Raw genomic sequence first — 144,179 nt, 5'->3', positions numbered from 1 at the left:
CCTGTGAACATGAAACATGATAAGTATCTACAATTATCCATGTACATGTATCAAATTGAAATAGACATGTCAAAATAGATATAAGTTAAAATAAAGTTAAATAAATGTGTAAGTTCATGTATACTAACCTACACATTTATCAAACCAAATGTACTGCTCTAAAAAATTTATTCCATGATTTCTTGAATCTTCAAAGAACATTGCAAAACAATGAGCCACATAACTAATATCATGAAATCTATCATCACTAATATAGATATGAACCTCTTTGATGATGATGTGTTCCCTTTCATCCAACCTTTCTATCTGATCTACCTCAAATTGTGCATGTCTATAGGTCACTTGCACAAATATTGCAACTTGTTCAGAATGATAATATTGCCCTTGAAGCTCTGTTTGAGGTGCAAATGTATAATTCTTAGAAAAATCTACAACTAAAAGTATACAACCAAGTGGAAAACAATTTTTTGAATCACAAAACTATTTAGCTTACCATCATGCACCATGACAATGTTGGATATGTGGATATATCAATGGACGAAACTTGGTCATGAACTCATCATAATGCAATTCACTCTCCTTCAATACAATATTTTTGGATTCATCTCCTGTCTTATTTTGGTATGTCTCATATTCATATCTCATCCATGAAACTAGTGTGGATTCATTAATATTCTCAACTTGCATGATTTCAAAAAATTTGCGTAAATCTCCACAATCTTCACACTGATTTTTTATGCATTGCACTTTGAATTCATTTGAATTTCTAATTTATCACATAATATGGACCTCACAAATTGTGTTGTACTATTAGGGATGACCAAATTAGGATCAAGTATTGCCATAACTTTTTTATATGATTGCAAGTGTAGACCAAATTCAACATAATTTCGACAACAACAAGTGTCACACATCTTATTTATGCATACAAAGGAAGGACGCAAACTCTCAAGCATTCTTTGACATATTTTGACATTTGAAAATTCTTGTTTGAATGTTTGAAATAATTCACTTTGAGTTATATCTATGAAATGTTTTAGGTGTTCAATTTTGGCCCATGTCTCTTGATGTTTAATTTGTATAGTATCACGCCTGTTGGAAGAAACATAAGAATGTGTGGTCCAAAATTCAATAACTTGTCTTTTTACATCTTCAGAAATTATGTCTTTTCATGAAACTCTACAAATATTCACCCAGTTATTCTCAATGTTATCATCTAACATATTTCTCCTCTTGATGTATCTCTGGACATTTCTTCTAGATATATGTAGTATATCAAAAATTGCACATACCTATTTTCTATGTGTCAATTTTCCACTAGATATAGTAGTCATCAATGCTCTACGTGCATTACTCAAATCATCTCCTCGAGTTGTGTTGTCAATTTTTTTATAAGCATTTTGCAAGTTTTCAACTATTTTTTTATTAATATTATGTGCATGGCTTCTCCTGTTATCAATACCCAACAACTCCAAAATAGGTCTCATATCTTTTCTCCTAAATAACTTGACAAATAACTGTGCCTATCCAAATACACTTTTATCCTTGAAATATTCATCACACATGTTCTGACAATGCTTTCTGATAATGTTTTCATTTATCATATCTTTAGATGGAATTTGGTTAAAAAGTAGTTCCTCATCCAAATCTATCAAATTTTTTATGCCTTCTAATTTGTCTCTATCAGTAGAACTGCCAATTTCTTCCTTTTCATTACTTTCATTTTCTTCATGAATCTCATCCTATTCAAGAATTTTAGTAGGTTGGTTTTAATTATGTTTTGTATGACCTTTCATTTTGTCATCTCTTATTCTATCATATTTCCTTGATTTTTTCCTTTTACTACCCATTGAATACTTTAATCTATAGAAACAAAAATAAATAAATTTAGATTTCACTAAATATCAGCTAATGCTTTAATATAGAATACATAAAAATAAAAATAAGTAGATGGGAAAAAACACCTTCAAAATATTTGATCCTTTGCAATCCTGATTAAATCCATAGAATATTTTGCTAAAAATTGCTTCAAAATTAGTTGTCTTCCAAAAATCCTCTTCCAATTTTCGTTGTTTGGTATTTTTCTTTTTTAAATGAAAATAAACTTTATTTTATATCAAACAGCGACATTAACTACATGTGATTTAATCGACCGACAAGGGTTTCGACCAAAACTAGTCCGGCCCAAAGGGTTGCAGCCAAAACAATTATGGTTGTAATTGCCTATGTGGCATCCTAGGTGGTAGCCACACAAGCAAAAATAAGAGCTTCTATAAACATCTCACTTTGAAGGCCAATTTGACCTATTAAATTGAAGTTTTTTAAAAACTAAAAATATACTTTTGTATGTCTCAGAGTCACGATTATGATCATATAATTTTATTTTTATTTTGATTATGGATAATATGTTATAATTTGAAAATATTACAAGTAGGTATTTTAAGATTCAGGAAGATGTCTATTCAAAAATAAGAAAAAAATAGTAAATCATGTTCAAAAATTATTATTTTTTAATTTTGCAATGGAGGAGAGAATCTTCTTCAAGAATATGTAAGTTTTTAAAAATATATATATATATATATATAGATTTGATGGAAAAAGTTTGATGGGAGAAAAAAACTATCAATTTTTGATGACTTTGACTTTGACCAGTTATAACTTGAAAAATATTAGCTAAATTTTTATTTTTCTTTCTTGGTGCACTAGGTATACATGTCAACTCTAACATATTCCAAAATTAGACCAAAATATGAACATTTGCATATATTTGTTTGATGGGAAAAAAACTCTATATTTTCAACATTTTAAAAAATTAAAAAATAGATTTTAAAAATTCAAAAATAAATAAAAATTTCACTCAAATTTTTTTTTAAAATTACAAACATAAACTTCATCCAATTTTACACATTTCATTAGTTTACATCATCTTCAAATTCTAAACAAAAATGCCACTTTTATGTCGTTAAAGTTGAAGAGTTTAAATTCTGATATCACTTTTCCTTTATAAAAGGTGACACAGGTTTGTGCTTTTACCCCACGTTCTTCCTTAGGGTTCTCAGAATTCTCTTCAGGAGGGTTTCTAGAATGTTCTTCCCTAGGGTAAGGTAGGGTTTCTTCCATATTATCTACATTGTCACCAGGCTGAGGTTCTAATGTTTCTTCTTCTGGTTCCGTTATTTTACCCTTACCCCTCCTAGATGTAGACCTTGTCTCTCCAGATGGTGAAGATTTCAAAGTATTAAGAACTTTTGTCTTCTTTTTTTTCTTCCTCTAAGAAGGAGACGCTCCAAGATTGAAAATTATTTTCCTAGGTGACCTAGATGTTTGTTATCTCCTATCAACATCATGACCTCTAGGGCCAGCTATTCTAGGTTTAACCTCATTCATCTACAAAACATGTTCCCATGTTCCAAACTTTGTCTACTCAATTTCGTTTCCACCATTAGTTTTATAAGGCAATGGTGTGAAATAGGCTTGTTGCTTCCTGATTGAACTAACAAAGACTATTTTTTCACAATATTAAATACGAAGATGGGAAGTTTTATTGGTTGATCATTATGACAAAGGTGACTGATAATTTTGAAGTGCAAAGCATGCAGATATTTGTAGCATCCCTCACAAGTGAAGTACTGAATAATTCCAATTGAATGAATTCCAAGGGAAAAGATAATCACACAGGTCTCTGCTTCTTGTCGACATCCAACTGAGGATCACCATGCAAAGTGAATTGTGCTCTTATTGATCATAGGTCAAAATATTTCACCCATGGTTCACCTTCCTAAGGCAACCCTATCACTTCAGCTACTACATCTTCTGTGAACTCAACTTTCAACCCTTTAACTTCTACAGCCTCGTCTTTCAAGGTGGTCATAAATTGTAGGGCAACTTCCTCATTAAACCCCTTAAGGCTTAAACAATAATCTAACTGATCTTTCCTTTTAAATAGTTCACAGGTAGACGCATCATTTAACAAAACTATGTGGTCCACTGGTTCATGCCTTTAGAGTTCACCTCCCATTACTTTTCTCAGAGGAATTTCTAACTTACAGAACATAATTCTCATGAAATTCAGTGATGGTATGGCACAGATCCTAATGCATTGCAGAACAAAATATTGTAGAAGAATACAGCATACAAACTACAACTTGATTCATAAAATTAAATATTGCATGAAATCTAATGATATGAATTTTACATCACATTTTGTAAAAACTCGTGCATGCCAAGGCTACCACCCTGAACACGTTGCAGCACATCATTAAAAATGACACAGAATCCTAAAAATTAATGAATAGAAATGTTATATGTACGAGTGTATGTGGCACTAACCTGAAGACACTGCAGGAAGAGTTTTCCAAAAACTGCACCTACATATCTAAAGTGATGGGATGGGGTGGATGGGTGAAAAAGATAGAAAGTGAGATGAAAAAAATTATTATAAAGAAATTATTTCATGAAATTTGAAATGTTTATTATGATGGTTCTTAATGGAATTAGGAATTAGTAGAATTGTGGGTGGAAGACCTAGATTCTTTGGCTATAGGAGTTGTTGCTGCAACTGTGCTCTGGAACTGCTTGAGGAACTTATCACGGCTTATTGGTTTGTGGAAAAATTTTAGATGGTGGCCACTGACAAGTAATTTGAATTGAAAAAGATCTATTGTTGAAATTTGTATAGCTCCATTGTCAAATATTGATATAATTTCATAAGGCCCAAGCCATCTGGTATGAAATTTCCCTGGTGTGTGTTGGTATCATGAATCATATAAAAGTGCCCAATCTCCAACAAAAAATTTCTTATCACGAATGAACTTATCATGCCACACTTTTTGTTGCTATTGTATCAACTTTGTATTGTGTAAAGCGGACTTCTGGTATTCATCCAATCCATTTAGTTTCAATAACTGGTCTTCTTGTATCTATATCCAGATCTAAAGTAGTGCGAAGTGTTTTATGCTGAAATTCAATCAACATAGAGGCAAATTTTCCATATACCAACTCAAAAGGAGTAAATTTTAGGGTGGTTTTCCATGTGGTACGATAAGCCCATATTGCTTCAGGAAGGTGAGTAGCCCAATCCTTTTTATGCATAGCTATTGTTTTACTGAGAATAGATTCAATCTTCCAATTTGTAATTTCAGCCCAGCCATTGGCTTGAGGGTGATAGGGTGAAGACTTTCCATGATGCACCATGTACTCTTGCAGAAACTTAGTGATGAGATTGGATGTGAATTGTGCCCCTTGATCTTTGAAAATCTCCCTTAGTACTCCAAATCTAGTGAATATGCATTCATAAAGAAACTTAGCAACTTTGTGATCTCTAGCATGTCTCATAGCTTGGGCTTCAACCCATTTTGTTGCATAGTTTGTACATACTAAGATGTAATACTTTCCATGATAAGAAGGCTTATAGGTCCAACAAAGTCAATACCCCACTTGTCAAAGGGCGTAATAACTATCTATGGTTGCAGAGGCATTTCATTAGTCTTTGTGGGATGTCCCACACATTGACACCTATCACAATGCCAAGTATGCTTTGTTGCATCCTTATATAAAGTATGCCAGTGGTACCCAGTTATTAAGATTTTATAGGTTGTCCTCTTTGCAGCAAAGTATCCTCCAAATGGCTCATCATGGAATTCCCAAAGGATGTCATAAGTTTCATCTTCTCTAATACGTCTCCTTTTGACCTAGTTTGGTCCTGTATAAAACATAAGGCCTGAGATCCAAGAGAAATTAAAACTCTTTTCAACTAATAGAGAACATTGTTTAGGAGAAAAATGAGGTGGTGTTCTCCCTGTAGCAAGGTAGTTAGCCAAGTTTTCATACCATGGGTTAAAAGAATAAATAGAAAACAAGTGCTCATCAGGAAAACTATTATTAATTGCTACAGGATCATTTGACACTTGCAGTCATGTTAAGAAATCGGACACTACATTAGCCTTGCCTAGTTCGTCTATGATTTATATATCAAAATCTTGCATGAGGAGTAACCAGCATGCTAGTCTGCCACTAATGGCAGGTTTATTCATTAATTGTTTGATAGTTGAATGATCAGTATATACAAAGACTTCATAGCTTGTAATGTATTGCCTAAATTTATTTAGTGCATAGACAATTGCTAATAGCTCTTTTTCGATAACAGTATAGTTCAATTATGCTCCTTGCAAATTTTTACTAATATAGTAAATTGCATGTTCAGCAATACCTTCCTTTCGTTCCAGAAATGCTCCAATAGCATAATCAGATGCATCTGTGTAGATATGGAATGGAAGCTTCCAATCAAGTCCTCTGAGAATAGGTGTTGTTGTCAAAGCATCTTTCAATTTCTAGAATGATGCTTCACATTCTTTTGTCCATACAAATTCAGCCTCTTTCTTCAACAAATTATACAATGGTGCTGCTAGTTGGCTAAAATATTTTATGAATCTTTTGTAGTAACCAGCATGCCCAAGGAAACTTCTAACATTCTTTTTCTTAACTGGTGTGGGAAGTGTGTTTACAACTGCAATTTTTACTGGATCAACCTGAATTCCAAAAGATGAAAGATAATGTCCCAGGACTACTCCTTCCTCCATCATCATGTAGAACTTTTCACTATTAAGAGAGAGATTATAACCTTGACATCTTTTAAGAACCTTTTCGAAGTTATCTTGTGCTTCTTCAAATGTTGATCCATAAGTTGTAAAGTCATCTGTATAGGTTTCAAAAAAATCAGCAGCAGTGCCAGAGAAAATTCCCAACACTGCTCTCTGAAAAGTAGCAAGGGTATTACATAATCCAAATGCAAGACTGAACAAGCAAAGGTTCCCCAAGGATAGGTAAATTTTGTTTTGTATTGATCTTCTAGCGATATTTGTATTTGATTGTACCCATAGAAGTCATCTAGAAATGAGAAGTAATTTTTACCCTCCAGATTATCAAGCACTTGGTCAATGAAAGGTAGTGGAAAGTGATCCTTCTTAGTGGCTTTGTTAAGTTCTCTATAGTCAACAAAAACTCTCCACTTTCCTCCTATCTTTGGAAAGATGACAAGAGGAGAAACCCACTGACTATCAGAGATAGGATAAATAAAGCCTACACTAAGAAGCTTTTGCAACTCAGTCTTGAATATGTCTCTTAAAGCGAGGTTTATTCTTCTTTGGGCATGCCTTACTGGCTTGTATTCTGGGCTTATATATATATATATATTCTGTGAGTATAGAGTTTAGGGTCTAGGCCTATCATGTCAATATAATCTCATGCAAAGGCTTGCTGGCTATCTTGTAAAAGCTTGAGAATACTGGACATCTGAGACTCAGTGAGGTTTTTATTAACATTCAGTTCTCTTTCTAAAGAAATTTCAATTCTATTTACTTTTTCTAACATCAGTACTTATGCTATGGATGGAGATTTTATCTCATGAGGTAATAGAGTGTGAAGGTAATCAGGTGTTGCAGGAAGCTGAGATGTGATTTGCTTGGGCAGAATTGTTTGAAGAGAACAATTTCGATCATCGCAAGATGACCCCTTAGAATCATATTGGTTGGTAAGAATTGCTGCAAGAATGTCATTTTCTTCTTGGGATACTATGAACAGATTTCTTTCAATGACCATGAGTTTCTGCACAAAGTTTACTTCAAGAGCAGCATCTTCCAAGTCAGGCCAGACAGCTTCATCAAGTTCACTTTGGGGTTCTATTGGAGAATATAGAGTTAACCTTTTGGTATTTATTCCATCTAATATGGTTATCTTTCCTAAATAGCATGCAAAGCAAGCATCATTCATGGCTAACCAAGGCCTTACTAGGATTAATGGATAACCTCCAAGAGTAGCTTTGGGTGCCAAAATTATAAAATCTGAAGGGTATTCTAAAGAATCCAGAGTAACAACAGTATGTTCAACCATGCCATCAAGTTTGACTGTGGAATTACCAACTAGCTGTAATATTCTTGGTGTGTCCTACAAACCAATGATACCAAGTTTCAATAGAACTTCTCTAGTCATAACATTAATTGATGCTTCTAAGTCAATTAAACATTCTAAATTTGGGTACCATTAATAAAGATGGTTACAAGTAAACTTCTTGGGTCTGAATACTTAGGCATGACAACTTTACTTAACATAAGATCAAAGAACTTTCCTAAGAAATGGATAGTATTAGGGTCTTTCTTTTTCCTTCTAGGTTTCTTGACATAGGCTTCTTTAATTGCTTTGGTATAGACTGGAATTTCTTTAAGTGCATCCAACAAGGGAATCTGCACTGTCATTTGTTTGAGTTGATCAATCAAATTAGTGGTGACCAAATTTTCTTTTGGAGGCATATCCTAAGAAAATCTCTACAGATAAGGAGGAGTCTTAGCTACTGGTATATTTTGAGCAATAGGTGGAGGATTAATAGGCTGACTCATTTGTATATCCTCAGTATTAGCAACTTCGGTTATTATTGGCTCTTTGGGTGTGGGCAGTGTAGTTCCTAATCTAAGATGGATATTATTTATATGAAAGGAATAGGCATGTTGCTTACTATTAGGTTTTGGAGTTGGTTGAGCTAGAAGTTGAGTTGGATTTTTAGGAGTGTTATTTTCTATAGGAGGTGGTGGCAAAATAGCTTGTTGTTGAGGTGGAAGCATTAGTGTTGATTGTTGATTAGGTTGATGAGGTCCCTCCTGAGGTTGTGGTTGCTAGTTACCCTAAGGTGGTCATTGATTATTCTATTATGGTTGCTAATAGGATTTATATTGCTATGGGTATGGGTTAAATGGTGGTTGTTGCCGATAGGATTGGTTATAGTATGGCTATTGATTGGACCAACTGTGATTCCAATTTTGACCATGAGGAGCAGAACTTTGGGGGTTTTGGTTTGGCCAATAGTTACTATTATTATTACCAAAATTATTCATTGGTTCTAAAGGCATACCTTATCTCTGAGCCCATGGACACCTTTGAGCAACATAAAAAACATCTCCATTCTCCTCATCTATAGCTCTAAACTCAGTGGGTATTGAACTAACATCCACAGATGCAATTGTCTTAAATTTACAATTTATTTTCATTTCTCTACAATGAGAACAATACTCAACAAGCACAACATCTGACTCTTCCTTCTTCCTCCTTGCTTGCATACTATCTAGCTGAGTAGTGACATAATTAATGATGTCTTTCTTGAAATTAGATAGTAGATTAGACGGCTCCATTTTAGATACTCCAGAACCACCATTGGACTTATGTGGTAAATTTCTAAGTCCGCTACCCTTCTTCAAGGTGGCCCTTGAGTAATTTTCACATATATTCTTTATGTCAAGCGATGCTTTTTGTGTGGTATCACCTCTTGCCATTAGGTCTAAAGCCTCAATGCTTCCATCATTCACACTTTTTAAGAAAATATGCTTCTAGGATGTCTCATTTAACTAATGTTGAGGATCACGCTATAGGTTAAACATAAAACTGGATACATAATCCTCCAATTTTTTGTCCTTCTTCTGAGAAATTTTAAAAATGTCATCTCCTCTCAAATCTTGACCTCTATAGTACTCCTTGTACTTTGTAAGAAACATTGTACGCATGGGATCCCAACCTGCTACATCATTAGCACCCAACCCCATGAACCATCTCAAAGAATCTTCTTTTAGAGTTGATGGGAACAACTTTAGCTTGTGGGCATCAGTGGTATAGTCATAAGTCTAACAAAGAATGTCAAATTAAAAAAGAAAGGTCTTAGGGTCTTCTATTAGGAAGCAATAAAATTTAGGAAGTGCAACAAAAGGAATATTTTTTAGATTCTAGTTGCCTTATTATTGAGGTATAGGAAAAGGAAAGGGAACTTGAGCAACCATTCTAGGAGCTTGATATACAGTAAGAGCAAGTGGATTATCTTGATATTCGAGTTTAGCAAATAGGTTGTTCAAATGTAGTAATTCTTCAGATGATGAAGAGGATGTATCTTCCTCAGCATCAGCAAACAGATTTTCAAGGGGCTCTTCATCTTCATTTTCACTTTGTGGGTCTTCAATTTGAGGATTAAATAAATCAAATGGTTCTCCTTAATAATTACGGTGAAGAAATCTCCCGAGACGATCTCTCCTTCTATGCATAAAATTTCTTACTAAAGTACTAAATTAAAACTAAGACTGCAACTACAAGGATTATTTTGAATTACCACCATCCCTGACAATGACACAAAAAATGCTTGGCCAAACAATGGTATCAGAAACCCAAAGCAATGGACTACTTAGTTCAGGATTGGACACCCCAAATGACTCCTAATGCACTATTTAGTCTCATTTAATTAACGAACAAGGACATAAAGTTGGAATGGCATCAGCAAAGTATATGCTTCAAACTTCCTCTTCTAAACCTACTTAAGGAATTCAAATGCTTATGCTTCAGGGAAATAAAACTAAAACTGCTAAGCCAATGTATTCTAATCAAAGTAGGAAAACACGGTTAGGAATTACTCCAACTGACTATGTTGTAGGAACAGACTACATTCTGGTATTAGTGGTTTCAAGAATAGCAGAGTTCTAAAAGATAAAAATAAATAGGAAATGAACTCTATACTAACAATGCAATTCACTCATCAAGTGGGCCCCCCTTGAATGAGTGAATGGAAAAAACAATCAAGATGAAAGTTGAAAACTTAAGCTGAACATTATATTCATCTATAAAAATGATTACACTTGATTGGAACAATATGTAAGAGTTATGTATTAAAACCAGTTTGTTTGACTAACCTCTACAAAGAGTCACAACAATTGATTATTTAAAAAGAAAACTACCACTAACTCCCTAAACCTATGATCACTTAATAATGAGGATCAATTACAAATCATAAAGTTTCATAACAGAAAATATTATTGATCATGAACAATCCCAAAAGATAGCACACACTAAATTTGCGTGTTGCATTCAATAGAAGGCATTAACTTGCAAAAATTCTGCAATCACAGTTTCTTTTGATGACTCTTGCTAGTATGTTGGTCCTTGAATATCCAAGTTCAACTCCTACAAGATAATTAATGTGTGTGCACACACACACACACACACACACACACACATCCAACCATATACATGTATATGTCCATATCATCAATATTAAGAAAAGATGTTAGTCTTAACCTATGGCTATAGGAGGTAACTACCCAAAATATAGCTTAGGAGAGAAAGAATCCATTAACATATATAGCTATTATATTCAATATTCTTGTCCATGAAATTAGGCAAATTTTAGGTCTTTACAGATATCCACATTCTATCTTATGTTCGCACACACATATAATCATATACATAGAAACCATAAGTTCATATACTTAAACCATAAATATATGTCTATGTGCAACAAAATGTCTTAGAAAGAGGATAAAAATGGTGAAAAAAATGGCTAATTTAGGAGCTCATCATCTAGTTCAACACTTATACCATTATCTAACATACTTCCTTTATATCCTTACATCAATCAATGAATGGATCTTCAAAGATTTTTTTGATTGCAATAATTCTTGACATTTAACTGTAATCATTGATGTTTTGGTGATTAAGTCTTTTGTAATGAGAAAGCATGATAAAGAGTGGACTATAAGAAAGAAATGCATGGGTAAGGGGTATTCTCATTGCCTTCTCACTAAAAAGACAAGAAGTTGATCTTTTTTGGTCCTATTGGTTTAAAAGTAAGTTCTACCCTCTCAAACTGTATAGGCTTTGCACAAGACATATGATGGTAGGTTGATTAATTTATTTTTCATTGCATATATGTATTGCTAAGACTTGCAATCGAAGATTTGCATTATAACTTTTCTAGCTATTGGATATGTTCAAGAATAGAGAAATTTGAGAGTAATCACATTGATGGAAATTTACTTTTCATTAACATTCAAAGAGTGTGGTAAAGCAATTTAAAATTTTCTTTTGTTTTTAATTTTTTATTATTATTTATAGGATTGTTTAGAATTATAATATTTGGAGGCAAATCTATAGCTATGTAGGTTTGAGTTGGAGCAATATTAGGATGGGTGACCTTTAGTGAAGGAATGGTGCTTCACCCTATGAGAGTAAGTCCTCTAAGTTGTTGGCCATAAAAGTGGCCACATCCAAAAAACTCAGAATTCTCCAAAGAATGATGGTCAGGACAACGAGTTGCATCCCTGCAAGAGTAACCTAACCTCTAAAACCTTGCATCAATTCAAATTGCAAGTTATTAGAGTAAAAGGTTATTTATAAAAGGTTATTTACCTTTTCTCATTTCTTAAGAGTTCCCTTTATGCATAGTCGACATTTAATAATTATTTGTATTATTAAATGACTTTTCCCCTTTAAAGGTTGCATGATCTCCTTTTATAAGGATTTGATCTAGCTCTTATATTTTATAGCTTGAGAAATATTTTCTCATTATGAAAATATTCCTCATTTCCATTCTCTAAAATATATCTTTCATTTTTAGAGTAACTTCTTTCTTTTTGCTTGACTCTTCTTTGTAACAAGTTGTTTGCTTGCAGTTGATCATTGAAGTTGGTTTTCTTAACTTCTACATGGCATTAAATCTAGGTTGTTCTTACATAGTATCATATCCATATTCTTGCATCGTACCAAAGTGTAGATAAGCCACTACTTATTTCTATTTAGAATTTTTTTTTGGAGCATGGTCTGTCCAAATAAACCTCGTTGTTGGGTTTGTAGCATCCAAAAAGCCCCATTTTCATATATGACACATCTTATTTGGCCATAATTAAAATTTGAGGCAAAAACAATATCCCAAAGGCTTAGACACGTATTATGAGGCAATCGCTCAAAAAAGAATGTGGCATTGATTAGTTTTCAAAAAAGGAGGGGTGCATTTTTTATTTTTGAGCAAAATTATAATAAATAAAATTTATGGGGTCAGGTGGAGGGGGTTTTCTTTTTTAGCAAAAAAATTATTAAAATATATATTTTGAAAGGGGGGTGTGGTACCATAGGCTCCACATGGAGTCATGGCCCCATAGACCATTGGCCTCCTTCCAAAGGGCATTGTCATCTGCTTAGCAGCCCACCTCCCTCCAACTGCCACATGGCCCTCTATCATTTGGTCATCACCTACTTTCAGCCTCTACGCCACCTCCGTCAATAGCTTGATGATGCACCATCACCAATCAGGCCCCACTTGTTAGCCACCACTATTTTTTGGCTTCTAGCACCAATTTTTAGCAAATAATAAATTTTTGGTGCCACTGGTTTTTTCAACAATGGCCAATTATTTCCTTTAGACAGAATTATTTCCTTGCATCCAGCTTTTTCTCGATGACCCTAGTTTTTCCAAAAACCATTTTCTTGTCAAGGGCTATATTTTCATGATGTTTGTAACACCCTACCAAGGAACCCAAAAGAAATTAACCTAAAGTTTCACTAATTTTTCCAAACTTTTTTTTTGAAAGATAATAAAAAAAATAGCTATAAAAATAGTGGAAGCAATAACATACACTCGTACATGAGCAACACATAAACAGATTACAATTCTTAAGGATCCCATGATGTTGAATCACATTTAAATTTAATTAATACTAAATCCAATATATATAAAACACACATTAAAGAATAATTACAAGTACATATCTATTTAAATAACATACAATTATCTCAAACGCCACTTGGCAATGATCAAAATGTACAATCATCCACTGTACAAGTCATAGGGTATGAAAGGCTAAAAGAATATACATCATAAAAATAGATTACATCATCTCATAAGATCTATGAAATAAAATACAATACAATATAGCACAACCATTATTCATAGTATATAAGAACAAAATAAAAGAGAGTACAGAAAACCAGATCAAACTCGAGGGTTAAAATCATGAATTTACGTCACTTGACAAATTCGAACGGGTAAACAACTCAGATACTTGTTCAACTTTTTAGGATGATTGGCTTAAGTTTAGGATTTGGACTCAAAAATTATCTCCCCTCTTTTACCATTGAGATATTGTGATAGGGTATGTTCATCTTGGAAATTTAGGGAAGTCAATACCTGGTACCTACAATCTGCATAAAATCCACTCATGTACATACACATATATTCTAAACTAAATAGGCAATTGTAGGAAGTGGTGCATCATGTAGATCCATACTATACATAAAATAAAACATATAGGTACACCATACACATGCAAGTATGGCGTAAATATCCATAGAAAACACATATAAATAATTCATCTAACTTTCATCTTGAAATAACTGGAATCATTGTATGAACATACATGTATCATCATCGAATTAATCTTGAACACATGAAATAACTAAGTAACTCATCACATAATCAACTAAGTGTGAAATAACATTTAACAATCTAGAAATCAAATGTCGTTGATCATCAAACATAAACATAAAGCTGGCCTAAACGAGTTCGACAATAATAAATGAAAAGTAAACTAGGGGTAGGCACTATAGTGTTGGTCATATGGCTGTCAAATTTAATGCCATAAAATAATGACATTGATACTACATCATTACTCACACATGCCCTTCAAACCCTTTCAGAGCATCCTTCAATTTTTTTCCATATCTTGCACATATGAACTCCGTTTTTTGAAAATTTGATATTGCCAGAAAGTTGGTTCCAAGCTCATCGTGTTGGTATAGGTATTTTGGATTTTGATATTATTTGATTGTCATTTTGTGCATTCAAAGTTAAATGTTCTTTTTGCATTTCAAGGGACATATCTTGAGCATATAACCTCTATCTTTCAAGAACTCTATATAGTTGAAAAGTATGTTGTGTGGTTTTTCTACTGATATTTTGTTTTTGCCAGATTCTACTCCAGGTTCATTATATTTAGTTTTTTATATTTTTTCACTCGGTGGATATCTTGGATGTTTCATTAGGTTTGAAGATGATTTGCATTACATGGGATGACTCATCTTGAGATGTACTTTTTGTTGTATCATCCTTATATGATTTAGGGGCATCTAAGGTTCTTGAAGGTATTGGCATTTTTGGTGGAAGATTAGAGGTGCTCGGCCATCTCTATGGTGTTTCTCAATTGGAGGCTAGACTGAATGTGCTAGGTGGATAAGCTTGGTTCTCAATCGAAGAAGAAGGGTGGATATTCGCTCATTATTAGGCATAGTGTTGGTTGAGGTTCTTGGTCACAGAAGGTACTCGATCATTGTGGTGCTCGGTTGTTGAAGGAACTTGGTCCTTGTGGTGCTTGGTCGTTGAAGGAGCTCAACCTATACTATTGCTCAACTTGTACTTTATTTCTTGGCAATGCTTGTAGGAGCTCAATGATGCTTGCAGATATACTATGCTTGGCCATGTGGCTTGCAGGATGAAGTTCATACAGATTGGATTGACCGACTTGCTGCATTTAATCCATATAGCATTTGATCATGACGGATTGATATGGGAGTTTATGTGGACCTATGTGTGGTCTTGCTTGTCTCCTATGTGCATTTAATGTAAGCGTATATTTAATTTGTATACTTGCTAGGCCAACTTGTGGCTTAGTTGGGTATAGGTAGAGGGTCTTGTGGAGTCTTAAGTCATTTATTCATTTAGAGAAGTGAGCCATTATTAAGTGTGGGATCCAACATGGAGAAGATGGAGTAGTTGAGTGAGTAAATTTTTCCTAATTGTGTAGATAGAACGCTGAATGTGGGGCAATTTACACCTGGATCTTGGGTAAAGTTTGAGAAGGGCTAGTGGTTTCAGTTGAAGAAACAAGGAGATTTCTTGGTGGGCTTGCAAGCACAAGTTTAGTTCTTTCTTGGAGGTTTTTACCAAAGTGTGGATCTGGACTAGCTAGGGTTTGAATTGGATCTTGAGGGATCTTGGAGAATTATTACTTTCTTTGTATTTGGTAGTAATTGGGAAGGCCTTACAACCCAGTACATTGCATGTAATCAGTTATTTTATGAATCAAGTATTGTGAATTGGTATCAGATCTTGCATTGTTGTATTGTTTCTACTATGTGGTTATTTTTTGGGGGGCTAGGACATCTCCTTTGTGGATTATCCTTCCTTGCATTGTGTTAAATGGTATCAGAGCACAGTTGTTCCTGAGTGTGTAGACAAATCACTAAAGTTGAGGTAGTTTGTATTAGGACCTTGGTTTGAGAAAAGTTGATCTAAGAAGATCTTAATCTAGTTTTGATTGTATTAAGGATCAATTACTTTAGGAGTCCTAGTTAGTGATTCTTGGTGTAGGCTGGTAGATTGTGATTGGACCTACATTTGTAGATGGATCGATGGATGTGAAGATGGAAGGTTGATCTTGTTGGAGCATGATTGTAGAGATTTTATGTGATTTATATTGTAAATATGTGTTCTTGGACTTGTGAATTGTTCCTAGTTGTTTGTGTGAGGTGGCAGTTGTGTTCTAATTTGCAAACAATTTGGGTTTGTCACAAGGTGCGTGGGTAGGATTTGTTATAGAGGGCTTGCAAAAATATTGGAAGATGCTTCCAAGAAGATTGGACACTAGGTTGATTGTGAATATCTATAATATAGTGGAGACATGTGTTAATGAGATGATTGCTTGGGTGGACATTTTTGTGGATGTTGCTTTGTCTAAACAAGTCGAGAACAAAAGAAGGAAGTTGTATGCTACTGAAGTTGGAATCTACCAATCCAGAAGAGATTCTTCTAGCTGGTTAGAAGACTTGTTCGAGAGAGAAAAGTGCATGGTAAGGTTGAGGTTAAGGTTGAGGTTGGTTTTGTTGATCATTTTGTGGAGTCTGATGCGAAACTTGTAGAGAAACTTGAGGTTGTTGCTGAGGATATTACTAACCTTGTTTATGTTGGGATGGAGACTTGTTTTCATGATCAGTTGGATAGATCTAACATGGAAATTGTAAAGCACTTGGCCATGGATAATCAAATTCTTGTGGGTAATGAGTTATATATTGTAGAACATCTTGTTGTGAGTAATGAGATTGTTGGTGTTAGGAGTTTGGAGTTTGTTGTTGATGATGTTGATGTGGATTTGGTTTTGGATCTACATGTTGTTGTTGCGAATGTGGAGTTTGATGCCCTTGTTGTTGATATGGATTGTGGTGATAAGTTGCAGACCTTATTTATGGGTTACATTGTTGTTCAATTTAGTCCTGTGAGCAAATATGTTGATTGGTTGTTTGAAGATTTGCGGAGGAGGAATTGGTTGATGGACTTGTTCATTTTCTTGGATTTATGGATTGGAAATCCTTAAGTGAAGATGAAGTGGAAGCCTAGTGTTTATGAAGCAAAAAAGTGTGGGACACACTTTTCTTTGTACCTAGAGAGTCTGTTGCAGGGGCATCTAAGGTTCTTGAAGATTTTGGCATTTTCAGTTGAAGAATGGAGGTGCTCGGCCATCTCTATGGTAATCTTGGTTGGAGGCTTGACCAAATGGGCTTGGTGGATAAGCTTGGTGCTCAGTTGAAGAAGAAGGGTTGATGCTCAGTCGTTACTAGGTGTAGTGTTGGCCAAGGTGCTTGGTCACTGAAGGTACTCGATTTTTGTGGTGCTTTGTCAATAACGGAGCTTGGCATATACTATTGCTTGGCTTGTACTGCATTGCTCAGAAATGCTTGTGGGAGCTTGATGATGCTTGTGGTTTTACCAATGCCCGGCAGTGTGGCCTATGGGATGGATTTCTTGCAGATTGGATCAAATAACTTGGTACATTTAATGCATGTAGTGTGTGATCATGATGTGGATCGATCTGGTAGTTTTTTTTGACCTATGTGTGGCCTTGGTTATCTCTCCTTTGTGCAAATAATGTAAGGGTATATTTAGTTTGTCAACTTGCTAGGATGACTTGTGGCTTAGTTAGGCATAAGTAGGGGGTCTTGTGGAGTCTTAAATCATTCATTCATTCATCGAAGTGAGTCATTATTGAGTGCGGGATCCAACATGGAGAAAATGCAGTAGCTAAGTGAGCAAATTTTTCTTAAGTGTGTGGACAGAGCACTGAATGTGAGGCAGTTTACACCTAGATCTTGGGTAAAGTTTGAGAAGGGCTAGTGGTTGTGGCTGAAGAAACGAGGAGATTGTTTGGTGGGATTACGAGCACAAGTTTAGATCTTCCTTGGAGGTTTCTACTAAAGTGTAGATTTTGACTATCTAGGGTTTGGATTGTGTTGAGATAATGGGTGTTGCACACATTGCATAATATTTTTATTTTTTTATTTTATTTTTTTATGTAATGTTGTACCTAGATGGACGTGCAACATGTAAAGATTCCCATAGAATATTCTTGATGAGTTGTATTGTAACATTGTGATAATATTTTATGTAATTATTTAATATTTGGGAAAAGAATTAAATGCCCAATATTAAATGTGGGGTCAGTGGGTTAGGTAGCACATGGTTTATGTAATACCACTTAGTGGTTTTGTGGGACTTGCTACTATATAAGTAGTGACAAGGGTAGTTGTTATAGAGGAAGAGTGACAAGAAGAAGACAAAAGGCAAGAGTCGAGCATGACAAGGCTTGATAGGTTAGCCAAGGGAGCATTTGTGAAAGTTGAAAGCATGGCATGGGATGTGTGGATTCATGCTTGTTCACATAGTTTGCTCGGTTGTGGCTATGGCCATGAAGGCTTCCATGGTTGTATGGCAATGGTATTTTTGCTGAATAATACATGGTGATGGATGCTTTTGGAGGCTGGGTTTTTCCCTCAATGAGGGTTTCCCAGGGTATATCTTGTGTCATAATTTTATGGGTATGTTGTCTATTCTCTTGCATGTGGATTTTTAATTTCATGTTTATTTCAGATCTATTATGGGTTATGTGAAAACGGTTATATTCTTTATTGCCAAGTTTCCTTACAAGTGGTATCAGAGCTATGGTTTTATTATTTGTAACCCTAGATTGAATCCATGGGAATGCATGAGAGGATAAAAAAAAAGGGCAAGATATATGAATGATTTATTGCAGATCTGAGGGTTTTGGGTTTGTTGTTATAATGGGATGTTAAAAGATTTGGGCATGTGAAATTGTTGGACAAAAAGATTTTTTGGATGTTTCATTTAAAATGAGGGTTTTGGGGGGTAGCATGCAGAAATGACCTCCTGGGTAAAAATAGACCTCACCATTGAATCCGGGTTGACATTTTCATAAATTTTGATATATAATATGCCCTAGTTTGGCCATGTTCAGAGGAAATGAAAGAGTTTTTTGGTTTCAGCCCATGATGGCCGTCAAATTTAATCCTGTCAAAATTTTCGTCACTGAAAAAAAATAAAAAATGAAAAATCGTACTGAAAATGGTAAAAAGACTGTCTTAGTAAAACGGCCATAACTTTCTCTCAAAATATCAGATTTCAAAGTTTTTATAGGCGTTGAAAAGATAATTCAGAGCACTACAAGACGGTGTAGGTTTGGTTCTATGATTTTGATATTTTTTCAAGTTTTGAGAGCCCTAAAGTCAGATGTTATTTATTTTGAGCATGGATTAGGGCATAACTTCGGCATACGGAGTCGAATTTTAGACTTCGAGTAGTCAACGGAAAGCTCTTGGAGAGCTCTACACATTGGTTTAGATTTGGTGCAGGTTTGGCATGATTTATTTGTTGATATATTAATCTGAACAGTTTATAGGTATATTTTGATTATGGTAACTTGTGAGTTTATGGCATTGGAGATTTAAGATTTGATGTCATTGTATACTCCGTTCATATTTTAGATTGGTCTCATGATGATATGGTTATCAATGTTTGGTTTGGATATGCATGATGACTTGTTGGATCTACAAGTTGTGCAGTGTTGTAAGCGGTCTATACTTACAGGTTGCATTTATGGCTTGGTTATGGGTTGTCTTTGCCCATTGATCTTTCATTATTGATGCATATTCAGATTGGTGGCTTGGATTTGGGTTGTCTATGCCCTAAGTCACATGATTTTATCTTCATGTAGAAGGGATGAGATGTTGTTACCAGGTGCAGTCATGGCAGAGGATTGTGGTTGACTATATTGACAGGTTGGACATATTGAGAGCCAGATGCTCGGTTCATGGATGTGATTATGGTGTCATAGATTTTGGCATGACATGATTGGTTATACAGGTACATCCTTGATGTTTATTAGCTTGGATTTTTGATATAGTTATGGTGGTATATCTTCTTGGTTGAGGATCATAGTTATTTAGTTTCTTTTGAGGAGCTCATGATGTGCACTTTGAGTTTTTTGATGGTTTGATGCCTTGGTTGATTCTCATGGTTAGAGGATGGGTTTTCATCATGATGTCATGGATAGCTTGGATATACAGTTTAGTGAGAGCTTGTGACAGTGATGGGGTGACAATGTAGGATTAGTTCCTGGTTTGGTTTATATCTTCTTGGTTTGGAAAGGATGGATTTTATGATGCCATAAGTGACTTGGTACCACAGTTGTGTGGGAGTTGTTGGCATTGATATATTTATTGAGTGTTTGCAGATGTTGGAGGTTTGTCTTAGATCCTATTATTGCATCTTTGACATTTGCATGGTGCACTTGTTATCTTCATAGTGTTTGAAGATGGTTAGATCTTGAGGACTCATGGAGTTCTTGGTTTTCTTCATGGTATGTGGAGATGGTTTCTTCATGGTGTGTGGAGATGGTTGCATCTTGAAGACTCATAGGGTTCTTGGCAAAGGTGTGGTTTATGCTTTTATTTGACATGTTATCCTTGGTATGAGGATGGTTTCATTATTATGTCATGGTATACTCTTGATACGCGTTTAGAGTTCTGACATGTTATAGTATGTTCATGTGGAGCATGTTATCTCTTTAGTTGAGATGGTAAGATCATGTTGTCATGTTTATGTTCCTGAGGCCATGGTTGGAACTTTGACATTGATCTTGGTTTAGTTTCTTGGTATTGAGTACACTGATCATAAGTTGGATACTTCATGATATTGCTATGTTGCATTTGGAGTTGGCATGGATTGATTGGTTACAGGTGATCATGGATACTTAGAGACGGTGGTGATGCTGATTTCTCTTGGATTAGAGAAGTATTTGTTGGGACGGTTGATGGTTTCAGCAAGAAGTCCGAGGGGCAGTCACCTGATATGGACTTGAGAGGAGATTGTTCTTAGATGAGTCTTGGTTGGAGACTTGGGTATCTTGATGAGCATTCTCATTCCCCACTCTTGGTCTACTTAGCGGTTTCCTACTTGAGAGGTATAGCCCATTATTTTCTCTCAGTTGCATTATATTTATGCTTGTCTTTCATGGATATGGATCTTGAGCTATGGTACATAAGTTAGTTCTGGAGGGTTCATTTGAGAGATGGTTTAGCATTGGTTATCTCCATGTGCATATGTTGTTATGCTGGTTGAGTTTGGGAGATGGTTTTATATTGGGCATATTCTTTGGTTTAGGAATGGTTTTATGAGTTTGATCTTCTTGTGAGAGGCTTACATCCATGATGAGTTATATGGTATGGTTTGGGTGTTGTTGAGGCTTCTTGTTGGGGTTTTATGGAGGAGATCATACTTGCACAGTTTACATCTAGAGGTGTGTGTAGAAGGACATGATACAGGTTATGATTTGCATGGTTTCTCTGGTCTTGGTTATCTTTCTGGATGTTGAGTTTTGATTACATTGGATTTGAGATTGGTTGGAGATTGTGATCACTGGTTTGTGCTCGTGTATGTCATGTGAGAGATGACATGGTTATTCCTTTATCTCTTTCCTCTATTGGTTATGGAGAATTTGGGAGACTATTGGAGACTTGTTATGAGAGTTGTTCTTGCAAGATATTAGTTTATGTATTGTAGATGTCCTTGATACTACATGGATTCACTTCTTTGAGATGTGTTGAGTGGATTGGTTATAGATTTGACATTATCTTTTGCAGTGGGAGCTTCTTGGTATATATGTGGCAGGTATTGCTCTTGAGGCTTGTAATTGTAGGTTGTAGATTGGATATGTCAGTGATATGAGATTCACTTGTTATACCTTTGAGGTATGGATAGTTGGATGGGTTGGCACTTTGCTGTGGGTGCTATTTCAGCTATGGATATTTTGACAACTACGGATAAATGTGATTACCTTTGAATCAGGTTTCTGTGCTTGGAATTTCAGTTGGTATAGGATTTTATGATCTTCTAATGTGACAGGTTGGGTGGCTTTCTCTTTGGATGGCTTCAGTGTATGTCCAGTGGGAGTGGCATAATAGGAGATGAGATCATTCATGTTCGAGATACTGGATACTTTGATTTTGTTGTGGGTACCAGGATGGACCACTTGGTGTATTTTGATCCATGATGGTGGATGTGCTAGGAGGGATTATTCCCTTGTTCATTTATGTGACTATGGATTGACCCTATGCAATGTATACAACAAGTGGGAGATTGTTGAGATAATGGGTGTTGCAGACATTGCATAATATTTTTATTTTATTATTTTATTTTATTATGTAATGTTGTACCTAGATGGACGTGCAACATGTAAAGATTCCCATGGAATATTCTTGATGAGTTGTATTGTAACATTGTGATAATATTTTATGTAATTATTTAATATTGGGGAAAAGAATTAAATGCCCAATATTAAATGTGGGGTCAGTGGGTTAGGTAGCACATGGTTTATGTAATACCACTTAGTGGTTTTGTGGGACTTGCTACTATATAAGCAGTCACAAGGGTAGTTGTTGTAGAGGAAGAGTGACAAGAAGAAGACAAAAGGCAAGAGTCGAGCGGGACAAGGCTTGATAGGTTAGCCAAGGGAGCATTTGTGAAAGTTGAAAGCATGGCATGGGATGTGTGGATTCATGCTTATTCACATAGTTTTCTCGGTTGTGGCTATGGCCATGAAGGCTTCCATGGTTGTATGGCAATGATATTTTTGCTGAATAATACATGGTGATGGATGCTTTTGGAGGCTGGGTTTTTCCCTCAATGAGGGTTTCCCAGGGTATATTTTGTGTCACAATTTTATGGGTATGTTGTCTATTCTCTTGCATGTGGATTTTTAATTTCGTGTTTATTTCAGATCTATTATGGGTTATGCGGAAACGATTATATTCTTTATTGCCAAGTTTCCTTACAGATTGAATCTTGAGGGATCTTGCAAAACTATTACTTGTTTTGTTTTTGGTCGTACCTAGGAAGGCCTTACAGCCCAACACATTGCATGTAATTAGTTATTTTATAAATCAAGTATTCTGAATTCGTATCAGATCTTGCATTGTTATATTGTTTCCATTGTGTGGTTATATGTTGGGGGGCTAGGATATCTCCTTTAGGGATTCTCTTGCCTTGCACTACATCATTATGTCTCTTTTGATATTTTTTGACATCTTTTGTAAGCATGTTTATGCAAGTGCACTGAGATAAAGTGTCATCTTTTATCTATTTTCTTGGGATCTATCATCTTGTTCTTATTTTTTCATGCACTACTTATAAAGTGTCATGGGGGGGTTGATGTTTTCTTTTGTTTTCCATCTGCTTTTGTCAAGTAAGTGTTCCTTCAATAATATTAGCCTCGTAATTTATTTCTAGAGTGTGATCACCTCATGACACTAGTATGTAATTCTTTTGCATCTTGATCTTGGTTCCTTGGCATGCAGTTGTTCTTGGCCATTCTTTTCAGTTTCATGTCACCTTGCCCCTGTCTACATTAGGTGGGGGATTTCTCCTACTAGTTATTATGCTTCATTAGTTAAATGGAGTGAGATATGTAATTAGTATTTGTTCATAAGTTCTAGATGGATGTAGTGGATGGGTACCTATGCATTTTGGTGAGATGTATCATTTATCATATAGATACTTTTTGTTTTGACCTATTTTTCAGGCAACCTTCCATGTCCAATTATTCAGCTCTTCAGGATTTGGTGTGCTATACCATCTGTATCTTTGAGTTCAATCGTTTTCTTTTGTTTTCCTTCTAATTCAAGTAATGTCATTTGAGGGCACTCATGCATATTGCAGTCTTCTCATGTTCTATTTTAGTGGAGGTTCTTCAAATTGGTAGTTATTTTTGACTAAGTTTACAACTTCTTCATGCTTTAGCAGTGCTATTCATAATCACCATTTTGTTCTTGTCTTCTGGGACATTTTCTAGTTTGGAGGATTCTGCACTCCTTTACTAGTTTTGCATGCTTCTTCTATTGAAGTTGATGAAAGATCAACCCCATAGCACCTAAGAATCACTTGCATGCAAACACTTATCACAGAAGAGAGAAACAAAAAACTATGGAGATTAGAATTACCATATCTATAGATGAGACATTCTTGATGAGAGAAAAAAAAATATTGTTATTATCAAAAGTGAATTGATTAATAATTAAAAAGAGAGATCGTCTTATAAAGGAGATTGAAACCCTAAAAAGGTCTAACCCAATTTGCATCATAATAGTTAATAAAAGAATTAATTATTAGATGCCTAAAGTGTAGCTTAAGCAAACTAGAGTTAATTAGGAAGTATATAATTACTCTAACAATTTTTCATAATTTAAAAAAAATTATTGTCTCGATTTGCATGCCTGAGTCAATACAACCTAGGTACAAAAATTGGACATATTTTATATGAAAATGGGGTTATTCAAGCACTCCAAACTCAACGATGATGTTTTCTTTATCTAAAAGTGCCTTGAAAATCAGTGACTCCCCCCTCCCCCAAAAAAAAAAAAAAAACTATTGAAGGCTCAGATCTAAAAACTGATGTCAAATCTTTCACAAACAAAATAGGGGCATGAAGATTTGAAGCTCTAATACCATGTTGAAGATGATGAAAGATCAACACCATAGCTCTCAAGAATCACTTGCATGCAAACACCCATCACAGAAGAGAGAAGAAAAAAGATTTGGAGGCTGGAATTGCTAGATCCATAGATGAGACATTCTTGATGAACAAAAAAAAAATGAATGTTATTATCAAAATTGAATTGGTTAATAATTACAAGGAGAGATTGTCCTTATAAAGGAGATCGAAACCCTAAAAAGACCTACCCTAGGTTGAGTCATAATAATTAATAAAAGAATTAATTATTAGATGCCTAAAGTTTAGCTTAAGCAAACTAGAGTTGATTAGAAAATATCTAATTACTCTAACATCTTCATCTTTCTTGAAGTATAATTTTTCCCATGAGGTTTTCTTCATTTCTCCACCTTAGAGAGATTTGGTTGTGATTATGCACCTCATCAAGACATAATGTTAGGACCCAAGTTTTATTTGTTCTTTTTTATTTCATTTTCTTATTATGTGTTATTTATAGTTGCATTGTTGCTCATCTTGGGAGGTGTTAGATTAAAAGGTTATTTACCTTTTCTTCCTTCTTAAGATTTCCCTTTATGCATATCTGACATTTAATAATTGTTTATATTATTAAATGTCTTTTCTCCTTTAAGGTCATATGATCTCCTTTTATAAGGATTTTCTCTCTCTTGCATTTTGTGTCTTGAGAACTCTTTCTCATTATGAGAAAACTTCTCATTGTTATTCTTTGAAATACATTTCTTTCTTTTTTATAATAACTCCTTTCTTTTGGCTTCACTCTTCCTTGTAACAAGTTATTTGTTTGTAGTTGATCATTTGGGTTCTATGAATTTGGTTTTCTTAACTTCTACATGGTATTAGATCTATGTAATTTTTAAAGTATCATATCTATATTCTTACATAGGTTGTGTGCAGATTATTTGAAATTCAACACATGTAGGCTTGGAAAAATTGAGCGCCTAAGGAAAAGAATTGAAAAAACAAAATGGCCTTCATAACCCATGTGGGTTATAAAGAATTGTGTTTTTAAAAACTCATAGATAATGTTTTATTCAAACAATAAAAATCATGGACAGTGACTTTAAGGGTGCCAAAAAGGACTTGTATTATTTTAAAATGGAAGCACCTGTGATTTAAGACATTTAGGCACTCGTCCATAGTGATCTCTTAGACCATGGATGAATGTGTGCTCAGTGTAATATTTCTCCCATTCATTTCCACTTTTTTTATTCTACATGCACATCCTCCTATGTCTTCTAGATCTCTCCCCAATCCCTTCCTCATGAATAGGTCAACCTCTTCCCCAAGGATTTGGGAGCATAGGGCTCGAAGTGCCTTGAGGTTTTCAATTATTTAATTTTGGTTCCTAGTCGGCTTGTATTGTTTTCCCACTCAAAAAATGGTATAAAAGAAGGCTTGGATTCCCCATTTTCACAACTAAACCATTAGAGACATTCATGATAGCAATCTAAGTGTAAGATCAAGGCATCCAATCATTTGAGCAAGGAAGTTTTCACAAAGAATTCAAGGCTTTCAAGGTTTTGAGGATTCTTTGTGAGCTTTTCCTCTTCAAGATCTAGCATTTATTGTCCATCAAAGGACGAGATCTAGATTGATGTCTTCATCATCTTATTCATTGATGCACATTTACATTCATGGATCCATGATGTGGTTTTGATAAATCAATTACAATTGTGGATATATCCTACATACTAAATTCAACATCTATAAGGAAAAATCCTTATTGATAAGGGTTTTCACAAGCAAGGTGAATTTTTATATTTATCTTGTTTCCTTTACATATATTTATATTTCAATTCAATTTTGATTTCTCAATCTAGGGCTTGACCAAGGCAAACCCTCATCCACCCAAAAATAAAAATATGAATTTATTGTGCTTAGAAACAAGTTACTAAATTTATGGTTGCGGATCTAGAAATAACTTTCTAAAAGCTTCCAAAAAAACCTATTTCAACCTAGTTATACTACCCCAGGAAGATGATGACCTAGTGGAATAACATTCTAGAAATCCTCCAAGTTGACCTATTCAAGAAACTTCGACAGAAAACAAATTCTGGGTTTTTCTAGGTTTTTTGTTTCATTCAGGGATTTTGTAGTTAAATTTTCAATAGAGAGTCCAGATCTATTATTTTCAAAATAGAAAGTCCAAGGTGATTCTTCTATGATTCATTTTTATTTTCAGTTGAAACCTAATTACATATCTAAATTTGATTTTTTGCTTATATCTTGTATCTAGAATTACATTCCACATCTTAATCAATTAGTTCAATTTGCATTTATATTTACAAGGAAAATTTAGGGGTAGAACAAAATTGGATTCTACCATCATTCTCCTAGCCTCTGTCATATGTGGGCAATAATGGGGAAATTTTCTATTACTCTCAACCCTTCAAATGGAGGATGTTTAAAGGCATAATCTTTCTAAAGAAGGTGGATGTAATCCTTTGTCTAAGGCTCTTGGCTGATGGAAAATATAAGGAGGATCTTATCTATGATAGGAACCCTATTGATAATACCATGGACAATTCTATGTAGATTTCGCCTCGATCATTCTCAGTGAGGGATCAAAATCAAAATAATCAACTAGAATTCTCTCCTAGATGTCCACCTAAAGAAAACTCTTCCACATCTAATAGTAGAAGCTCCTCTTGCAAATGGTTGAGTATTGAAGAGAAAGAATCCCTCTGTGAGAAATTGGTAATAAGATGAGATAGATAAGATAAGATAAGATAATATTATTAATGTCCAAAAAAAAACCAAAATGAGGGTCTATGGGACTAGAAGCTTACATCAAGAAAATAGTAGATAAATGGAGCACCAAACAGTGACCACAAAAGAACAAGAACAATAAACAAAGAAGAAGAAAGCAGGAGACATCACGAGAAAGATTAAGTATCCATCCTTAGAGAAAAATTCCAAAAGTGACTTATCAGTGCGGCTACTAGAGGCCCTGTGATGAAATTGAGTACTATGAGAGGAGTGTCGCTGGAGAAGAGGTCCCCTATGTGGTCTCACAGATGTGGATTGGCCCGTATTAAGGAGACTATACAAATGCTTCATACCTTGAATCAGAGTTAAAGATGAGAAGAAGGTCATAATAAGTTGTGTCTGTGCCTAACTCCTGAGAAATGAAAACTGCCAAGTATGATCATGAAGTTGCAAGGACTCACAGAGATAGAGTGCAATGCAACGCTAATTCGTGTACTTGAAAAATCTGAGAGGGATTTGCAATTTCTAAATAGATAGTAAAATATCTCTCTAATCTCATAGTATATGGGGCATCTAAAAAGAAAATGAGTCTTAGATTCTACCTCATCTAAGGTACAAAGTGTGCACACCCAATCCTCTCTAGGAATATGGTGTTCAACCTGGATCCAGAGTCTATGTGAGCCCACCCTGAAGGAGCTAAGGGAGATACACAGGGTGTGTGTCTAGTATTTGTGTAAGTACTCAGGGTGAACAATAATCCCATCTCGAATATCTAAGAAGTGCTTGGCATTGAAATCCATCCTCAGACATAGTCCCCCTAGAGGATCCACCCAAGTTTGTATGATATACTGCCTGTAGATGTCAATTCTAACATGCCTATTCAACTCTTGTCGAGAGGGGAGTATATGAGTAGTAGCATCTAATGTGAACTAGTATGGAGGGAGATGATTGATGCCAATCCTAACTGAACTTAGTTGGATAGTAGCCTGAGCATACCAAAAACGGGCTCTAGTAGTTGGATTGGTGTCTATAATAGCAACTGAGGAATAGTAGGCTAAGTACAAGTATCTCTGTTGACTTTCAACAGATTCTAAAAAACCACAAAAATGGTGGAGAAACCAGATCAGGTCAAAAATGGTTGCAAACCTGAACAGGTGAGCTCCAAACTCAACCAAAATAATATTATCAAGGGTAGATCTGTGACATCTGATAATCCGATGGAGGAGAAAAGTTTGGGTATGATCGATCATAGCCCAATCCAAGTCTAAAAGGGAAGGACCCCAAACCACCGCACCATAGAGCATTATGGGTCTTACTAAGGAATCTAGGAGGGATAGCTTAGATGATGTGTCCTGAAAATGGTGTTTGAAGCACTATCTCTAAAGCATGGCAAGGGAACCCAACCCTTTACTGATCTGAGGCTGAATGGCTAGTCTCAAGCTGAAATGAGATCCAAAAAACTTAACCCCAAGGTATGTGTAAGATGATGTAATCTTAACTTCCCGACCTTGGAAGTGAAAATGGAGATGTGAGGTCTTCAAACTGTTGAAGACCATAACATGAGTCTTCTCAAGGTTCACGACCAGCTGTCTCATGTCACAAAAAGATGCAAGTCTATCCAAAATCCTCTGAAGCCCTTCAAGAGAAGAGGCAAGAAGAACTACATCATCAGCAAAAAGAAGGATGGAGATCAATACCTAGTGTAGATGACAACCATCACCTAGAAGCAAGGAGTCACTACGAAAAGCCTCGAGCTTATCAATGTAGATCCTGAACAAGGTGGGCAAGAGAGGGCAGCCTTGCTTCACCCCAATGGGGCTCTGGATAGAGTCAAAGAAGCCCTCTATGGTCCTAAGTCTACCACTCACTGTCTCATATAACTTCATGATAGTCGTCAATAAGATCTCAAAATACCAATATCTCAATCTCTAAAAAAGGGCCACTTTGGGGATGGAATCAAAAGCCTTATGAAAATCCAAAAACCAGCAGTAGAATTTCTTCGAGTGGTGTTGAGCCTCCTTAATAATAGCCCATAGTGTAAAGATATGATCCATGGTCTAATAGTCTACCCTGAATCTTGCTTGACCCTTAGCCTTGTAATTCCTCTTATCGAGCTCACTGGATAAAATAGTATTCAATGTTGTAACATAAAGTTTGGCAAATGTATGCCCAATCATGATGGTCCTATAGTTTTTGGGATCAGAGGTCAGCCTGGACTTATGAATCAGGTGAATAACATGTCTCGACCAAGATTCTAGAAAACCAAAACAAACCACACTATTAAAGAGTGTAGAGAGATAAGGGCCTAGGATTATGGTGTTGAGCTTGAAGAGCTTAGCTTGAAAACCCTCCTCATCAGCTGCCTTATTGCATCTCATAAGTCTAATGGCCTCATAAATACTAGAGGTGGAGAATAAGTGACAATGGGGGAGTGAGCTGGGAAGGGGAGCAAGCTAACCCAGGATATCATACAATGTGGAGACATGAGAAGCAAGGAGGCGAAGGTCAGGGGTGGATTGGGGTTGGTATTCTGGGGGAACATGATGCACCAAAACAACTTGGGATACTGAATAAGCATTTCACAGAGGGATTTTCCCTGTGAAGCAATAAATAATCACTTTTTATGGTGAAGAAAGCATGTGTAGGAGAGTTGTAAATTGGTGAAAGAAGGGGAATGAGCATCAAAAGCCAAGTGTAAAGAGCGGTGGAATCTTTTAAATGTCTCATCAAACCACTGCTTTGTGAGACAAGTATTCCATCGAACAGATCTGGCAGTGCTAGGAATGGACCGATGAGGTATAGAGAGGAGAGTCAACTCCCAAATTATAGTAGCTATTGAGTGAAACATGGTAGAACCCTAACTGTGATTCATGAAGCTAGCAGGGCAGAGGAATCTTCTCAAATGGAAAATGAAGAGGTCTTGATCACTATCCTCAAAACAGAAATGGGTAAGGGGGTGGTTCTATAGAGGATCTTATCAACACTTTTACAAAACATGTGGTAAAAGATGGTCTAGATCACCACAAGAAGGTTCTTATAAATCAAATGTTTTCCCTAGGAGGGGAAGGCTATACTATGGATAACCTTTATGCATATATCTTTTTGAATTAGAAGAATTAAACAAATCAAGAATCATCGAACAATTAGATGCTCCTCCCTTCTCCCTTAACTTGGACAGAGTAACTTAAAAATGGGGAAAGAAATCACTAAATGAACTAAGATCTTAGGTTGCCAAAGCTCAAGGCCAGGAAAAAAAAAATCACTAATCTCTTTGAAGCAAGGAAAGGGAAGAGCCTTCCCAAGGGATAATGTTAGTCCTAACCTAGAATGTTAGGGCCCTCAATGCCCATAACAAACAACACCTCATAAATTGTTGTCTTAATAATACAAACTAGGTGTAACTATTATTCAAGAAATTAAAATGAGTTCATAAGAATCAACTAATTTCAAAAATAAATTAGGTTTTAGAAGTATCTAGCGGAGCCTGACAATAGGGGCTTCAGGGGGTATAGTCTTCATCTATAACCCTCGTAATATTTGTATCCCCTCATTCATGTAGAAAAATAGTGGATAATTGTTAAGCTTAAGGATCTTAATAAGATTCTAGTTTTTTCAATGATCAGCTTATGGCCCTACTTCTAGATCTGACAAGAGGAAGTTATGGTTGTATAGAGGGGAATCTACAAGCTCTCAATCATTTCTACATTATAGGAGGAGATTTCAATGCTATAACCTCTTCTTCATAAAAAAGAGGCGGATAGAAAAAATTACCTCAAACCTTCATATATTTTAAACACTAGATCAATATTGATGCCTTGATGGAAGTTACCTCTGTAGACAACTCTCTAACTTGGAATAACATAAGGAAAGGTTTTAGTCAAATAGCATAAAACTTGGGAAATTCCTTTACTTTGCAATTTCCTAACCAAATCTCCCACCTTAGCTCAAAAACTTTACCATTTTTAGGATCTAGTCATTTTCTAGTTCTACTTAAGATGAATATGGAAGAGGTCCCAATTATAAACCCTTTTAAATTCAAACAAATGTAGTTTTTAGACTCCTCTCTTTTACGCCTGTTGGAAATCAGGTGGAAGGAAGTAGATGTCTTGAGGCCCAAAATATACAAGGTGCTAGAAAAATTAAAAGTCATTAAAATTAGCTCATACATTGGAATAAAATCAAGTTTTGTAACATCTTTGATCAAAAAAGGGAAGTGGAAGCAGAACTAGAACAAGTAAACATATAATTCATGGTAGTAGGCATGAAGGAATAACACTATACCCGTGAATAAACTCAAGTTTGTTGCTATCATCCCTAGGGTAGGTTTCTCACCTATACCACTATAATCTTGTAATTATGTGAATGATCTCCTTTTTTATCTTGTGTGCTTTATTCAACTATAGAAATTGCTTGTGTACTCTACTTAGCACATACCAAATCTACTCATGATAAAAATTGTTTGGTATATCAACTACATATGCCAGATCCTATATCCTCATATGTGTGTTCTTGTCTTTCAACACATTCTCATAGTACTTTATTTTTTTTGTTAATGTCATCTAAGGCTAGTTCCTCAAGTTTACAATGAATATATGATCAAATGTCTACAACCAATAGTCCTCGAAAGGGTATTTAAAGAGAAGGCTTCCATCATCTCATTCCTGCTTTCCTTCATTGGATGAAATTTGAATACAGGTCAATACTTTTCAAAACATCAATCAAAATAGAGGTATCTAGAACATGTGTCATGATTTAATATAGAAATTCTATCATAATCTAGAGAAATGCCTCAAGGTTCACCAATTAGGGTCTTTGAATATGATTACAATTTTCAGTTCATAATCCACAATTTATACAATATCGATTATGATGCAGGAGCATCTTACATGAGAAAATTATTGAAAAAAAAAAAATTGAAAAAAAAAAAAAATTGTGGAGGAGAGAGAAAGTGACGAAAATTAGAGGAGAAATAATTTTTAAAAATATTTTAAAAAGGAGAAAAAGGAGAAAAGAAAGGAAAAGAAGAAATTTCTATTTTCGAGGTGCATGGGTGGCATAATAGAAACAAATTAAAAAATAAATGGTTGTCATTCCATTTATCGAGGTGTGTGGATAGAATTCTAGAAAGTTATGAATATTGTAGAAAGTTATGAATATTGTAGAAGGTTGTGGATAAGTCATGTATTGGGTGGTAAGTGCCTATTTAAGCAAGGCATATGAGCATTTCTAAAGCAAGCTTGGAGAAGCTCAAGGAGTAGCTTGAGAGGTGGAAGCTCAAGGGGAAGCTTGAGGAGTAGAAGCTCAAGGAGAAGCTTGAGGAGTAGAAGCTCAAGGAGTAGAAGCTTGAGAAGGAGAAGCTTGAGAAGTGGAAGCTTGAGAAGTAGAAGCTTTGGAAGGAAAAACTTGAATGTGTGAAAGAGAAGGAGAAGTGAAGAGTGAGTTTTCTTGAGTCTATGGATAGAGAGCCGAATGTGAGGTAGTTTACAGCAGGATTATGATGGACTTGTGAGTGTGTAGACAAAGCACCGATTGTGAGGTAGTTTACGCTTGGATCTTGGATCATGTTGGAGAAGAACTAGTGGCTGCGGTTTAGAAACAAAGAGGTTGCTTGGTGGCTTGCGAGCACAAGTTGAGATGTCAGAGGTTTCTACTAGAGTGTGGAGCTGGGCTAGCTTGGGTTTGGATTGGATCTTGAGAGATCTTGTTGCATTCTTTGTCATGAGTTGGTAAGGGTGGTGTGGCCCTTTGTTAGTGGTATCAGAGCGTACCTTCGTCAGTGGTATCAGAGTGTATCTACATCAAGTGGTATCAGAGCAGGAGTTCTTGAGTGTACAAGCAGATCGCTGAAGTGTGAGGCAATTTGTACCAAGATCTTGGTTGGGTGAAGTTTATTAGAGTGGAAGTTCCTGAGCGTGTAAACAGATCGCCGAAGCTGAGGCAGTTTGCACCAGGACCTTGGGAGGACATGCAGATTGATTGATGGATGCAGAGATGGAAGACTAAACTTTTTGAGGCATGATCATAGAGAGCTTGTGGATTGCAAATCCATGGTCCTAGACTTCTGATGTGGTTCCTGATTGTTTGTGCGAGGTGGTAGGTTGCGATCTAACTTGCAAACAATTCGGTTGTCACAAGGAGCGTGGGAAGGATTTGTTGCAGAGGGTTTATGAAGATCTTGGAAGATGGCTCCAAGAAGATTGGACCCTAAGATGATTGCCAAAATCCATGATATAGTGGAGAGGAATTTTTCTAAGATGATTTCTCGGTTGGATGCTAGATTGGCTGATCAAGCTAAGAAGGTCAAGGTGGAAGGGGATGGTTTTGCTGATCAGTTTGTGGAGTCTGATGCAGAACCTGCAGAGCAACTAGAGGTTGTTGCTGAAGATATTCCTAATGTTGTTGATGTTGGGACAGATGTTGGTTTTCATGATCAAATGGTTGAGACTGACATGGAGATTGTGGAGCACTTGGTCGTGGATAATCCAGTTGTTGTTGGAGGTAAGTTATGTATTGCAGAGCATCTTGTTGTGAGCAATGAGGTTGTTGGTGTTGAGAGTTTGGCATGTGTTGATGGAGATCTACATGTGGCTGTTGATGTGGGGTTTTTTGCTATGGGTATGAATTCACTAGTTGCTGATGTGGATGAGGGTTTGAAGAATTATGTTCAGTTTGTTCCTAGGAGTGAGCATGCTGATTGGATGGTTGAGATTCTCGTGTTTGATAGAGTAATGCAGATGTGGAAGATTTGCATGGTGGTTTTGTTGTCCCTATTGAGGTGGAAACCTTTGGTGAAGATGAAGATGGTTGTAGACCTTTCTTTTTGGCGTCAAAGTGTGGGACACACTTTTCTATCTACTGGGGGAGTCTGATGCAGGAGCATCTTACATGAGAAAATTATTGAAAAAAAAAAAATTGAAAAAAAAAAATTGTGGAGGAGAGAGAAAGTGACGAAAATTAGAGGAGAAATAATTTAAAAAAATAATTTAAAAAGGAGAAAAAGGAGAAAAGAAAGGAAAAGGAGAAATTTCTATTTTCGAGGTGCATAGGTGGCATAATAGAAAAAAATTAAAAAATAAATGGTTGTCATTCCATTTATCGAGGTGTGTGGATAGAATTCTAGAAAGTTATGAATATTGTAGAAGGTTGTGGAGGAATTCTAGAAGGTTGTGAATAAGTCATGTATTGGGTGGCAAGTGCCTATTTAAGCAAGGCATATGAGCATTTCTAAAGCAAGCTTGGAGAAGCTCAAGGAGTAGCTTGAGAGGTGGAAGCTCAAGGGGAAGCTTGAGGAGTAGAAGCTCAAGGAGTAGAAGCTTGAGAAGTAGAAGCTTTGGAAGGAAAAACTTGAATGTGTGAAAGCTGGAAGGTGTGAAAGAGAAGGAGAAGTGAAGAGTGAGTTTTCTTGAGTCTGTGGATAGAGCGCCGAATGTGAGGCAGTTTACAGCAGGATTGTGATGGACTTGTGAGTGTGTAGACAGAGCGTCGATTGTGAGGCAGTTTATGCTTGGATCTTGGATAAGGTTGGAGAAGAACTAGTGGCTACAGTTTAGAAACAAGGAGGTTGCTTGGTGGCTTGCGAGCACAAGTTGAGATCTTAGAGGTTTCTACTAGAGTGTGGATCTGGGCTAGCTTGGGTTTGGATTGGATCTTGAGAGATCTTGTTGCATTCTTTGTCATGAGTTGGTAAGGGTGGTTTGGCCCTTTGTCAGTGGTATCAAAGCGTACCTTCGTCAGTGGTATCAGAGTGTATCTACATTAGATTACCTTTTTCGTGTTTAATAGCTTCACAAGTGTACTTAAGAAAGAAAAGTGACAACTAAGAACACTTACTCATATATCCTTAAAAAATAGTTGTTATAATTTTCCTAATGGTAAATAGTACTTTCTATCAGTAACACTATCCAATCATTGCACTTTATTAAGTCTTTGGTCGGTTGAGGTAATGTAACAAAATCTTAAAGTCGTTACCTTATGTGCATATATATAACCTTAGCAATTTATCATATGTATCAAAAATACCAATTTGAAATTAGTCTCCGCTCTTGTTTCTAGAGGAACGGTAAAAGGCTTTTCTTTTATGTGCTCCCCCTAAGTCAAACATAGACTTAGTGTGATGATGAACCCTCTACCCTAGAGAATAGTGACTTGCTCTCATATGTCTTGACTTCTTTCTTGTTGTCTTCTTTCTTTACCCATGTCTTATTCATCTCACTTCTAAGTGTCTCAATTATTGAAGTTGAGGAAAGCTCAATCCACAACTTCCAAGAATCCCATGCATGCAAATACCCATCATAGAAAGAGAAAAGTAAAGCTATGGATGTTTGAATTTAGATATTCATGAAGGATGAGACATTCTTGATGTGAAAAAGAGAAATTAGAATTATACATTGAATGTCATAATTACAAAGAAGATAAATCCTTATAAAAGGGGATCAAAACCCTAAAAATAACTTAGGTTACATTATAATAATGAATAAAAGAACTAAATATTATATGTTAATTGTTTAGCTCAAGTAAAATGGAGATTATAAGTAACTTAATAATTCAATCAATATGATTTTCTTAATAAGTAAATACCTTATTACTCTAGCAACCTCTCTTAAGATAAACATAAGGAGTAGCTAAAAAACTAGAGACTACTACTGCAAGAAAATTTGGGTCTCGACAACAAGGTCTGATGAGGTACCCAATCACATCGAAATCTCTATAAAGTGGAGAAATGGAGAAAATAATATGGGAAAACCCTACTCCAAGAAAAGATGGAAAGAATGTTGAAATACTAGTGAAGGACTGCAAAAGCCTCCAACATAGAGAATGTCTAAGCAAATAGGAACAAAAGGATGATCATCAAATACACTACTAAAGCATGAAGAATTTGCAAAGCTCTCTCAAAAAGTAACTACTTATCTGAAGAACCTCCACCAAAATAGAACTTGATCAGGTAGAGAAGACTAAGTTTGAAGAGATGATTAATCAAAGATGGAAGATATTCTTATGGCCTTGAGAATAGGAATGAAAGAGTGTTTGTATGGTAAATGATCCATCTCACCGAAATGCATCAGTACCCAGCCATTGCATCTACCTAGTACATAGGAACAAATACTAAATATATAGCTCACTCTATTGAACCAAGAAAGCATTAGAACCAATAGAACCCCTTTATAATTTTGAGAGGTAAGAAAAGTACACTAAAACTGAATACATAAACTCTTGTAAAATGAAGAATCAAGAACGTCGAGAATAGAAAAGAAGCATGAACACCTATAAGGTAGGTGTCATCAACACATCATGAGGCTAATGTCATGGAAGGAACACACACTTGATAAAGGAATATGGCAAAAATGGCCAACATGGGCCCCCTCATGGAACTTTATAATGTAGTGTGAGTACAACAAGACACAAAGATGTGCAAGATTCTGAAATGCAATAGAGTGGCACTTTAATTCAGTGTGTTTGAAGAAAAAAACGCTACAAAAGATGTTGACAAAAATCAAAAGAGACATAAGATTGTTACAATAGAAGGTACAACCCAATACGAGTCATCCTATGCAAAAAAAATATCCTTAGACCTTAAACAACTGAGATATCCGCCAGAGTGCAAAATGCCAAAAAAACTAAATAGAATGTACCTAGAGAAGAATCTAGAAAAATAACCAGCATCACTGGAAAGAGCACAGAACAAGCTTTCCAACATTATTAAATCTTACTAGAAATGAAGCTCAAATGGTCAAATGTGTCTCTCGTAATGCAAAAAGAACTCTTGAGTTTGATAGTGACAAAAGTCATCAAAGATGAAAAATACCTACACCACTATGACGGGATTGAAACCAACTTTCCAATGATAACTTGTTTGCAAAAAACAAAGACTATAAGCTTGAGATATGAGAAAAAAATTGAAGGTAGGTCCAAACAAAGATAGAAGGACTAATAGGGATGTTGATACAGTGCTGAAGTCAGTATATGACAAGCCCAAATTTGTGGTCAAATGGTCATCGAGGCAAAAAAATGTCACATTTGTTTGAAGAAAAAAATATCTGTCGAAAACATGAAAAGAAAGCCAAAAAAAAATTGTGTCAAAAAATATGTATGGGGCCCAAAATATTTAAAAAAACCATTCATATGCATTTATTAAAATAAAAATAAAAAAGTGAAAAAATCATTTAAATTTTGCAAACTGCCCATAAAAAGGCCTAGAAACCCTTGTCTCAAAAGATGAAACCACGAAGCAAAACCACCTGCAAGAACCATGAAACAAGTCAAAAACCTAGTCTAAGTGAAAAAATTGCCTACAGAGAAATGAAAACTGCCAAAACATGTGGCAAGCATTGAAAGCCCAAATTTGAGTCCATAATGGAGCTGCATGGACAGGTCGTATACGGCCCAAAGCACCTTGTGCTAGGGGCATGTAGAGCAGGGGATCTTAACAGAGGCAAGACGGTCACATGGACCTACGCCAGGCAAGGACTAGCCCACATGGAGAAAAGGAGGCTTGCATGCACTCTGAAAGAGTTTGGGTTGTGTTAGAGGGCCCACATTAGACTTCAAAGGCATCAAGCTATGTGCAAAATGGAGAGGCGTTGGGTGGTTGCTAGGTGGGGCCCAATGAGGGTTGTACAGGGATCACTACGAGAATTGAAAACATGCACAAACAACTGATAAGGACATGTTCTCTACTCTTTTTAAAACCAACATTCCCTCTTGAATTTCTTTTAATTTTAAAAATCGCAATGCCTTTTTCACAAAAGCATGCGTATTTTTTCAAGGGCATGTAAATTTTGTAATACAAAATAACTCCTACGCTAATGTTTTCAAAAAAATGATAAAAAAAAATTACCTCAAAAATTGTGCTCATATCGTACGGCCTGGATGCAAAAAAAAAAAGTTTGACAAATTACAACTTTTGTCCAAAATGGACAAATTTGAAAGTGGGGGGCTTTTGGGCTCTCTAAGCTAAACGATGATGTTTGTTTGGGCTCAAAGTGACCAGAAACAACAATACCAACAAAAAAAAAATAACAAATCCAATAAAAAATCCTCTTAAAACACAAATCTAAAAACTAAGGTAAAACCTCTCATGAAGAGAATAGGGGTATGAAATTTTGAAGCTCTAATAACATGTTGAATTTGAGGAAAGTTCAACCCACAACTCCCAAAGTCATTTGTATGCAAAAACTTGTCATAGAAAGAGAGAAGCAAAGCTAAGGAGGTTTGAATTCGAAGATCCATGAAAGAGGAAACATTCTTGATGTGAAAAAGGGGATTCAATTGTGTATTGAATGTCATAATTACAAAGAGAGATCAATATGTATAAAAGGAGATCAAAACCCTAAGGTAACTAGCCTAGGTTACATTACAATAATTAATAAAAGAAATAACATATGGCTAATATTTAGCTTAAGTAAAATAGAGACAACAAGTGATTTAATGATTTAATTAATAATAAAATACCTTATTACTCTAACATCAACATCAACTACTTTCTTTCATTTCTTGTCTCCTAACTAGTTATATTGGTTATTGAACTTGCAATCTCTTGCAAGATGGTCAATCTTGTGACAAAAAAAATATGTCATATTGGTTCACTTCCAAGGTCCAACATTTCCACTTTGAGTTCTCATATTGAAATTTATAGTCAAATATCAATAGTTTCTACATATTGGACAACTAGCATTGAACCAGCACTCCCTTCGATAAGTATTCACTTGTTGAACTAGTGACCTAGAAGCATTCACCTTAGACCCTCATTCTTCATCATAGTGACCATAATTGTTACATGTATAACAATAACCATCAAATCTACCACCACTAGATCTACTATCAATAATAGATCTACATTCATATGTGATATAACCAAATCTGAGATGGTGGTTGAATTAGTGCTTTCAAGTAGACTATTGATTCGACCACCGATCTTACTAACTTCAAAAGTAATTTTCAAAACACACATCATATAACTATTGAAATGAAATAGAAATAAATAGCATCAAGCAACCACACATGCAACACACATAACACAATGACTTCTATGTGTGATAACCCTGAGCTAGAGGGAGAAAACTATGATGAGAATGACACATGCAAGCTTTTTGTAGCAATAAAATAGTTTGCTTTTTTAGGAGTTACAAAAACTCTTTCTAGGGGCTTACCCTATTAAGAGTTATTTGCAAAATTGTTAGGAGTACAATAGAGATCTGCTAGGATGTACCTCACTAGAAAATGTGGAACTCCTAAGAATACACACCATTAAAGGATTTGCAAGAAATGACCTATTAGAGTCAATGATCTGGTAGTAGCAGTGCTTGCCTATTACTCAAATATGTTATATCCCCTCTAATATTGTTCACTACTCAATATCTGCTTCAAACTTTGATCACAACCTCTCTAATCACAAAATTGTTCTACCAAAATCACCTCATTCCATTCTCCTTTGAATAGGAATAGTGTCATACAAATAAATAGTCTTTATGTTTAATCGTTGTCATCCATTCAAATTGCAAACTAGTCATGCAAACACCATATGCAATTCACATGTCCCGATGTTTCTAATACATTTTATGGTACTGCCTTGATTAACAATAGGGATTTCATGAGATATTTCCAAGAATAGTCAAAACATGTTTGACCTTATCTATCCTCTTTTGGAATCTTCTCTTCACACATGTTTTAACTACACAACTTCCACCTCAACACATCCTCAACTAATTAAGACATTTCATCATACCTTCTAATCTCACCACATTAATTATATCAATTGTCAAATCAATGATTTGTCATTGGTAACTCAAGAACATGAGCTATATATCTTGCAACACCTTCTGACACTTAAAAATTTGTCATCGTTGTGTGTTATGATCACCAATGGTCATTATACATCATGTGGAATCCTTTCCTATGACCACTATGTTACCATGAATGTTAATTCCTTTGGGGAAGTATCCTAAGCATTGGAGAGCATGCGGTAGTACTAACATATTGCATTCATGATGATGTTTGTCATTGATGTCAACATAACAGTATTTCAATGAAGACTAGCAGAAGTAGCGAACATATCTGGTGTTATTATGCACAAGTATTTTGTTGTGGTTTATGATCATATTGCTCATATGGTTAATAATTGTAATGATAGTTGGATAACTGATTCACACCACGCTCCCTCCCCCCCGCCCCCCACCCTCTATTATATTGGTGGGCTATATATTAACACACTCCACTTGATTCACATTACATCGTGATAACCACTGAAATATCTAACTAGCAATTGTTCCTCTTACAAACCAATTGTAATTCTTAATTGATTTCCTACTTAATGATCATTGCCTTAACTTACTGATTGATCCATCCTTGTCCAATTATTGTGTTGCATAATTTACAACCAAATGTTCCACCACTTTTAACTGCAACTCACAATCCATCACAAGACCAACAATCTTTCCCAGCTCTTATTTCAATGCCTATAATTAGAACCATTGAAAGACATCAAAAAGAGTCTCATGTATCAAGAATCAAGTTGTACTCTTTAGGAAATTTAAGTCATTAATTATTTTCTCCTCCAATTTTGGCACCCAAATTAAAAGATCAAGGCAAAATAGAAATGTCAAAGATTAGTTCCTCTATGAGATATTATAAATCTTTAAAATATTTCATTCCAGCCCTACTTACACCAATTATTCAAAATTCCACTGAGGGTAAGTGAAATGTTCCATGAGTTGGGACACTTGTGAACCTTTGAGAATAGTGTGTTTCCTCTTCAACCATCTTTCTCATCCACTTGTTCTTTCATATTTAACTTACTTTGCACCTTTCTATTTCTTACATTTTTCTCCCTTCCTCTCTTTCTTCCTCTAATAAAATGCACCTTACTATACCATGATTCTCTATATCATAATATTTGTCACCTACATTCAAATTGATACCATCAACCTCATCAATATGGTCACTTTTCTCACCATTATATGGCTTCTTATTCCCTAATCCTTACACTTCTTTTCCTCCATGTTCATCATTTCAATCAAACAAATAATCCTTGTTAACATTTCAAAAATCACTCACAATAATCTTATACTACTTTTCACATGAAAATTAACCCCATCAAAGGAACCGGAAAAATAGATATTGTCTTGCACAACGACTATATTTTTCAATCCAATTGTCAAAAGATTGATCTTCTACACTATGCACACTCTACCTTCTTGACATCCTAAGGACCATCATCCACTTCTAAAATTTCCTTTTCTTCCACTCCATTTGTCAAACCTTTTCCTTCCTTCTCAACCACTACAATAATTAGGAGATCTTCTTCACTCTCATATGCATTCGAGAAACTTATTGCCCTCCAAAGGACTCCTAGTCACCTCTAAAATTTCTTGAATATTTTTCTCCTCTATTTTCAGCTCTCTTAGTACTCGACCTTGAATTTCCTTATCACGGTCATAATTTTGTTTCCATCCCTTGAGTGCAAAAATTTCCAAAATCCATCCTACTAAAACTTCATGTATGTTTTTTTCTCTTCGACATTTCTTCAAACACTTAGCACACACAATATATAATCCAATTTATTATCTTCAATAGAAAATCCACTCTCTTAGTAAATCCAAAAATAACAAGAGCTCTTGAAAGAGCTTGAGTCCCTACCTTTGCAATTAATGATTCATATTTTAATAATAGATTAAAAAATCATTTAATCTTTAGACCATATGGATGTAATAGTCAAAGACATACAATATTTAAAGACATACAATGTTTTTGAAAAGAGAAGTTATAAATTTTAACAAATTTAATTTAGATTTTTAATTAACATTTTAAATTTTAGCTTTATAGAATAATGTGGCGACTAGCCTTTGTCTAAAAATATAGAACTTAATGTAATGCATGAAATTCGAATTAATAGATTTTTAACCAAGAAAATTTTAAAATTTTATTACATAAGTTAAATTTAGAAATTAATCATTTTTTTATTATTATTATTAATACAACTCTTAATTGCAATAGTATATTTTAATAAAAAATAAAATTTAATAAGTTACAGTGATTATTGATTTATATAAAACTAATTTTTAAAATATATTAACATTTTTAAAAACTATTTTCAAAACTAAAATTGTGATGATTAATATTGATTAGACATTATTTTTGTTGTGGAAGATAAAAACATTACTTTGTTGAAAATCTAATGAACTTGCGACAAATGTGGAAAAAAGAAGAAGTTGTAATTAATAATGAACTACTCACAAATATGGAAAAGATAAAGTTGTAATTAATGAATTTATTAATGCATGTTAGAAAATATTTGTATTTTTGTTGGAGAATTGAATTTTCTCCCTAGGAAAATAGTCATTAGCCAATTGAAAAAAATGATTTTTGTTTGCACAAATAAATTAAAAAATATACAAGCATATAACTTTAGGAATAGAACAATTGTTCTCTAAAAAATAAAGTGAAAGAAAAACAATAGTAACTCTAGTTTGCACATTCATTTAACAAAATATGTCATGAACAATTACATATAATATTAAAGTTTTCAACTAAAGGCATAATTCAAGAAATTTACAAACAAGAAGTTATAAATTTTAGGAGATTTAATTTAGATTTTTAGTTAATATTTTAAATTTTAGTTTTATAGAATAATGTGGCAACTAGCCATTGTCTGAAAATATACAGCTTAATGTAATGCATTGTAAAATCACGAGATTTGAATTAATAGATTTTTAACCAAGAAATTTAAATTTTTTAGAATTTTATTACATAAGTTAAATTTAGAAATTAATTTTTTTTAATTTTTAAATTAATATACTAAAGTCTATATATATATAAAAATACAACTCTTAATAGCAATAATATATTTTAATAAAAAATTTAATTTAATAATTATTGATTTATATAAAACTAAGTTTTTAAATAATTTAAAGTATATTAACATTTTTAACAACTATTTTGAAAACTAAAAATTGTGATATTAATTTTGCTAAGACATTATTTTTGTGGAATATAAAAGCGTGACCTTTTTAGAAATCTAATGAACTTGTGAAAAATATGCAAAAGATAAAATTGTAATTATTTTATAAATCTAATGAACTTGTGACAAATATGCAAAAGATGAAAGTTGTAATTAATAATGAACTTGTCACAAATATGGAAAACATAGAGTTGTAATTAATGAATTCATTAATGCATGTTAGAAAATATTGTATTTTTTGAAGTGGGAAAATAAAATAAACCCCACCAAAAATGTGACCAATTAGAGAAAGGTAATAAATCAATATAAATTAATTTAAAAATATAAAGTTTGTTGAACTTTAGAACTTAGTATTCTTTTTGGGTTGCACAAATTAGCAAGGGTGGGTAAACAAAAACATTAGTACCCTACCTATATATAGGCAAGGACTAAAAATTATTGGAACATCATGCCTTCAAATCTTTTCTCGCCTTCCACTTTCTTCCATGCACTCCTCTTTGTAAACCTACTTATTATCTTCACCCAAAGGATTCCAACGCATCTACTCATTATCACTTTCCCATCTTATTTTTCTCTTGACAACCTACTTACCACTTTTTCTTTACGCAGTCCTCTTGAACAACTTGCAAGTTCTTTCTCAAACTCTATTTTCGTAAATTGCTACCTCTTATTTTTCTCTTGACAAATTAATTGTCAGCACTTTTTCTTACAGAGTCCTCTTGAACAACTTGCAAGTTCTTTCTCTAAACTCTATTTTCATCAATTGCTACCTCTTGACATCATAAAAGGCCACTTATCTACCATTTGAATTCACTTCAATTGTCTTTGGAATTCTTTTTATGAAAATGCTTAAAATTCTAAAAAGAATATATCCAAAAATAGAAATCCAATACTTGAGAAGTGAATAAAAACAAGAACCAGGTTATATCTTCAAGAAATTAAAAAGTCATTAATTATTTTTATTTTTCCAAAATTCACTAGTTTTCGAGTCAATTAAAAGGAAAGACCAGACTGAAATGCCAAAAAGATATAATGATTCTCCAAAATATTTTATTGAACCCCATCCTACAGAAATTGTTTAAAAATTCAACAAGTGATCTCAAATTTCCAAAATATTCTATTGAAACCCATCCTACAATAATTGAAAAATTTAACATGAATTTTTTTTTCAACGTGAAAGTTCTTTTAATGCAAGATTGCTTGTGACCTCAAATTTCCAAAATATTCTACTGAAACCCATCCTACACCAATAATTCAAAAATTTAACATGAAAGTTTTCAAGATTGCTTGTGACCTCCAATGCTCCAACATCAGTTGTATCTCCTTCATTTATAATTTCCAAATCTGTCACATATCACTAAATTACCCGGCAAAGGATAATAAAACCAGAATAATTTAGCATTATACATAGTGCTCTTCACTGCCTATCAATAACCCAGAGTAAGAAAGCCTAAATTTGATCCTAAATCAATCGATTGAAATATATATAAGACAATGTTGAGGCCTAGAAACTATTGATCTAGATTGCACACTTGTATATTATCTGAATGTGTCACAATGTGGAAAATAAATTACTGGAACAGATGTTATGTAATATATCCTTTGTTTAGTTTCAAATAATATGAAAGCTTGTGAGATGATATTGTTTCCCTTTCCACCGAGCCGTTGTCTTTCACTCATTTTTAATTTCCATACATCCATATCATTTGTAATATAGCCGTGTTTTCTTCCAGATAAGTTATATGAAAACATATGAGATGCTTTTGTTTCCATTTCAACCAAGCCATTGTATTTCCTTCATTTATAATTTCCATAAATCAATCAGTCAGTCAATTGCAAATGTCTGGCAAAACTATTGTTTTTGCCCCAAAATAGTTGAGCATTATAGACAGTGTCCTCCACTGCCTACCAACAAGAGTTCACCTGCCGCTTTTAGTAACTGCGTTCCCTGACTATAGCCCCATACAAAGGCTGCAGAATTAGACTTCCTCTTCCCTGAATCGTACAATCAACCATGAAAAACTGCGTTTCTTGAATCTTGCACTATAGTGATAAACGCACTTACCATAAAGAACACATACGCGTAAAAAATGAAAAGCTGTAAGCCAACTAAAGGCTGTTGTAGTATATTTGAATGGTTCACATTCCTCCATAAGAAGATATGGTAGGACAATATACAAGATGCCCGTCTTCAAATAAAATTAAAGCAAAGAACAGTCTATTCAAATAAATATTTATAAGTCACAGATGATTCCTACTCTAATATTTTCACTCAAATCAATCATACTTTTTCGAAATAGAACTTAATAAATTTTATGAAAACAAAAACAATAATGTAAAAGAATTTGGTACATAAAAATAATATAATCATCATTCATGTGATGATATACATTAATAGCATATAATAAGATGTTTATAAAAAGAATAATATATAATAATAATGAATGAAGAAATAAAATATAAATTAATAAAACTAATTAAATAAACATTGGGTATGATCTAAGGGTGCAACCCTTCAAAATTGAAGGCATATAAGTGGGCTATTCAATCTACCCGTCAATCAATATCATCCCTTCAGCATGATATTGAAATTTTGATGTGAGGCAAAGGTGAAATATATAAAGTTTTATGACAAACTTGTCGAAGGCTGGGCCTGCTGCATATCAGAGTTTGAAGATAGATATTTCGTGAAGCTATGAATTTTGAGGCATGTAGACATGAGGCCCTAAAACACTGGACCAAGCAGCAATGCATGGGAACTGAAAACAGAGTGGTCATGACAGAAATTTGTGGACGTGACTTGTTCAGGGCACAGCTCATTGAGATCAAGGGTTTTCTATACTCAACCATTAGACTTATTATTTTGGACGCAGGCTCCTTTCACTTCAGTGCTCAATACTCTTGTTGCCTTATACTGGTCGCTCGTTCATCATAGTATGAATTTTACTGCTGACGGAGGACATATTGGTAGCTGACAGTCTGAGAAGAAGTAATCTCGGATGGTTGTGGTTGAGTGTTCATTTGCTCTTGACCGACTTGTTCAGGGCACAGCTCATTGAGATCATGGGTTTCTTTACTCAATCATTTAACTTCTTATTTTGGACACAAGCTTCTTTCACTTCAGTGCTCAATACTCTTGTTGCCTTGTACTAGTTAGTTGCTGGTCCATCATAGCATGAATTTGACTGCTGAAGGAGGACGTATGGGTAGCTGCCAGCCTGACAAGAAGGAAACTCGGAAGGTTGTGGTTGGGTGTTCATTTGCTCTTGACTGGCATTGATATTCTCAGTAGGGTTATCACAGGACTCGAGTGAAAAAGTGTTTACATGAAGCGGTTCAGTCAATGGAAAGGGCTAAGCAAAAGATTTTGAAGCTATAAGAAATTTTCTCATTAACTCTGCTATCATGGCCTCCCAAAAATCAAGCAGTGGAAAGAACATTTAGGGAGAGTTCGAATTATTAAAAAATCTGAAGGAATATTAGGAGTTAATTCTATGCTTGACTCCAGCGAATTCCAATACAACAGCAATGATTTGTCTTGGGGATCCCATATGAAAAGTCTTCAGTGTTTGTGAATTGCTGGGAGTGAACTATCTGTTATTGAATATGCAGCCCTAGTAATGCCACATCGTCATTCTTAGAGATGAATGAGTTAGTTCTGAAATGTTCTGCCTGTTCATCTCATGCAATGAGTACTGCAATAAGTTAGTTCTGAAATGTTCTGCCTGTTCATCTCATGCAATGAGTATTGCAATTATATTTACAATGTGGATAATAAAAGAAAGGTGTAGCACAAAACCTATGTAACAGCAGTTGTGCAGTGTCTGTGATTGATTGTTAAAGTATGAATGGGGAAAAGACAATAGGAGGAGATTTATTGATTCCTAAACATAACTGATAAGGAAAAACAGCCAGAAAAAATAATCTTGCAGAGTTGCATATATATCATCAGGGACTGAGAACTGAAATTAGGAATCAACAAACAGTTGTGCAGCCATCCTTTCCAAAACTATGATTCTAGGGCAGAATTATAGAAATCCCAAGAGGGGAGATTGCACATACAAATGTTGCATGATTTGACCTCTTCCCTGAATCGTGCAATCAACCATGAATGTCAACTGTGTACCTTGAATCTTACACTATAGAGAAAGATGCAAAGGTCTATCATTAAAGGACACACGTAACATGAAAAGCTGTCGCTCAACTGAGAGTCATTGCACTAAATTTAAATGGATCGTATTCATTACTAAAAAGCAAAGCATTAACATTCCTCTGAGAATAGAGCTAAAACTATACAAGAGAACATACAAGTATGCTCGTCTCTAAGTTAACATTGTAATCTAATAAAAGTTTCAAATCAGATGGTTTCTTCTCTAATGTGTTCAATCAATCAGATGGATTCTTCTATAATGTGTTCAGTCAATCATGATATCACTCAAGCAAAGGTCAACATATTTTAAGCCCAAGCACACTGGTCCAGAAATAATATTTCCAAACACTCATTAATCATCCCATGCTCTGAACCCACCGCATAATTTGGGCACTCATGTCCATAAAGCGTTGAGCACAATTGACAAGACATGCATTCTCACCTGAGCTAAACTTACTTCCAGGAGCACCTGTAATGCATTTATCCCAGCAGACATCTGAAAGCTTTCCTACAAGTTCATTCATCATTGCTTTCTGCTTCTCTTGCTGCATGTTCCAACATACAATGCATCATAACCACTTTCAAAAGGATATACATGCATTCAAACATTGACTTAAACACTGTCCCAAAGTAAATGGCACGCAATGTACATATCAAATAAATAGAACTCAAATCTGCAAAGGACACTAAAGATATCATCAACATGGACAGAAGGTGGTTGACACAAAAACAGAGGCAACATATTGATTAATACCAATTATAAAATGCTTAAAGATTTTCCCCAAGTACCGATTATCAGCAGAAAACACTCATTAAAGACGGTAATAGAAGATTTTTTTAAACTTAAAAATTGCAAACTTCAGATTTTCAACATAAAAAATTACTGATGAATACAGCTTGAAAGAGCTCTTCTTGATAACATATACCGCGTGGAATCTATCTAAAGGCCCAACAAAAATAGGCCCAGAACAGCTGTAGAAATGCAAATCATGTCACTTAGTATATGGTCTATTATATTAGTTATGAAATATATAGGAATAGACTGCCTATAATTGATCAACCACCACACAATAAGGTCAGAAAAGCTACATGCTGTGATCAGAAGTCTAAAATAGACCGAAAAAACAATTGCAGCACTTGACTATTTCCACAAGCATCACCACTGTAATGCATGAAAGTAAATCTAGTACTCGTGCCTAGTAGTAGAATTGGAACTCATTACAAATATTTCTAGCAACAAATGGAGATTAGAATATTCACCAGCTTCTCAGGGGTGGGGACAGTAGGTAAAGGTAGCACACTTTTTGAGGATGGCAGAAGACACCAAAAAGTAAAGCAACAATAAAAATGTGTAATTTAATTGTTCAATGTTTTCACTCTGAAAAAGCACCCAAAGGATACAAAAAATATAAACAGAAATCCAACAAGTAATGACTAACATTTACTTATCACAACTGTATCCAACCATGTATTGCTCATTCTAGACCTGATAAACTGATTTTATAATTGTCTGCTCTTTTGCAACTGTATTCAATCACAAAATTGCCCATTCACAAAAAGAGTAGCAACAGTATGCTGCCATTCAACAGAAGAATGTTTCCATGTCATAGTTGAATGCAATCGTTTAAGAACTGCAAATATTGTTTCAATTCTTGCATCCAGTCGCACAACTTCCTACTGACAAAGCAAGTAGGACGTGTCTGCTGTTGTAATTTTTTTTTTCAACACATGTTACAATCACCCAACAGTTTCACACTCTCATTTTGTAGCTGTATGTAGGAATTCCAAAGTATTACACTGTTAAAACATTTCAAAAATTCTATGTAATCATACATTTGGTCTTTGCACGATAAATTGTGACCAGGTCACATCTTTCTCCAGACATCATAGAGATGTTACACTTGGGCGGATGCTGTCCCAGTAGTCATACAATTTCCCTTTGTACAGTAGAAATTTTGTTGCATAACTAAGACCGAGAGGAGGTATCTTACTGTCTCCTGATGTCCCAATTATATAGGCCATTGCAAATACTATCTCCAGCTTTCTTGTTGACAGGTCGTGCCATCCTGTTGTATACAGGAGATTGTGACAGGGGCAGAGAGGGAAGGGAAGTTTGTCCCCATGTAACAGATAACATACATCAAATTGGAAGTGAAATTCGAATTATGACTATGCCTATCCTTATTCGGATCACCAAAATAAAAAAAATAGTTCCCTCTGTACAGTAGAAATTTTGTTATATAATTAAGACAGACAAGGAATTATCTTACTGTCTCCTGAATCCTGATGTCCCAGTGATGTCAAATACTGTTTCCAGCTCTCCTATTGACAGGTTGTGCCATCCTGGTGTATACAGGAGATCATGAGATGGGAACAGAGAGGGAAGGGTAATGTGTCCACATGTAACAGATAATATACATCAAATTGGAAGTGAAATTCAACTTACGCTTATGACTATCCTTATTAGAATCACCAAAATACAAAATAAAGATTTTTGACAGATGCCTGTGTTCAAGGAACTGATTGCCCTCAATTGCATCCAGAATCCGACCTTCAAATTTGCGCTTTACCCTTTCTTTGGCACACTGGATCCATTTGGTGCATTTGCAAATATAAATACTCTATAAATAAGAAAGTATGTTGTGGGCCATTTCCCCTTTTGCTGGGGAACCTCAAAAAGAATTGAGTGAGGAAAAATGGGTAAAAGAGTGTAGAAAGGGAGTTTATAATGAATTTCAGGATGAAGAGATTCCATCCTTAAAAGAAAGAGTCATTTTTTGTATTTCATTTTTTTTTTTTTTGAGAGAGAGAGCTTAACAAATTCAGGAGCATAGTATAAGAGCTTTCCTAGATTATAAAGGTCGTTTTACAACCATCTGGATATCTAGATTCTAAATGATGGTTCTATTTTACAAAATTATTTTGTACAATTTGTTTTCTTGTCAATATTTGATGTCTTTATTTAGCATTTACAAGATAATTCCTGTACTGAGACAAAGTGGCTTACTTTTTGTGTACAAAAGGTCCTCCTTGTTGTCAAAATGGAGTTCTTCCAAAGTTGCATCCTTTGACAAGCATAGATCAAAAAAGAATTTCTTGAATAAACTACTAAGCCCTCTATTTTTCCAGATTAAAAACCAATACTCTAAATTTTGGTTCTATTGTATAAAATTCATTTGTCCAATTTGTTTTCTTGTCAATATTAAATGTCTATATTTAGTGTTTGCAATATGTTTCTTGTAATGAGATGAGCTAGCTAGCTTTATGCACAAAAGATGCTCCTTGTCAAAATGGAGTTATTCAAAACTTGCATCCTTTGACAAGCACATAGATCAAAAAATAATTTCTTGAATAAACTGCTATGCCCATTTTCACCAACTGCAGTTGTATAGGTGTAGCTAGAACAATTGTCAATTACCTAATATAATCATTTATATAGTATTATATAAGTGGTTGGGTTAGCCTAAGAGGTATCCATTGGATAAGTACACTATACATCAGAGGCTGTGGTTCTTTTATTGTCATCATAGTGCAATTTGTTTCTTACTGGAAATTTCAAGGATTGCTCCCTCAAAATGGTTTATTATTGTCAAGTATTTGTAGCTTATTTCATAGGTTGCCATAAAAAATGCCCTAAAATTAGATTTGCATTGGAATTTTCCTAAGTTACCGATTCATGCTACCTGCCCATGGGTGCGGAAGCCGAAACGAAGGGATTTCGTATGCATCCGAAAGCCCTACGAAAGCTGGCCGGAAGCCAGTTGCAGGCTCCTAGATGTGTTTGGAAGCCAAAAGCTTCGGTAGGCTCCCCAGATGCGTTTGGAAGCTAGAGTTGCTTTTGGCTACCAAACGCATCTAGGAGCTTGTGGCTGGCTTCCAGCAAGCTTCCACAAGGCTTCCAGATGCATCTAGGAGCCTCCACCAACCCAATGGCCCAAAAAAAAAATTTAAAACTATAAAAACAATTGAACTTGCCCCCATTATACACATGTTTTGATTTTTTTTTTTAAGGTTTTTTTTTGCTATGAAACCCTAAAATGACCCTAAACGTGAATGTTGAAGCATTCACAACTCATTTTGGAACTTCGTTTGCACCTACAGCCACTTCTAATTTGGTCTCTAGTTTGCATTGCCATTGTGAAGCCAAGTTCAACATTTTCGAAGAGAGATAGCTTTCTCAAGGGAGTTTAAATCATTCAAGTTAAGTGATTAATCCCATTGTTAAGTATTTTGATGAATTTTTTCAAGTTCTTGAAGAAATTTTTCAATTTTTTTTTGAAAGATATGTAGAAGCAAGTTTGGGTATCTATTTTAGTAGTTTTTTCTCACTTCTTTTTCTTAAATGCATGATGTTCATAGTTGTTGGGACCTAATTAAAATTTATTTATTTTCTTATAGAATAGGTTGCAAAAAACTAGGCAAGAATGGATATCGGTGATAGTGCTAGTCAAAGTTCATTAGGGGGCCAAGGAGGTGAAGGGACTTATAATTTCAAAACTGATATAGGTTCTCCTTTGTGGAGACATACAACACAGATATCACAAGTTGCAGGAGGTGGCTCATACTATTGGAAGTGCAATTATTATCAAAGTAATAAAGGAAAACCTTTCAATAGCTCATATTCTCGAGTGACAATTCATTTTATGGGCTCTGTAGCAAAGGATTTGGAATGTGCAACGGCAAAAATGGTATTCGGATGACTAGTGCAAAAATACTTTCATTTGTATGAGAACAAGAAGTTGTCATTGCATTGATCAATAGATCAAAAAAAAAGCTACTATCAAGTTCCATCCTCAAAGAGCAAGATGCATGCACCCACTGGAACAATTGCATCCTCCCAACACCCATTCTTGCAAGTACCTATGCCACGAGAGGATGAGGAAGAAGTGGGAATTTCAACCCGCAAAAGAGGCCCATTGCATGCTGCATTTAAAATGGACGCAAAAGACTGTGTTGATGAAGCTATTGCGCATTTCCTCTACACGAATGGGCTTCCTTTCAACTTGGTGAGATCACCATACTAGAAGGAAACCGTGGTAGCAATCAAAGAATCACCAACTGAGTACACAAGCATGGGTTATGGAAAGGTGCGTATGACTCTACTGCAACAAGAGAAGACACATGTAGAGAAAGACCTTCAACCAATCAAAAATCTTGGAAAACTTCAAGTCTAACTATTGTGTCACATGGTTGGAAGGATACAAGAAATCAACCACTAATTAATGTGATTGCAATTTTCCTCAAAGGGGCAATGTTTTTGAAGGTTGTTGATTGTGAGGGGCAAGTGAAGGATTCTAAATTCATTTCTATAATTCTCATCAAGGCCATCAAGATAGTGGGTAGCGAGAATGTGGTACAAGTGGTCACAGACAATGCCAAAAATTGCAGCAGTGCAGATGCTTTAGGTTGAGAGTCAGTATGAGCATATTTTTTGGACCCCATGCACTGTGCATTGTTCACTTTGATCATGCAAAGGATTGGCACTCAAATAGATTTGATGAAGAAAATATACCAAAAGGGGGAGGAGATACAAATGTTTGTGACAAACCATCACATGTCACAATCCATTTTTAGAACATACTCCAAATTGGAGTTGCTGAGGATAAATTGATTTTTTTTAATTACTAATAGTAATAGATTTTAAATTTAGTTAAAAATTAAAATTTATAATTTTACTGTCAATTCGCATATTGTTAATTTGCTTAGGTTGTTGAGACTCGTTTTGCATCTCATACAATTGTTATGAGACGACTCCTCAAGGTAAAAGATGCATTGGGCCAAATGGTCATCGGTAATAAATGGGGCACATGGAAGACCTCAGATTCAGAAAGAGCACAAAGGATCACGGATTTGATCTTGAGTAAGAGTTGGTGGGCTCATGCGGCATAGGTATTGGATTTCACTATGCTCTATTTTGTTGATACAGATACACCTTGCTTGGACGATGTGTATGATGGCATGGGCACCATGGTTGAGAAGGTAAAATGTTCTATACAAGCACATGAGAGTGACCCCACACAAAGCGAAACCTTATGCGAACAAGTGCAAGCAATTATCCACCATCGCTTAAATAAGATGACTACCCCATTGCACCTCCTTGAATATGCCTTATCTCCTAGATACTATAGTGAGGAGGTAGTTGGTATACTGAGTAGAGTTACACCATTTGCAGATGAGGAGGTTGTTGAGGGGTGCCACAAAGCTCTTACAAGACTCTTCCCACAAGAAGAAATGCATGAAAAAGTGAGGGAAGAATTTGGGCTGTTTGCTTCGGGGTTAAAGCATTCTCCATTTGCACTAAAGGACCAAAATAGAATGGGAACTATCACATGGTGGTAAATGTATGGTCAACCTCTCAAGCATCTCCAACCTCTTGCAATCAAGGTCCTATCACAAGTAAGATTTTTGTTTTGTTTTGTTTTAAACTTTTATGTTTACACTTGTATTCTAGAATTTCGTGTTACACACATTCTCCATTTGCACTAAAGGACCAAAATAGAAAGGGAACTATCACATGGTGGTACATGTATGGTCAACCTCTCAAGCATCTTCAACCTCTTGCAATCAAGGTCCTATCACAAAGTAAGTTTTTTGTTTTGTTTTGTGTTAAACTTTTATGTTTACACTTGCATTCTAGAATTTTGCATTTCACACATTCTTAAAAATAAATCTATTCCTCATTTGTATGTTTTGTGACAACTATCTAGGTTGCTAGTTCTTATGATGCTAAAAGGAAATGGAGTACATACTCCTTTATCCATTCAGTGAAGCACAACCAATTGGGCTACAAGAAAGCAGAGGACTTGGTCTTTGTCCACACCAACTTGCGTCTTTTGTCAAGTTTTTTGCTTTGTTTTGTTTTAAACTTTTATGTTTACACTTGCATTCTAGAATTTCGCATTTCACACATTCTTAAAAATAAATTTGTTTCTCATTTGTATGTTTTGTGACAACTATCTAGGTTGCTAGTTCTTATGATGCTAAAAGGAATTGGAGTACATACTCCTTTATCCATTCAGTGAAGCACAACCGGTTGGGCTACAAGAAAGAAGATGACTTGGTCTTTGTCCACACCAACTTGTGTCTTTTGTCAAGTAAGAATGATCATTACAAGGAAGGGGCAACAAAGCTTTGGGATGTAGCCCCTCAATGTGCGGATTTGGATGCAACACTTCAAGATCTTATTACAATTGGAGATAATGATGATGATAGTGTGGCACGTGGTGCATCTAGCATAAGTGGAACCATGTTTGGTTCAAATGATCTTTTAGCAATCGGAGATGATGATGAAAATATGGATTTTCTTATGAATCCCTATGATTCAGACTATGATGCAAGTTGATTGAATCTTCAATCATTAACTAGGTTTTTATTTTGTTGGAATCTAGAACTTGACCTACTTGAATTTATTGTCTAAGACTAAACTCTAATGTTGGACAAGCACATATTGATATATCATATGAATTTTGAAATATCTCCAATTTTGATAAAGGGTTAAGTATCATAGCCATACTATCAAATGATTTGTTATTGTATATTTCTTGCATTTCTTTGCATATTATATAGATAGATAGATAAATACATTTCCTCCCGCATCCGCATCCAAAAAATAAAAAATCCCCACATCCCAGTAACCGCTTCCAGAATCCACATCTGAATTAGTAACTTAGGATTTTTCTATAGACTAATGTAGTACTCAGCATTCACAAATACAATTATTTAATGGTTCTGTCACTAATCCAAGTGTCATCAGAATTTTCATTGACTTCACAATTGCTTCAAAAAAACCCTAAACGGAGATTACTTCTTCAATTCATTTCTTTTGTCCATGAATTTCACTTGTTTTAAAGGAAATTGTCTGTTTTTATTAAGGTTTAATGAACTGGTTCACTGATCTGGCTGATAAAAATTTTAAATTTAGGGATATGGTTCTCTTGTTTGGTTAAAAAATTTGGGTTCTTGGTTGATTTTGGGTTTGCTAGTTCAAAACATTCTTCACCCGATGTAAAAAATGAAAGAAACAAAAGGCTCAACACAAAATAACATAATAATAACAAAACAAAAAATTTATAAAGAGAAGTCAAGTGAAAACAAACACAAAGGGACATCACAATGCCTAAATAAATAAATACATGCATAAATAATAACATAGAGTTAATGCATAATATTTTCTGCTTGAAGGATGCATACTCTATGCTGCTTGGCCAACACAGCAAGGTCAAACCAGGGTTTTGCAATTTGCAGTTCAATGTTCCGAAAATAGCTTCCACACGTGACATGTGCTTATCCATTTTTTATATATATTTAAAATTAACAAATGCCCTGATTGATTGATTTTCCAAGGATATCAATAAAACTGAAAACTAAGAGATTTAAAATAAAATCAAAAAACCTAGATCAAGATTAATACTACATTAAATTTAGGGGAAATCATGAACCTTAAACTCAAAGTCTAAGCTAACATCAGACTAATTCAATTTTATAACTTACTTCAGCAAAGCAGAAATATGGAACATTCTAAAAATTATTAGTCTAACTGAACTATAAGATGAAACTAGAGTAAAATCTGAAACTTGTAATTCTGAATCATGGAATTTAGGGTCGTAGTCTAGAACATAATTTCAAATTTCATTTAATTCGATTTCAAAGCAAATTAATTGTTTGATACTTGCACTTTCTTGTTAATGTAGGCTAATTGCACATTGAGATTATTATGATGGTCCAATTCTAGATCCATCATCCCACCCTACTCCTAAATTGGACCCAAGTTCATCTCTGTAAATGCATGTGGAAATGGTAATAATAAATTCTGGGAAACGGGAAATATGTTTCGAAAGCAATATGTGTGATCAACAATATACAAGTTCAGACATTCAAGCTTAAAGCTAGTGTGTCATTTGTAAATTAACAATCAAAGGATGTCCAAGAAAGAATGGTGTACCTTTGCCATCTAATATAATAGCAAAATATATTAAAGTGCAAGAGATAGTAACTGCAAAAGCTTTCAATAAAACAGTACACCCTTTGAGAGGAGTAGGGGACTCACAAAGACCAAAAGCTTCTCCGCCCAATAGTAACATCCTTAATGTTGTAATAAAGAGCCACTCATTTTGGGTAAAAATGAAGAAGAACTCACTAACATTAACTAGAGCAAAGGGACCATTCGAGAGAGCATTGATATATGATGCTAGAGAGATTGTTCACTTAACCATTGTGAGATGCCTCTATGCAAAAATCTTGTCCTTCATTTTTGGTGAATCATTGTGTCGGTAATAGTAAGATATGAGGAGAAAAGATAATGAAGCTCTAAAATTATACACAAGCCCAAGATATAAGAAGAGCTACGGCACCCTATTGTCAAAAAGAGGTCAAGCATATAGAAACATTATTTCTCCCGTTAGCGTTACATGGAAGCAAATACGGGTTTCCATTGTTTCCTAAGAATTAAAGGATAAAAGAAATACAGCATTAATCAATGTGACTGCAATGTTCTTAAAAATCGTGAATTACAAAGGCCTAGTACAAAATGCACAAATAATTCCTAAACATCTTTACGCAATGCATTTGGGAAGTTGGTCCTTAAAACATAGTCCAACCCACACCAAACAAAAAAATATTGCAAAATAGTCTGTCTCTCAGTTAAGACATAGTTCTCAATGTTATTTTGAACACCTTGTGTTGTCTGCTCCCTAAACCTCTTCTACAAAAATTCAGTAACAAAATAGATTGTTCAAACCAGTCTTTATTGAGGCCAAAGAGATCTAAATGCTATCACAAACTACCACATGTTGCAAGCCATTCTTAGATCATTTGCAAGATTAAAGCTCTTGAAGATAATTAAAATGATACAATTTTTTATTTTTATGTTCTTTAGTAATTTGTTCTTTTTGAAGTTAAGAAAGCAATGTTCTTTGATTTTGATTTTATTTCATTTTATTTTGCAAATATTTTTTAATTTTGCAATTTAATGCAACCATCTTGAAACAACTTGGGACAGGAAATATACAACCAATTATCCTAAATGGAGACTTAATGGGACCACATGGAATATCTTCTTAATTTCATTAATTTGTCATGAGCATGATCTAGTTTCCAAACATGGATAAGCCATGGTTGGAAAAGCCTTGTGATAGCATCGACTCAATGACTGACTAGATTAATCCCAATATTAACAAAAAAGAGAAAGATCTTGAAAATCTTTCATTTAAGAGGTACAATCAATTTATTTTAAGTAGGGACACAAAATGACTGCCTCACTGAATATTCTTGCCTTTCGACTCTCAAAAAATTACGAAACAAATACCCCTACCATGCCAACAAGGTGCTACCTCACACAATATTCTTCCCTTGCATTGACACTCAACAATTACAACACAAATATCCCTACTATGCCAACAAGCTGCTAACAGAATGTAAAGAAAATGTCAGCAAAATTCTTAAAAAACTCTTTGTTGACTTGATATGTAGGATGCAATTACAAAGTTTGTTGATTTTGCAACCTACACTGGTCAAAATGATTCCACTCTCCATGGCCAGTGTAGGAAGGATACTCACGCTGGGTGGCACCTTAATGGTCATAAATCACCACCTCCAGACATTGGCAATCATTTTTTTATCCCATGTAAGTTCACTGACATTTGCTACACTAACAAAATATTATTTTGTTTTAAAAAAATTCCTTAATCAATTTTGAAGTTTGATTTACAATATATGAATTTAACAACTCTAATGAGAGCTCGATGTGCTTCAATAGGTTACTAGTTCTCTTTCATCTAAATGAAATCAAGGGACAAACTCCTTCCACTCAATGAAATGCATCTTGACATCAAGTAAAAAAGGAACTATTTTATGTGCATCCCATCTTGTGCCTTCTTATTCACTCTATGTGAATAAGCAAGGGGCAATGAAGCTGAGAAATGTAGACCTTGTGTGAACTAACATGTATCTTTCTTCTATTTCACAACCTTCATTTTTTGAGAAGGCAAGTAGCCAAAATACTTTTAGTTTCAATTATAAGGGATACAAGCATTTCTCCGTGCCTACCTGCATCATCTAACATAAATGTTGCTAACATGAATGTTGAGAATAATGTTGGTTGTAATGATGACCTATATGATGCTAATTACAAGTTCCTACTCTATCATAACGTGCAAGTTTGACAAATTGGTAATTAATATATTGTATTTCAAACTTCGCCAGTAGTAAGATTAATGGTGGTTACGTCGAGCCATACATGGTATACATTATTCTAAACTTAGTTCTATTTAGACCACACATTTATAATTTATTTTTATAGACAGACATTGCCTTAAGATCTCTAACCTCAAAAAAAAAAAGTTATACTGACATATCCTAACAACGTAGCTATACCTGATCACAATTCCACTAGTTAAGTTATTTCCTTTCCTCCTTTTTTCTGACAGATAAGTAATTAACATCTTCCAAAACACAGAGCTGAAGACATAGTCTAACTCACAGATGACTGTAAGATGAAGTTCTCCTATTTTTTATCATAGAATTCACTGTCAGTGTGATTTTAGAGGGCATAAGGATTGACCTATTAAATTAAGTTAATGCCACAAAGACTTTCGAAGATCTCAGATATTTTTAAACAGTGTTCTCACAATTAAACTGTTACCTAGCTGACAAAAAAATGAGTAGAGACATGTCTCTGTTGATAATAACAGAACTGTTACGTAATTCTTTTAAGTCAATGGAACAATAGGGGATTAAGATAACAGAGCCCAACTTTAACCACTGCGCCAAAAATATAACAACCACTTGAAAAAGAAGAAGAAACTAATTGAGCCAAAAACAAAGAAAGTTGTTTCAATAAATAAGCAGAGCGGAAATTTTGCAAGGATGGCTCATATCAAGTGTAATGCAATCTCTCTTGTGAGACACCAGCCAAAGTAGCACCATCCCTAAGAGACAATGCTTCTCTTTGGAACATCTTATCAAGCCCTCTCTCTTTTTAATCACTGCCAACCTTGATTCCACTCAGAATCGTAGCCTCGGGAATAACTAAACTTCAACCTTGCCCGACCTGGAGCTCACTTATAAATAAATATATTGACTAATTTCTTTCAACTCGAAACCCTGGATTTGTTTTATACCCTGATACATTCGTATCTTAACCTACTATGCAACACGTAACTCAGTAACCAGGCTTTACTTCAGGAAAAATGTCAAGGTCGAAAAATACCTCCAAGAATTGCTGAAACTCGGGCGAGCTCATAGTAGAGGGATCCATGGCTGTGCTTTTCGGCTTAAACCCTAATGTATGCTCTCTAATATATAGTCACTGGATTGAGGGCTACTTTAACATGACCTAAAATAACTTTTCCTACATAGTAAGGAGTTTAGGGTCTGTTTGGTTATGGAAGATGATAGGAATTGGCTTTTTCAAAATCTAGATTTGAAAAAAAAATTGCTTGTTTTAAAATTGTGATATTGTTATAGGATTTAACTTTGTGATTTTGTTTCAAAATTGCCAAAATGGAATTAACATACTAGACTTCCAATTTTGCGTCAAATTTTTTTTGTTTGTTTCAAAATTGGCAAAATGGAATTAGCATACTAGACTTCCAATTTTGCTTCAAAATTAGGTTTTCCAACTTCTTACTAGCAAGTAGGAATTGAAAATCAAGACTTGGTTATGTTTTTTAAGAAGTGTAAAAACAATAGATTGGACTGCTTTTTGAAATTTACTTTGAACTCCAAGCTTACAAATGAAAATGTGTCTTCACACGCATCTTCCGAGTGAAACAAATGGTTTGAGTAAAATACCAAAAATCGGAATGAAGATTTGCAAAACCTTGATTTGCCTAAACCAAGGTTTGTAGAAATCCTAATTTTTTAAATTCCACGAACAATATACTTTTCCTAGGTTGTGTGGTGTTGAACTTATAATATTTGTGTTGATAATCGTTAGGATTTTATGCAGTGATATGGTGAAAATTACACTTTTTCTCAAATTAGCATATTTGTATTGAATTTAATTTTATGTTATGTCATGTTGATAGTTCTAGGGATTTTATGAAGTGATATGATGAAAATATACTTTTTTTTCAAATTAGCATATTTGTATTAAATATGATTTTATGTTTTAGATTAAGATCAACATTAAGAACCAACCAAGTTTTACAAGGACCTGAAATCTAGATTAAAGCAAAAACACAAAAATTCAAGTTTTATAAGGACTTGAAACAGCAAGTTTTAACCAAACACCCCTAGGTTTTACATTTAAACAAAAAGCTAGAAAAAATAAAAAATAGAACCAACAACAACACCTGGATCAGAAACTAGCACACCAACAACCACAACCAGCACCTACACCAGTTCCTTGATGCTCTTCTCCACCTCCTTACCAACTTCAGTAGGAACCTCGATAATATCAATTGTGGCAAAAATAGGAACCTCAAGAGCATCAACAATCTTTTTTCTCATACTTTGCCTCGTTCTCTTGCTAGGGCCTCTTGGACCCCTCACCACAACAATGTCTGGAGACATGATCTCCTCATTGTTTTTCTTGCCTAAATTGGTTGCTACAGCGCACAAACTAGAAGTGACCTGCTTCATTCTCTACCTGCTTTCCTTAATAAGTTAATGGAGTTCTAGCTCGTAATCCTTAAGTTTATCAAGTATGTTACCGATGAGTTTCTCCAGGTGGGCTCTCATAACATGTTCATAGTCCAGCTCTACCTGGATGACTCCAACATTTTTTTTGAGCACCATGATTTCATTGTATAGCCACGAATCCACTTGTAGAGAGGCTTCCGCTTTAAGTTTGGAAATATGAAGAAAGGAGAGTTTCGCATGGTGGGTCTCATCCCTGGTATCTTCTCAATTCTAATCACAGCGTCAATGGTAGTGTTATTAACCTGGATGTCAGTGTTAGCATCCTTCTTCTCCTTAAACTCCTCTGCCTTCTCCTTACTCGAGCTTTGCTCTTTCATAACAAGGACATTACCCTAATTGTTTTTTCCTGTATCAATGTCTATTTTCTCCTTGCTGGATTTACTATTAGGAGGAGAAGAGAGAACTTGATCTTTCCTATCATCATCCTTTAAAGCTTCACACCTAGCATTTGATTCAATTTTTCTATCTTTGCTCTCCTCCACTTGGTCCTTACTAGTAGACATGCCCTTACTTCCAGAGTAGTCTTCCAGGTTTGAGCTAAGGTCTCCCATTTCTGTCTTATTGTCCTCCTCGACAGAATTCTCAGAATCCGTCACTTCCTCAACATTTCTTCTTTTTAGTCTCCTGCTTATGACCCTTTTTAGTGCTCTTATTATCACTAGTGCCTTCCTCGCTTTTAACCTTTTTCTTAGAGGATTCATTACCAAACACTTTCCTTTTTTTCTCCAAAGTTGGAGAGCTTTTAATAGCCCTATTTTTACAATACTTTTCAATAAGAAGGATTAAGCCCTCATGAAGCATAGGACGAGAATCCTTCTTCCTATGTGCTTGGAGGCTTTGTATCAAAGAGTATTTAAGGTAGAATGGAAAGGAAATTCTATCTTTATACCTAAAATGATTTAGGAACACAAAATGAAACTTGTGGACTCTCTTAGCCCTACCATCAAGGATAAAATTCTCACAGATACATGAAAGAACATCCCTCCAGATAATCTTAATCTGGCTCAAATCATAAAAATTACCATTCTTCTCCAGTCTTTTCTCCTCCTCATCAGTTTTGGGGAATTTTTTGAAGGTTGCATTCAAAACAATGGTTTCCTTGCTGAATTTAAGAGCCTCCATTGAAAGACCCATAACCTTAACGATGAACTCCTCTGACACCCTCGCAATAACCTCATGCAACGTTACCCTATCCTCAATCCAATTTTTGAAGGACTCTATAATGTATGGCTTATATCCTTGAAGTTTCTCAATATAGGTTGTGACCTTCCCTTTTTTCAAAATTCCCAAACACCTAAATTCGCCCTTCATTCTTTGCAATTGTTTGGCCCTTGCTTTCTTGGGTCCCCTCTCATCTTGTCTTCAGCTCTACATTTGCAACTGGACTGAAAACAATAACCAAAAAGTAGACTAAGATGTTAATGATTCCAAGAAACCTTTAACCTTGTATGCATGCCAAGTACAATCCATAAATATGCAAAAGTACCACCTAGGGATACTAAGAAAATCTGCCACAAACCCATCACTTCCCTTAATAAATTCCTCAATTTGTGTGATCTTTCCTTCATGAGAATTGTGTCATATCATAATTAATAGTTGTCATCAACTTGACTTCCTTGCTTAGGTCTGTATATAAGCAATGTTAGTATGCTAATAGAAACCAAATTTAAATAAAGCTTCTACAAACTAAACAAAATTCATAAACTTCAAGATAGACTAAGATGAGCTCTCAATTGAAAATATGAGCCATTAATGGGCTCTCTCAATGAGAAGCTCTCTTGTTGAGTAGCTTTGTCTAAAAAGATAGGATGTATGCTCAATATGCTTCCAAAGGCTTCAATGGATGATTGTGGATTTTTGGTGTGGATAGATGGCTTTAGTATGGATTTGGATCTCAAAATAGCATTATAACTTTACTTCATGGATTGTGTTATTTTGAAAAGGGGAAGGATCCAATTTATAGGCAAGAGGCTTGAGGGATCAAGGGCTAGGATGCAAGGATGGAAAAAAGCTTATGGAGGGCTCAGATTGCATGAGAGGAGAGCACATGGATTGTGCTTCCTTATAGCCAATCAAAGAGTGACACATGTCACATGGTGAGAGGATGGAGGAAAGGGGAAGGATGAGTCAACAAAGGAGGCTCAAGGGATAAAATCTTCATAAAGACCCTCATAATGACTTGTAAGAGCAATAAAATGGCTTGTAAGAGTCATTTATGACCTAGTGGAATTCATAAAGTTTTATGGTTGAGATATTTTGAGGGTGATGAGAGCAATTTCGACTTGGACTTGATTAGGAAGGTTTTAAGCTTGTTTAGGCTTGTGCAAATGATTAGAGGATGGATTAGGATGGTTTAGGATTAGCTTAGGGATAGGCAAGTGGATGGCATTTAATGAGGGTGGGTGAAGGAGGAGATATTTGTTAACTTTGGCTTGGGTTAGTAAGTCTTAACCCATGTTTAGGGAATGTTACAAGGTTAGGAGGGGATTAGGTTAGGTTTAAAGACATCTTCTAGAAGAGTCTAGACTTTGGATGAGGATAAAGACTTTCTAGAATAGTCTAGAATTTCCTAGGATGAGGATGAAGACTTTCTAGAAGAGTCTAGAACTTCTTAGGATGAGGATAAATTAGATTTTTAGGAAATAAATAAAGTTTTATTTATTTCAAGGGTTTGGGTTGAGGAGATATTTATTAAAACTTTTTTAATAAACATGAGGATTAATATTTAATCTTAATTAAATATTTTGAGTTGGGATTAGGGGTAGCAAATGATGGGATTAGCCTTTAATCGAAATTAAAGAAGGATTAGAAGATTTTGGAAGAGGTTATTGGTCATAAGGAAATTGGCCAAGTTTTGGGCAAAAAATAAATTTTTTATTTATTTTAGGATTTTTGGTCAATTTATTAATTAAACAATTAATAAATAAGGAAATAATGTTTAAATAAGATTTAAACATTTTAGGGAGGGATTCCTTAATTAAATATTTTTAATTAAGATAAAGGGATTTAATGGCATAAAAATTAATTAATTAATTAAATAATTAATTAATTAATAAATGATGATGTCATCAGAGATTTTTTTCAGAAAATAAAAATACTTTATTTTCTAAAAGTTTTTAGGTGTCTACATTTTGCCCCTCTTTGATGTGATGCCGCAAGTGGCATGGCATCAAAGATAAGAAAATAAGATGCCCAAGGCTAGAGCAGAAGAGGAGAGAATGGACTGTGAGATGCCCCCTCAAGAAGGCAGCAAAGAGAGAAAGCGAGGCTCGATGGCTTCTTGAAAAGTACAAGAATCTTGGATGAGCAAGGAAACTCAGACTGGCAAAGAGAAGGGGCTGAATTAGCTCAAACTCTCCCTATGGGAGAATGATAAAGGAGAATCAGATGCACAAGAGGAAGCAAGCTTAAGACTTTAGGGAAGGTGGAGAATGAAGGAGCAGAGTGCTATAAAAAGGAATCCAAGATAGGGAGATGGATGAGGGGATTAAAAAAGCTGATGCAACAAGATTTCAAAGAGTCAAATTGGCGGAAGATGGGTTTCGGAGATCCCTAGGACTAGGATTGTGGATCTCGAAAGATGAGGCTTGGTGGATTGATTTGGATTGGTGGATCCCTAAGACTAGGATTGTGGATCCCTAAAGCTAAAGGTGAGGAGTGATTCAAAGAGATACTGATGCATAAGCTGGGGTAGGAGAGACGGATGCTGGATATGGATGGGGGATAATGGAGATGAAGGAAAACCATTGAAGCTTTTTGAGCGGGGGGGATACTTCAAAGAAAAGTACCACCATGTAGTCGAGCACTAGATTTGCTATAGGACTGTTGGTTAATTGCCAAGGTTACCAAGAAAATCAAGGCCTTTTCACCAACTGTCCAAAGGACTAACAAACTGACTCAAAACAAACACGCAAGGATTGCCCCAACATCACACATGAATCCTAGAGGAAGCAACGTGGAAACGACATTGGAGAACCCACAAGCAGAAAAGAAAAACAAACGAAAGACCTGATCAAGACCTTACGCTTTAATTGCCCCATTCGCAGCATACCATGATATGGAAGATCGTGGCAACCTTGAGGAGGGAACAAGGAGATTTCTTGGAAAAGATACTTAAAGACCCAAAAGGGAAGATCCCCAAATCAAAAGAAAGTGAAAATCCAAAAGAGAACTGTTTGCCAACGAGATGGGTAGGACGAGGTACTAATAGACCAAGATCAGACATGAGGAAAGCTATATCCTGCAAGGACCTATCAAAGAGCACCAAAGCTGGTGGATTTGGATGAGTGATGCGTCTGGCAAGCTGAACTAAGAAAGATAACACTTTGGTGATAGAAAATCTAGCTAAAGGATGCATTGGAATAGCTAACCAAGATGTGCGATGGGTGTAAGATGCTAATCAAGGACGAACTGACACGAACGCTGGATAGATGCAATGGTACTAAGCTAAAGAGGATGTACAAGCTGACAGACCAAGATATTTACAAGCGGGAAAATCAAGATATGGTACAAGCTAATGGACCAAGATAGCTACAAGCAGGCAAAAGCTCAGGATGATAGGATAGCGGGATGGTTCGATGTTGTGCAAGATGCAAAAGCTAAGGGTGGGGTGATAGCGAAAGATATGGATTTGGGAGGATGCATCCAATGATGATGAGAGATTTTGTGACCAAGGATAGCTAGAGGAGTAGGATGAGATGGCTGGATAGGATGGTAGATAGCTAGGATTATGATGGATATAAAGAGATGACATTGGGTTTGCATGAGGATAGCCTAGAGCTAGATACCAATGATAAGGGAGGATGGACAAGACAAGATCTCCAAGGAATATAGTGCCCCCAATCAGAAGATAACATGCGGAAGGAGGTCTTATGATGGATATGATAGGATTGAAGCTAGGATGGAAAAAGCTGAAGGGGCTAGGGAGATGGATGATAGCTGAGATGATTGGCTGAAGCTGCATAAGATTAGTGGTAGTGTGAGATGGAAGCTGGAGGATGGAGGATAGGTGGATAGATTGGAAGATGGATTTGGATGTCAAGAGATGACCAAAAGCATGAGGGTGATAGGCTAAGCTGGGGATGGCGGGATTACGCATGACGCTTGTTTGCCAAGTTTTCATCATGGTACTTGTCCAAGGCACTTGAATTGCCAAGTTTTCACCAGTGGACGCTTTATTTTTCTTTTCTTTTTTTTAATTTTTGACTTTGGACTTAGCTGGAATGATTTTGGCTTTCTTCAGCTATTTTGGCTTTTTTGGGATTTTTCACTGGCAATTGGAATGTTCAATTTTGTTGCTAGCTGTTGGTACACCAGATGTGTGATTTATGCAATAGATCGGATTAGATGGGATTGATGGTAGGAGATGGAGAGATGAAAATGCTGGAAAGGAGCATGAGATGGGGATGCTTGCAAGAGCAACATTGGCACATGTTGGAACGGGTGTGAAAAGAGCATATGGGGGATAGATGGTAGATGCGGGCGTAATGGAGGATTTGTGGAAGTGTTCTTGGGGATATAGGCACCCAAGATGGAGTTAGGAGATGGGGGACATGAGTCACTAGATGGGGGATTAGCAATGGTGGATGCGATTGTGCATTGGGTTTCAACTTTTTGCTTGGGGATCCACATGGTTTTGGATTTTCTTTTCATAGGCTTTTGCATTGTTTTGCATTCTTTGATTGGATTTTGCCTTTTTGGAGTATGTCTTTTAGAATAGACATATGATTTCCTAGGATGTGGATTTTTAGCTTTATGCATTTTGAAGTTGGCATTTACATTGTTGTGGTAAGCTTTGGGAAGATGGTTAGGAGAAACTTTGTGAGATGGAGAGGATATGGAAGAGCATGTAGGGGGATGATGATGGATGATGTGCCCTGATATGTGCCTTTGTTGATCTTGCATAGAAATGGATGGAATAGGATTTTTATGATGGCTGATAGGAGGATGGAGGATGGTAGATTTTGGGACATAGGGACCCAAAATGGATTTAGCAGATGAAGGGGGGATATGGTAGGTTGTTTTGGGTTGCAAAGATGGTGGAGGGGGGATGACACAAGATTTCTTGAAGGAGTGATGGGAGGCTGGCATGGTGGGCTTGGAGATAGGCTTGGTTTGGGGGTGTGGTGTACCAACACCTTTAGATGGTGAGCCTTTGGATACATATCCAAGACCATGAAATCCTAGATTTTTTTGTGCAATAATAGGCTCTCTGATTCCTTGCTCTTGTGGTCCTAAACCTTGACCTTGATAATGCCATCGATTGAGCATTTGAACAAGCTGAGGAAACTTTTTGCTTGCAGAAAATGGTAGAAGTGATTTATTAGGTGTATTGCAATGGGGATATACTATTCTTAATTCTTCTGCTGAGAGAGGGCCACCGTGGATGAATGTAAGTGAACCAAGAGGGTAGATTATAGATGGTGGAATAGCTTGGATAGGTGGTAAGATGGAAGCATGGGGCGGGGGAGATGGAAGGATAGGATCTTGATGTAGCTGGTGGGATGACAAGATATCTTGTAGTGGAGGAGATATGGCTCGAGGTTTTGGAGATGGAGGAGATGGTGACTGCACTATGGATGGAAGACATGGTACGATGATATCTTCATTTATGCTTTGGGGGATGTCAACATGCTTTTGGGTAGGATCTTGATAGGATTGGTTTGGAGTGGATGGTGTGATAGGAGGTGAAGGGATGGATTCTTCAAAGGCAGCGGATGGATAGATGGGAGATTCAGTAGTGGAGATGGGTGAGTAGAAGATGGATGCATAAGGGTCATTACGAGAGATTTGGGAAATGCTTGGAGGTGATGTGGATAGGATTTGGAGGGATTTGATAGGTGGTGGGATTTTGATGCTTGCGGGACGTGGAAGGATTTTAAGCAATTTGATGGATGGTATGGGGATGATAGCTATGGGAGATGGAGGTGATATTATAGATGGGGAAGCTTCATCACTGACTACTTCACATGGTTGGATTAGATGACATGGCTTATCGACTGTTGGAGGCAAATTTTCTTGTATTTCCTCTAGGAGATTCCTTGGAGACTCATGTGTCGAAGGTGGAGGTGGATTGACAGGAATAGCTAGTGTGATGGGGGTGGAAGATTGGAAGCTTGGTTGATGGGGTGATGGAGGGGAAGCTGGAATATCAAATGGCATGACTAGATAGTTTGGAATAACTCTTGGATTTTGGGGGATGCTTGGGGGAATGTTTCTAAGGCTTTCAATATACCCGTCATAGTCAACAAGATTTTCATCATCATTGGAATAGGAGGTGGCGGGAGCAAGGACAATGCGACCAAACACATCATGATAGGATTGGTACTTCATGCTTTGATGATGAGTTTGATGGGGATGGGGTCTTGCGTATGGATGAACACGGAAGCTCATCGTTGGATTTGGATTAAGCACAGATTTTGGATTGGCTGATGAAAGATTTCCTAGGGAGAGTCAAAGTTGTATGATAGACCTAAGGAGGATTGGCTGGAGATCTTTGGCTTTCTTGTGGGTGGAAGACTTCAAGGGTATGCTATCAAAAAGTGAGAGTTTTGCTTTCCTATGTGCAGGATTGGTGGAGATTGTGTCAACCTAAGAATAGACTAATGATCCTATGGGCATGACACAAGATTGACCACTTGTGGATCCCAACCTTTAGCTCAAGGTGATGAGGGATAACAAGTGACAAAGCTAGATTACCCTAGACAAACCTCTGTCAAAGGGATAACCTTGGTGAGGCTGGTGGATTGGTCGGATTGATTAGATAGAAAATTCTAGTAGAATGACAACAACTCTCTAAAGGCTTGGGTGTGATTTTTGATTGGGTTGCTAGCTGGCTGGGGGGATGATTTGGATGGACTTTGGATTTGGGATTGTTCTAAAGCAAGGAACTAGATAGACTTGGTTGCAGCAGGGGAGCTTGGATGATTTTCTGATGAGGCAGTGACTACGCTAAGTATGCCTTGACCTGGGAGATTTTTGCTTTTTTGGGATTTTGACCAAAGTTGGCAAACATTCATTCAAAAGCTATGAACAAATAAGCAGACAAAAGTTTTGAGCAAGCACGTCAAACACACCAACATCTTAGGAAGCTTTCTACAAGGATGAAATTTGGTTTAGCTAGGGAGTCCTCGATATACGCAAGGTACGTGAGGCCCAAATCCGTAGATGAAACCAAAAAGATGTCACACAGCCGAGAGGAGCGGTAACCCACTTCTCCTCTTTCACTTCTCAAGGGTATAAAGTTCCTTGAGGCTTAGCCCGAGTGACAAAATTTTGATCCCAAGAGAGGTGTCTTTGGATTCACCTCCCGATCTTTATACTCTGCCGGAACGCTGGAGTTGAGGTCGTCCCAAGGGGTGATGAAATCCCCAAGCAGGCCTCCTAAAAAGCTAAGACAAGATTTTGGATCCTAATCTTATGCACCCAAGATGGCCTCGAAAGACGACAAGGGGAGAGAAGACTTGGATGATCTTGGGCTAAAAAGCATGCTTATTCTTTTACCAACTGACGCTTAAGTTTTCTGATCTAGACTTTGCAAGCACTCATGTTTAAGATACAATGTTTATTCCAACTTTGAAGCGTCGACAAAAATAAAATTGATCGAAGAATGCGAACAAGAAGAAGAGTTAGGGTCAACAAGAAGGTAAACCCGTGCGCCCGGAGGCCCTCCACGTCAAGTATCGATTGATTTTTCTTTAAGGCATTCAAGATTGAGTGTGAGTTTATTTTAAGCCCAAAACAAAGGTGTGTGAGATTCGATTTCAAGCGCGCGCTCGGAGGCCCTCCACGTCAAGATTTGTCCAATTTTTATGCCCAAATAAAGTGTGAGCGAGATTAAGGTGCATTCAAGGAAAATTTCATTTTAATCCATGGCATTCAAGAGTGATTTTAGCAACATGCATTCAAAAACAAGTGATTAAACATTCAAGTTTTTTCCTTTGAGCATTCAAGATTGAGATTTTGTGTGTTGTTTTAAGAACTTTGAAGTGCTTTGTTTTAACCTTAGATCATTCAAGATTTTTTTGGACTCAAAAGTGAAAATGACTCTTTGGACTTTGCTTTTCATTCAAGATTTTGTGTGCTAGTTTGCATGTTTTAAGCCCAAAAATGATATTCCTAGATTGTTTTGATGCATGAAAAACCTAAGAAACATTCAAGATTTTGCAACAAGACATTTGTTTGGAACAAATAACAAAGCTTTTTAGGAAAATTTTGGCAACCATTTAGGACTCTTAGTTTTCATGAGATTTTTTAAAAGAACTTTAGTGTGCACTTAGTGTTGATTTTGAACCTTTTGAAATGGAAACTTGAAGTTCTTTTTAAATTCTCAAAAATGAAGTGTTCTTAATTTTGCATGAATGCATCTAAAACCTTGATGTTGCAAGGATGCAAATGATTAGATTGGTTTAGTTTCACTTGTTAAAAGATTTTTTTTTTTTTGCAAATTTTTAATTTTTCAATGAATTTAAGTATGATTTGGGGGTTCATTTTAAGCACTAAAAAGAAGTGTGTATGATTTTGCTTCTTTAAAAAAAAATGGCCAAGATCTCCCACAAGAAGAAGAAGAAGAAGTAGATGGAATAAGAAGAATATAGACAAGAAGAGGAAGAAGAATTTCAAGGTCTTTGTCCACCTATAAGCTTGAAAAATCTGCAAACACTATGAGATAGATTATGAGTTCCTTTTTCTTCTTCATGCTCATGTGGACCTACAAAACCAATTTATACAATCCTACCAATCACAAAGACAAGAAAAATTAGCCAAAATCAGCAAATAACATACAAAACTTGACTAAAAAAGCTAATGAAGATGACCCATGCGGGGTCCCACCGGGCGTGCCAAAATGTATATGAGCAATGTTAGTATGCTAATAGAAACCAAATCTAAATAAAGCTTCTACAAAATAAAAAAAATTCATAAACTTCAAGATAGACTAAGATGAGCTCTCAATTGAAAATATGAGCCATTAATGGGCTCTCTCAATGAGAAGCTCTCTTGTTGAGTAGCTTTGTCTAAAAAGATAGGATGTATGCTCAATATGCTTCCAAAGGCTTCAATGGATGATTGTGGATTTTTGGTGTGGATAGATGGCTTTAGTATGGATTTGGATCTCAAAATAGCATTATAACTTTACTTCATGGATTGTGTTATTTTGAAAAGGGGAAGGATCCAATTTATAGGCAAGAGGCTTGAGGGATCAAGGGCTAGGATGCAAGGATGGGAAAAAGCTTATGGAGGGCTCAGATTGCATGAGAGGAGAGCACATGGATTGTGCTTCCTTATAGCCAATCAAGGAGTGACACATGTCACATGGTGAGAGGATAGAGGAAAGGGGAAGGATGAGTCAACAAAGGAGGCTCAAGGGATAAAATCTTCATAAAGACCCTCATAATGACTTGTAAGAGCAATAAAATGGCTTGTAAGAGTCATTTATGACCTAGTGGACTTCATAAAGTTTTATGGTTGAGATATTTTGAGGGTGATGAGAGCAATTTCGACTTGGACTTGATTAGGAAGGTTTTAAGCTTGTTTAGGCTTGTGCAAATGATTAGAGGATGGATTAGGATGGTTTAGGATTAGCTTAGGGATAGGCAAGTGGATGGCATTTAATGAGGGTGGGTGAAGGAGGAGATATTTGTTAACTTTGGCTTGGGTTAGTAAGTCTTAACCCATGTTTAGGGAATGTTACAAGGTTAGGAGGGGATTAGGTTAGGTTTAAAGACATCTTCTAGAAGAGTCTAGACTTTGGATGAGGATAAAGACTTTCTAGAATAGTCTAGAATTTCCTAGGATGAGGATGAAGACTTTCTAGAAGAGTCTAGAACTTCTTAGGATGAGGATAAATTAGACTTTTAGGAAATAAATAAAGTTTTATTTATTTCAAGGGTTTGGGTTGAGGAGATATTTATTAAAACTTTTTTAATAAACATGAGGATTAATATTTAATCTTAATTAAATATTTTGAGTTGGGATTAGGGGTAGCAAATGATGGGATTAGCCTTTAATCGAAATTAAAGAAGGATTAGAAGATTTTGGAAGAGGTTATTGGTCATAAGGAAATTGGCCAAGTTTTGGGCAAAAAATAAATTTTTTATTTATTTTAGGATTTTTGGTCAATTTATTAGTTAAATAATTAATAAATAAGGAAATAATGTTTAAATAAGATTTAAACATTTTAGGGAGGGATTCCTTAATTAAATATTTTTAATTAAGATAAAGGGATTTAATGGCATAAAAATTAATTAATTAATTAATTAATTAATTAATTAATAAATGATGATGTCATCAGAGATTTTTTTCAGAAAATAAAAATACTTTATTTTCTAAAAGTTTTTAGGTGTCTACAAGGTCATCTTGCCAGCTCAAGCTAGTTTCCCTATAGACTGCTTGATTAGCAATCCAATCAAAAACTTTGTTGTCCTCTTGAAAAATATGAGAAATATAGTCATTATCAAATTTATTCATAAGGTATTTTATTTCCAATATACTTCCTTCTATGCTCTAGGTAATCAGACTCTTGTTGTTCAACATGTTAATGATGTTAAGAAAGTCTCCTTCCAACCAAAGATTCTGAAAACTAGATTTCATAGCCATCCTTAAGGTAAAAAGAGTAGTCATTGCCTCAGCTTTATGACTAGTAGACTTCCCAATAGGGATTGCAACAACATCCACAACTGTACTATAATGGTTTCTCAAAACACCTCCACATCTAGCTTTTCTTGGGTTCCCTTTGGAAGAACCATCAAAATTTACTTTAATCCAACCCATAGGTGAAGATCTCCACTTAACATTATGTCTATGATCCTTTTGTTTTTTAGTAGTACCTTTGGCATTCATAGGATTACTTATTTGAATCTCATGAGACATTTTCCTCTGAGCTTTAAAATTCTCTTTTATAGTTCTGATTATATTATGACCTAAAACCCAATCAAGAGTTTCCTTATTTCTGAAAATTCTATCTAATGCAGGAGCATCTTGCATCCAAAATAAAGGGGGGGCATGTTGAAAGTAAAATTTGAAAATTAAAAAAAATAAAAAATAAAAAATTGTGGAGGAGAGAAAAAGAGATGAAATTAGAGGATAAATAAAAAAATTTTAAATAAAAAAAAAGGGAAAAAGGAGAAAAGAAAGAAAAAAAAGAGAATAGGTGGCGTAATAGAAAAATAAAATAAAAATGGTTGTCATTCCATTTATCGAGGTGTGTTGGTGGAATTCTAGAAGGTTGTGGATATTGTGTAGGTGGAATCTTCGAAGGTTGTGGATATTGTGTAGGTAAAATTCTAGAAGGTTGTGGATATTGTGTAGGTGGAATCTTAGAAGGTTGTGGATATTGTGTAAGTAGAATTCTAGAAGGTTGTGGATAAATCATGCATTAGGTGGTAAGTGCCTATTTAAGCAATGTGTATGAGCATTTCTAATCAAGCTGGAAGGTGTGAAGACTTCAAGGTTTGAAAGCTCTAAAGGTGTAGCGCTTCAAGTAGAAGTTCTTGGTGAAGCTCTTGGTGTTAAAACTCTTATTTTGGATTTCTCTTATGTTGAAGAATTTGTAAACTTATTTTTGAAGAAATCATATCTATGGTATCATCTTGTGGGTGTTGTAAGGATTTTCAAGTATAATTAAATTTCTTGGGAAGCATTTTATCTCTCTTGCCTCCATATTGTTGCATTCTTCGTTATGAGTTGCTAAGGGTGGTGTGGCCCTTCATCAAGTGGTATCAAAGCGTACCTTCATCAAGTGGTATTAGAGCATACCTTCATCAAGTGGTATCTCTAATGCAAGAGCATCTTGCATCCAAAATAAAAGGGGGACATGTTGAAAGTAAAATTAAATTAAATTTAAAAAAAATGTGGAGGAGAGCGAAAGTGACAAAATTAGAGGAGAAATAATTTTTTTTTTAAAACAAAAAAGGGGAAAAGGAGAAAAGAAAGAAAGAAAAAAGGAATAGGTGGCATAATAGAAAAATAAAATAAAAATGGTTGTCATTCCATTTATCGAGGTGTGTTGGTGGAATTCTAGAAAGTTGTGGATATTGTTTAGGTGAAATCTAAGAAGGTTGTGGATATTGTGTAGGTAGAATTCTAGAAGGCTATGGATATTGTGTAGGTGGAATCTTAGAAGGTTGTGGATATTGTGTAGGTAGAATTCTAGAAGGTTGTGGATAAATCATGCATTAGGTGGTAAGTGCCTATTTAAGCAATGCGTATGAGCATTTCTAATCAAGCTGGAAGGTGTGAAGACTTCAAGGTGTGAAAGCTCTAAAGGTGTAGCTCTTCAAGTAGAAGTTCTTGGTGAAGCTCTTGGTGTGAAAACTCTTATTTGGGATTTCTCTTATGTTGAAGAATTTGTAAACTTCTTTTTGAAGAAGTCGTATCTATGATATCATCTTGTGGGTGTTGTAAGGATTTTCAAGTATAATAGAATTTCTTGGGAAGTATTTTATCTCTCTTGCCTCCATATTGTTGCATTCTTGATTATGAGTTGGCAAGGGTGGTGTGGCCCTTCATCAAGTGGTATCAGAGCAGGAGTTCCTAAGTTTACAAGTAGATCACCAAAGTGTGAGGCAGTTTGTACCAGGACCTTGGTTGGGTGAAGTTTATCAGAGTGGGAGTTCTTAAGTGTGTGGACAAATTGTTGAACGTGAGGTAGTTTACACCAAGATTTGCAAAGAAGGTTGATCTTGTGGCTGATTGATCTTTTAGATTGGTGGATTTGTTGCTTAGGGTTTGCTAAAATTTTTGGAAGATGCCTCCAAAAAGATTGGACCCTGAGGAAAATGATGACCTTAGTGAAGCTATGGAAGAAAGGATCTTAGAGAAGATAAGAGTAGATCTCAAATCAGAGATTGCATTGATGAAGAGTGACATGATTGCTAAAATTGTAAGTGCTTTGGGTGGTGTACCTAGGCATGTGGGTGCTAAAGGCAGTTATGACAAAGTTGCCAAAGACTTTGAAGCTACTAGTGAGGATAGAAGTGATTGTGAGGAGAGACCTATTGTAATTAGGGCTAGTTAGTTTGCTCAACTTGGATCTCAGTTGAAGCTGAAGCATAAGATGGAGGTTTCTAATTTTTCAAGTACTTTGAATCCTGAAGACCTGATTGATTGGATTGGTGAATTAAAAAACTACTTTGAGCTTGAGGGTACTGAAGATCCATTGAGAGTAAGGTTGGCACAAACTAAGTTGAAGGGACATGCTGCTCTTTGGTAGAAGGAACTACAAAGAGATAGAGAAGAGGAAGGTGAAATGGAGATCACTAGATGGAAATTGATGGTGACTAAGTTGAAGGCTAAGTTCATTCTTGTTGATTATGAACTTGAATTGTATAAGAGGTTGCAGAATCTGAAACAGAAGGATATAACTATGAAGGATTACACCGAGGAGTTCTACAAGTTGACTATTTGGTTTGGGCATAGAGGATTGTCAAAGAAGAAGGTAGCACAATACATTAATGGTTTGAGATTCAATATTCAGGATGAGGTTGGTCTGCTAAATATTTCCTCAGTTGAGGATGCTTATCAGTATGCTTTGAGAGCAAAGGAGAAGCTAAAGAGGAAGAATCAGGGTAGTTCCTAAGGGAAGGAGAAGCAAGATAGTTCAATACAAGCTAAACCAAAAGTAGAAGGTGAACCAAAACCTATTGAACAAAGAAGAAGGACAGGTGGAGGTGTATTCAGAGGTAATTGTTTCAAGTGTGGTCAAGAAGGGCATAGATCTTTTGAATGTTCAATTGGTAGGACAACTACTGTTGTGAATGAGGTTGAAGTCTAGGAAAGTCAGCCTGAGGAAGGAGAAAGTTTGTTGGCTCAGCGAGTACTAATGGGTAAGAAGACATTGGATTCTTTTCAAAGGACTAGTTTGTTCAAAATTTGTTGTAAGTCTGGTGGGAAAATTTGCAAGGTGATTATAGATGGTGGTAGTATTGATAACCTTGTTGCTGAGGAGATGGTTCAAAAACTTGGTTTGAGGAGATTGAGACATCCTTGTCCTTATAGGATTGGCTGGTTGCAAGGTGAGCATGCTTTGGAAGTGAGGGAGCAATGCCTTGTTGATTTCCAGATTGGGTAGTATAAGGATCAAGTATTGTGTGATATTGTGGATATGAACAGTTGTCATGTGTTACTTGGTAGATCTTGGCAGTATGATTGCAGGGCTATGCATGATTGTGTTAGGAATGTGTTTACTATTGAGAAAGGTGGTAGGAAGTTTTTCTTGATTCCTTTGCAAAATGAAGCACTCGGTAGGAGAAACCTGAGTATTGGTAGTCGAGTTGAGTTGGCTGATTTTGAGAAGATTGGAAATCAGCATGGGAAGTAGACCTATGGAATACCTGTGGTGGATGTGAAGGAGAGGAAGAAAAATAAGGGAAAGAGTGTGCAAGTTGAAGATTTGGAGGACATATATGTGAAGAACCAGTTTGAGATTTATGTGTTGAATCCCAAAAGATGTTCTTCCAGTTATTAGAACATCTTTTTGGATGTGGGGAGTCTAATGCAAGAGCATCTTGCATCCAAAATAAAAGGGGGCATGTTGAAAGTAAAATTTGAAAATTAAAAAAAAAAAAAAAAATTTGTGGAGGAGAGAGAAAGTGACGAAATTAGAGGAGAAATAATAATAATAAAATAACAAAAAAGGGAAAAAGGAGGAAAAAAAAAAAAAAAAAGGGGAATAGGTGGCGTAATAGAAAAATAAAATAAAAATGGTTGTCATTCCATTTATCGAGGTGTGTTAGTGGAATTCTAAAAGGTTGTGGATATTATGTAGGTGGAATCTTAGAAGGTTGTGAATATTGTGTAGGAAGAATTCTAGAAGGTTCTGGATATTGTGTAGGTGGAATCTTAGAAGGTTGTGGATATTGTGTAGGTGGAATCTTAGAAGGTTGTGGATATTGTGTAGGTATAAATCTAGAAGGTTGTGGATAAATCATGCATTAGGTGGTAAGTGCCTATTTAAGCAATACATATGAGCATTTCTAATCAAGCTAGAAGACATGAAGACTTCAAGGTGTGAAAGCTATAAAGGTGCAACTCTTCAAGTAGAAGTTCTTGGTGAAGCTCTTGGTGTGAAGACTCTTATTTGGGATTTCTCTTATGTTGAAGAATTTGTAAACTTCTTTTTGAAGAAGTCTTATCTATGATATCATCTTGTGGGTGTTGTAAGGATTTTCAAGTATAATAAAATTTCTTGGGAAGCATTTTATCTCTCTTGCCTCCATATTGTTGCATTCTTGGTTATGAGTTGGTAAGGGTGGTGTGGCCCTTCATCACTATCATTCTTCTCCTTCCAAATTCCCCACCAGATATGAGGTAGACAAATCTTCCAAAGAAAACCAATATCATCATTCTTGGCAGGACAAGTCCAGCCCTAAAAACAAAGATCAATGTCATTATGCTAAACCCAATTTAAATTTCAGTATTTGAGAAGATAGTTCCAAACATTCTGGCTAAAACAACAATTTTAAAAAAGGTGGTTCCTGTCTTGAAAGTCCTTCTTACAAAGACAACATCTATTCACCAAGTAGACTCCTCTCTTTTGCAAGTTGTCCAGAGTTAAGATTTTGTTTTGAAGCCAAGTCCAAAAAAAGACATTGATTTTTGGAGTAAGACTTTAATCCATGCTTTAGCCCACAGAGGAGTATTTCCTCTATCCTCCAATTTGAACACAAAAGATACCTTGAAACATCCTCTAGGTTCAGTCCCCCAAACCAAAGTTTTTTCTTTTTTTTAGGGTAAAGGCTAACAACATTCAAGGCCAACCAGATACTGGAGAGTTCCTAATTAACGTCATCAATATTAACCCATTTACTCTTATCCCAATAAGTTTCCACAAATTCACCATAAATTTGTTTGCAATTGTCCACAAAAGTCTTGTCATCAAAATCCTCAATCAGAGGATGATCCAAAAGCCATTCATCATCCCAAAATTTGATCTACTCCCATTACCTACTATCCATTTGCAACCTTTGTTTAAAATATGTTTAGCTCTCTGAACTGCATTCCAGATTGCAGAAGAAGAAGGAACAATAGGGTAGGAAAGAAAATCAGCAAACAAAGGAGCCTTATAAAGGTACTTATGTTTCCAGATAGAGCTTCATTCCTTGTTATCATAGTAGACTCTCCAACCCTATTTAGCTAATAAAGCTTTATTCATACTTTTGGCAGATCTTATACCCAAACCCCCTTCTAGTTTAGGTTTACAAATCATATCCCCATCAATTAAAGCCATTCTTTTCTTATCCTCTATACTGGACCAAAGGAAGTTCCTTGGAATTTTGTAAACTACATTAGGAAATTTTCCTAGGATCCTAAAAATGCTCAAAGCATATATACGAATACTTTGAAGATGGACTTTGAGGAGAGTAACTTTACCGGCTTGACTCAGTAAATTACCTTTCCACCCAACTAGTTTCTTGTTGAAATTGTTAATAAGATCCTCCCAAAAACTCTCTGGAGGATTCAATCCCTAAGGTAATCCAAGATAGGTACACTAAAAATAACTAATAGAGCATCTAATAAGGTTAGCAATCTTACCATGTCTAGTAGTTGGAGTATTAATAAAAAGTAATGAACTCTTTTCCAATTAATCAATTGACCAATTGCAGAGGAATAAAGGTTAAGAGCCTTTTTTTGATACCTACCCTCTCTAATCTCAACTTTTCCAAGGAAAATGGTATCGTCCACAAATTGTTCATAAGAATAGGTAAGAGGATGAGACAAGGGTCTTAAACCTTGAATTTTCCCTTTAGAAACCAACTTCCCAATATATCTCCCTAGACAATCAGCCATCATAGTGAAAATAATCGAAGAGAAGGGGTCACCTTGCCTCAACTGGGCCTAAAAATTTTAGTAGAGCTCCCATTGACTAACACAACAACAAAAATAGTAGACATCATCTGCATAATAAGCTTAGTCACATTGGCACTAAAGCCAAAAGACATAAGGATCTTTTGGAGGAAGGACCATTCAACTCTATCATAAGCTTTGGCAATATCAACTTTCATGATAAAACCTTGATTGTTAGAAAGATATAAGGAATGGATATTTTCATGCACATAAATAATTGAATTAGGAATTCACCTACTAGGAATAAAACCATTCTGTTGCTTAGAAATCAAATCTGGAATTTTATAAATCAAGTTGCAGAGACTAATAGGTCAAAATTGGTTCGAAGAATCAACTCCAATCTTCTTTGGAATTAGACACAGGAAGGTAGAATTAATTTCCTTCAACATATTTTAGGCTCCAAAGAACTCTTTAATAGCATTGTAGACATCTTTTCCAACCAATTTCCACTCTTTTTGAAAGAAAAGCATGGAGAAACCATCCAGCCCTAGGGATTTGTCTCCTTCAAGCGAGCAAACAACTTTTTAGATTTCCTCTCCCTTGGGGATAGCATGTAACATTTTTTTCTAATCCTTAGAGATCAACATCTATTAACTCAACCTATTTAGATTAGTTCATATCAAGGTCTAAGGATAGAAAAGTTTAAAAAAAGGAAACCAATTCATCATAAATTTCCTGATCATTAGTAATTTGAAGTTTTCCTTTGTTAAGACTGCTAATATGGTTTTTGGTTATGTATTTCAAAGTAGACAGATGAAAATAATTTGTATTCCTATCTCCTTCTTCGAGCCAAATAGATCTATACCTTTTTCTCCAATAGATCTCTTCTTTAGATATTATGTCATGATACTCCACTAGTTTCTCATTTTCATCCTTCACCAACTCTATCGAGTATCCCTCCTACTGGATTATGTCTTGGATGATTTTAAGTTCATCCTGAATAGAAGATTTACTCTCAAAGATATTTCCAAATGTTGTTTATTCCATTCTCTAACTTTCTTTTTAACATGCCTAAGTTTTGAAGCCATGCAGTATAGATTCGTTCCTTCAATGTTTATGTTCCACCATTCCACAAGTCAATCCTCGAACTGAGGATGCTGCATCCACATTTTCTCAAATCTGCACGGTGAATTCTTCCTAGTTTGACTAGCTTTTGCCATAAATAAATGATGAAAATGGTTAGAAGCTATCTTCTAGATAGCCTTAAACTTACACCAAATCTTTAGTCCAATCCGAAGATATTAAGACTCTATCCAACCGAGCTTGGATGCTTTCATTTCCCATTCTTTTGTTACTCCAAGTAAAATCAATCCCATGAAGATCTAAGTTCATTAGTCCCTCCTTGTTTATAAATTCATAAGATCTAGTCTCCCTTCCAGTTGACTAGCATTTCCATCTTTTTTTTCATGCTCATAAAGAGAAACATTAAAATCCCCCAAGAAAAGCCATATGCCTTTATAGTCAACAATATTTATCTTAGACAAGGATTCCCAAATAGTTTTTCTAGAGTTCTTTTTATTGGGTAGATACATAGTAACAATATACCAATAGTTATTTTGGGCATTACTGTTTAACTTAACCACCAATAAATGTTTATTAGCATCAATTAGTTTGGTAGAAAATAAAGATTGTTTCCACAAGATCATTGTTCCTCCAAAAGAACCTTCAAAACTACTTGCCATAATACAATAATTATTAAAAGATTTAAGCTTTTCTACTTTTTCTTTTTCCATTTTAATTTCTTGAAGCACTAAAATATCAGGTTTATGCTCTCTTACAAAGTTATGAACAATATCAAGTCTATGAATATTGTTCATCCCTCTAATATTCTATGTGATCACTTTCATAGTAACTTTTTGGGAGTAAAATCTAGAATAGTTGCCTATTTTCCTTTAGCAATATTCTATAAACTTTCACTTTCTCTTGTCTTCCTAGTAGTTTTCCTCCTAGGTTTCTCTGGAGTTCCAACATTTGGTTTCAATTTGAGAGAGCCAATTTCTAGTTTACTTCTTCAAGTTTCCACACCTAAAGAAGTTGGATTAAGGTTACCTTTCTTCTCTATTTTCTTCCTCTGACCTAGTTTCTATTTAGATTTTATCTTTACAGAAATCAAATCCAAACATTTTGGCTCCTAAACATCATCAAGATTCAAAAGCTCTTGTCCTGAGGATCTAGAAAGGATCTAGGGGACTTCCTATAGAGGCTCTCCCAAAACTTCCAGCTCATCAAGTTGACCACTTCTTTCCTCAAGAATTTCTCCTTCTTCTATCTCCTCTAAAACTACAAAACCTACCATTTTGGGCTCTTTGTTTTGATAGATTACCATCTAGTTCATAGGATCTTCACATTCCTTTTTTCCCTTAGTCCTAGGGACTTCATTATTTCGGGATATCTCCTCTTCTTCCAATAGCTCCTCCTTATTTTGAAAATCTTGACCAACTTTTATTTTGGCTATCTTTTTCGGAATGGTTTTTGGTTTACATACCATTTTTGGTTTTGGTTCTCTCTTTTTATCCCCATTCACCACCTTTGATTTGTTTCTTATTTTCATCAGATAGTTTTTATCCCAGTGGCCTTGCTTTTTGCAAACAAAATAGGCATTAGGGAGATCCTCAAAGATGATTTCTTGCATCCTTTTTCCAAGTTTTGAATTTAATTCCACTTTTTGGGGAATATTTTCCAAATGAGCAACTTTCACATAGATCTAGGCACAATGAAGTTTTGAATTTGTAGTAGTCGCATTATCAATTGCTATTAGCTCACCAAATGAACCATCTATCCCCTTAAAAATGTCTTCATGCCAAAATTCAAGTGAGATCCTTGGTAATCTAACCCAAACTGGAGTAGTCAAGAAAAAGGCATCAAACAGATCCATATTAGGTTCCTACTTCTTGATTGTTAGAGTACTATTACCAAACAACCAAGGACCACCACATAGAACCATATTTAAATCTTCCTTACACATAAAGATAAAGGAAAAGAATATGTTCATCATTAGTGCAATATCCACTTGCCCACGAAGATCCCATTTCCTTTTAACCATGTTTTTAAGACCATCAACTTCTGGATGAGCCCCCAAAAATTTACCAAGTACGGTAAACTCCATAGTAGAAATAAAGTAATCGACAATTGAATCCAGGATGAAAATTTGAAACTTACCTTTTTCCTAGCATGACTTAGAAGTAACTGAAGGAAAAGATGACTTTCGTTCTAGCTTCCTTCCAAATAGTGAAGACCATGTGCATTGACTTGTTTCCACCACATCCTTCTTCTAATTCTTCACATGTGATGGAATCATATCCTTGCCTACATCCTCCAAAATATTCCCCTCCTGCAGTGGGTCCCTAGTCTAGATTGGGCCCTTAGTCAAGGGGTCAGAATAAAGGATACTTGAACTCCGTATCTTCTAGAACAAAAACCAAGCAATAATTTATCATCTTCATGCTCCAAACCATCAAAACCCAACACCGAGGAACTGTCAAACTTTGTCAATTGGCCCGTAGTCAAATTACCTGCATTGCCTACCGAAGTCCCCGAATTCAGATTCCCTGTGTCACTAGGGTTTGTTCCAACTACCAGATTCCTGCCCATGAGAACTCTCACCATTTCAAAACCTATCAATAATGATCATTAAATTTGGTTTTATGTTATGTCATTTAACAAGAGACAAATGCATAAAGTTCTTACTAAATAGTTAGAGGGAGTGATGAAAAATGAAACAAGTGTCATGTAGTGGCTAAGTACTTGTCGTGAATATTATAATAAAAATAAGAAATATATAATAGTATAAATATAGTTTTTTTTATTGTTATAAAAGTAATAAATGTAATTTTTTTTAATATTGTAGTAGATGTTATACAATGATGTATTAAATAATTTAATACTAGATAAATAAAATACATTAATTTAAAAAATGGGCTTTGCTCTTGCTCCTGCAAACTTTGTGAATTTTCTCTCACCTACCAAGTTATCAACAACAATGAGTTCACTTTTGGAAAATAAAGTATGCTCTACCCTTCTATTAATCGCTAGTTTTTCTTCTTTAAAAGAAGGAATCCAAGGAAGGATGGATTGAGATCTAATCCTATAGATCCAAAAAGGTTAGATCACATCCACGCGGAGGGAAAAAGCTTTATCCCATTGCTAGGTTTCCTAAAAATAATGGAAGTAGGCATCTAGGGAGTCAATCCAATGCCTTTAGCCCCCTCCAGAAGATAGATTTGGAAAAAAATGAATCTCATCCAATCTCATATTCTAGGTCAAATAGAAGAAATGTTTCCCTAACTCAAGGACCTTTGACAACCATGAATTGCTTTGAGGAAGTAGCAAAAAATGATCAAGAAGCAATCCGCCTATCAGAACATGAAATAAATTATGTTTGAAGAAGGTGTCAAGATCAAGGACTTTTTCCCAAATGGATAGGCCTCAGAATGTGGGTGTGTTTTGTAGCAATTTGGCTTAAAAACCTCATAGGTAAGCATGCCAATCTAACAATTATGGAAAATGATATTTGTCTTTTGATAGTTTAGATCTAAGAAATAAAATCTTGTATGGAAAACCCTAGTTTTGAATGATTACCATTTAAAATTTGTAGAGTGGATCCCTTTTTCTAATCCAAAAAAATATGTGAAATTTGAAGCAAAGAAAGCAATCCTACTTCCTAATCTTTTGATTGAATTTTTGGGTAAAAATACACTTAAAATGATAGGCTACAAATTAAGATCATAGGCCAGGGAAGTAGATTTAGATATTGCTTATTCTAGTCTGGTTATTATAGTCAAAGTAGATGTTAATATTTCAAAACCCTATATATCAATGTAGATGATAAAATTATCTTTGTCAAACCAAGACTTGTTGAGGGTCTTTTTAGATCAAATTCAAATTAAATTGTTTATGTGCCTCAAGATGTACATTATTAGGATCATCCAAGAAACACCCTTAATATTCTTGGTCCACACAGGGATGAGATGCAGGAGGGTAAGATCAGGGAATGCCCTCCTTGCCTCAAATCAGTAATTATTGGTCCAAAAAATGATGAGGAAGTTTTTCCTTCGCTGCAAACTATTCTTCAAGTCACTCTCTCCAAGGAAGTGATCAAATTTGGTTAGGACTCAAAAGTAGAGAAGGATTTTTCCAGAAATTCAACACAAATAAAGGATAGTCCAAGTGAAACCCTAGAACAAAAGGAAGCATAAGTCAATATGTTAATTGAGGCCCTAAACTATATAGTAGTCGATGATCTAATGAATAATTTTTTGGATGAGATTTTTAATGAGGAGGAGGTAAAGTTACATAAATCTATTCTAGTTTATGAGATTCTAGAAGCAAACCTTAGGGAAGGGGAAATAGTCCCTACCTCTGACAAGGAAGTGTTCGATCTTGAGATAAATAAGAAGATAGTTAAGGATAACTCAAAACCTCTAGGTTTAGGAGTTTCCCTCCCAAGAAGAGGATATCTAGATTGTGCAAAAGTGTCGGGGAAGTGAGGTCAAAAATCCTTGCAAGTGTTAAGATCCAAAGATGGGGTGGCTAAGAGTCATGTTAAACTTATCGATATTCTTCATGCAGGGAAGGGGACAATCCTTCCCATGGCACCATGAATATAATTGCATAGAATGTTAGGGGACTCAATGCCCCTAACAAGGAGTGGCTCCTAAACTGGACTTAATTTTTCTTCAAGAAACAAAACTATATAGTAAAGAGGTGACTAAATTTAGGAAGTCTCTAGGTTGGAGGGAGGTAAGAGACTCCTCACAAAAGGGGCCTCAGTTGGGCTTGATCTATTATGGGATCTAAAGAATGTCTCAATTTCCTCCTTAGAATTTTATGGCAATTGGAATTGGAGGTCAATGAAGGGCATAAGATTCATTATAAGCTTTTTAATGTCTATGGTCTTATCAACAATAGGGATAAGTCTAGGTTATGGAAGGAACTAGAAGAGAGACTCAATGTAGAAAAGGAAGGTCTATTGACACAATTCAAAGTAAGAGAATACCCAAAGGATATCTACTAATGTCCAAAAAATAACCACATAGTGGAATATAAACAAAAACACTAAGATTTAGATCCACAATTCTCATAACAGAATCACAATATTTACTTCCAACATGCCTGGTTATAAGGCCTTCTAGGTCACAACCAAATACATAAGCAATTACAATAGTAATTATGTAAGACCTCACAAGATCCAACCAGTAGCTATCCTAGATCAATAATATGGTAGAGAAATCCAAGAAGAATCTAAACTTGTGCTCACAAGCCTTCAAGCAACCATGTTTTTTCCCAAGCCCACACTTAGCTACTAGCTCTGCTCAAAATTCGCTCCTCTTGGCTACTAATCTTCTCTATGATGAATCAAAGTGACTATAGATTTTACAAGACCCTCTACTAATACTAAACCAAGCCACAAGTCAGCCTAGTAACCCTTACATCAAATACATACTCACATCAATTACACCCACCAAGCCACAAGTTGGCTTGTCTACAAATATTAAATACATGAAAATATTTAAATACTCAAGACAAGCCCCAACTTTACAATGCACAACTAACTCAAGAGAACACATTGGTTTGTGTGCCATCCAATGATCCAAATTCAAGAGTGAACATGCCAAGTCCCTTAGATCAAAGCACATGAAAATAATCTCCAAATTCTACCAGTAAATCAAGAACACACAACCAACAAACACTAAAATAGCTCCACCTCCAAGATGATAACTCCAAACTTTATGTGCACTTAGGACAAGGTTTCCCAATATGCCTTGAACACATCCCCAGTCACACAAACCATAACTCCATAAATCTAAGCCCAAAGCCCCTGCATATAGGATTGCTGACTTTCCTAGGATTATCTCGCATCAAACATCCCAGGTGCAAAGAAAAGATGTTCTTAACAGTTGAAAGAACATCTTTTAGGGTTCAACACATAAATCATAAACTAGTTCTTCACATACATTTCCTCTACCATACTAACTTGTACACTCTTGCCTTCATTCCACTTTGCAACTTTGTTTCTGCAACTGTCATCGATGTGCAACAAATTTGCTTTCTACATTGATCTTGAACCCTTTTAGAATCCCTCAATTCAATGTAGCTACCAAAAATTAGGTTATTTATACAAAATCTACATTATGCAAAGGACTTAGGGTATGCTTCATGCCACCCTTCTCAAAAGTAAACACGTTCTTGATGCAATTATAGATGGTTCAACAATAATATTGCCAAGGTCTACTGAGTAATATGTGACAACTACTCATGTACACAATATCACACGACACTTGATCCTTATATTTCCCAATGTCAAAATCATCAAGACATCGCTCTCTTGCCTACAAAGCATGTTCATCTTGTAACCAAATAATCTTTTAAGGACAAGGATGTCTCATTCTCTTTAAGCCAAGTTTTTGAACCATCTCCTTAACAACTAGGTTATCAATACTACTATCATCCACAATCACATTGTAGATCTTACCTCTAGACTTGGAATGAGTTTTGAACAAATTAATCATTTGAAAAGATTCCAATACTTTCTTACCAAGTAACACTCTTTGAATCAAAAAGCTATCTCCATCCTGCTCAAGTTCATTCACCAAGTCTTCATTCTCTTGCACAAAAACAATTCTTTTGTCACTAGCCTTAGGACATTCAAAAGATCTAAGTCCTTATTTACCACATCTGTAACAAGTACCTTTAAATGCACTTTCTCTGTTATCTTCCTCTATTCAACAAGTTTTAGCTCATCTTCACTATAAAATTCCTTCTTCTCATAATATTTCTTCTTCTTAGAATACTTCCTTTTCTCTATCACTCTGGAATTACCTTGATGTATTCTCTTCAAATTCTCTTATGTCCTCAAAGAATAATAATAAGCATCCTCAACTGAAGCAGTATTCATCATACCAATCTCATCTTGAATATTGAATCTAAAACCATTAATATATCTAGCCACCTTTTCCTCAGAAAGTTCTCTATTTCCAAACCCAATAGTCAACTTATAAAACCCCTGAGTATAATCCTTCACAAACAAATCATTTTGCTTCATATTCTATAATCACTTAAACAATTCAAGTTCATAATCAACAAGAATGAACTTAACCTTCAATTTAGTCACCATCAATCTCCATCCAGTGATCTTCATTTCAACTTCTTCTTCTCTATCTCTTTACAACTCTTTCCATCATAAAGCAACATGTCCTTCAACTTAGTTTGTGTGAACCTTACTTTAACCAAATCACCAATATCCTCTAACTCAAAGGAGTCTTCCAATTTTCCAATCCAATCAATATGGTTTGCACGATTTAAAGTACCTAAGAAATTAGAGACATCCATCTTATGCTTTAGCTTTAAATAAGATCCAAATCTACGCAATTGACCTGGCCTATCTCTCATATGTCTCTCCATGCGATTAGTTCTATCTTCACCACTAGATCTAGCAACACTAAAGTCTCCAGGAGCTTCCTCATAACCATATTTAATACCCAAATTCCTAGGTATGCCAACAATAGTTCTCATAATCTCATTCTTCATCAAATTAAGCTCAAATATGAAATTTGATCTAACATTCTCTAAAATCCTAGTCTCTACAATATGAAAAAAATCATCAATTTCCCTAGGGTCCAATCTTCTCGGAGGTATTTTCTAAGATCTTCATAAACCCTCTACAACATATCTCTAACCAGATCAAACCTTTGCTCTAGTAAGATCAACCAACCAGATCAAACCCTTGCTCCAATACCACTTGATGTAGTGCAAGATAGGAGAATCCCAAAGGAGCTGTTGTAACCCTAAGAAATAACCACACGACAAAATATGAAAAAAAATATAGAGATTTAGATCCATAATTTTCATAGTAGAATCATAATATTTACTTACAACATGTCCAGTTGTAAGGCCTTTCAAGTTATGACCAAATACATAAGTAATTACAAAAGTAAATTTGCAAGACCTTACAAGATCCAACCATTAGCTAGCCTAGATTCATAATCTGATAGAAAACTCTAAGAAGAATCTAAACTCATGCTGGCAAGCCACTGAGAAACATCCTTGTTTCCTAAGCCCACACTTAGCTACTAGCTCTGCTCAAACTTTGCTCCTCTCAGCTACTCATCTTCTCTGTGATGAACCATAATGATTGAAGATTCCACAAGACCCTAGATACATATACTAAACTAAGCCACAAGATGACCTAGTAATCCTTACATTATGAATAGGAAGAAAATGGAAACCTCTTCTCAACCCTAATTTCCAAAAGGAATGATCCAAATCGATTAAGCACAAGAAAGTGTTCAATGCAGAAATGGATCAAGTGATGGAAAATAGGGAGAAAGGAGGTTATATGATCTTTTATATTATGGGGTAGTAGATGCTTAAGTCCTAAAATAGATAAAAGACAAATACTAACCTTGAATTTGGATAATGTTGTTTTTTGATGTTTGTATGTAGTTTCTAGAAAATTTGCAATCCATTCCCAACTGGAAATGTTGAGATAGAGAAAACGAAAAAAAATAAATTTTCCTTTTTGAAGGGAGGTCGACCTTGACCCTATTGGCGGGGCAAAATCCTACCTTGGGACACAATTGTACCCTAAAAAGTTGACCTTAACTTGCACTACTCTGACAAAATTTATGTTTGCGTATCTCACAAGTTCGACGAAAAGGGTATCCAAATGTGCTCTCCAATTTGCTCTTCCACAACTATGTCTGCAAGAAAAATGGTTTGTTTGTTGGATGGAGGTTTTGCTTTAGCAAAACCCCAATTTAGAATTAACCTTGAAATATAATTGAAATTATAATATGCATAAACAAAGTAAATGAAACTATTCACCTTGCTTATGTGGAAATCCTTGTGGGAGATTTGAATTCTTGAATCCACAAGTACAAATGCTCCAAATGAATGTAGAAATGTATGTAGGATGTCTCAAATCAATGTCATTAGATCTTCAACACCAATCTTGAATATATCTTTGCATAGAAGAAGGCTTGAATGAATGTGGATGGAGAAATCTTCAACAAGAGGGCTCCATAGAGATTGAATCCTTCAATGGCTAACAATGGATCTCCCTGATGAATTGGATGCTTGAACACTTAAATGCTTGAATAGTTGATAGAACTTCACTTCATGTAGGTGGATGCATTTCATAAAGGGTAGCTCCTAGCTCATGAAAAAGTAGATCAATCATGCATAGATTGTAGATTATTACTCGTAGAAAGTGGATATGTGTGGATGTCAAAATGAGGGAAGAAGGCTTCCTTATATAGTGATCTGTAGCACTAACTCCTAGAGAAGGCCAACATAGGAGCATTAAATAGATATGCAATTCAATAGATATGTAAATATATTCAAAATTTAAACAATTATATTGATATGAAATCTTGAACATAACATTAACAAATGTAAATCAAAACCTCCATGATTGTATGCTTAGAATCCACCTTGAAATAAGTATGAATAGATCTTGAAGATGAATAGACGATCTTTAAGGAAGATCACACCATCATGATGGCTAGATCTAAGGTTTTGAATGATTAATCTTGAATGCTTGAACCAAATCCCTTCAAAGGTTTGAATGCTTCAATGATCTTTAATGGAGGACTTGAATGCTTGATAGAATTCTTGATCACTTGAAAAGTAGGTAGTTCCTCATAGATTGTGAATGCACTTATGAGTAATGGATAACTTGTAGATATGCGTGGATGCTCTTTATAAAGGGTAGATGCGAAAATGAGGGAAGAAGGCTTCCTTATATAGTGATCTAGGGCACTAACTCCTAGAGAAGACTGACATATAAGCATTAAATACCATTTAACCTTAACCCCTAGGAATAGACCTAGATTAAATGTTATTTAAGATTCTACCACTCCGAAACCCAAAACAATTGATATAGAAGTGGGAAAAGAAACTCTCGAAAGCCTGAGATCCTAAAACTCCTCGAAATTGAAAATGGGACCTGGGGTGAGGGACAAGGTCAACCCTACCCCATGTTAGGGTTGAGGTCATCTATGAACTAGGTGAAGGTTGAGGTCAAACTTAACCTAGAAGGTCATCCTTAACCCAAAGGCCAAAGTCCTTAGTTTCACACAGCAATTTGTTAGAAATAGGCTGGAAATAGCGAGAGAGAGAGAGAGAGAGAGAGAGAGAGAGAGAGAGAGAGAGAGAGAGAGAGAGAGAGAGAGAGAGAGAGAGAGAGAACACTACTAAATCTGCAAAGACCCATTCAAGGCACTTGACATGACCCCAGATCACTTATTCGTAGGGCTAAATGCTCTTAACATGGAATTGCTTCCATTTTAAGATGATACATTAAGCCCCCACTTCAGCAAGAGGATGGACTCAATGTAAACTCTTGGTAAAAAATAGATCATAATGAAAAGATAATCTTATTAAAATTAAAGGGACAAAGAAATTCTCAAGCCCCTAGAGATTCAAGTCTTTGTCAACTCCAAGATCATAATAAGAGAGAGATCTCTAAAAAGAAGAGAAAAGAAAAAGAGTGTGATTATCTCGCTCAATGAGAACTTATATCCCATTGTGAACCACACAAGGAAACTGCACAATTGGAAAGATGGAATTGAATTGCCTAGTGAATGTGGCCACTTACTAGTCAACCCATCAAGGATTCACTCTCAAGAATATTCTATTCTATAAGAGTAAAACTGAAAGAGATCCAACCTTAAGGACACCTTCAACCTTAATGGATCAACAACATTTGAAACTAGAGGGAACGAGAGATCCTAAAATATAAATCCATGCTTTAAGGATTAGTCACTAATCTGAAAAGGGAGAAAAGTTATTTTGGATTTTTAATATATATGTATTAAAAAGCGTGTGTGTGAAATAAGTGAGCAGAGCGTATGCCCCCATGTTAAAATCATTGCTAACACTTTAACAGGAAAAATGGCTTTGATAGAAACATAACAACTCCATTGATTACATCACACACACACACACACACACACACACACACACACACACATATGATATTATTGCAAAAATGTATATATGTATGTATGTATGTATGTATGTATGTATGTAGAATTAGTGCTACCAAGTCATAGATCTAAGTAGATTACACAAGGAAACATGTACAAACAATAGCACAGGTACAACATAACATGAAACAACATATGGAAGAATAGAGATACATATAGAGGAATAATACAATAGGTTTGATTATTTTATCACTTTGTACCAACAAAGCAACAAAGATCATATAAAAGAATCTAACAAAATTTAACAAACATATTATAGGAGAAGCACAGTACAATGGACAAACACACAAAAGAAACTGCTATGAAAGACAAGCCAATCAAATGTGCCACCTACTCTCCCCATCTTATTTTGTAATATATAGGGAAGGTGGGTAACTGGCAAGAGGAACAATATCCAACACAATAGGAATGATAGCCAATTCCAAACAAGGATCCTCTTGAGAATCATAATGCTCATTACTAGGTGTAAGTGTCAATTGTGAGGAAAGAATATTAGGTAAATCAACATCAATGTCAATAGTTTCATATTCATCATTAACATCATTAGTATATCAATATTATCTTCATCATCTAGATTAATCAAAATAGTATCTAAGATATGAATAGAATCATTAGAACTAGGTAGCTTAATATCATTATTAGTAACAACTTCTTCTAACACATCATGCATAGTTGTATCCAAAGAAGATAAAGATTTTTGCATAGTAGAATTACGAGCTTTAACTTGAGAACAAAACTTTTTACAACATTCATTAGCATATCGATTACATTTTTCTTTACTTTAAATTTGTTGAGAACTATGAGGGACAATTACAAGATCCTTCACTGGTTTTATAGAAGGATTAATAAGATTAACAGGATACTGACAAGCAATAGGAGGAACTTGATTAAAAAATGTAGAAGACATAGATAAAGGAGGTATGGAAGGTGTAGGCAAAAGACTACAGTTAAGATCCATAGGAGGTAAGATTAAATTAAGAATCTTTCATTGCTTATAGAATTGATATGAATGAAAAAGATGATTAAATTGAGGACATGAATTAGGTAATGAAGGCCAAAAGAAGTCAATGGCAGCAGCATCCCTAGGCCTAAAAGTATGGTATAACCTATGATTAACTGTCTTCACTTCATCACCATAAAAAAACTTAAGACATTTATGAATAGGTGAAGCAACAACATGCATGACATTTAACCATGGTAAACCAAGCTTAACTCGAAATTGATTAGAAGTAGCAACAAAAACAAAGGTGGTGTTTGCAATCTTTCCATTAAGTTCAACTGGTAAATCAATAGAACCAAATGATCGATAAAGAAAACAATTACAAGTTTGAACCCATACATCTGATTTATCATAAAAATCATGTTGCAAGCTTTTCATAAAATTTTTTTTCTTCTATAATAACATTGACTAAGGAGTTAGGATCAACAAGAAAACCACGAGTAGGTATCTCAACAACCTTATCACAAATATAAAGGGGACCATTAGAAGTTTTAATAGTCTCAGAATCATCAAAGGTAATCAAAAGTTTTGGACGTCATTTTTTCTTAGGTTGTTGTCGAGGTTTAGGTTGAGGCTTCAATTTAGGCTTAGGTTTCAGTTGAGGTGGAACTGAAACTTGAGATAAAATAAAAGGTTGAGATTGAGGTGGAGATATGGATTAAATTACATGCTCCACTTGATTAACCACATGATTAAGATCATCCATCTTCAAATCATACACAATATCCATAGAAGATGGCTGAGAAATAGTACTAGTATCATGCATAGGTAAAGGATTTGTATAGATTTGCAAATTTTGATTAGGAGGAGAAACAAATTTATTCTCACTACCATCAAAATTATCAATGGATAAAGCATTATAATCAATTAAGTCCTGAATATTATGTTTTAAAGAATAAAATTTCTTAGTATCATGACCATTCTGGTGATGATATTGACAAAAAGCTTTCAGATCAAAAGATTTATCTGCCATTGTAGTAGGTAAGAGAGGATGAATAGGAGGTAAAGTAATCATATTAGTAGTTAACAACCTATTCATAATAGAATTTAAAGATTCAAAGAGAGGAATAAATGTACGATTCAACCAAAAATTATCGGATACAAAAGTGGCATTGTGAGATACAACAACCTGATCAACAACTGCATTTGCTTGCTTATTTCTCTTGACATAGTTGTTGAATTTTTGAACTTTATTTGGATTAGGAGCATCACCACTTTTATCAATAGGAACACGAGACATTGGAGTGGTGCTCTCAATTGACTCACTTGTAATTAATAATGATGAAGTGTTGCACAAAGTTGTTGAAAAGAAGTAAATTCAATAAGAAGAATCTTATCTCTAATATCCTTTTGCAAATTTGAAATAAAAGTATGTTGAATATCAATATCAAGTACAAGATAGGAAATCTGAGCATGCAAATTCTTAAATCTACCAATAAATTTAGTCAAATTTTCCTCAGAATTTTGTTTACAATTTATCAAATTAGTCAAAGACACTTGCAGGGCAATGCTGTTTTGAAATTGTTGAATAAAAGCATTAGCAATTTGAGAAAATGAATTAATAGAATAAGAAGTCAAAGAACAAAACCATTGCAAGGCCTTGTCATGAAAAGTTTGAGCAAACAACTTTGCTAAAATCCTATGATTGTGAGCATAATCACTAAAAAGGATTTGAAATGTTATAACAAGATGAATAGGGTCTCCCTTACCATTATAATTCTCAAGATGAGGCATATTAGCTTGTTGAGGAATGAGAGTACAAATAATTTCCTGAGACAAAGGACTTCCCATGTCACAATTAGGGATACTAAAGTTGTTTTGAGTCAAGGATGCAAGTTTTTGTAAAGATGACACAATCTGAGCCATATTGATAATTGTTGAATCATGAGAAGAAATGGGAGAACTAACAACATTAGATACACTAGTGTACAAAGCTATAGGAATAAAAGACACAACTACATGAATAGTAGGAACTACAGTTGGCACAAGAGTAGATTAAGTAAAAGGAACATTATGATAAGAAGGTTGTGAAGTAGGAAGGGACATAGGAGGAGCACTCATTGAAATAGAGGGAATTTTCATAGTCACCAAAGAAAGAGTATAGGTAGGAATAGTAGGGAAAGGAATAGAAAAAGGTTCTATACTAGTGACAGAAGGAGACAACTCTAAATCTTGAGCTTCTTGAGCTAAAAGCTTAATGTTAGAATGCTCGAGGTGAGCAATACCATGCAAGAGATTAACACCTTGGTCACTATCATGAAGAAATTTCTTAAGATCCTTTATAACTTGAATATAATCTTGATTATGGTTTTCTTGAAGAAGCCAATTACCCATTTTATCAAGTTCATTTGAAAGTTTTTGGACTTATTTAGAAGGAACTCTTAAAGCACTCCTCATCATGAGATGAGTGAGACGATTTTTTCTCCATAAGAGGATTAGAATTAGGAAGAATAAAAGTTTCATTAAAAATCCCAAGGAAAGGAGAAGAAGACTTAGGCTCAAAGGTACCCATAAGTCTACAACTACATCTAACCCTAAGATTAGAAGTAGGACTAGAAGCAATAAAGCTCGTAAACCAGTACAAGGCAAATAAATTAAACTATAAAACAACAATAAATTTGTATTTTGAAAGAGATTTTGTGATTTTTTTATATTTTTGAATTTAAAATGCAAGAGCATAAATTAAATCTAATCTTAATGCAAGAAAAGACCTAATGAAATGAAAGGAAATATAACACCACAAGATAATATTAAGAGAAATCTAAAACACAATAGGGCACTAACTCCTATAGAAGGTCAATATAGGAGCATTAAATCACATTTAGCTTTAACCCCTAGGAACGGACCTAGATTAAATGTAATTTAAGAGTCTACCATTCTGAAACTCAAAACAGTTGACCTGAAACTGGGAAAATAAACTTTCCAAAGCTCGAGATCTTGAAACTCCCAAAAAAAAAAAATTGGGACCTAGGGTCAAGGACGAGGTCAACCCTGCCTTGGGTTAAGGTCAAGGTCATCCTTGACCTAGGTTAGGATTGAGGTTGACCTTGACTTAGGAGGTCATCCTTGACCCAAAGGCCAAAGCCCCCAATTTCACTGAGTAGTTTATCAAAAATAGGCTAGAAATAGAGAGAGAGAGAAGCAAAATAGGGGAAAATAGATAGATCCATGCAAAGACCCATTCAAGGTGCTTGACATGAGCTTAGACCACTTACTTAGAGGGATAAATTCTCTTAACATGGAAGTGATTCCATTTAAAGAAGATACACATTAAATAGACACTCACATTAAATACACTCACCAAGCCACAAGTCGGCTTATCTACAAACATTAAATACATGAAAATAATTAAATACTTAGGACATGCCCCAAGTCTACAATGTACAACTAACTAAAAATACCACAAGAGAGTATGTGTACTTAGACATAGGTCCATGTTCCATCTAACAATCAAAATCCAAGAGTGCACATGCCAAATTGCTTAGATCGAAGCTCACAAATACAATTTCCAAAGTCTACTAGTAAATCAAGAATATGTAGCTAGCAATCACCAAAATGGCTCCAAGATGATAACTCCAAATGCTATGTGCACTTAGGAAAAGGTTTCCCAATATGCATTGAACATATGCCCAACTATGAAACTAATAACTCCACACATCCAAGCCTAAAGCCTCTGCATACAAGATTGTTGACTTCCCTAGGATGCTCCTACATCATCTATCTATTATTGGTGGGGATTTTAATGTTATCCTTCAGCCCTTTGAGAAATGTGGAGGTAGACATTTTCTCTCCTTGGCATCAAAGGTTTTTTTGATTGGGTTAATAGCATAGGTTTGATGGAAATAGCTTGTTCAAATAACACCTTTACCTAGAATAATAGAAGGAAAGGTTTTAGCAATATAGTAGAAATATTAGACAGGGTCTTTATTTATAGGGACTTGTCATATGTCCCTATATCATTCCAATATGAAGTAAAACCAATATCAAGATCAAATCACTATCTTGTAGAACTTAATATTTTCGAGGATAAGAACCCCAACTATTGCCCTTTCAAATTTGAGCAAGTGTGGCTTAAATATGAAAATTGTCTCAAATTAATCAAACAATGGCTAAAGGAAAAAAAATTCTTGGGCTCCAAAATATTCTAGGTGGTTAGTAAGATGAAAGATATCAAATGAAAAGTGAAAGAGTGTAATTCATAATTCTTTGGGAACATCTTTAAGGATAAGGTAACCTTGGAGGAAAATTTGGCATCCGTCAATAAAGAAGTTCTAGAGCATGAAATGGGAGAAACTCAGTTTCTAGAAGAAAAAAAGCTCATGTAGCAATATGAAGAAGTTCTTGCTAAAGAATATCTTTTTTTGAGGCATAAGTTGAGAGAGGTATGGTTGGAGACAGGGGATAGTAGCGTCAAGTGTTTTCACAGGTATTCTAAACAAAGATGGATAATTAATTGAATTACATCTATCAAAGAGGAGGATGAAAGTACAAAAAATTCTCATAAGGAGATAAAGTTAGAAGCAGTCCCTTACTTCAAAGGCATCTACAATAGTGGGATAAGTTCTAATCTATTTTCCCAACAAAATGTTCTTTCCAATATCCCAAAACTAGTCTCGAGGGAACAAAATATACTTCTTTTGCAAAAGATATCTAAGTTAGAAGTTGAAACAAATCTTAAACAAATGCATCCAAATAAATCTCTAGGGCTAGGTGTATTCCCTGCCTTCTTCTCTTAGAAGTGTTGGGATTTTATCGGAGATGATATCACAAAGGCTATGGAAGGAGTTAAGAATTTAGATGAATTATTGCATGAAGTTAATAACGCTTTTATATCCTCTATCCCTAAAAAGGAGAGTGTGGATTCATTTAATGACTTTAGTCCTACAACTCTCTATAATACCCTTTATAAACTATTTACCAAGATCTTGGCTTCATGACTCCAAAATATTCTAGCTAACCTCATTAGCAAAGAACAAAAAAGTTTTGTTCCTGGAAGATCTATATATCATGGTATTAGCATAGCTCAGGAAGCTATTCATTCTATTATGAACAATGGATCCCCTAATATGCTCATCATATTGGACATTTAAAAGGCATATGATAGGGTAGATCAAGACTTTTTTTAATGTAAATATCTAGAAGCATATGGCTTCTCCAAATAGTGGATAGAATTACTCTATGAATGTATCTCAACTCCAAAAATGTCTGTTCTAGTAAATAGCACCTCAGTAGGTTTTTTCAATATATCTCATGGACTAAGATAGGGGAACCCTATCTCCCCCTTCTTCTTTATTCTAGTGACATATGTGTTAGGAAGGTCAATCATTTGGGATAGGTCCTTAGGGGATTTTAAAGGTATTTTCATAGCTAGTAACCATAAACTCACCACTCATCAACATTTTGTAGATGACACCATGTTATATGGGGAAAGTTTGGCTAAGAAGCCTTGGCTCTAAAAAGTATCTTGGATATATATACTGAGGTGTCAGGATAGACGATTAACAGAGACAAATTAGACTTCTTATTCTTCAATATTGATTTGAATACAAAGCAACATATTTGCAATATCTTGGATTTTAATAAGAGTACTTTTCCTTGTAAATATTTAGGCCTTCCCTTAAATTATGGTCAAAATATATCTAAATTTTGGGATCCTCTCATAGAGAAACTAAAATTGAGAATGGTCAGTTGGAAAGGTAAGTGGCTCTTCTCAACAACAAGAAAGATCATGGTTTCTCTAGTACTATCAACTCAACCTATTTATCAACTTTCTTGTATGGATCTTCATAGTAGTAAACTTAGTGACATTAATGGTTATTCGATATCTTTTTTCTGGCAAGCAAGCTTAGAGAAAAGAAGTGTTCCCTTCTCTCTTGGGCCAAGTCTATAGATCAAAAGATCTAGGGGGTAGGTATCAAGACTATCAAACTATAAGTGAAGGCTTAAGAAGAAAGGTTAATTTGGTGGATGATTAGATCCCCCAACCTTAAATGAGCCAACATGCAGAGTCATAGATACATTTCTTCCCCAAAACTAGTTATTTTTTCAAAGAGATCAATCCTCCTAAAGGATCAAGATTTTGGAACTTCCTAATGAAATTTAAACACATTATTCTAGATAAATTATCTTGGAATATTGGGGATGGCAGGGATGCTCTGTTTTGGAATGACTCGTGGGGTGGATATAAGGCCCTTGATCTTAATCCCTCCATCCATCCTTTCAAATCCTATTTGGAAACCAAATGGGGATCAAAGGTAAGTGACTACGTGACTTTTGAGGATAATGGGCTGAAATGCAAGTTGAATGATTTAGATTCTGAGGACATTCCCCTAGAGGATAAAAATATCCTCGAATCAATTATCCATTTTAGAAAAATTTCCTTCAAAGTAGGAAAGGATTCCCTCATCTGGGTTAGTAGTAATAATGGTGAGTGTAGTTATAAATTGGGCTATTGGTTTTTGGAATCTCTTCAAGGTTTTTCTAAGAGTCATCTTCCTCTTAGATTGTGCTCGAATAAGTTCAGCCTCCCTAAAGTCAAATTCTTTTCTTCGATAGTCATTCACCAGAGGGCCCTAATTATAGAAAGACTGAGGAAGTTTAGATTTTAGGGCCCAACTAGACGTCCATTATGATAATTTGGGGAAGAAACTATGGATCATCTCTTCCTTCGTTGCCCTTATTCAAACTCAAGTTTGCAATGGTTTGCCTCTCAACTAGGCTTTCAGACAACCTTCATTAATTTCATTGATCATATGCTATTATCTTGGCCTCTCCTAATATGATATAGTATCTATCATAGCCTTTATATTTCCTCCCCTTCCATAGTTCCATGTGAATGATGGAAGGAGAGAAACATAATAAATTTTCTAGATTAAAAAAGATGTAAGTTAAACAACTTATAATAAGATAGAAATATCAGAAGTCATTGAATTAACAAAAATATTTTCCTTAACTCAAACATCAAACTAGCCAAGATGACTTATTGGGATGAAAAGATGAAAGGATGGTGGATTGGTTTAAAGATCCCACCATTTTTGGGGAAGGGGGGATTTGCATGTAAATATTTAAGGGTATAATGGGTATGGAAAATTCCAAAAAAAGAAAGGTTCAAACTCAATTTTGATGGAGCTTTGAGAGACAACCTAGATAAAAGAGGGCATAGGATATTGGATTCAAAATGAAAGGGGGGAGAAAATTGCTAGTATAGCAAAATATATTGAAGAGGATACTAATAAATAGACATAAATTTTTGCTTTGGTAGAAGGTATCTCGTTATGAAAAATGTTGGGACTAAATAAGTTAGAAATAGGAGGGGTCTTAGCCATAATTATAAATGCTTTAAGAAAATGAGCTCTTTCCAACTAGAGGCTAGATGCAAAGCTCTTAAAAGCATTTGAACTATGCAAATCCTTCAACAAAATTATAATTAATCACATTTATTGGGAAGGTAATAAGAAGGGGGATGAGCTAGCTAATTTGAGGATTAATAAATCCCTTGCAACGGTTTCCAAAAAAAGGTAATAGTCCAATCTTTAGTTCCTTATAGTAATTATTACCAAGAATAGCTATAATTGATAGCTCAAGCATTTTAGATCTTCTCATAGATATTTTAAAATATATTTTCTCAATCAATGAATGATCCCATTCGTACACTCTTAAATCTTAGAGTTGTAGGAAAATGTTACCTGTATGAAGACATTAATTTTATGTTTATCACATTTCTTGGAAAATGTGCTTTTCCATCATTTTGGTGAAAGGGAAATTCTTATTGATTTTTAATTATGACAGTTATGACCTCATAATCATTTCTTCCCCAAGTTTTTTCTATTAAAAAGGAAATTGATCAGTGGTTGTGGACTAGTGAGGGTTGAGGATGGATACAATTATTTGTATGTGAGGTCAGGAATGACAAATGGGGGTTAAGGAGTTTGTCACCAAGGAAAGGTTGAGAGGCATAGTATGCTTCCCTCATTCTCTAGTGATGGATGTTGTCATGCAGATGCTCAAAGAAGAGTGTATGGAGAATACCAACACGACAAGGGTGGACTCAGATATAATGTCTATTTTCCTATACCCAACAATGTTCTTTGAAGGGTATAGATAGGTAAAAAAAAAATTATATAGCAATCTATTTCACATGAAGTATTCAATGGGTGTGGATATCATTATGTAGAATATTGATCCTAATCTTATGGCTCCGCAAACCAAGAATTATGATAAAGTGGAGGTTAATGGTAAGTTGGTTTCAAAATTCTCAATATTGAGCATTGATGACTGGGAAGCCTTTCAAGACAAAATGAAAATGAAAATGAAAATTAGGAGCTTGAATTTCCTTTTATCCTTATTCCATCTCAAGCACCCAAATGACTCTAATTAGTTTGTTAAATATATAAAAAAGGAGGATGTGGAAGGTTATGTGGACATTCCTAACTATGCCAATGTCACTTATTAGGACTCAGGGGATGAAGAGGATGATTCTAAAGAGTATATGATTCCAGGAAAGTTGAAGATCAGGAAATGAGATGGGGAATTGACTATGGGCTAGAGCTTCAGGGAAAATTATTGTAAGGGAAAAGATCAACATAGGACTACAGTAAGGGAGAATATATTCCTTCTTCTCCTATGGGTAGTACATGCTTGGGAATTATTTGGTATAAGGCAGAGTTCCCCTAATTTTGGTCTAGTTACTAATTAGATGGTAGATGTTTCAGTTAGCTAAGTAGTAAATGTTTAAATGGGCTTATAAATGGAAAAAGTCTAAGTATGTAAAATTATCTATCTTAATAAATGGTAGGTTTTATTGTTTTTATTCTAAGTTGTTAGGTTTAATTTGTAAAGACTATCAGCCCTACCCTAGTGCCATAGTAGGGGCAACACACACATACACACACACACACACACACACACACACACACACACACACACACACACACACACACACACACACACACACACACACACACACACACACACACATGTTGTTGACATATAAGTTAAGTTTTTTATTAGTGACAAACACTTATTCAGATTATAAGTATCTACCAAGCTTATTGTACAGTTAACAGTGTTTACCAAGCATTTTAGTTACCACTGAATTCTATAGTTGTTAACAAATCCTTTGGACAAATTTCAGTGCATGCCGAGCAGTTTTAGTTAGTGTGAAGATTACCAAAGTAAACTAAACATCTCAGTGTATGTCAAGTTTACTAGTGTAAACCAAGCAGTGCAGTGCTTACTGAGTTCACAGTTGATGTGATGCGAATCCAGTGTTAACTGACCTACTCGGTGTTAACCAATTGGTTCAATTTATACCAAGCTCGTAGAGGAAGCATTGACTAAGTCACATGGTGTGAATCAAGTGATTCAGTTTATATGCTGAGTTTTACAGTATTCACTGAGTCACTAGTATAGACTGAGTTCAAGACTACTTGGAAGTGATCACTATGCACCAAGCTTCTATGTCTACCGAGTGCATGACGATGCCAAGAATTGACAGTGGATGCCAAGTATCAAAATGTCACCGAGTCAATCTTCAAAAACTATCTTCATTTGGGCCAACTTTGTAATATTTATGTAAACTTGTATTGTGGCCGACATTGTAATTGTATAATTGGATTGGTATATATGTAATGTATCATATCATATCCAAAAAGCATGTAAGTGCAATGCAATTAAATATAATCAGAGAAGAGCAGTAAAGAGTGAATTACAAATGCTACAACAATATAAGGAGAAAAAAAGACATATCTATCACAGCAAGGTGATTAGTACATAAAGAAATCTCATTCAACAAACCAAGTTGCAGATCATAGATCAACTATTGCTTCATCCTAATAGGTGGATCAGTCAAATCCTTTAACAAGGCAGACCTAACAATCTCTTGCAAATGTCTTTACTGAGTGCATACTTCATTGTATGTTTGTAAATACTTTAACAAGGTGGACCTAGCAGTCCTTATTGCTCCTAACAGGGTAGATCGTCAGAAGTGATTAATGTAAGCCTTAACAGACCAACTTTATACTATAGTACTAAAGCTTGTGGGTATCATCCCCACCCCAGTTTTTCTTTCTATTTGGAAGATTTCTAGGTCACCAAATCTATGTGTCAAAATGTTATGAATGCTTTCATGTTTTAGTTTCTTATGCATTCTACTAGATCAAATTAAATAAGAAAGATTAAAGGCTACTTGGATAACAAAAATTAAAAGTTTTTTAGGGTTACTAATTCATCCCTCCTCTCTTAGTAACCTAGCCTTTCATAATATTTCCAACAATTGGTATCAGAGCATTGTGGTTCTCAGGAGAAAGTTTAACAACTTGAGCAAAGATCAAGACCATGGAGATATTCAAACTTGACAAAGCTATTGACAATGAGAAGTTTGATTTGGAAATGAGTATTGCCCAACTCAAGAAATCAAAGGAGCAACTCTCCCAATCCCTAAAAAGGAGAAAGGATCTTGCAATTCAAATGAATGATCATCTCTACATTGAAGAAATAATTGAAGACTTTCATCCTTCAAGTAGCTCAGATGAAGCAAATGATGCAATTAAGTAACTCTTGGAAAAGAATGGTTCACTACAAGAAGAAGTGAGAAAGCTGAGAAGAGAACAAGAAATTTAGTCAATAAGACTATGTGAAATCATGGAAGAGAAAAATAAGACAAAAGCATAAATGGAAGGAAACGATAATGAGATTCAACATCTATTCCTTCAACAGACTAACTTCATCAATCAGCTCACTAATGCAAATGAAGAAATCATTAACTTGAGATCTAAGAACAAAAGATTGTAGAATGATCTAAACTTTGAAAGGCAAATCAATGAAAGAATGATGAAATCCCAAGTAGACATGAATAAGTTGAATGAGCAAAATTTCTATAGACAAAAAGGAAAAGCAGGAATTGGATATAAAGAAGAAGGTGAATCTTCCAAACAAGGAGCTCAAAGGAATCAAAAACCTACTTGCAATCACTATAGTAAGATAGGTCATACATCAAAAAAATGTTGGAGCAATGGAAAAGTAAGATTTAATGGAAAGTGCTACAATTGTAATTAGCATGGTCATAAGGCTAATGAATGCAAAGAGAAACCAAGATTTGAAGCAAATGACACAAATGTAAGAAACATAGACACAAGTCATCAGAATACAAAATCAAGACATTGAATCCTACAAAACAAATTGTGAAAGCTATATTTGGTTGGGACTACAACACCTGGTGTAGATGTCATTACTGTGGAGAATTTTGACACATTGAAATAAATTGTTTAAAACATCATACGAGGAAAAGAGATACTGCTAAAAGATGGTTCACTTGTATAGAACTTGGTCATATTGCAAAGAACTATATGAATACTGGTAGAATAGAAGATGAAAAGAAGACAAAGGCTGATAACATCCAAAAATAGATGAGACAACAATGGGTTCCAAAGTCTACCAAGAATATAAGTCCAAGAAATGGTGATCAAGTCACTCAAGAATTGGGTGACTCTACCATTTCTACTTAAGTTCTAAAGGGAGAACTATAACTAGACTATCAAAGAAGACATCCAAATTAGTTCCAATTGAAAGGTCAAGAAGATCCATATCGGTATTCAATATACAAAGGGATCAGTAAGTAAAAGGGGTACTAGCTACTACCGAGTTACTTTCCTTACTGAGTGAGGTCGGGTCACAAACTCTACCGAGTGAGGTCAGGAGTAACTAGATTTTATGTGGTTACCAAATGATGGAAGACTCTACTGAGTGATCAATACAAGAAAAATGGATGATAGTCTGTCAATGTGATGTCAATCAATATATCTTTTGTATTGAGCATTTATGGTGAAATTTGATAAAAGGAATGGAATCAAAGTCATTTTTACCAAGAAATTCTTAAGAGCTATTGCGAAGTGCAATCTTCAGAGCATCCAAGCAATTTGAGCTAATTATCAAAAAAAGATTTTGAATTCTCTTGAACCCTATTGAGTGAATATGGCATCTAGCAGCATCAAGGCAAAGCGAGGTTCAAACATGCTAGTTTGTGGTGTAGAATGGAAGGCACCAGACTTTAAGCTCACCCCTACAATCACAGAAAACTTAGATCTGAGTGGAGTGCAGTAACAAATCCCTCTAAAGGTACTCTTGATCAATGATATTTGAACTCACTTTAAATGTTTTATTCAAGAAATTGTCACTTTGGAAATGGATGATGCCCTAGAAAAACTATGTGTAAATGGAGTTTTGAAACCTGAGCACCAACACTTGGAAACTAAAGGGTTAACTCACATCCCTCACATGCCCTATGAATTCCAAGTAAAATGGATTAGGTTTATCCTTAGTCAGGTGTATAATTGGCAATTGTGGTTGGAGAAACTAGTATTGATCACAAAGAAGATGATTCATTGAATTACTAGTCTCCCAATGTTGGCCAAAGCTAAGATGACCAAAACCCTAGGTCAGGCTGAACTTGAGAAGAGAACCCTAGTAGAATGGGATGGTAGAGGCATGAAAATATGTAGCGTCAATGATGTGGGATTGAAGTTTGGCATCCATATCATTGCACATAAGATTTACAGCTCGACTAGGTTAAACAATGTGTTGTGCGAAGTAGTTGACCTTGCACACAAGGTAGTGAAGAACAATTTATCTTTTGACCTTGTCAAGCTACTATTGAAATAGTTCAACAAGAATATAGAGAGCATCATGACATCAAAGAATAACCCTTGTAAGTTTGGCTCTCTATTAACATGCTTATTCTTTTATGTTCAAAATTTTTTTCCTTCAAAAGGCATTGTTGTGTGGAGAAAAGATGTGCTAGTGCTATATTAGATCAATGAGTTTATTGTCGAGATGGGTGAGAACTATAATAGTATTATGGACAACTATTTTGATCCATTTAAGGAAAAAATGAATAATAGATACCAAATTCCCAAGAAACTTGTTGAAGATTATAAGGATGATGTGTGTTTCATGGTAGATAGTGATAAAGTATAAATTTAGGTAGTCAGGCCTAAAATAGCATGGGTGAAACCTCTTGGATATGAGGTTAATATTGATGAAACCAAAGAAATCATTGAGGCACTTGTTAATGAATTGGTTGATCCTAAGGCTGCATATTTTGGCACTTATGATGAAGCAAAAGCCAGGATAGAACTGGAGATCAAGCTCCCTCAGGTGGTTAGCAAAGGAAAGAAAGGAATTGCTAAACTGAAAACAAGTTCTACTCTCTTGTTGACCAAAGGAAAAGGCGAGGGTGAAGAAGAATCAAAGGAAGAGGAACCACTAAAGAAAAAGGGCAAGATAATTATTACCAAGCCAACCAATCCATCCCCTATTGTGTTTACCAAGAGGTCAAGGAAGAAGGTTGATAAGGAAGGAGGAGACATAATATTTAGCAGACATCCACCCACCTCCTAAGACAGGTTGAAAGAACTGGAAGTAGGAGTAGGTATAACAAATTTTAGAGTATTAAAATATGAGATTAGGAATGATGAAGAAAAGAAGAAAATAAAAGATCTCATCATGGATAAAATGGGTAAGTGGAAGTGCTCACCTGACCAGCTTACATCTCAGATTCCTAATGTTTTAATGGAGAAGATCAAGCCAAGATGGGAATTTTCCATGCAAACTACCAAGCTTAACAGACAAGGAGATTGCAAAATCTCTGAAGAAAAATGAGGAGAAATTAACTCTCAAATTCAATACTTGTTTGGTTCTCATGAAAAACATTGAGCATGTTGTAAGGAATGCAACAAACACATGGAAAAATTTATATCTTTTATATAAATTGAGTGATTTTCATGTTGTTGTAAAAGATTATGATGATGATGATGATGAATGGTGAAGAGTCAACACATTTTGTTACTTTTGACTATGAAGAGTATAAAGCAAGAGACAATCGAGGAAGCAACACAAGATGATGAGGAAACTGATCCAGTCAAGATTGTTGCAACATTTATTGCCTCACTTCCTCACTCTCCAGGCAAGTTATTGACAACATCAAGCGTAGAAAAGAGCTCAACAAGATTGATTGTGACCACCAGTGACAACACAAATGTCCAATCACTCTTTGCTCCAATTCAGCTTAGCATATCATTGACTAGAGTGACCTCCACTTCATCTACCAAGCTACAAACTCTTCACTCTTCTATTGAGTTTTCCACATCAATTTTGAATACATCAATTTTGAGCACAATAGTTTTGGACACATCTATGATTGCCACATCAATTTTGGATTCTTCAGGCATTTCTATTAGCACTCCTTCAATAAGTACAGTGTCAATTTTTACAGTTAGTCCTAGTATGTCTACAATTATTTCTATTATGGGCACACAAGCAATAAGTGCAATGGCAGTTGAGACCAAGCCTCAACCGAGCACAAAATTTTTGAGCAAAGGAAAAGAGATGGAGGAAGAAATAAACCTAGATGAGGAAATTGTAATCCCTAATTGGGACATCTCCAAGCTTAATCTAGACCAAATGCAAACATTTAGTGAACTCCATCAAAAGAAAGCCAAGAAATAGAGGCTAAGAGAGGAAAGGGACAAAGAGTTCAAAATTATTGAGGATGCAAAGAATATTTTGGCAGATGCTATAGGTGTAGACATTGACTCTTCACAGCCAATTTTGTATCAATTAGTAGAGGTAGTTAAAAAGTTCAATGAAGATACTGATGGGTAGGATAAGTTATTATAGAAGGCAGAGAAGAAATTTTAAAATAAAGTGTTGGAGCATATTGCTCAACAAATTGCTATTTATCAAGTAAAACTTTCGACAATTTTGGGCTCTCTGGAAACATCCTGTAATAATGTATCATCACTTTTTGGTAAGATATGTGATGTTTCTAATTTTACTAAGGAAATAAAGGACAAATTGTCCAAGATAGATGAAGACCTTAAGGCAAGTGCGCAACAGTTGCAGCTTGACCCTAGTTCAAGTTTTGCACACTTCAAGAAGATAAGGTTTTTGACAGATATGCAAGCAAAACTGCTTAGAGAAGAAGCAAGGATCAGATCTACATTGGTAGATATACAAAATATGATTCTTTCAACATGTATGCACCACAAAAACACATTGTACATTCTAAAACTCTCATCCATACAACAATTTCTTTATAGCAGACCATATGATAGAGTTGTCTACAGAAGTATAAAAGGAAGGTCTTGCAAGAGGACTAGGAGAGGACCTTGGCAATCATTCTCAAGGTACATTCAATTTTTTTAAATCTCATTTTGGCATGAACATGTAAATATATAGAATAAGTCTTTGGCATTAATGTCAAAAAGGGGGAGAAAGATATAAGTATAGGGGGAGTATATACTGGGAATAAGAAGATATGAGAAATATGTATAGGAGGAGACATATGGACAAAGATGTAAAAATTTATGGGGGAGAAAGATATGTATAGTAAGTATATGTTGTATATAGCAAGAAGATGTCTAGTATACTATATGAAAGAACATTACCATGTATAGATATATATCTTACAAAATCAATTTTGAAAAATCTTAAAACAATATACTCTATCAAGCTAGTATCACAAGGTAATGGTATTCAGGAAACCTTTTTGAACTCAGTTTTGGCTGATGAGTGGTTTTTTCACTAATGCTAAAGAGGGAGATTGTTGACATATCAGTCAAGTTTGTTATTAGTGACAAACATTTATTCTGATTGTAAGTATCTACTGAGCTTATTATATAGTTAATTGTGTTTACCAAGCATTTTAGTTACCATCGAGTTCTATAGTTGCTACCAAGTCCTTTGGACAAAATTTAGTGCATGCTGAGCAATTTTAGTTAATGTGAAGATTAGCAGAGTAAACTGAGCATCTTAGTGTATGCCGAGTTTACCAATGTAAATCAAGCAGTGTAGTGCTTATCAAGTTCATAGTTGATGTGATACAAATCCAGTGTTAATCAGGCTACTCTATTTTAACCAAATGATTCAATTTATACCGAGCTCACAGAGGAAGCATTGATTGAGTCACATAGTGTGAATCAAGTGATTTAGTTTATATGTCAAGTTTCATAGTATTCACCGAGTCACCAGTATAGATTGAGTTCAAGACTACTTGGAAGTGATCAGTATGGATTGAGGTTCTACATCTACTAAGTGTATGACGATGTTGATCATTGATAGTGAATGCCAAGTATCAAAAACTCACCAAGTTAGTCTTCAGAACCTGGGTGTCTTCATTTGGGCTAACACTATAATAATTGTGTAAACTTGTATTGTGGCCAACATTGTAATTGTATAATTAGATTGGTATATATGTAATGTATTGTATCATATCCAAAAAGCATGTAAGTGCAATGCAATCAAATATAATTAGAGAAGACTAGTAAAGAGAAAATTACAAAGGCTACAACAATATAAGGAGCAGCAAAGACATATCTATCATAGCAAGGTGATTAGTACATGAAGGAATCTCATTTAGCAAACCAAGTTGCAGATCAAAGATCAACTACTGCTTCATCCTAATAGGTGGATTAGTCAAATCCTTTAACAAGGTAGACCTAACAGTCTTTTATAAATCTCTTTATCAAGTGCATACTTCATTGGGGACCTAATAGTCCTTATTGCTCCTAACAGAGCAGATCATTAGAAGTGATCAATGTAAGCCTTAACAAGCCAACTTTATACTGCAGTACTAAAGCTTGTAGGTATCATCCCCACCCTAGTTTTACTTTCTATTTGGAAGGTTTTTGGGTCACCAAATCTATGTGTCAAAATGTTATGAATGCTTTCATGTTTTAGTTTCTTATGCATGCTACTAGATCAAATTAAATAAGAAGGATTAAATGCTACTTGGATAACAAAATTTAAATGTTTTGTAGGGTTACTGATTCACCCCTCCCCTCTCAGTAACCTAGCCTTTCTGAATATTTTCAACATATATAATACACACACACACACATGTATATATACACATATATACATACATATATACATATATACACATGTATATATGTATACATGTATAAATGTATACATGTATGTATATGTATATGTATATGTATACGTATATGTATATGCATATGTATATGTATATATGTATGCATACATATACATATGTATATATACATATATACATATACATATCCATATACATATACATGTCTGTGTGTATATTAGATACTTTATTTCTAAATTTTATGTCTCTGGTACAAGTGTGATTAATAGTAGCATTCTCTTCATCTTTGGAATGGATATATTAGATTTTAAAATGTATTCTAAGGAAGCATATCTTTTCTTATCCTAAAGTTTGTTATTTTTCTATGTAGGATAGATTATATTTCTATATTTTCTTAAAAAAATATGAGGGGCTTTATAGAGAGCTCTTGATAAAATCAAAGTGGGTAGATTTTAGACCAAAATCTTGAGGGTCAAGTTTTTTATTAGTGACAAACACTTATTCTGATTGTAAGTATCTATTCAGCTTATTGTATAGTTAACAGTGTTTACCGAGCATTTTAGTTACCATTGAGTTCTATAGTTGCTACTGAGTCCTTTGGACAAATTTTAGTGCATGTCAAGCAGTTTCAGTTAGTGTGAAGATTAGCAGAGTAAACTAAGCATCTCAATGTATGCTGAGTTTACCAGTGTAAAATGAGCAATGCAGTGCTTATCGAGTTTATAGTTGATGCGATACAAATCCAATGTTAACCAAGCTACTCTATTCTAACTAAGGGATTCAGTTTATACTGAGCTTGCAGAGGAAGCATTGACCGAGTCACATAGTTTGAATCAAGTGATTAAGTTTATATGCCAAGTTTCACAGTATTCAGTGAATCACCAGTGCAGACTGAGTTCAAGATTACTTGGAAGTGATTAGTATGGACCAAGGTTCTACATCTACTGAATGCATGACGATGTCGAGCATTGACAGTGGATGCCGAGTATTAGAACCTCACCTAGTTAGTCTTCAAAGCTCGAGTGTCTTCATTTGGGCTAACTTTGTAATATTTGTGTAAACTTGTATTGCGGCTGACATTGTAATTGTATAATTAGATTGTTATATATGTAATGTATTGTATCATATCCAAAAAGCATGTAAATAAGTGCAATACAATCAAATATAATTAGAGAAGAGTAGTAAAAAGAAAATTACAAAGGCTACATCAGTATAAGGAGCAACAAAGACATATCTATTATAGCAAGGTAACTAGTACATAAAGGAATCTCATTCAACAAACCAAGTTGCAGATCAAAGATCAGCTACTGCTTCATCCTAATAGGTGGATCAGTCAAATCCTTTAACAAGGTAGACCTAACAATCTTTTATAAATCTCTTTATCAAGTGCATACTTCATTGGGGACCTAATAGTCCTTATTGCTCCTAACAGGGTAGATCATTAGAAGTGATCAATGTAAACCTTAACAAGCCAACTTTACACTGCAATACTAAAGCTTGTGGATATCATCCCCAACCTAGTTTTACTTTCTATTTGGAAGGTTTCTGGGTCACCAAATCTATGTGTCAAAATGTTATGAATGCTTTCATGTTTTAGTTCCTTATGCATGCTACTAGATCAGATTAAATAAGAAGGATCAAATGCTACTTGGATAACAAAAATTAAAAGTTTTGTAGGGTTACTGATTCATCCTTCCCCTCTCAGTAACCTAGCCTTTTTGAATATTTTCAACATATACACACACACACACACATATGTATATATACATGTATGTACATACATATATATACATGTATGTACATACATATATACACATGTATATATGTATATGTATATGTATATATGTATATATGTATACATGTATGTATACGTATATGTATACATATGTATACATATATGTATACATATATGTATACATATATGTATACATATGTATACATATGTATACATATATATATATACACACACACACACACACATATACATGTGTGCGTATATTAGATACTTTATTTATGAATTTTATGTCTCTGGTACAAGTGTAATTAATAGTAGCATTCTCTTCGTCTTTGGATGGATATATTATATTTTCAAATATATTCTAAGCAAGAATATCTTTTCTTATCCTAACTTTTGTTCTTTTTTTAAGTAGGAAAGATTATATTTCTATATTTTCTTAAAAAAATATGAGAGGCTTTATAGAGAGCTCTTGATAAGTTCAAAGTGGGTAGATTTTAGACCAGAATCTTGAGGCTATTGTATTTATTTTGGCTTAAATTTCTAGCAAATAGGTTTTTTAGAAACTGTATTGATGAAAATAGATGCTTGTGTCTATCAGCTCTCAGATCATCCTTCCAATTTTAGACAAAGAATTAGACATGAGACTTGACTCTAAGATATAAGAGCTTGTTAAGAATTACTTTTGTTCTTCTCTTTAGCCTCAAATTTAGGAGAATTGGCTCTCATCTCCTTGTCTTGTCCTACCCCTAAAATATGGATCTGGCTGAGTAACACGGAATGTCTAGGTAGTATCCCATTTTTTCTTAGTTTCATCTTCTAAGGAAACCAACAGTCAAGGGAATATGTATCTTAGGAGAATCTAAAAGGTTTCCTCCAGTATTTATAGGAAGGAACCAACTACCCAGTTAGTAGGATTTTCAAGATGAATACCATCATTAAGTTGAAGGGCCCTCCCTCTCAAATAAGATTTGATGAACCAATTTTTTGTATTCATCTCAGAGAAGTCCTCCTTAACACACACTTTTTAGTAGTTTGGGTTGTGTTCAAAATCTTAGGCAAGGAATTTATTATTAATACTGACTAGTACAGGGTTCTTCGTGATATACTAACAATGTTCCTGGCTATGTTCACTATCATTGATATTGATGAGGGTAGCATGAGTATAATGGTCAGATGTTTGTTTAAACTAGAAACTTTAGGTAATCTAGAGAAAGTTTTGACCAACATGAGAGATGATCTCTTAATATGTAGACCTTGCCACTATGATATTGCTTGGGAGTTTTTTGGTATAAGGGGGAGTTCCCCTAATTTTGGTCTAGTTACTAATTAGATGGTAGAAGTTTCAATCAACTAAGTAGTAGATATTTAGATGGGTTGATAACTAGAAAAATTTCAAGTATGTAAAATTATCTCTCCTGATAAAAGATAGGTTTTATTGTTTTTTCTCTAAATTGTCAAATTTATTTTGTAAAGATTGAAGGAAGTTGTATTTATCTCTATGATATACACACATATAAATACACACACACACACACACACACACACACACACACACACACACACACACACACACATGTACATACATACATATATACATGTATAAATATGTATATCTATACGTATTTATATATAAGTATATATATATACATATTTTCATACATACATATATATACATGAATGTATATATATGTATGTATATGTACACACACACATACACACATATATATACGAATTTATACATGTGTGTGTATGCGCGCGCGCGCGCGTGTGTGTGTGTGTGTGTGTGTGTGTGAGAGAGAGAGAGAGAGAGAGAGAGAGAGAGAGAGAGAGTATGCATATATGTATGTATATCAGATACTCTATTTCCAAATTTTATGTCTTTCTGGTACAAGTGGAATTAATATTCACATTCTCTTCTTCTTTGGAATGGATATATCAAATTTAAAAAATGTATTCTAAGGAAGCATATATTTTCTCATCCTACATTTTGTTTATTTTTATAAGTAAAAAAGATTATATTTATATATCTTCTTACAAAAATTATTAGAGTCCATCCATGGAGAGGTTTTTATAAAATTAAAGTGAGTATATTTTAGACCATAATCTAGAGGCTATTATATTTACTCTAGCTTAAATTGCTAACAATTGGGTTTTTAAGAAATTGTATTGATGAAAATAGATGATTGTGTCTATCAGTTCTCAGATAATCCTTCCAATTTTTGGATAAAGAATTGTACATGAGATTTGACTCTAAGATATAAGATTTTATATATATACATATGCATGTACACACACACACACACACACACACACACACACACACACACACACACACACACATATGTATATATGTATGTATGTATGTATGTATGTATGTGTCATGACCCCAAATTTTAAGATATATGAATATTTGAAATGATAATAATTAAGAATAGTAATAAATATTATAATTACAAACCAATGAAAATTATAATACATTTAAATATATATAATATTAATTTATTAATAAACCAATCAATATAATATTATAAATACTAAGAATACAAGAATCAATATAAATGATAAATATAATATTATATATGTTTTATTATAACATATAGTATTATATAGTATATTTAAATATATATAAGAACCATAATATTTAAATAACATATAAACAATAATAACATCATATGTAATAATATATATAACATAACCATAACTAATTGTTCAATGAGTGTCCATAGGACGCGACTATTGACCACCCTCCAATCAACATATATATGGAGTTATCGATGGACATGGAGGGGGGTAGACTATGAGATTGCATAAAAGGGTGGAATGAGGGACCAATACAACTTCGTGCAGGGACGGATTAAGGAAGACATCGAGTCATATCAATACGTGGAGCAAGGGAAGTGCAGGTAAATACAAAGGACGACACAATACATCCCACCATGGTAAGGTTGTGGACCGAGTAGATCAGCACAGTGAGAAGATATCAAACTCGCTAGAATATGCATTGAATAGGATCGATGACAAAGCACGAAGGTCGTAAGCATTCTGTTCGTAGTCAGGACGAACACAGACGTCAGCTTGATGGGAAGAGATACAGATTCTATTAATTGTTTATATACAGTTAATATACATTGGAAGAATAATATGAGGCATCAAAACCATAACCGCCACCCTCTCAGTGTAGAACCATATATTGACCATGCGTTGATGTTGGTCTTTGCACTCAACAAAGGCACCGAAACATATAGAAGAATAAGATATTTATCATAGCGAAGGATATAATACCGAAGACATTGTATAGCTCACCGAGCATAAGAAAATAAGACAAACACCGAATATAAGGAGGAGATAAGCATATTGAAGATCAACCATATAATTATAAATAGGATTCTTGAACACATTTATATGGAAGGTCTCTTGTCCAAGAGAGATAATATATATATTTCAAGAAGATAATAGAGAATGAATAAGATGGAAAGAGTTATAAATAGGATTCTTGAACACATTTATATGGAAGGTCTCTTGTCCAAGAGAGATAATATATATATTTCAAGAAGATAATAGAGAATGAATAAGATGGAAAGAGTCGTTATATAAGATGATATAGAAGAAGTATATATATTGAATTCCTTATTCGATTACAAGGATATTCTTAAGTGACATATACGTTATAAAGGGAAGACATATGACCTCCATTTGATTTCTTGATTTTATGGAAAGGACATTCTAAATTAGGCATTTTGATCTATTGAATATTGAAGATACCTAAAGGATATTATGAAAAATATAGAAACATGAAGATTGGATGAATATTAAATTAAGTGGATATATATATATATATATATATATATATATATATATATATATATATATATATATATATATATATATATATATATATATATATATATATATATATATATATATATATATATATATAGATCGACATAAGCTATAAGTTATTGGATATGTATAAAATATATGATGATATATATACATCAGAAAAAGGTCAAAGATTTATAAAAGGGGTCATTACAGTATGTGTCTACACACACACACACACACACACACACACACACACACACACACACACACACACACACATACATATATATATATGTGTGTGTGTGTGTGTGTGTGTGAGATACTTTATTTCTGAATTTTATGTCTTTGTGTAATGTCCCCATTTTTGGCTGACCTCGTGTAGCGTGCCAAATTTGTCTATCCTCAACTCTCGTAGGCAAATGGTGTGGAGAGAGAGTCAATTCTGCGGATCAGATGGTCATATTTTGCTCTTGAAGAAGTGTTAAGAGGTTATATTTCATTATTATGTGTTATCGGGGCCTACATGTTATAATTTTAAGTTGAGTTGCACTTTTTATTTTATAAAATTACTTTATTATAAAAAGTGCATCATAATGAGGTTTTATAAAGGATGTTTCTAGAAGTTCTAGCAACTTCTTAGAAAAAGTGAATAAATAGAGGGCTGGGCCTCTCATTTGGACATGCTTGGATTTGAGATTTCTTCTACTTCTTCCATTGTGGAGCAATTTGTAGTCTCTTGGGTTTGCAAATACTATTCGATCTTTGGGAACGAATCACTCCCCTAGATTGGCATAACTGAGGTAGTGAAATATCTACTGAAGGGTTGCATAATTGGAGTTGGTATTCAGCCATCTCATTGGAACTTCATTGAGAAATTGTTTGAAGGGTTTATTTTGGTTGGAATAAGGGTTTCAGATTTACCCTAGCATTGGTGAAGCATTTGGCAGGGGTTTGAAGACAAAATTTGTGCATTTTCAGAATTGTCAAATCAGGGTTTGGAACCACATAATTGCTCATATCTTCTCAACCCCTTGGAGTTATTTATTTATGGTTTGGTAGGGTTACTACCTAACCCTAGGCGCCCATATTCCTTGCATTTGGGGGTCCCAAAACCCCAGCATTATTTTTATATAGGGGTCGTACATGCTGGCCTAGGTACGACCTTGCCAGTAGAATCAGCAGCAGCAATTTGGGGATTCGTTTGGGGGCAGTTTGTGGAGGATTTAGTGTCTTTGGCAGTGGTTTACATCAGACATCTCCAGCAGCAATACCAGGTGCACATATTGAGGTTTTTGATTGTCAAAGGTGTTGCATACAAATAGTTGAACAGTGAGCACTGTCATTGCATTGTTGGTTATCTCCAGTTATTAGTTGCTGTTGTAAACTAGTCATCTATCATATAATCTGAACTGGGTTATTGTCATGTCATAGCATTGCATTGTCAAGGGTTTGATGTATTAGAAGTGCATAGTTGTGACAGTCCCTTAAATCTGATATTGTAAAATCAGTCATTAATGTAGATGCACAGCTCAGTCCATTATAATCAGTTGTAATCAGATTTGCATGCATTGATAGGATTGAATATGAAGGTTTATATGTTGTCATCAATCTATATTCATATGCATATGTATTAGACACCACAATCCTTATATTCTGAAAGTATCAAATCTGAGAGTTTCCATATTCTGAATATTGTTATTGGTACTGTTATTGTTCATTACATTACATTTTGATATTGGTATTGTACTTTGTGGTTTCGTTGCACAATAATTAGCTCTATTCGCAGCTCTATTCAGTTACATGCCAAGTGTTTGACAAATTGTCTCAGTTCAGTTTGAGGGTTTTAGTGGCCTTAATAGTAAGGGTCATTACACTTTGGTACAAGTGTAATTAATAGTAGCATTCTCTTCTTCTTTGGGATGGATATATTAGATTGTAAGATGTATTCTAAGCAAGCACATCTTTTCTTATGCTAAATTTTGTTCTTTTTTTTAAGTAGGAAAGATTATATTTCTATATTTTCTTAAAAAATAATGAGAGGCTTCATGGAAACTCTTGATAAAATCAAAGTGGGTAGATTTTAGACCAGAATCTTGAGGCTATTGTATTTATTTTGGTTGAAATTGCTAGCAATTAAGTTTTAAAGAGACTATATTGATGAAAATAGATTCTTGTGTCTATCAGCTCTTAGATTATCCTTCCAATTTTTGGATAAAGAATTAGACATGAGATTGGACTCTAAGATATAAGAGTTTGTTAAGAATGGCTTTTGTTCTTCTCTTTAGCCTCAAATTTAAGAGAATTGGCTCTCATCTCCTAGTCTTGTCCTACCCCTAAAATATGGATTTGGCTAAGTACCAAGGAATGTGTAGGTAGTATCCTAATTTTTCTTAGTTTCATCTTCTAAGGAAACCAACAGTCAAGGGAATATGTATCGTCAAGAGAATCTAAAAGGTCTCCTCCAATATTTATAAGAAGGAACTGACTACCCCAGTCAGTAGGATTTAGAAGATGAATACCATCATTAAGTTGAAGGACCCTCCCTCTCAAATAACCTTTGATGAACCAATTTTTAGTATTCATCTCAAAGAAGTCCTCCTTAACACACACTTTTTAGTGGTTTTGGTTGTGTTCAAAACCTTAGGCAAGGAATTTATTATTAATACTAACTAATATAGGGTTCTTAGTGATATACTAACAATGTTCCTAGCTATGTTCACTCTGATTGATATTGATGAGGATAGCATGAATATAATGGTCAGACGTTTGTTTAAACTAGAAACTTTAGGTAATTTGGAGAAATTTTTGGCGAACATGAGAGATGATCTCTTAATATGTAGACCTTGCCACTATGATATTGCTTGGGGGTTTTCTGGTACAAGGGGGAGTTCCCCTAATTTTGGTCTACTTACTAATTAGATGGTAGAAGTTTCAGTCAACTAAGTAGTAGATGTTTAGATGGGCTGATAACTAGAAAAAAATTCTAAGTATGTAAAATTATCTCTCTTGATAAAAGTTAGGTTTTGTTGTTTTTGCTCTAAATTGTCAAATTTATTTTATAAAGACTGAACAAAGTTGTATTTAGCTCTATGACACACACACACACACACATACATATGCATGTACATACATACATATACATATATATACATATATATATACACATACATATACATACATACATACATATATACATGTATATATATGTATATCTATATATATTTATATATGTAAGTATGTATATATACATGAATGTATATATGTATATATACGTGTATGTATGTATGTATGTATGTATGTATATATATATATAGTATATGTATGTATATGTATTTATACACACACACACACACACACACACACACACGTGTATGTGTAAATATGTATATATGTATGTATATCAGATACTCTATTTCCAATTTTTATGTTTCTCTAGTACAAGTGGAATAAATTATAGTGTTATCTTCTTCTTTAGAATGGATATGTATTTACATTCATATGTGTGTGTGTGTGTGAGAGAGAGAGAGAGAGGGAGAGAATATGCATATATGTATGTATATCAGACACTCTATTTCCAAATTTTATGTTTCTCTGGTACAAGTAGAATTAATAGTAGCATTATCTTCTTCTTTGGAATCGATATATCAAATTTAAAAAATGTATTCTAAGCAAGCATATATTTTCTCATCCTACATTTTGTTCATTTTATAAGTAGGAAAGATCATATTTCTATATTCTCTTACAAAAATTATTAGAGGCAATCCATGGAGAGGTTTTGATAAAATTAAAGTGAGTATATTTTAGACCATAATCTAGAGGCTATTATATTTATTCTAGCTTAAATTGCTAGTAAATGGGCTTTTAAGAAACTCTATTGATGAAAATAGATGCTTATGTCTACCAACTCTCAGATAATCCTTCCAATTTTTGGATAAAGAATTATACATGAGATTTGACTCTAAGATATAAGTTTTTTTTTAAATTTAGAATTGTTTCTATTCTTATTTTTAGCCTCAAATTTAAGAGAATATCCTGAACTTTCTTAGTTCCATCTTCTAAGTAAACAAATAGTCAAGGGAATATGTATCGTCAGGAGAATCTAAAAGGTCTCCTCAAGTATTTATAGGAAGGAACCTAACTACCCCAATCAGTGGGATTTTCAAGATGAATACCATCATTAAGTTGAAGGGCCCTCCCTCTCAAATATCCTTTGATGAACCAATTTATGGTATTCATCTCGAAGAAGTCCTCCTTAACACACACTTTTTAGTAGTTCAGGATGTGTTCAAAATCTTGGGTAGGGAATTTATTATGATTACTTACTAGTATAGGATTCTTAATGATATACCAACAATGGTCCTGGCTATGTCCACTCTAATTGATATTGATGAGGGTAGCATGAATATGATGGTCAGAAATTTGTTTAAACTAGAATACTTAGGTAATTTGGAGAAAGTGTTGGCCAACACGAGATATAATTTCTTATTATGTAGACATTGCCACTATGATATTCCCCAAAATGGGTGTCACCTAGTCCCACTCTATCTAATCAATTCCTCCTTTGATCTGACCAGGGTGATTTTAAGGTTTCCAATAATTCATAGGAATGTTTCCTTCCTCTTGTGTCTTTTCCTTGTGAAGAGGACCTCAATTAGAAACTAACTGGAGTAGTATGTTGCTAAAGAAGATATTGGAGCTTGGAAGAACGAAATAGAAGTAAGTTTGGAATGCTTGCAATTTCCACCACTTGAAGAAGAGGAGGTCTCAAAGGTGGAGGATTCACCATCCTTGTCTCACATGCTAGTTGTTTCATCTATCTCCACTTTTGTTCATTTCAAGCTTTGCTTTAGGATCTCTATATATTGTGGGCCAATTTTTTTGGATGTACTTCCAAGTCCTGAATGAGTCTTTTTAATTATTAATATACTTTTTTTTTTGACAATTTCATGTCAATTTGTGATTTTAATTAGTTGCCTGATGGATCCGTGTTGTCAAATTTCTACATTTAGATTTTAATGTTCCTAGTAGATTTATGACCTTGTCAAGATTCTCTAACTTCCTAACGAGTAGCATAGAAAGTTGTTAGATGTTTGTATCTATATTTTTTCAAGTCACATTGACATACGGGTTGACTGTTAATAAGAGAAAATCAAGGATATTGTGTCGAATAATTTTTTATATTATGTTATCTGATGGTTTCAGTTCTATAAAGGGCAATACTAAAGGACTATCACCCAACTTCATCCTCTCAGTGCCCCTTGAGTTGGTTTGTATTATCATTTTTTGACTTAATATATGGCTTTAACCTCTTTCTTATCAAAAAAAAAAATATATATATATATATATACATTAATTAAAATTAAGTTTAATATTATAATTACACAATTTTGGAGAGTGGGTAATTTAATAGTTGAGTTTGGAATAAAACAAATGTTTCATATTAAGGTCTAAAACATTTGAAGAAAATAAATAAAATAATTATTTTATTGAGTATTTTATATGCATGAGATAATTTTTAGTGATTGGGTACAACATTATGTGGAAAAATAGGGCTTAAAAGGCTATATTTATGCAATACAACTAAAGAAAAGACATTAAAGTTATTGTTCTTTATTTTCCAAAAAGCCATATTAACTATAAAGATAAGATATTGATTGTTATAGAGAAAGATAAAAATAGAATTGTCATTAAAAATTTATCAAATATAATGACATAATTGTCATTTAAATTTTATCAAATGTAATAAAATATAAAAAAAATTATAACAAAATTATAAAAAAAATTTAATGTTTTTTTTTTTGGTAAGCTCTGCCTAGGGGGAAATACCCTTTGTATTACTGGAAAAAAAGAGAGATTACATAGTATGTAGGAGCTATCTCTCCATTTATGAAACTAGTTACAAATAAGCTATGTTATCCATTTCAATGAAAGAGATACCCAATCCCTTTGCCAATAGAGAGAAGCCTTGTTGTTACTTCTGCTAGGAATAGGTTATCATTTGCTTGACAAAAGGCCTCAAACTTACTCATGTCATACTCCTTCATGACGCAAGTCTTAAACAACTTCCTAGCCTTCTTCATCAATTTCTTCTTACCTTTGGCTTCCAGATAAAATAGGCTCAACATACCTCCACTAGAGATGCCAGTGTCAATCAAATCTAGGGTAATAGTCACCTCTAGATAAATCTCTTCTATAATCATACTTCATATCATACCATTTGCAGTCATCGGATGTCCCAATGCTTGGATAATGGGCTGAAAAAGATCAAACCCCATCTTCCCATTGTGCACATGGTCTCTTTTCCAATGGTCCATATCCAACAAATCGATCATTGTTGCCTTTTTCTTGATCATTAGCATGCTTAAAAATTGTAGAAACTCATTCCTTCACTATCTCCACCAATGCCACTTATTGCATACACCTACATCTGATACCCAAGACACTCGCCATCTATGAGAGGCAAATGGATGAAGACACTTATCCTTAAAAAAGAATTACTACCACGAATTCAAGATTGAAATGTCTACATATATGGTTTGACACATGATGTACAAGGGTTGCATGACAATCTTCTGCCAAGCCATTCAACCTGACTGATCTCTGCTATGAATCTGAAAAAGATTTTCTTAATCTGAAAGTGGAAGAGAAAGGTCCTAAACTCATGAGAAACTCCACTTCAAGCAGGAAAAGTGCCTCCTTTTGTCACTATCCAATGCCCTTACTCATGAATGACCAAATGTCCTCTGAAAGAATCTCCTTCAAATACAGTGGCGTGTGATCACCGTACTCAAATCCCATCACTTCATTATAATCAATCCCTAAATTTTCTAGTAGATATACCACCCTATTACCTTCTCGGTAAACATGTTGAAGTTGAAATTTTCCCATTGACCTCAAATGTTCTGAGATTTTTGGGATCCAATCTTTTAGTCTCCATGATTGTAACCCCTCTTTGCTAATATGTTGATGATGACCTTTGAATCTCCCTTGATGACCAAGTTGAATATTTTATTTTATGCACACCATGTAAGACTCGTTTCCAACATAAAGATCTCTACAACATTATTTGAAGTGATGCCAATGGGACTTGCAATTGCTTTGACAACATGGATCCATCAGGCAACTAATTAAAATCACAAATTGACATGAAATTGTTCAAAAAAAGTATATTAATAATAAAAAAGACTCATTCAAGACTTGGGCAATCCCAGTACATCTAAAAAATTTGGCCCACAATATATAAAGATCCTAAAGGAAAGTTTGAAATGAACAAAAGTGGAGATAGATGAAACAACTAGCATGTGAGACGAGGATGGTGAATCCTCCACCTTTGAGACCTCCTCTTCTTGAGGTGGTGGAAATTCCAACCATTCCAAACTTGCTTCTATTTCATTCTCCCAAGCTCCAATATGTTCTTTAGTAACAATCTCTATCTTATCTTTATAGTTATTACGATTTTCTAGAAAATAAAGAACAATAACTTTAATGCCTTTTCTTTAGTTGTATTGCATAAATATAGCCTTTTAAGCCCTATTTTTTTGCATAATGTTGCACCAAATCACTAAAAATTATCTCATGCATGTAAAATCCTGAATAAAATAATTATTTTATTTATTTCCTTCAAATGTTTTAGAACTTAATATGAAACATTTGTTTCATTCCAAACTTGGCTATTAAATTACCCACACTCCAAAAGTGTGTAAGTATAATATTAAATTTAATTTTAATTAATGTATTTTTATTTTTTTGATAAGCAAGACGTCAAAGCCTTATATTTAGTCAAAAATGATAATAGAACCCAACTCAAGGGGCACTGAGAGGACAAAGTTGGGTAATTTTTGGATAAAGAATTATACATGAGATTTGACTCTAAGATATAAGATTTTTTTTAGAATTGTTTTTGTTCTTATTTTTAGCCTCAAATTTAAGAGAATATCCCAAAGTTTCTTAGTTCCATCTTCTAAGTAAACCAACAATCAAGGGAATACGTATCGTTAAGAGAATCGAAAAGGTCTCCTCAAGTATTTATAGGAAGAAACCTGACTACCCCATTCGGTGGGATTTTCAAGATGAATACCATCATTACATTGAAGGGCCCTCCCTCTCAAATATCCTTTAATGAACCAATTTATGGTATTCATCTCAGAGAAGTCCACCTTAACACACACTTTTTAGTAGTTTGGGTTGTGTTCAAAATCTTGGGTAAGGAATTTATTATGACTACTGACTAGTCTAGGATTCTTAATGATATATTAGCAATGGTCCTGGCTATGTCCACTCTAATTTATATTGACAAGGGTTGCTTGAATATGATGGTCAGACATTTTTTTAAACTAGACTACTCAGGTAATTTGGAGAAAGTTTTGGCCAACATGAGATATAATCTCTTATTATGTAGACATTACCACTATGATATTCCCCAAAATGGGTGTCAGCTAGTCCTGCTCTATCTAAACATTTCTTCCTTTGATCCAACCAAGGTGATTTAATGGTTTCCAATAATTCATAGGAATTTTTCCTTCCTCTTGTGTCTTTTTCTTGTGAAGAGGACCTCAATTAGAAATTGACTAGAGTAGTATGTGGCTAAAGAAGATATTGGCGCTTGGAAGAACAAAATAGATGCTTTGAATTTCCACCACCTGAAGAAGATGAGGTCTCAAAGGAGGAGGATTCACCATCCTCATCTCACATGCTAGTTGTTTCATCTATCTCCACTTTTGTTCATTTCAAGCTTTGCTTTAGGATCCCTATATATTGTGGGCCAATTTTTTTGGATGTACTAGGATTGCCCAAGTCTTGAATCAGTCTTTTAAATTATTAATATCCTTTTTTTTGACAATTTCATGTCAATTTTTGATTTTAATTAGTTGCCTAATGGATTTGTGTTGTCAAATTTCTACATTTAGTTTTTAATGTTCCTAGCAGATTTATGACTTTGTCAAGATTCTCTAACTTCCTAACGAGTAGCATAGAAAGTTGTTAGATGTTTGTATCTATATTTTTTCAAGTCATACTGACATATGGGTTGACTATTAATAAGAGAAAATCAAGGATATTGTCTCGAATAATTTTTTATATTCTGTTATCCGATGGTTTCAGTTTTGTAAAGGGCAATACTGAAGGACTATCACCCAACTTTGTCCTCTTAGTGCCCCTTGAGTTGGGTTGTATTATCATTTTTTGACTTAATATATGGATTTGACTCTTGCTTATCAAAAAAATAAATTACATTAATTAAAATTAAATTTAATATTATAATTACACATTTATGGAGAGTGGGTAATTTAATAGTTGATTTGGAATGAAACAAATGTTTCATATTATGGTCTAAAACATTTGAAGGAAATAAATAAAATAATTATTTTATTGAAGATTTTATATGCGTGAGATAATTTTTAGTGATTGGGTGCAACATTATGCGGAAAAATAGGGCTTAGGCTATATTTATGCAATACAACTAAAGAAAAGGCATTAAAGTTATTGTTCATTATTTTCCAAAAAGCCATACATAAGAATCAATTGATTTTAACGAATCATATCATCAATAAATAATTTTTACAATATCTAAACTTAAAAAGTGTGCATGTAAAGTATATAAAATATAAAAAAATGTGAAAGTGAGAAAAACACTTGATATTGGTCCAAAAATGTATCATTAAATCACTAATCAAGAGTAACAATCCAAAAATTGATACAATAGTATTTAGCCTACCACAAGTACTAATAAGGAGGGAGGGTAGAAATAACTATAAAGATAAGATAGAGATTGTTATAGAGAAAGCTAAAATATAGTTGTCATTAAAATTTCATCAAATGTAATAAATTAGATTTTAAAAAATTATAACAAAATTATAATCATATTTTAATGCTTTTTTTTGGTAAGCTCTACCTAGGGGGCAACACCCTTTGTATTACTGGAAAAAAAAGATATTACACTATATGTAGGAGCTATCTCTCCATTTACGAAACTAGTTACAAATAAGCTATGTTATCCATTTCAATAAAAGAGATACCCAATCCCTTTTCCAATAGAGAGAAGCCTTGTTGTTACTTCTACTAGGAATACGTATCATTTTCTTGACAAAAGGCCTCAAACTTACTCATATCATACTCACAAGTCTTAAATAGCTTCCAGGCCTTCTTCATTAGTTTCTTCTTACCTTCGGCTTCCAGAAAAAATAGGCTCAACATACCTCCACCAAAGATGCCGGTGTCAATCAAATCCAAGGTAATAGTCACCTCCAAATAAATCTCTTTTGTAATCATACTTTGTATCATACCATTTGCAGTCACCAAATGTCCCAATACTTGGATAATGGGCTAAAAAAGATCAAACACCATCTTCCCATTGTGCACATGGCCTCCTGTCCAATGGTCCACACCCAAAAAATTGATCATGGTTGCCTTTTCTTGATCATTGGCATGCTTAAAAATTCTACAAACTTGTTCCTTCATTGTCTTCCACCAACGCGACTTCCTGCATACACCTACATCTAATACCCAAGACACTCGCCATCTGTGAGAGGCAAATGGATGAAGACACTTCTCCTTAAAAAAGAATTACTACCACAAATGTTTGATTGAAATGTTTACAAATATGGATTGACATAGGATGTACAAGGGTTATGTGACAATCTTCTACCAAGCCATTCGATCTGGTTGATCTCTTCTATGAATCCTGAAAAAATATTTTCTCAATTTCAAAGTGGAAGAGAAAGGTCCTAAAATCATGAGAAACTCCACTTCAAGTAGGAAAAGTGCCACCTTCTATCACTATCCAATGCCTTTACTCATGAATGACCGAATGTCCTCTGAAAGAATCTCCTTCAAATATAGCAGCATGTGTTCACCGAATGTCCCATCACTTCATTGTAATCAATCCCCAAATTTGGTAGTAGATCTACCGCCCTGTTACCTTCTCAATAAACATGTTGAAGTTGAAATTCTCCCATTGACCTTAGATGTTATGAGATTTTTGGGATCCAATCTTCCAATCTCCATGATTGGAAATCCCTCTTTGCTAATCTATTGCTGTTGACCTTTGAATCTCCCTCGATGACCAAGTTGAATATTCTATTTTATGCACACCATCTAAGACCAGTTTCCAACATAGAGATCTTTGCAACATTATTTGAAGTGTTGTCAATGGGACTTGCAATTGCTTTAATGAACCACCCTTCTTCATTTCAAATGATTACACCAATCCTACTTCTACCCAAATTACCTCTACCAGCCCTGTCAAAATTTAATTTCAACCACCCCTATTAAGGAGTCTACCAAGTAACCAAATTTCTAACTGCCTTCTTATCTCTCATGAGTTGATCCCCTCTGGATTTTAATGACCATAAAAATTCCATATCATGATCTCATTTAGAATGGTATCTATATGTAGTGAGCCCCAAATTATTTTTTTAATACACAATGTATTTAAAATATGTATCTCTTTTAATGTTGCTCTTAATATCTAAGTCCTTATTTTATTAATAAATTTGTCTAATATAACATATAAATGTAAATAAGTAGCAAAATACATGAAATTAGTATATATTAATGCTCAAACACTAAACACTATTATTTCCAAACATATCTATGTTACCCAACATATAAAAGACTAACTAATGTTATTAATAAATGAAACTACTACCAATCAACAACTCCAAGGATGGTGTCCACACAAGCAATGCATATATATATCGAACAAAGAAGAAATAGGAGGGGGAAAAGATGATACTGCATATTAGTGCATGAATCCACACACTCACAAACAACCGATGAAGTAAAATAAGAAGTGTGAATGACCAACCATTAGGGGTCCATTTCATTTGAGAAGGTGCTAGACATATGGTGGTCATGAAGTTATCAAAAATTTGATGGTCAGTAAGAAAGAATGAAGGTTTACTTCAGCATGCGGAGGACCATGTCAGTGTGGGGTTGAATGGGGTTTTGGACCGAAAAAGGTCGAGACATATATACCTTCACTTTATAACCATGCCCACATGGAAGGATAGGTGGACCATCAAAGGAAGGGGAAAGATTATAATTGCTACCACTGAGACCCCTCAAGTCATCCATCACATCAGTATAAATACACATTTGTAGCGGAGCAAGTGGTACAGTCTATGATAGAGGTAAGTATAGGAAGATTATAAAGGAGGTTGCATTTCAAAGCAATCAAAGCCTAAACTCCCCAAGGTAAGTCAAGGATTTTTTAAGTTGTCTAAATATTATTATTAGATGGTATACATTAATTTAATGTGGCATATCTTTAAATCAACATATATGCATATACAAAATCCATATATATGTGCAATTACTATATGACATCAAATATATGGGGATTATATATTTTCTAAGCAATTATTTATGGAATTAGATCATAATAGAATAAAAGAATATAATTATTAAGCATATGATCCAGCATGTCTTGGTGGAGGGCATTCATTAGAATGTCTTAATATGATCCAAGCATGTCTTGGTGGAGGGCATTCATTATGAATGTCATGAAAGGATCCAATTTTATTGCTTCACATATTTTGTATTAGAGATGGGTTCATTCTGATTTGGAAATTATGATGAAGTAAATGGCAAGCTCTAGGCATCAATATCAGAGATAGTATAACTACCTATTTGGCTAGCATGATAGAGATGATGGTAAAGTGTTGGTATCAAAAATGGGTAAAATACCCATTTGGCCAAGAACACTACTTAATGGATACAACCTTTATAATGTTGGTATGCGAGAATTATCTCCATCTGACCAACATGCTTGAGGAAGTCCAATGGAAGGAATATTCTAATGGTGTCAAGATATGCATATGTGAACCTTAAAGGGTGCACTCTAGAAAAGATGGTTGAATAACTAAGGGATAGGTAACCCAATCTAGAGACGTATTTAAGGTTGGGTGAGGATAGAGGGTAGAATAGTAAGATATATATTTTTATTATTGTATAAATTCTAACATGGGTTTTGCAGGTATTAATGTCCTAGTTAGTGGGGAAATTACACTATACTTCAACCCTTGGGTCCTGATGTTAACAACTTCTTCAATGGCTTCTTTAATCTCTTCCTACAAAACTTCAACTCCCATCTATTTCTCTTCAAAAATCCTATGATTTCTCTCCTTCCAGCTATGCCATACTAGCATAGATGGACTTAATATCTAGAGAATTCCCCATTTGGAAAATCTCCTATCCAATAGCCATGAAAACAAAAAATCTCTAAACAATTCATTCTTGACTGCATTCCAATTCAATCTACCTATTAACCACTCCCAACATTGTCGCACAAAAGGACACCAAAGGAGGAGATGGTCCACCGTCTCCTCATTTTTTTACACAAAATGCACCAGCTCGGTCCCTCAATACCAATACTCTTCAAATGATTGCCTGTGAGAATCCTACCATGAAGAGCAATCCATAGAAATATTCCTACTTTTGGAAGCAACCATTTTCCCCAACAAAGAATCGAAGGCCACTAAACATCTCTAGTTTTGCACCGCTGCAACTCATAACTAAGATTGACCTTATAATTCCTTGATTTAGATGCACTCCATAATAGTTGATCTTCAAGATCTGAGGGAATCACAATTCTAATTGAAAGGAGATCATATAATTTCCTCTAATACTCCAGGGAGCCTGATCTTGCCGATTTCCAACTTATCAAACAAGAATTCTCATGACTACTAAAATAATCATCTAATTTGCCCCCATCACTACTTCTATTTTAGTCACCCAATTAATATCCTTGAATTAATTGATTAGCAGAGGATCTCCATTCCAAGAATCATGCCAAAACTTTGCTCTACGCCTATTTCCTATTTTCCATGTAAGATGTTCAGTAATGAGATTTTGACTATTCAAAGGAAATGCACATATGAGATCCTTTGTTTGCATTGGCCACTGTAAGAATTATGTTGGGGTTAGCAGAGTCCAACTATTTAGCTAACATAACTTTACACCATGGTTTCTCTAGATATTTGTACATCTTCCATGCCAATTTAGCTGCCAAAGCATGATACTATAGTCCAACATCTTTCTCATACCAATATTGCATGTTTTTTTGATTTGCAAGCCATGTCCCAACTTATTACGGGGTCTTTTTTACTTCCTTTGATCCTTCCCACAAGATGTTTTTTAACGAACCATCAATGGATGTTGTTGCTTTGTTAGTCATTTGATAGACTAACATGTAGTATATAGGAATGGCTGATAGCATCGATTTTATCATTTGTATTCCACCTACCTAAGATAACCACTAATTTTTCCACCCTAGAGCTTTCTGTTGACATCTATTTGATTTATCCTCTCATATCTTGGGGTTAAACCTACTTGTGAATAGAGGGACCCCCAAATATACAACAGGGAATTCACCTATTATGAATCCCAATATATTAATAATATTATTCTATAGGCTCCTGCTGGAATTGAGAAAATAAATCTTGGACTTCAACATGTTCATGCATTGTCCTGAACCCCTCTCATAACTATCCAACACCTCCCTAATGACCAACACTTCCCTAATTGAAGCCTCCCCAAAAAGCATAGTATCATTAACAAACTGTGAGTGCGAAATCAGTTTAGAAAAATTATGGATAAGACTCTCTCCCCACCAAACCATATTTGTTTGTTTTCTAATGTTCTTACCAAGAAATTTTATAAAAAAAAGAAAAAGAAATGGAGATAGAGGATCACCTTGCCTCAATCCATTGGTTTCTTGTAAAAAACCACAAAGAAAACCATTGACTAGAATTGAGAAGTGGACAGTGTAGAACAAGATCTTAGTGTGCAAGGAACATTAACATTAAAGAAAGCATTCACAAACCAAAACTAAGTTCACATATATGCTTAGACAAAGAAAACAAACAAGAGATGCAAACCTCAAAGGATGAAGCACTTCATTGTTTTCTTGATTTTGTAGATGTGTCCTTTGATGTGGATGTATGCTCAAATGCTCAAAGTTGCTTCAATGGTGGAGATGGATAATAGCAAATTGGTAGCTTTGTGAGCTCTCAATTTGGCATTATAAGGGTATGGGTATGGCTTTTGGCTCTCAAAAGGGCATGGTAACTTTAGCTCAAAGATTTTTGATTAAATGGCTTGGGATGGGATTCAATTTATAGGCCAAGGGGTAGAGGGATGGAGGGCTTAGATGCAAGGATGGGGAGATCGTTAAGGAGGGCTAAGATGCACTCAAAGGGGAGCACATGGATTGTGCTTGTTTAGCGCCAATGGGAAGGTGACACTTGTCACAAGGAGGATGAGTGTGAGAGGGTAGGGTAAAGGGTTGGTTAAAGGCATGATGAGTGGGGTTGAGAATGTAAGAGAGATGTAAGAGGAATGAGTGTGGAAGAGGGAAGAGTGTGGAAGATGGATGTAAGAGTCATGAGTGAGCTTGTAAGAGTCTTTTATGGTTTGTAAGAGCACTCATGACTTGGTGGTTGGGATTTTTGAGGGGAGACTTTGGTTTGGTTTAGGAAAGTCTGAAACTTGCTTTAGGGAATGTGACAACATTAGGGGGTGGATTAGGCTTGGGTTTAGGATTAGATTAGGAATGTTAGAGATGTGCAAGTGGATGGCATTAATGAGGGTGGGTGAGTTAGTGGCTAAGCTAGTTTAGTATGGGTGGATGGGGTGGATTAGGCTAAATGGAGGATTAGAGATAGGTTAGGGGTTTTTGAATTTGAGGATTTTATTTATCAAATAGATTTATTTAATAAATGGGGATTTTTGGAATTAGATAGGAGAAAAGGATTTAATTGATAAATAATAGGATATTTGATTTATCAATAAGGACTATAGATGATTAATTAAATTAATCGGCTAGGGGATGGCAAGGGATTATTTAAATAGGAATTTAATTAATGATGCCTTTAGAGATGGCTAAATTAGATTACCATAGTGGTGTAATCAAATTTAGGTGTCTACAGACAGAGGATAAATAGTGGATGATACATCTAATCTACTCTTGACAAAAGTCAAATCTGGAAAGAACTTCACATATAAAAGACCATCTTACTTTATCACATGCTTTATTAACATCTAATTTGATAATCATACCTGGATTCTTTCCTAACTTCATAGAATGAATAACTTCCCTTTACATTAGAATATTCTTTGAAATTTCATGCCTAGGGATAAAACTAGGTTGTTCATCCAAAATATACCTGTCGAGTTTTATCTTCAATCTATTAACCATTGCCTTAAAGATGATTGTGTAGATAGAATTGTAGAGTTCTTAGGAATCAAGACGATGACTGTATTGTTGATCTCTCTAGCAAATCTCCCCTTCTTTCTAAAATCCTCCACCACTTTTAACATGTCTTCCCCCATAAAACTCCAGTGTTCTTGAAAAAAATATGAAGGAAAATCATCTGGGCCTAGCATCTTATCCAGTAGATTGTCAAAGGTGGCTTTTTTAACCTCCAAAATCGAAAAGGGATGCATCAAATCCAAAATTTTCTCTTCCAAAACCACTTTCAGAATCACATCAAGCAAATGTTGAGGGTCCAAAAAAATAGAGTCAAGAGATTCCCCTAATAGATATTTAAAATGATCAACTACTTCCTTTGTTATTATGTATTCATCCTCTAACCAAACTCCATGGTCATTTTGAATATGACTGATCCTACTGTTGGCTCTCCTTGATTTAACTGAAGCATGATAGAACTTTGTATTTAGATTGCCAACACAAATCTAGTTATCTTTGGACTTATCCCTCCAAAATGCCTGCTCTTTATGCAGGATTTCTGCTAGATCATTTTTCAACCTTTTTTCTTGTAGGAAATCTTTGTTAGTCATATCATCAACTATGACGTGATTGTTAAGCACATCCAATTCTACTTCAATCCTTATTTTCTCCACGAATATGTTTTTGAATGAATCCTTATTCCATATTTTAATATATATTTTTAGCATTTTCAATCTTTGCAAGAAGCAATAACTCGGTGTCCCAATAAAAATATTACTCTTCTACCACCATGATTCCCAATTTGGCGAAAAATCCTTATCTCTCCACCACATGTTTTGAAATCTAAAGCTTCCTTTACCACTTTGAGGAGATTCTTTAATAGAATGTTGAACTAGGAAATGGTCTGACAGAGAGAATGGAAGAATACAAGAACCCATTTTAAAAGAAGATTTAACCCAAAAAGAACCAACTAGAAATCTATCCAATATCTCCATGATTCTGGTGAATTTCTCCCTATGGTTAGTCCATCTGAATTTACCATTTGTTGTGACTACATAAAATAAATGATTTTGATGCACAAACATTCTAACATCCTCCATGATTTGAGAATACGTCCTTAAACTCCCAAAATTATCCTCTTGATCTAGTAAGGCATTACAACCCCCTACTATAATCACCTTGTTGTTATCAATCAAGGAAAGCATCTTTGAAATCTCTATCTAAACCTTAATTTTTTCATTAGATTTTATGGGGCCATAGACATAAAAAAAGGGGAAGTCCAAGTTATCCTTTTGATAGATTCCAAAGATCCAATGGGAAGATCTTTCTAATTCTGAGACATTTATGAGATTTAGATTCCACATTATATCCAAACCTCTCGAAGCCCCAACTGCTTCCTGAAAAAACCTTCCCACTTATGACAAAACCACAAGAAACTAAGAGCTTAATCAAGATTGATTTTCATCTCCTATAAGAACACCAAATCCCATTCCATTTTATTTAACTCTCATTTTACCAAGAGTTTCTTGTCAGGGGCCGATAATCCCCTGGCATTCCATGTAGATATTTTCATTTCTCACCAATGGAGCATCCTACTCGTTTGGATTTCCTTAAATAATAAAAAACATTGATGATCCCTATCTCATTAGCCCTTTCTTCTCTTTTCTACATGTTAGATCTCCTTCCCCTACCACCTTTGGTTTTACCAAGAAGAACATTGGCCGATTGACTCACATTTCTTGGATCAACATTTCCTAATTCCCCCAAAGTGAAGAAACTATCACTAGATACCTGATCATAATCCACTTTGTATCTGATTGCATATGGGTTTGTATGGGGTTCTTCTCCACATAAGACTTTCTCCTATCCACTAGATTTTCTTTCAATATAGAACATTTCCCCTCTTCCCAAATTGAATTTTTCTTTGGAGATACTATCTTTTGTTTCAGAAAAATAGTTTTTGTAACCATTTTCTTGGGAACCCAAACCTTGTCCAGTTTGTCCTTAGGTCAATGATTACCCACAAGGAGATTATTGCCCTCTTTTGTATGTCAAAATTAGGCAATTCAATTTCTACTTTTTGTTTCCAAATTCCACTCCCTAATTTGAGATTGATAATTGATGGGATTCTCTTGACTACTGCAATCTTAATCCTTGCATAGAGATACAAATCGTTATTGATGATCTCTTCATCCAATTCCAACAAAGTAACCATTGAACGTCCAATATGCTCCAAACACTCATCCCCAAATACTCAATAGGAAGATTATACAACTAGATCCAAATTGGTTCCTTGTATACTGCTAATGAGATCATATCAAAATTCATTTGTTATGCTTGCAAATATAAAGGGGAATAATTGTAGGCCCAATTTTGTTGCCCTAGGATTTTATTTTTGATTGACTCTTCTCAAAAAATAACAATGAAGAAACCTAATGGAATGAATTTTAGAACATTGTCTTCACACCAATACTTAGAGAACCGTTCTTTGATTTGCAATCTATTAAACCTCAGACCAATAAATCTACCAATAACTGCCATCTTCCTCCAGAGATCAATATCCAACTTGATCACTTCAAAAACTTCAATGTCAATCAAATCCCTTGTCTCCATCATCTGATTTGCTAATTTTTTTCAAAAAAATACTCCTTCCCCCTTTGAATCCCCTATCTTGGCCTCCATTCCTACGTTGCTTGTGAATTTTTCTCCACCACTGGATCTCTTCCACATATTTTAGTGTTTCTATTTGTGATGCTAAATATTTAATTTTAATATTTTTAAATTATATAACAAAGTAGGAGAACTCTTTAATTAAATATAATAACTCTTAACTTTTACTTTATAATTAAAATTAAGAATTTATAAAAGTTAAAAAACTTATTAACTAACTTTTTTAACTCTTAAAAAAAAAACAACTTTATCATTCTATTATATTTTTTTATGGAGGTTCAACATTTTGCCTAGCCTCTTTGGTTAAGAACCAAGGACTGAGGGGTATCCATTCTACCAAATTCACCCGAGGCACAATTCTATTAGAATTAAGTTAAATATGTGAAATAAAATCATTTAATAAACCAAAGAAGCTCATTGAATTTAGACTATTTTACAAGATTCTATATTTTAATTAATGTATAATTTTAAAAATATACTAAATTATGATGTTTCATTTTACAATAAACAATATACGTGTTAATAAATAATAAATAAATAATTATAATAATAAAATATATATAAATATATTATATAGATTTAAATATTTATAAATTAAATTTATTTTATGTATAATTATTTTTAAAAACAAGAAATACATTAAATTGTACCATAAAATAAAAATAACAAATATTATATATATTATATTGTATTTAAATGTTGATGTTTAATTTTATTATAGACATATGCAAAAATTTAAAATTCATAATATAATAGAGCAAGATGCAGGAATGTTGAGGCTTAAGGTTTAACGACTGGAATGGTGGAAGATACAGAGATAGTGGAGGGAAAAATTAGTAGTAGGGTAGATTCAATCCCTTTCAAAGGCATGAGGGTTTGACCTACTGAGGCCAAAGAGATGACAGATGGGAGGTAGGTAGGGACAACAGAGGACTCAATGGAGAAAAGTTGGGAAATATGATGAAAGGGTGAGACAAGATGGGACTGGGAGGATTAGAAACATTGGAAACAATGGTCACCCAATGCAACATTTTACTTCTTATAACTTGGGGTGAAAAGTGGATTTTAGCAAGATTTCTCAACACATGTGGAGACTACAAGCAGTGGAAAAATAGGAACAATAGATGATTAAGGAACCACAGTAGGAAAGATGCATACACTAGTACATTTGGGCCCAAATTGTGATGGCAACCTCTTGTAATTATGACAACCAACTGTCGCCCGACCGACAATAGTACAAATTGGCTTCATCGAACGGGCATCAAACTTTTGTTGTCCCAAGTTGTGACAGAAAGCTAGTCCTTCACAATTGGTATGCCTAAATCTATCGCAAATTGGAAAAAAGAGAGGTGAAGAGTACCTCTTCACGCCATCATAATTTGGATGACCTACTATCACAATTATGACGACTAACATTTTCAGTCTGTTGTCTCACTTGCGATAGAGTTGTTGTAGGCTCGACGGGCATCCATCAGATTAGATTTTGCAATGAAAATGACATGCCAAAGCAATATTGTTCGAGTGATGGTCATCCAATAGATGTTACTGTTGCAAGTGTGGCTATGTGCGATGACAAAGTTGTGAGAGTGACAACTTTCCATCTGGCAAGACATCACAATTGTGATAGATCACTACATTATCAAAAAAAAATTGGTAGTTCTCATATTCTATTGTTAGTTCCTTCCATGGCAGAGAACTCTAGAGGTGTAGGCATCCAGACACACCCTAATCTCATTTTGACTTGTGGGCTAGAGGACAAGCCTTGAATCAACATTCTAATATCTTTTGAAGCATGAGTGAAGTCATTGAAACAATATAGATCATAGAGTTTCAAAAAATGCCTAACAAGATTACATCAAAAATTTAAAAGAAAAGTGTGACTGAAGTCTTAACAAAATAAGGACTGCACTGGTGCAATGATCACATCATTTGGATCACATTGTCTACCACTTGAACATACAAGATTTCTCAAATAAGGACAAACATAAATTTTGTATTTTTGTTTTGAATTAAACAATAGATATTTAATACATAGATCAACTCTTGAACAACTTGAATCTAGTTTCTTTGCTTCGTTGAACTTGCGAACAACTTGAATGACAAAGATAAGTCCAAGTTATAGGCCAGAGAGCATAAGCAACTCCAATTTTATAAAATGCTAAATAGAAAGGGAAAGAAAATTCACCTTCATAAAATCTTCCTAGATTATGTAATCACACTCTGCATGAATGACTACCATACCAACTTTTGTAAAAATGTTACAAAAATTTGCTCCATTGAAGCCTTGATCAAAGTTGAAATAATCTCAATTATATAGTAATTAATAAAACAATAATTACTAACTCCAAAACATACCAGTGTAGTATAGGATAAAACTCAAGTATTTTGGATAAATTTCAAATTATTAAAGAAACATAACAAGACCTCAACAAGCTTTACAATAGCTTTATAATCTATGTCTTAGTGTTTTGCAATCCCTACAACATGTATTTTCAATACTTCCATTCTTGCTTGTTCATTTGCAAGTGGAATCTCAATCTTTCTATCCAAACGACCAGGTCTAAGCAGGGCTAGGTCTAGAACATTAGGACAATTGATTGCCATGATCATTTTTACCTACATTTAATGTTGAGATTAACAAGATTTTAAGGTCATAATGAAAAATACACTACCTTGAAGAATCTTAAATAAGTTAAATAACATAGTTTCTTGATTAATGCAATTGATTGACAATTACAACAACTTGAGCACCTTAAAACACAATACCTTTCCTAATTGATCAAAACCATCTAGTTGGTTAAGCAATTCCATTAAAGTTCTTTGAATTTCTCAATCAACACGTGTTCCTTCACTAAAATGACATCCACTAGTTGCATCAATTCCATCCATAAATATGATGCATGGCTGCAACAAAGCCCCACTATAATATTAAGTATTTCATTTATATGAATCAGAATACTTGTTAGTAAATTGCAATGCAATTACTAAGAGGAATAGGGTTGTAGGCATATAGAGAAATACTTATTAGTGTCAATACCTTTAAATTCTTAGATGTAATGAGCTAATAATTCAACATACAAAATGTTTTGAAAAAAAAAAACTATTATTATATGTAAACAAAATATTAGCATTTTAAATTATATTAACAAATACCAAAAATTACTCGTCTGATGTTCAAATGAATAAGAAGTCATACGCAATGATCCTGTGCACAACCAAACATTTCCCTTATCAACCTTGAACTTTGCCAATATATTTATCTATTAGAGCACTTGAAACCATCTAAAAAATAGTATCACAAAAAGAAGGCATAAATCAAACATCAGGTACAAGAAATAAGAAAGTTGGATTGCATAAAAGTAAGATGGATTAAAAAAAAAAAAAAAAAAAAAACCAAGCTACAACCTTAAGGAAATTGGCATCAATGATACTAATAATAGCTCTTGCTAATAGTGTCTTTCCCATTCCAAGAGGGCCATATAGAAGTACTCCCTGAAATTGGAGAAAAAAGAATCAACCTCTATGAAAGATTTCAAACAAGAATAAATAAATCAAGCAAGTTTAACTTTACATAAACAAGTAATTACCATGATTAATTTGCACCCCACACAAATTTTACCTTAGGAGGTTTGATTCCAACCCTAAGAAAGAGTTCAAGATTCATTAAAGGAAGAGAAATATACTCTCTCAACTCCCTGATTTGATCTACTAACCCTCCTACTATTGAGTAGCTCACATTTCTAGGATCCTCATGTAGCATATTATAAACAACAGGGTCCACCTACATCCAATATACACAAACAAAATTATTAGTCTTTTTTTCTAGAAAATCCCTTCAAATATTCTGATATAATTTGTGCTTATTAATAGCTTGTCGATGTGAGATTCTAATGCTAGGTACCTCATGAGGAAGAGCCCTCATTATTGTAAGTGTTTTCATGTCAAGAAAAACACGTGTACCTATAGTGAGCTTATCTTTATCTACATTATTCTAACACCAAACAACATATCTTGGCCCACTACTAGCTTTCACAATTACTATACAAAGAAAAATTTGTAATCTTAAAATTAGAAAAACTAATTTACTTTAATAGTACAAGCATGAACAATTAAATATTATTTTTTTCAAGATTAAACATCCTCTAGAGATAGAATCATATATTCATAGGTGATACATATGTTGGAATTTACAAATGAGAAGATTACTTCTGGGGGGGGGGGGGGGGGGGGGTGGTGGGGGGTGAATCAAAAGTAATACACTTTAACCATAAAAACTTTTAACTAAATATAAATTGCATGCATGTAATCATATCAGATAAAATAAAGACATGTATCAAGACACATAATACCAAATTTTGATCACCCCCTCCATAAATGAGAAGGTAAAACTGGGGTGGGGATGATACCCACAAATTATCATGCAGCAATATTGTTTGACCACTTCTGGTCTACCTTGTTAGAGGCCTACCCTATTAAAGGCTTTACACTTTGTCAATAGTGACCTGTTCAAAGGGTTTTACAAACACTTACTTGAAGTGCTACCTTGTAAAAGGATTTATCACCTTGTTAAAGGTTCTACAACATAGCTGTTAAGCTAACCTATCAATATAGAATTTTCCTTCCTAATACAATTGCTAGAAAGTATTAGGTTGAATAAACCTGATAGCTTACAGTCCTTGATTTCTGATTTTAGGCTCTTGGTTTGCTTACTTTGATCTAATCCTTTGTGATCTAATGTCTATGCGTAACCCTTCCTCTATTCTGATCAACTATAATCTGCAATGCTGATCAAATCTCTAAGTCTTGACACCCCTGCTATTGCTCTATTCTACAATTTTGCTCGCTTCAACTTTTTGTCAACTCAACAACATTAAATCATGGGGTTTTTACCTTCTTATAAAGGCTTTGAAGACTTAGTATTAGGTATAAATCCACGAGCTTATTTCCCTGCTCAAATCCTTACACTTTTCCTATTGGTGGCATGCATTCTCCATTTTTCTTATTGGTTGCATGCAAATTGCATAATGCAAAAGATTCGATCTTATCTTTTAGAGTCCTTCGCAATTCATCCTAAAATGGTGTACATCTGAGTTTGTGAAGGCACAAAATCATATGCTATTTCTGTGTTACTTGGCACATACTGATTGCTGATGCTCAACACATATAGGATTCTGGCTTGCTCGACATACATAGTAATTCTATCTGGCTCGGCATCAATTGTGACTCAACACCTAAAGTCACTCGACACATGCATCATGCTTGGCACCTGAAGTTCACTTGACACCTACTAGATATCTAACTCGACACATACTATGTCTTCACATATATAGTGTACTCAACTTCAATATGAAAATTGGTTAAGTGTGTTGACATTCAATTGTCAAAACCAATCCAAGACCAACAACATATATTAGAATGACAGTGAAATAAAGTATGATCCTACCACATCCACATTCCCCTATTGGGAAAGTCCAAGAAATGTAAGAATGTTTGAAGAGGATTTTTTGAACTACCCTAAAAATTATGGGAACAATATTTCAAAATGGAAATAACAAGGATCAAAGATAGAAGCAAGAGATGAGGATGCATCAAAATGGGGGATAATGAACCTAGAAAATAAATATGAGCATATTTATTAAATTATATATTTTCATCACCTTTCAAACTACATTTATGCATTTGATTGCATGTTGAACATGTAAATATCATCTACAAGAATGTATGATACTGATGCAAAGTAATAAAGAAAAAACTATCTAACAGTCCTTGAATAATTTTCCAACTATAGCCATGCCATAACATGTCATTTTTACAATATTATATCAATTAGTCACCTTTCCAACAATATTTTGCATTTGATTGAATGTCAAATATTTAAATATCATGGATATTGAATGTGTGATATTAATATTAAGAAATCAAGGAAAAACTATCTAGTGGACCTTGATTACTTTTCTAATTGTACCCATGTTAAAACATGTCATACTTACTATAATATATCATCCTGTCACCTTTCCAAAACTATTTGAACAATTGATTGAACATCAAATATGTAAATGTCAGAACTATTGAGACAAAAAATGACAATCGATTAAAAACTATGTAATGGTGATTGACCAATTTTCTTAGTCTAACCATGTATGACAACAAACCAATTACAAATATAAGGAAACTATTAAGTAATCAACTAGTGCTAGTATGTTTGTCTATGAACTTTGTCAACTTCAAAGGAAGATAGACCACCCATACACACTAGTACATAAAATAAAACAATAGATTAAGCATATAACTATATATTGCTCTATTATGGGAAAAAAAGTGTATATACAAGACATAATTACACTTCAGTTTTTATTTGGAAGTGATAATAAATAGAAAAGGTTACATGGAAAAGATAAAAAATTAAAAATTTCCCTATAATATTATCAACATATCACCACACTCAAAAGAAATAATGAGAATAGTTCATGAGAACATTGTGAAACAATAGAATGCACAAGCGCATGAATTATGATGTATTCATATCCCCTGGAAGATTTGTTTTACCCTTTAAGTCTACTATCTGCCAACATATCAAGTCAATTTGTATGACAAGATTCATTTTAAAAATAAATAAATCGTGAATCAATGTATACTTTAGAATGATCTAATATCATTTGTTTCCACTATTCAAATTCTCCTTCATGTCTCCCAATTTACAACAAAAGTTATCAAATGCAATCATTCAATGAGAAAATGGAAAACATAACAATAAGAGGAGGAAGTCCTAGTGACTCACACATTTTCCCATCCTAGTGTCATAATTACAATGCAAGACAAGACATGAGAAATTGCTAATACAAAAATGAAGATATGTAGTTGATGGAGTCCATCTTGTGATATAAGAGGAACCTTCCCCTGTACCAAAATAAGAAAGGACAAGATCAATTAATTTTCTTTCCATTAGAAAAATAGCTCCATTCAATCTGAATATACAAGAAAAAAATTCTACCTTTGAAGCGCAATGACCAGTTGCAACCTCATTCATTCCCAAGCTCTACCTTAATGGTGTTTCATGGGAAGCTATGAACATGAGCTTTATATACATTGAAAACATTTCAGTCTCCTCAACACTACTATCAATTCTATAAGAAATTCAAAAGAAATCAAGCTAAATACTTTAATTTTGTTATTTACATAGAATCATGCTTTCTAATATCTTTCTCTTATTTATATGATGAATCATAGAATGTGATCCAAGATGCTGATGTAAAAATAACAACACAATCAAACATGATTGCAGATAAATAGAAAGAATAAAATACCTTAGAGAGGAATAATTTGAGGCAATCTCATAGAAAGACATTCTTTTGAATACTTCATACACTACAACTAAATTTTATATATCAACAAGTTTGACTATAGCGTCCTTCTATATTTCCTGAAACCAAGAGATTCACATAGTCAATTGTCATGAAATCATAGGTTACTATTGAGCTTCAATTGGTTTTGAGAATATAGGGCCAACCATGTGAAAGTGGAAGCTCATTTGGCCACCCCCCACCCCCACCCCCCACCAACTTCCTAACATCTAAATTCCCCATTAACATCTAAAATTCATTCATTCTATTAATAAAATGTAATATTCATGAATTATCACATGATAACATTTATTAACACATAAGTTTCATTAGAACATTCATGCTAACATTAAAACATAAGATTCATTAGAACGTTCACACGAACATTCAATAGAACATAAATAAAACATCTAGACATAAATATCAGTCCTTATGAAATAAGTCACAAATGTTCACATGAATCATTTGAATTTTTTATTTGTTTTTTTCCTTTCGTATATTGTTTTAGGGGCATATCTATGTTGTCATTGATATTTCTTCTCACTTGTGGATGTGCACTCGCTATCCTTTGCAAATGTGGGTCCTCTGCAATAACAAATAAAAGGGTTAAATTTTAAAAAGTTGAGACTTTAAAGATTTTAAAGAAAATTGTAGTGCTCTTTACCTTGTCCAACTACATCATCTTTCCCATTAACTTAGGCCTCAACACAATCATTACGAACAACTTTGCATCCCCTACAACTACAATACAAGATGCTATTCTTCATCCATCTCATCATTAGGATCATCATCTTTGTTGACATCATCATCACCACTATCCTAGTCATCATCATCACTATCCTCATCACCATCATGATTAGTAACAACATCATTTGCATCAAGAGCATCACTGACTAACTCTCGATTGTGATCCACTTCTTCCTTTTCCTCAGTATCCTCTTCTTCCATCGCATTATACTTTATCGGCCTTCTCCTTGGATCATGTCTAATAGAAAATGACCAAATCAATTTATGTGGACCCTTTGATTAAAATACCTAGTCACATTGGCTTGGAAGAACATAGGGCTCATCCCTAACTGGCTCAAACAACCTTGTATTAATCATTGAAAATCCATTCTCATGCTCAATAACAATTATATCAAGATCATTTTGATTGAATCATAGTCTATACCATTTGACAACAAAGAGAACTAATTTAAAGGTATTAACATTCAAGCATATCAACCAAAATGCCATAGTATCAATTTTGAGATTCTCGAGGATTTATGTCATTTCTAGATGAAATATTGGTCACCTAGAAGGCTGTACTTATCACAAAATCAACAAGTTCTCTTCATGTCATCTAAATATTTGATGCAAAATTTATAACCATTTCATAACATAGATTTGTGGTGTTTGACCTATAATAATGTCAAACATGTATAAATTATTGCATCATGAGTACAAAAACATATAGTTTGCTAAATCTATTTCCTTTTGTGTAACATTAGGATCTCCGTTACAGTGAGCTTGTTTAACCAATGAAGACACAAATTCCCATTTTAATCTATGACCAAAATTTTGACATCATTCAATCCATATCGTCATCAAAACTTTGATTATTTGCAATAAACAAATGTATTGCATCCCATTCTTTAGCAACTGTACAAAAGTAAATAGTTGACTTACAACAAATTTATTTTGAAGATTAAGAATTAATTAACTACAATAATATCTCATAATTTATTACCTTTCACTTTCCTAAATCTATAATTCCCCACCAAATGCTCCCCTTCAAATGTTTTAATGGAGTCAAGATCCCAAATGCAATCAATATGGGTCTTTACTCCATGATTAGGAAGATATGAGTAACATACACCATCATCAGGTATGTCATATATTCCTCAATCATAGAACCCTCAGGATATGCTCTTTGTCAAACCAAACCCTTCAAAAATTTCAAGTGTCTCTCAACCATCCACATTGACCTAGGTTGTACAAGTCCACAAAATCCAATCTCCTCAACTAGGCATATGAGGCAGTGTTCTTGTACATTGAAAAAAGTTGAAGGTAAATACTTTTGCATTTCACACATTAGTAGATGTATTCTTTTCTTCCAATATTTTATATCCTCTTTATAGATTTCTTTAGATGAAAACCACCTACAAGGGATTCAAGACACAAAAACATATAAATATGAGACTTTACAATATATTACTTGTTTGATATATTGAACAAATATCACTTCTTACCTCATGTATTTTCCAAGATCATATATCACTTGTTTGATTTATTGTTGAAGTTGTTTGGAAGGAATAGAGGTAGTACATAATGCAACAATTGTCAACTGATCATTTCATTCTTTTCTAACATAATACAATGAAAATTGAATGTAGTTTCACAAATATATTATAAATACAAAAGACCGTGACTTACCTTGATGAAGGCATGCCAATCATGCATTTTCAGCCCTAGGCCAAATTCCTTTTTTGTTGATATGAGATTTCTTAAATTAGTAGAAAATCCTCTACGAAATCAATTTTTTTGTATGACTTCTTTTATGGCATTACTTCACTGCTTCATTAATAACCAAGGAAGTGCACTTGCATTAATTCGATCTCCGTTGCTATTTGATTCAATGATATTTTTCATTGCATGATTGGAACCATGAATGTTACTAAAAAATTTGGCAAATTTTTCTTTGTCACACCTTCCATCCAATATTTTCCACAGTGTCTCTGTAACATTCTTTCCAATATGCATAGTATCAAACAAATGCACAATTTGTAGCTACTTTTAGTGGGAAACCTACTAAATCCTTTGGGATAACATTTTAGTCCCTTTGGAAGGTGGTCAGTATTGATGCCTTGATGACCTCAAATTCTATTATATTCCAACTACCATAGGTGAGGTGTCATTCTTCATGGCTTTGGTGTTGTCTCTTCTTTCCCATCGAGAAGATGTTTTTTGACACTTCGATACTTATGATTTATGTGGAGGAAGTACCTATTCTCATCAAACACCTACTTTCTGAAACTTTTGGAATAATGAGATTTCATCTTTAGACCACACATTGGGCATGAAAAATTTCCCTGTGTTTGAAGACCTACAAGATAACGATACAATTAGATTAAATATGTTCATTTTTGGAATTAGTATTACTGTGTACAACTAGATTTCAGCATAACATACCATAGAACTGTGTCAACCATGGGGCATCATGAATTGTCCACACAATCATTGCATGGAATTAAAATTGTTTTTGTCCAATTGGTCTAGAGATATCATACAAAGTGAAACCATTCCATAATACTAGCAACTCATCGATAAGAGGTGCAATATATACATTCATATCTTTCACTTGGTACTTACCTAGTTGAATGAACAACATCAGTTAATTATTGTGGTTATTTCACTCCAAGACTTTTCATTACATGTAGGTAACAATAAAATAATAAAATACCTAGAACAATCATTGTCAACATAATGTGCTCCCTCTTTATTGACATCCATGGAGGAAGGTTATTGTTGTGTATCATCTTAAAATGAAAGCACTTCCATGTTAAGAGTGTTTAGACCTCTGAGTAAGTGGTCTGGGGTCATGCAAAGTACCT

At 34.5% G+C, this 144,179-nt stretch overlaps 1 protein-coding gene and 1 pseudogene across 2 annotated transcripts; both read right to left on the bottom strand.

The window, feature by feature from the left end:
- Positions 1–44,817: 44,817 nt before the first annotated feature.
- Positions 44,818–59,831, bottom strand: LOC149527920 (mitochondrial import inner membrane translocase subunit TIM8-like). Of its 2 annotated transcripts, none has more exons than XM_089812017.1 (3): positions 59,676–59,831; positions 47,913–48,015; positions 44,818–45,315 (listed from the first exon to the last, which is right to left on the bottom strand). In XM_089812017.1, exons 1-3 carry the CDS (start codon positions 59,721–59,723, stop codon positions 45,203–45,205), a joined length of 264 nt encoding a protein of 87 aa, XP_089668143.1. In that variant the 5' UTR covers positions 59,724–59,831; the 3' UTR covers positions 44,818–45,202. The 2 variants fall into 2 exon arrangements, with proteins under 2 accessions (XP_089668143.1, XP_089668144.1); XM_089812018.1 differs by having other exon boundaries at positions 47,928–48,015.
- Positions 59,832–62,418: 2,587 nt separating this feature from the next.
- LOC149527919 (26S proteasome regulatory subunit S10B homolog B-like) lies at positions 62,419–141,534 on the bottom strand (annotated as a pseudogene).
- Between the last annotated feature and the right edge of the window lie 2,645 nt (positions 141,535–144,179).

The sequence above is a fragment of the Cupressus sempervirens genome, unplaced genomic scaffold (genome assembly GCF_028749045.1).
Source record: "Cupressus sempervirens isolate cs-2001-9-10 unplaced genomic scaffold, ASM2874904v1 CseChr00c100005_01, whole genome shotgun sequence".
Taxonomy (NCBI): domain Eukaryota; kingdom Viridiplantae; phylum Streptophyta; class Pinopsida; order Cupressales; family Cupressaceae; genus Cupressus; species Cupressus sempervirens.
Note: the sequence above shows the minus strand (reverse complement) of the source record. Positions and strands in the feature narration are given on the sequence as shown.

Coding starts and splice junctions, on each gene's coding strand:
- LOC149527920 (XM_089812017.1), bottom strand. CDS start 59,723: ATGGATCCCTCTACTATGAGCTCGCCCGAGTTTCAGCAATTCTTGGAG. Junction 48,016..59,675: donor AGTTTCAGCAATTCTTGGAG/GTATTTTTCGAC, acceptor TGGAACATGCAG/CAAGAGAAGCAGAAAGCAAT. Junction 45,316..47,912: donor TGGAAGTAAGTTTAGCTCAG/GTGAGAATGCAT, acceptor TGTACGATTCAG/GGAAGAGGAAGTCTAATTCT.